Source organism: Meles meles, chromosome 13, assembly GCF_922984935.1.
Source record: "Meles meles chromosome 13, mMelMel3.1 paternal haplotype, whole genome shotgun sequence".
In the NCBI taxonomy this organism is placed as follows: Eukaryota; Metazoa; Chordata; class Mammalia; order Carnivora; family Mustelidae; genus Meles; species Meles meles.
The window spans coordinates 39675557-39818941 of NC_060078.1; the positions used below are offsets into that span (position 1 = coordinate 39675557).

The 143385-nt window shown below is 47.1% G+C and overlaps 1 protein-coding gene across 2 annotated transcripts; it reads left to right on the top strand.

Moving 5' to 3' along the window:
* Positions 1-7118: 7118 nt before the first annotated feature.
* SH2D4B (SH2 domain containing 4B) lies at positions 7119-91936 on the top strand. Of its 2 annotated transcripts, XM_046027852.1 has the most exons (8): positions 7119-7309; positions 27646-27801; positions 28788-28935; positions 49341-49488; positions 63728-63944; positions 65889-66016; positions 87532-87752; positions 91844-91936. In XM_046027852.1, exons 1-8 carry the CDS (start codon positions 7119-7121, stop codon positions 91934-91936), a joined length of 1302 nt encoding a protein of 433 aa, XP_045883808.1. The 2 variants fall into 2 exon arrangements, with proteins under 2 accessions (XP_045883808.1, XP_045883809.1); XM_046027853.1 differs by lacking the exon at positions 87532-87752 and having other exon boundaries at positions 65892-66016; positions 91844-91932.
* Positions 91937-143385: the final 51449 nt, after the last annotated feature.

Sequence of the window (143385 nt, forward strand, 5' to 3'; positions counted from 1 at the left end):
AGGAGATTGGGCTGGGGTAGGCTGGGAGCGGAGGGATGTGTTCCGGCTCAGCGTGATGGGTTTAAGTCCTGGATCCCTTAGCAGCGGTTTGGCCTTGACGATAAAGCTGACTTCGGGATAATAGAATCTCTTGCTTCATAATCTTGTTCTGAGAATTAAATGAGATAAAGAAGAAAGCCCTGGGCACAGTGCCTGCTGCCACAGTATTAGCAGCTCTTCCCTGGTTGGTCCTCTAAGGAGGGCAGGGGGTTGGGGTCTCAGGTTCCCCTGGTGCCCGAGAACCCGTCCTGGGGGGCTGGGCTCACTTGAGTTCTAAGCTGCTTGCTAGGCGGGGGCACTACTTCTCTTTACGGGCCAGGGCGGTCTCGGGGACCTGGCGGGGCTGGGCCTGCCAGGTGGACTTGACCATGTCGCGATAGGCAGTGCTCACAGGCTGTGTGGTCCTCAGCAGGGAGCAGGGGACCTTGGAGGGCCTTCGTGGGCAGCTGCCCGTCGTGTAAGCCTGTTGGCCGTCTCGGGCTCCACAGTCGCCTCTTGCCCTTTGAGTTAATAAGTGTCAGCCCTGGGCTGAGACTTAGCCAATCTGTCCCGAGTGGCCTTGTTCCGGGGGAATTTGGATGGAGCAGAGTGTTTTCTAATTAACAGGACCACGGCTCTTGGAGAGAGTTCGGGGCAGGACTGCAGACAGTGTTGGTGGTCTGTCTGTGTCGGATGGAGGGCGGGGAGGTGGCAGCTGGCGCCTATTTCCCCCACCCGAGGCGCCTATTTCCCCCACCCGAGGCTCCTATTTCCCCCACCCGAGGCTCCTATTTCCCCCACCCGAGGCTCCTATTTCCCCCACCCGAGGCGCCTATTTCCCCCACCCGAGCTTCGTAGTCCACTGCTGCGTGCAGGCACGAAGGCTCACCTCCTCCAGAAATTGCCTCTTCCTTTGCTGTGTCCCTCGCTTTTGGAGGGAGACAGAGTGGGATTAAGGCAGCAAGCTTGGACCTTTAGAGAGAAAGCTCTCTAAAGCTGCCTTTAGAGAGAGACTTGGGGTCTGGGAGGACTTCCTGTGAAAAACGACCCTCAGGAAGATCGAGATGCTCTGCCCCAGGTGCCTCGCCTTCCTGGTGTCCTGTCCTGTCCACCTCTGAAGCATCCTTGGAAAGACAAATGGAGGGAGAACCAAGCCACTGGGGTGGTCAGGACGCATGGGTGGTGGTGACCTTCACTCAAGCAAGGTTATCAGTTTCTAGGGTGGGGACCGACAGTGGGACATTCCGGGACAGAGAGGGAACAGGGCCTTGGGGGTAGGGATGGGACCTCACACCAGCAGGGTATTCCCGCCACAGTGTCTCTGCTGCTCTCGGAGTGTTGGCCCTGTTCTCTGCTGCTACATGCAGACCTTCTCCCCTGTGGGGGAAACGGGAGCATCAGGGGCAGTTAGAACTCTGGCGGAACATCAGCCGGTTGCTCCCAGTGCGAGCCTGTCCATCGCAGGCCCGAGTCACGCTGTGTCTGGGGAAGCTCTCTGGGCAGACAGAATTAGCTGCTGCAGCTCATCCTCCCCACCTAACATTCTGATTCACCAGGTTAGTGAGGGACCAGGTCCTGGATGGAGGAGCAGGGAAACAGCTCACACTGGTACGTGCTATGGGCGTGGCCCACTCTGACATCACTTACCTTACCTGACGGAAGCCCTGTGCGCGCCCCGATTACTTCCGTATGTACAGAAGAGGAAAGTGAGTCGTGGCAGTGTCATGGGGACTGACTGCAGTTAGGGTCTGCCTCCGTTATCATGAATGTGCAACTGTGTCTGTACCGTTGTCTTTTCATTTACGTATGTCAACATGGGTGTCCTTACCCTTCAGAGGTACTTAGCTCCTGCCATTTCCATGGTGGGGAGAGCCCCAAGTCCTTCCCGTGATTCCTGTTCATTCCAGGGACCCACGCTGCCATGTGCCTCCAACTCCTGGGCCCCTTAGTGGTCTCTGTTTTGTCCCTCCTCTGTCCTGGCAGACTTGGATAGGTTAAGGATTTTTTGGGCAGGGGGTGTTCTTGTTTTTCCCATAACTAAGAAATCTCATAGCAAGCCATTTGAGAATTAAATCATTTCGGTGAAGATTTGGAACGAGGTGGTCCTCAGCCTTGGGTTTTATGGCCGGCCATCTGCCATTTCTCTCTCTCCTTCCTCTGCTGTCTCTGCCACTCTGGAACCTCATGTCCAGCCTGGGTTACCTGAAGCTGCTCAGTTCACCCCAGTGTGGCCTCCCAAATGGGCATATCTAGAACTAGCAAGGTTTCCAGATCATAGGCCTTTCCTTTTTTTTTCTTTCTTTCTTTCTTTATTTTTAAAAAATACTTTATTTGTTTGAGAGAAAGAGGAGGAATGAGGAGGAGAGGGAGAATCAGACTCCCCGCTGAGCAGGGAGCCTGATGCAGGTCTCCATCCCAGGACCCTGGGATCATGACCCGAGCTGAAGGCAGACGCTTAATCAACTGAACCACCCAGGTGCCCCAGGATTTTCCTTTTAATTGGACCTGCTTAGTCTCCTTCAAAGGCACTAGGAGTTAAAAATATTCTTTTCCTTATTCATACAGCTGAGACCTTACTACACATAATATTTTGCAACCTGCTTTCTGTCTTAGCAATACATAATGAGCACCCTTTTATGTCAACAAATATTCTTCTCAACAGCAACTCTAATGGCTATAGAGCATTTTATCTTATGGACCTGTCATGATTTACTAATCTAAACCTCGTATGTTGAACCCATCAGTTACTTTGATGTTCACTCTCCTAATACTACAGAGATCCCAGAGTTCCTGGCCACTGAGGGCTATCCTGGTAGGATCACAGCTGACAAGCAAGGATCCAGCTCACTGTTTATGGTCTGTTTATTGAACAAATTCATTTATCCCTTCCTGCCTAATTGTACCTGCCATTTTAACCACGTACTAAATAATTAGGTATATGTCTGGATCTGTGTCTGGGGTTTCTCACTTCCAATGGGCTGTTCTTGTGTCAGAACTGAAATGTTTGCTTTATGAAGTTTGAACTGGGCAGGACAGAGTTCAATATTCCTCAGGGTTTTCTAGGCTGTTCTCATCTATTCATTTTTTGGTCAAACTCAGGAATCATTTTATCAAGCTTCTCCCCGACTTCCCAATTAATTTTCAGGTTTGGCCTGAAATTATATGAAACATATACATTAATTTGATATTGTATTAGTTATACATTGCTGCATAACAAATTACCCCGAAAGTCTGATAGCTTAAAACAACACATGTATAGCTCATATCCTTTCTGAGGGTCAGGAAGCTACGAACGGTTTAGCTGGATGATTCTAGGGAGGTCACAGTGCAACTGCTGACCCAGGGCTGTGGCCTCACCTGACCAGATCTCTGTTCACCTCACTGGCAGGAGATGTCAGTTCCTTACCACGTGGGGCTCACATGGCTTCCCCAAAGTCATGAGAGAAAGAGAAACTCAAAGGGAAAGCAGAATGCCTTTTAATTAATTAATTAATGTATTTTTAAAAAAAGATTTTATTTATTTACTCGACAGAGACACAGCAAGAGAGGGAACACAAGCAGAGGAAGTGGGAGAGGGAGAAGCAGGCTTCCCACCGAGCCGGGAGCTGGATGCGGGGCTCGATCCCAGATCCCTGGGATCATAACCCTACCCAAAGGCAGACACTTAACAAGTGAGCCACCCAGACGCCCCCAGAAGGCCTATTATGTTCTAACTGCAAAAGTGACAGATTACCACCTAGCATTTTCTATTGATGGCATAGAGCAACCCTGACACACCAAGGGCGGGGGGTGTCACAAATACAGGAATTGGGGAATCATGGGGAGCCATGTTGGACACCAACGAACATGATGGATTAGACGTTTTCTGGCATTAGATCTTTCTGATTGTGAATGTGCTATGTTCCTACGCTGCCTGAAATCCCAGGCAGGCCCGCAGTGTGAGTTTTACTTTTTGTCATACAGGCTCCCACGTGGTTTGCCAAATACATTCCCAGCATTTCGTATCTGGTTCTTACTGTGAGTAGGACCTTTTTCGCATATTTTCTATGTAGTTGTTGTACTCACTAGGGACACTATTGGTTTTCGTGGCCATGATCTTTCAGTGCATCTTAACTGGTGACAAGGCAGAAACAACTCTAGACTTCCACTGAGCCCTCCTACTGCAAAACTGAGACCAGGGGAAGATCCTAGGTGTGCTCCTGGAAGTCGCCTATCCTGCCACGGTGGCCGCACTGAGGCTTTCCCGAGGCCAAGATGATGTGGTTCTCTGGCCGACACTTGATGCAGCATGCTTCAGTCATATGTATTCTACATCTTACTGTATAAAACGATGCAGAGTTGCCTATAGTGGTCTCCCTTCCCCTTCCGAGAAGAAAGCCAGAAGCCATGTGTGTTCCGTGTTTGTCCTTTGTCTATAGCAAAGTAATCACGGACAAGTTCAAATAATGGCTTACACGGCGCACAGTGTCCTGTGGGTCACCTTTCCGTTTATCTTTTCCTTTTATCTGCCGTGGATTTCTTCCCTTGCCAAAGCAGACAGTTCCACCCATCCTTTGTGACCGGTGTAGAGCTCGGTATTGAGCAGCTCCCAGCCCACAGGGGGACATCCGGTGGTCTCCAGTCCCAGAACCTCCGGGGGGGGGGGGGGGGACGTATTCCCGCCCCAGAAGCAGCTGCGTTAGCATGCAGAATTAAACAAATTACAAGGCCAGTGACAAATGAAAACAAAACAAGGGCAAAAGCGGCAGACAACCATCTGTAGACCCAGGGGCCCCCTCGCCTTGTTTTTTGTCGCCGGTACCCCTTTTGTCTGCGGGACCTCTGCCCCTGGGGTTGCAGCCACTGAGGGCCACTGTGGGCCACTGTGTCCCCGCCGCACGGCGTCTGGGGTGGGAGAGGGATAACCCCCACTTCCATCCCAGCGCCACCTCTTCTTGCCTGGTCCCCTGGGCTACCGGCAGGCGGGCTCCCGGGCTCCTCGAGGTGCCCACACCCGCCGCCAGGGCGCGCCCTAGGCCGGGCCGAGCGGCCTCCTGGCGGGCGGGAGGTGGCGCCCAGCCGGCATAGGGGCTCCCACCCTCCGCGGGCGAACCCGTCTTTCCGGAAAGCGGACCTGGTGGCGCCCCGGCTGCGCTCGGCCTCCCGCCCACCGACCTGGAATTGCCCGGGAGCACCGTGTCCTCTTCGGTACGAAACGGGGCGCTATCGGGGCTCGTTCCTTCCGGCCGCCACCTACCCTCTCCCGGCAGAGTGGCCACCGCAAGGGTGTCATCGGCACCACCCCGCCAGAGGCGCACTTGCAGCCTGCCCATTCCCGCTGTCTGTACTCTCCGGCCTTTCTCCCGCAGGCGTCTCTCCCATCCCCCTTCCCGCCCAAAGGAAGAAGGAGGCTGGCAGCAGGACACTGGGCTCCCTCGTGCCCCCGTTGCCCTAGTCTCTGCTCTGGACTCCGTTCTCCCAGCCAGCCCCAGTTAGGGCGCGGAGAGCTGTGCCCGAGGCAAGGGAAGGCCTGGCTGTAAGAAACAGGGAACCGGCACACAAGTTGGAGGGGGAGTCGCCACAATGTCTGAGCTGGGAGGACAGAGGAGAAGGTGGAGTGGGGAGTCCAGGGTCACCGCTCTGGTGGCCTGAGCCTCTGCTTGGAGGCTGCAAGGTCTCAGTCGCACTGCAGCAAGCGAGGGGCAAACTAGACCTAGGGGGAGCGGCCGCTTGGCCCTCCACACTTGTTTTTGACCATCACCCCAATAGCTTCATTATTCTGTCCTGTGCTAACCTAGCAGCAGGAGTGGTGACCCACAGTGGGTCACCCTCAGAAGCCTGATCCACCTTCGGCCCTCACGGAGAGAGAAGGGACACGAAGATCACCAATCCTACTAGCCCCCAGTGCCAGACCCCCTTCGGTTGTTTTCTCCTTGTCAGATTACATCTTTACCCCAACAAAAGATTCACAGTGGCCAATGAAGGTCAAATTTGAAAGTTGGGTAGAGTCCCAAGATGGCAGCTTAGGGACTGGGTAGCTGTAGGCTGGTTACTTACCTTCTGGAGCCCAGTTGCCCTGTCGGCATGCAGGGGCAGCTGTGAGTAGCTGTGAGCACCTCTTAGACCTGGTCCTCCCTATCTGAAAGCAACATCCCACTCTGTCCCAGCTGCTTCGGATTCAGGGCACAGAAACCCTGTATCATTCTGTTTGGTGATCTCCAGACACCTGCAATCAACAACCAAAAGATTCACAGCAACAACCAACACTGAACCCTGGAGGGTTAATCTCTAGGGACCATGCTTGGCTTTAGGAGCTCCAGAGAGGGAAAGGAGAGAGAAGTCCATCGCCTTTCTGTCCTTGAACTCTACCCATGGTAAAGCCCCTTCCTGGTCTCTACTGATTATATTTTGTTTCCTTTCTGGGAGCTAACAGGGAGAGGGCAGAGTTTTAAAAGCATTACCTCAGGATGCCAAATGTCCTGGAAAAGAAGGTTGGCAAGGTGGCAGCAGGTAGAGGGAGAGGAGCCTAGAGATTCCTGGCTGGCTCCTCTGGCCTGTTTGGCCATGGCTCAGAAGTCATGGAATGAGTGGGCAGAACTGCCTCCTCCTTCTCTTACCCGCGGAGGAGAGATCAGTTCTTGGCTGGCCCGGCCAGTGTCATCGATACGACTGGTGTCGTCGTTACCTTCCATTAACAGATCACTCGACACCTGTCGGCCCAAGCAGGGCCGGGTCTGCACACTGCCCTGCAGAGCTGGAAGCTTTGACCCTCCCTATTGTCTCTGAACCCCAGGGGAGGCCCAGACACAGGCGCTGCTGGGATGTGGCAACTGGTGACCCGAAAGAAGGAGTAGATTGCTCCTGATGCCTGCCCCCCACCCCTTGCCGGGGCCCGGCTGCCTCTTTGCTTCCTGCTGCCTGGCTCCTGTTGCTGTCCCGGGCAGAGGAGATGCGTTTGTCCCTGGCTGGGAGCGGAGGCAGCGTGACGATGCTACGCAGACAAGAGACACCCCGAGTGACCCTGCAGTGAAGAGCCGGGGGTGAGGAGGAGCCCGGGGTGTCCGCCCTGGCAGGGCTTCCCCGGCTGGCTGCCCTTCTGGTGGGCGCACCCCCCAGACATCATGCTGCAGCAGATCCTGCAGGACATGTACATTGACCCTGAACTCCTTGCCGAGCTCAGTGACGTGCAGAAGCACATTCTCTTCTACAAAATGCGGGAGGAGCAGCTGAGGCGCTGGAGGGAGCGTGAGGCTTGGGAGGCCCTGGCCCAGGCAGAGGGCCTCAGGCCCCCGAAAGTCAAGCGAGGTATGTGGTTGGGAGTCACCAAGAGGTCAATCTCTGGTCTCCCACGAGGTGGAAAATTGATTCCTGCCAAGCTTTCTCCTCCTCCTCCTCCTTCTTCTTCTTTTTAAAAGATTTTATTTATTTATTTGACAGAGACACAGCGAGAGAGGGAACGCAAGCAGGGGGAGTGGGGGAGGGAGAAGCAGGCTTCCCACCAAGCATTCACTATTTTCAGGTGAGAGGAAGCTTGGGCTGTGCCTGGAGTCTCCCGGGGCATCGGGAGAGAGGGTGTCAGGTAATGTCCTGCACTGAGAATGACCAGTAGCAGGTGTAGGGAAGAAGCAGAGGCCTGACCTGCGTTTTGGATGGTTTTTATGTGGTCCGCTGCCCGCGGGCTGGTGCACTTGGGATAAAGATGACGTAGTCAGGACCTGGTGGAAGACTCGGGGTCCTGCGAGGGACGTCCTGCGAGGGACGGTACTCCCTGTGGCTGCTGCACTCGACAGTATGCACGGCCAACTCGTCTTCTCTCTCGTTCAGTCCCCCCAACAACCCTCCTCTTGGCCTCCCTATGATTGAGCAGAGTGAAATGTAGACTTCATCTGTTTAGTTTTCAATCCAGGACAAAGTCCTAGCTCTGGCCTGGGCATGCAGTCTCCTTGGTGACCTAGCTCCTTTCTCCACTCCAGGCTCTCCGCTGGACCATCTTGGCCATGTGCCACAGACCACGCTCACACTCAGCGGGACATGCTGGCTGGACCTAGCCTTTCCCTTAGCACGAATGGTTCTTCCTACTGGGAATGTCCCCCTGCCACCTCCTTCTGACAAATTCCCCAGGACTAGTCTCTGGCCCTGGAGTCTCTGGGGGATGCCCCTGGTGCAGGGAAGAACTTGCTTCTCTGCAGGTGCTTGGCAGGCAGGCACCCCCCCCCCGCCCCGCCCCTCCATCATTTATCATCTGTTGGCCTGGCTCTCCCAGCGGTCTCAAAGCCACTGGAGCCTGAGACCATCCTGTCTTCCTGTCTTCCATCCTTTGGTCTAGCACAGAGCTGGCAGACAGTTAAATCTCTGTTTTGAATGAGACCTACAATAGGACCCCAAGCGGGAGGGCTCCAACTTGGTTGTGCGTGGCCGGTTCCCAGGCCGGGGTCTCCTGGGCTGGGCCGTGCTGGCCGCTGCTTCCCTAGCTGGTGGAAATGACCAGCTGCCTCTCCAGCCCTGCCCAGCCTCGGCCCTGGGGCCTCACACTGTCCGTATGGCAGCTCTTCTGGGAGGAAGACAGATGCCCAAAAATTTAACTGCAAAAACATTTTTATGGTAATTTGTCACACACTGACGTCTACATTTTCATGTGTAAATTATACATTAAACTCATTTGGGTTTCTGGTGCAGAAGACTCTTTTCCGGGTAATTAATTTTCTGATTTATAAAGAATGGAAAAGGGGAGGAAACACAGTGAGGAATGTGTGTATTCCAGGTCAGGATTTTGTCCAGATCTCGGCTCTTGGCTTCAGTCCTGCCCATGGAAGTAACTGGGTGGACCGTGGGGAAACCTGGGGGGCTTGCTTGGCAGAGCTCTTGCTGCAGGGGCCGGGATGCACCGTGTGTTGTGCCCCTGTTCCTGAGGGGGAAGCCGTGGCCCACAAAGTGACTCAATCCACCTAAAGTCACCTGAATGCTAAGAAGTGGAGAAGGGAAGCATATCCTGTGACTTTGACCTTGGGTCTGGTGGCTGACGGTTTTCATGCATTTGCTTCTGAGCTCAGGCTTTGATTCCACCAATGATCTGTGCATGCATTCACTTGTTCATTCCTTCATTTATTCCTTCCCTGGTGCAACATTGCTAAGTGCTGACTTTGGTGAACTGGACAGGGCTGTGACCGTTGAGACTGTGGGACACAGCCGACTGGAATGTTGGGAGAGGGCTTGGCACACAGCAGCTGCATGGTGGCTCAGGGCAGGAGTAAGTGGGGACATGCTCTACTGCCTGGATCCTCCCTCTTCCTTGCCCTCATTGCCCCCATCCCATTTCCAGTATGTCTGGGAGGAAGCATCTGCTGTTCTTTGCCGAGGTGCGTGCCTGCCCCTTGGGATCCCCGAGCACACCTTACTCAGTCCTGGTGAGTCTGGAATGATACTTTGCCTCCTCCTGCCCGTTGCCCCAGTCCTGTCTTGTCCCCTAAATCCTCCTTCCCACTGTCTCTTTTCTAAGGACATTTCCCAACTCCGAGCAGACCTGACCTTGCTGTTCCAGGGGCCCCAGAGAGCAGGGCAGGGCTAGGTGTGCCCCGTCTTTGAGAACTTTCCTGCTATCCAGTCGTTCCTGGAGAGGATAGTGGTAAACACTGGTGATACAGATCGTTCTGGTTTACAGCAACTCGGGGGCTTTGTGGATCCTTGAACACACCTTTGGGGTCCACGCAGAAATGGGCTGGGGTAAAGATGGCAGTCATGGCTGGGCCCACATCACTCCCCTGACCATGCGGGCACGTCTTTTCTTGTTTGCACCTTATACTTTGGTGAGAATCTTCTGATGTTCCACCCTGCCGTGGAAGACACAGACCCTCCGCTTCGATTTCCCATCTACCACCATGCTTGCTGTGTGGTCACGTGTCTGACAAGATTCGATGTCTGACAGGAATTAGTGCTGTTATGCTGAGGCTCTGGGAAGGCATGCTCTAACACTGTGTTCCTGTTAGATCGGAGCCAAGCTCCTCCAACATGACCATGACCTTCACACTCCCTTCCCCTGTTAAGAGCCCTTTCTCCACAAAAACCCATGCCACACGTCAGGAGTTGTAGAACCTCACAACCTTCGGCCCTTCTGTGCTTGCTCAGTCATCCCTGTTTCTTGAGTGTGGACCTACGTGTTGTCTGGGACGAGGACTCAGGAGACATGTTCCCATGGCCGCCAGACCCAGGGAGTTTCCCCACCCGGACCCATCTGTTCTGCCATGACCCGCAGTTTCTGCGGTGTTGAAGTGATTCCTCCATGACCACCTCTGTACCCTCTGCAGGTACTTTCCCTGGGAGCCAGACATCTTTCCCCACCCTCCTTCGTGGCTGACACCCGTGAACCAAGCCTGCACACTCACAGGGTGCCTCCTCTCACCCACACGGCCAGTTCTGGGCCTGCGTCTGCCTGTGTTGGCTCGCTGGCCTGCCCCTTACTCCAGCCTGGGGAGTGTTCTAAGGCCAGTGGGCTCTGGCCCCCTCCACCTCCATCCCCTACATCTGCCTTCTCTCTGTTTCCTGGGAGCCAGTCAGTAACCATAGCAACCTTGCCAGCTGGGCCAGGGCCCTCCTAGCCTCCGTGTCCTCCTCCCTCCCTCCATGCCTAGAACGCTGTACTTGCCTGCACATGTTCCTAGTTTGGCCACGTCCCCTTGCTTCATGCTCGCTCGCTCACTCACTGCAACCCTCTCTTCACACAGCAGCCCAAGAAACTTTGTAGCACACTGATCAGCTCATTCATCTCGCTGCCTCAGTGGCTTCCATTGTATTCAGAGGAAACAGGACCCTTCTGGTTGGCCAGCTGGCCCTGTTCCCCTCTCCAGCCTACACTCCACCAGTTTGTGTCCCTCTGTGGGGAATGCACTCTCCCCAAATCCTCATGGGGCTGAGTCCTTCCCTAACCACCCACCCTCCCTGAGTCCCATCTCCATCTCTCTCTTACCACACCCTAGAGGACTTTCTTTACAGAACATTCCAGAACGACAAGTATCTTTTTAACAAAATTGTGGTGAGATACACACAACATGAAATTTACCATTTTAGGTACATTAAAGTGTTCATTTCAGTGACAGTATATGATCAAAGTGTCATGTAGAGGGCACCTGGGTGGCTCAGTCGGTAAAGTGTCTTGATTTTTATTTTTTATTTTTTTTTGGTAAGATTTTATTTATTTGACAGAAAGAGACACAGCAAGAGAGGGAACACCAGCAGGGGGAGTGAGAGAGGAAGAAGCTGGCTCCCCACGGAGCAGGGAGACAGATGTGTGGTTTGATTCCAGGTCCCTGGGATCATGACCTGAGTCGAAGGTAGAGACACTTAAGGACTGAGCCACCCAGGTGCCCCAAAGTGTCTAACTCTTGATGTCAGGATCTCAGGGTCCTGAGACCCAGCCACACCTCCAGCTTGCACTTAGCTGGAATTTGCTTGAGATTCTTTTCTCCCTCCGCCCCTCCCCTGGCTCCTATGTGCTCTCTCTCTTTCTCTCAAATAAATAAATAAATAAAGTCTAAAAAAAAAAATGTTGTGCAACCACCACCACCATCTAGTTCCAGAACATTTTCAGCCTGGAAAAGAAACCCTTTACCCATTAAGCACTCACTCCCCATCCCCCCTTCCCCCCCTTGGCCCTTGACAATAGGGCTGGTCTGCTTTCACTGTCCATGGATTTGCTGCCTTTTTTTTTTTTTTTTTTAATGTATCTGTTTGCTTGTTTGTGGTCTGTCTCTTCCATTAGCCTGAAGATGCCGTGATGCCAAGAGCATCGCTGGCTTCTCTGCCAGCATCTGGATGTCTGGATGCAGGGGTAGTGGGGGGTAAGGGTATGGGCGTGAATGTGCAACTTGCTCATACCTGCTGTGTCACAGGAGCTGGACCAAAGGGACGAGTAGTAAAGGGTTGAGTGAACGGCTGTGCTCTGTGCAGCATGACCCCTCCTCTAGACCTTGAAAATCTGCATCGAAAGTATCAAAGACGCAGTACACTTGGGTTGGGGGATGGGTTATAGAAGCTGAACTACATCGTCTAACAACATGTAAGTCCCAGTGATTCTGTCGCCTTTTCACTCAGACTTATACCTCATTTCAGTTTCCTTCCTTGTTTTAGGATTTTGACTTGGATGTGAGCTTGACCAATAAGACTTTTTTCCCCCATGCATCTTTTTTTTTTTTTTTTAAGATTTTATTTATTTATTTGACAGACAGAGATCACAAGTCGGCAGAGAGGCAGGCAGAGAGAGAGGAGGAAGCAGGCTCCCCGCTGAGCAGAGAGCCCGACGCAGAACTCGATCCCAGGACCCTGAGATCATGACCTGAGCCGAAGGCAGAGGCTTTAACCCACTGAGCCACCCAGGCGCACCCCCCATGCATCTTTTAAAAAAAAAATATTTATTTATTTGAAAGAAGGAGAGAGAACGCATGAGCAGGGAGAGGGGAAAAGGAATAGGGAGAAGCAGCTTCCCTCTGAGCAGGGAGCCCGATGTGGGGCTCAATCCCAGGACTCCGGGATCATGACCTGAGCCAAAGGCAGGTGCTTAACCGACTGAGACACCCAGGCACCAATTCTTAGTGTATATTTGCCTCTATCTTTTTTTTTTTTCCTATCTTCTTATTAAAGAGCATATGCTGTTTTAAAATTTATTTTAGGGTGTGCCTGGCTGGCTCAGTCAGAAGAACTTGTGACTCTTGATTCAAGGCTGTGAGTTCGACCCCCACTTTGGATACAGAGGTTATTTAAATACGTAAATATTTTAAAAATTTAGTTTTAAGAATATACTGGAACCCTTTTTATCTATCTTTATCAGGAATAAAACATTATATGCTGAGGATGAGTAATATAAGGATTTAAAAATATTTTTCTTCATGATTTTCTTGGTATAATCAAGAAATTTTAGATTGATTTTATTTACCTTATTAGACCTTTCAAGATTTACATCTTCTGCTTATAGTAGGGGTTTCTTAGTCAATCATAATTACAATAATTACTTGGACATTAACTCCACATTGTACCAGTGTCCTTACTCCCTACGTTTTCTTTTTCCTCTGAAGGGAAAGTGATCAATGTTTTATTCCCCCTTTGTCCCTTTGCACAAATGATTTGGCCAGCCCAGCCGCATACCCCTCACTGTGGGCCTCAGCATGTCACACTTAAACGTCAAGGGAAACCTGTACTTGACACTCTTCCACTGCATCCGTGTTCTTGCTGACATAACATAGTGGGACACGGTTGACCTTGCCATGTTGACTTCTTCAACCTTCTTGAATTCCAACAGTTTTTCAGTTGATGCGCTGGGGTGACGTCGGAGGCCATGACTTCATAGGATCATGGCTGATAAGAGGAGAAGATGCCCTGGATTTCTGGACGGGAGTTGAAGCTGTTGTTCACAGCCCCTCTCCTGGTTACCAGGGACAGAGCGCCTAGGACAGTGCAGTGGGGGAGGGGCTGGAGAGACTATTGCTGGAATCTCCCCCTTGGTTTCTCACAGTGCCTGACGTTAGTGCCCATTCCTTTTGTTAAGAAAATATTTCCGGGGCGCCTGGGTGGCTCAGTGGGTTAAAGCCTCTGCCATCGGCTCAGGTCATGATCCTGGGGTCCTGGGATGGAGCCCCACATCGGGCTCTCTGCTCAGCAGGGGGCCTGCTTTCCCCCTCTTCTCTCTGCCTGCCTCTCTGCCTACTTGTGATCTCTGTCAAATAAATAAATAAAATCTTAAAAAAAAAAAGAAAAGAAAATGTTTCCTGTCAATATGCAAACATTCAAGGAACAATTCTGGGGAGGGGAATGTTGAGTTTTGTTTCAGAGAATATGTGTGATGAAGAGAGAAGAGGAGTCTGGGGTTGAGGCTGGGTGTCCAGACTCTTGTGGGGGACACTAATTAGTTTAATTAGTTTACTTAGGACACTGATTAGTTTAATTAGTTTACCTCTGGGTAAACAAGAGGTAAAAAGTCCCTCGTGGCACGGTAACTGGTGGGGGGCTGAGTGTGGGTCTGAGGGTGGCGGATGCGCAGTGTGGGTGGAACCAGCTTCTGGGCACCCAGAAGTCAGGCAAGAAGAACGTCATGAGAAGTGTGTGTGTGGTGACAGGGCTGTCCACCTGAGTGCAGAGAGCTGACCTACCTCCCGTGACTTGCAGATCGGCACCTGCCGCTCGCGGGCTGTATCTGGGGGCAGACAGACCATGTTCACTCTTCTGGATCTTCTGGATTCTCACACCTGAAGGGATGCTCTATGAGCTCATTTTCTGAGGTGCTCAGGGGTGGGAAATAACGGTCGCCCATCAATTCTTCACCCTTGGGTTGGGTCGATGTTATTTTCAAAATGCCTCTAGCATGGTGGAATGGAACCGAGTCACCTGGATTTTCTTCTTGGTTCCATTTTGACCTTTGAAAGTCACCTGTGTGATGGGAATAACCACCCTTTCTCCACTGGGAGGATTCATAAAGCTTTTTCAGCAAGTGGGAAGAGCTCCTGCCACGCGTGGGGCGCTTAAGAGCCCGGTCCGATTTCTCTCCTTCCTTTCCTCCCTCCTCCCTCCCAACGCTGGTGGCAGATCCTCTAGGGACTGGCTCAGCCTCTTCCCGAGAGCTCCGCCACTAGACCTGTGGTGGCTGTGGGACCAGCAGCCTCATGGCCTGGCCAACCTCCGCTTTTCCAGAGTCTCCGCCTTGGGGCAGTGGAGCCTTGCCTGTGTCTGTCAAATCAACCCTCCCTGTGTGGTTTATTTTTTAGGAAAACTTGGAGGAAATTCAGTTATTTCACTAGAGGCTACTCTTGGTTCTTGGGATGCCGATAAGCACCTTTCCTATGGATCGGGCCAAGAGTGATATGGGGGATGCAGGACTGGTCTGTGCGGAATTGCTGTGATCTGCGGGTAGGTGGAGGCATGGCATGTGTAGCCTGGGACCACCCTGTTTGTGACTGTGCGGCTGGGCGTGGGGCCTTGTCCCGGACAAGGCAGTGGAACAAAGGCTAGGGTGCTCTGACAGTCATGTGTGCGTGCACGTGTGTGTGTGAATGGTATGCGTTTTGCTGGTACTTCGGGGCATGGAGATGGGGGCTGGGGCCAGACGCTTCCGTTCTACTTGCCTGGACTGAGAGATGCACCCTGAGCCTTTCACCAGCTTTGTGGACTTGACTAATGGGACCCTACTTTCTGGTTTGCTAGCCTCCGTGTTCTGCCTCTGCCTGGCAGACAGCAGGGTGGGACAGCTGCACTGGTGAGGGGGCTCCTGGGGGTAATGTCATCTGCAGTGGGGGAGGGTTTCCAAGCGGCTGTGAGGAGGTAGGAGCCACTGTGCCACGTTCTGAGCCAACGTCGCATGCACAGTGCTGGCTGCGGGGCCTCTGGTTCCTTTACAGCCCACCACCTTGGCCCCTTTTCCTGCCCGCCTCTCCCAAGCCCAGCTGACTGAGGCAGTACCGCCTGGCCAAGGACGCCAGGGTCCATGGCTCCCCATGTCCTGGGCCACCACTTTTAGAAAGTGAAAAGTCCAATGTCACTGGTCAACCACACCAGTGCACATTAGAACAGGAAGATAGGCAAATATCAAAGAAGTTTGCAGGTTCCCAAAGAGCCAGGGCCCTCTGGGATTGGGCAGGTAAGAGGCGGGCCAGGGGTCAGTGGCCCAGCAGAGAACTTGACTTTCCGAGTAGTTCCTTGTCTTCTCCTGGCTGCTGCCGAAGCTCAAGGACTTTGAGGGGATGAGTCTTGGTCAGCTCTGGATGGAAGGCAGCCCTTCTCATCCATGTTGCAAAGGGGATGCCTGGTGAGCTGTGCTCAGGTTTAATTTCTCTCCCCTTGCCACACGGGTAACCATGCCTGCCACCCCCCTGCTTCCCTCCCTCTCCACCTCCCTACTTCCTGTTCCAGGTGGGAGGTCAGCAGGGGCAGTTTCTGAGAAAGGCCAGCAGCTGGTATCTCATGGCTCCCTGTAACCTGACCCCCGGTCTCAGCTGGCTCAGGGTAGCTGTGTACAAGTAACAGGTTGCAGATGGTTGCCTGTCCCTCAGCGCATCTCTCCGAACGGCTGGCATTACTGCTTTCCAGGGTTTTCTCACGTGAAAATTAGCATAGCTTCTTAGGGTTTTCCAATTTGGAACCAGATTTTGCATTCGATTTTGGGGTCTAAATTCTTTGGGGGGGGGCATTTTCACACTGATTTTTCCCAGGATCTTGCAAAATTACATGACTTTAGGCTTCAGGGGCATTTATGTAATTTAATTAATTTATTTTAAAATATTTATTTATTTGGGGGAGAGAGGCAGAGGGAGAGGGAAAGAGAATCTTAAGCAGACTCCCCACTGAGCACGAGCTCACAATCTGAGCTGAAACCAAGAGTCGGACGCTTAATCGACTGAGCCACCCAGGTGCCGCTGGGGTTATTTACTTTTATCTTATCATTTCACTCACATGTTCAGTTTCTGGCCACCGCAGCTGGGTTCTTGCAGCCAGACTCTGTGAGATGCTAAGGATTTAGGAAGTTGGTCTGTGCCGCTGGTACGTGTGTACCCCTTCATTTTACAGATTAAGTTATTTTGTGCCTTACGTGTTGTTCCAGATAAACATACTGGGATGATAGCAGGCACCAGTGATACTGGGGTCCAGAGATCTCACTGGCACATTGACTGGGCTGTGTCTGAACTGAGGGAAGGTGGGGTTGATGGTGGGGTATTGACGATTTCCCAGGAATAATGACACCAAGTCCCAACATACATGGGGCATTATGGTCTTGGTGGTAGATCTTGGATTTGTTTCTTATTCTTATTCTTAGAGGCAAGCCTTCTAAGAGGATGTGTGGCATGGAGCTTGGGGAGTCAGGGGAAAAGCCATTTTACATTCACAAGAGTAGTTCTATTTTTAACTTCTTCTTCTTCTTCTTCTTCTTTTTTTTTTTTTTACAATTTATTTTTCTTTTTTAAAATTTTAAAACTTTGTTTTATTTTTTTCAGTGTTCCAAGATTCATTGTTTATGCACCACACCCAGTGCTCATGCAATACGTGCCCTCCTTAGTACCCACCACCAGGCTCACCCAACCCCTCACCTCTCTCCCCTCCAAAAACCCTCAGTTTGTTTCTCAGAGTCCACAGTCTCTCATGGTTTGTCTCCCCCTCCAATTTCCCCCAGTTCACTTTTCCTTTCCTTGTCCTAATGTACTCCGTGGTATTCCTTATGCTCCACAAGTAAGTGAAACCATATGATAATTGACTCTCTCTGCTTGAGTTAATTCACTATCATAATCTCTTCCAGTCCCGTCCATGTTGATGCAAAAGTTGGGTGTTCATCCTTTCTGATGGAAACATAATATTATGTATGGACCATATCTTCTTTATCCATTCGTCTGTTGAAGTGTATCTTAGTTCTTTCCACAGTTGGGCGATTGTGGCCATTGCTTCTATAAACAATGGGGTACAGATGGCCCTTCTCTTCAACTTCTTGAGGAACCTCCATACTGTTTTCCACAGTGGTGCACCAGCTTGTGTTCCCACCAACAAGGCACGAGGGCTCCTATTTCTCCCCAGTCTCTCCAACACTTGTTTCTTGTGTTTGGACCAATAATATCTTGATTAAATGTTGACATTAGTGTCCCTTTGTTTTTATTTAAATACTACGTACACAGTGGAGACCTACATTAATGCCTTCCTAAAATTTTATTCCCCCATCTCTCTCCCAATATACAACCCTTATTAAATTCAATGCGCATCATGCTTATATCCTTGCCATTCTGTGATATATATTTTGTATTCACTATGTTGCTTAATCATTATATGAATGACATTATGCTATATGCAACCTGAATTTAATTTTTTGGTTCTGCATTTTTAAAAGGCATATATTTATATTGTTCAAATGTATTTATTTTTCTTGCTATAGAGTATTACATGATAAAAAACATATCATGATTTATTTGTCTGTTTTTCTTTATTGGGTATTTATGTTGTTTCCAATTTTTCATATTTTGAACAGTGTTAAATTTGAATAATATTTTCTCATTCGGTTTTCTCCAGGCACATTTGAAGGAGATTCTGTAAGTTATGTACCTGAAGTACTATTCCTTAGTAATGATGTATAGCATTTTCTGCTTAACCGAATGTTACCAAAGATCTTCCAAGTGGTTGTATCAGTACCTTGTATCACCAGCAATTTGTAACAATTATTGTTGCTCCATATCCTTTCCAACACTTGCCTCATCAGACTTTTTACAAGATTCTTTCCAATCTTGTAGGAGTGAAATGATTGTTCATTCTTGTTTTTATATACTTCTGTTTAATTAGTGATAAAGTTAAGTCTCTTTAACATGTTAGTTTACTGTTTATGTTTCCTCTCCCGTGAAATGTCTGTTCATATCAATAACCCGACAGCAATGTGTTAAGTTCGAAGAATAGAAAATCCAATCTCCAAGGATTTTCCTAGGTCGGGTTTGTTTTCCACCTAAGCAAAAAAAAAAAAAAAAAAAAAATCTAGAAATAGGCAGACCGGAACTGGGTTATTGGCTCTGTGATGTCATTAATGTTGCTGGTTCTTCTTTCATGATCTTAGATGGTAGCTTAGTATATTGGGTCTTCAGGTGGTTCTTGTGGTTTTTTTTTAGCATCGCGTGAAGAACAGGGGAAGGAAAGACTAGGTGTTATCTGTATCAGGAGAGCAAACCTTTTTCACAGCGCTCTCACTACCTCCTACCTAGAATAATTGGCCAGAACTTGGTCACATGGCCACCCTTCCCTGGAAGGGAGACAGAAGATGAGAACTTCAAGCACATTGCTGTTTTGATTAAACTCTGCATACTAAAGCCAGGAAGCAACCGAAGGAGGGTAGAGGCTAACTGGTAGGTAATGGATGGCATTTGGGACACTATCTGTAGCCTTTTCTTCTGTGGGGTTGTTTATTATTTTCTTATCAGTTTATAAGAATTCCTTCTATATTCCAGATAAATATTATTATTTTTAAATATTTAACTAATTTATTTGAGAGAGTGAGAGTGTGAGGGAGCACAAGTAGGGGGTGGGGCAGAGGGTGAGAAAGAATCCCAAGCAGACTCCCTGCTGAGCCGAGTGAAAACCAAGTCAGACACCTAACTGACTGAGCCACCAGGCGCCCCGATTCCAGATAAATAGTTTTTTTTTTTTTTCCCAGTCAAGATTCTGTAAAAACATCAAGCCCCGATATTTGAGCAGTGATTCTTGAAGTGTGGTCCCTGGATTCCTGGAGGCGTGAGACTCTCCACATCAACGAGGTTAAAACTGTTCTCACAATAATACTGAGGTGTTCTCCGATCTACTCACCATGTTTACACTCCTACTAATGACGCGAAACCAAGAGCGGGTGAATCCGCTGGTACCTTAGGAGCAGTAGCCGTGTATTTTTTCGGTCACACATCACTCCTCGAGGAAACAGTAAGTCTCGTTCATTCATTGTATGACAAAAGGGAAGTATGCATAGAGCATTTCTGCTGCATATTCGAGGAGGATGAGCATCTGCAGGAAAAGCGCTGTGGGATTTCTTCAGTCACGTGCTGCGCCAGCCTCTTCATTCCTAGAATGCTATTTTTACTTGAAGGAAGACTGACAGACAGGCTACGTCTTTTGTAAGACTTGGGTATTTGGAAATGAATAAAGTGAATCTGTCACCTCACGAAAAGCAACCGATGGAATTTATGCCGATGATAAAATCCCAGCTTTTAAGAAAAAATTAGAATTTTGGGAAGACTTCTGTCACCAACGGTTCATTAAATTCCCAACACATAAAGGATTTTCTTATGAGATTCATCGTGATATTAACAAACATGATTTTCTGATGTTATAAAATAAAACGTGTGCACATTTGTAATATTTGCTTGACTCCAGGAACCAACATTTTCCAAAGGACCGATGGATAACGTTGGAAGATCGGGCGTTAGTGCATAATTCATTTGAAGCACAGAATAAACCAGTGAATTTTTATTTTATTCTGTGTTTTAAAATTTAATATTTTTTATTTTGAAACAACTTTAGACTTGGGGAAGAGTTGCAAAGTGGTTCAGAGTATTCCCACATAGCCTTCACCCAGCTTCCCTGAATAGTAACATCTTGTGTTACCTTGGTCCATTGATCAAAACTAAGAAATTAACATGACCGATGAGTTCTAATATAACAAACTACAATAAATTCAGCGACATTTTTTTCAGGTTATATCACAACTAGCTTTTAAGAACTACCATTTGTTTGAGTTTCATTGTAGTATCAAAGAAGATTATCAATAAATATCTGAAAAACTATCAATTTTTTTCTTTTCTTCTCTTTTCTAACTATATATCTGTGTGAAGTAAAAAAACTTTATATACTTCAACTAAAATTACATATTGCAACAGAGTGAATGTAGAAGCGACATGAGAATCCAGCTACTTTCTATTAAGCTGAACATCAAATAGACTGCAAAAATATGGAACAAGGCCACTCTTCTGATTAAATATTTTTGTTCTATGGGGTGCCTGGGTGGCTCAGTGGGTTAAAGCCTCTGCCTTCGGCTCAGGTCATGATCCCAGGGTCCTGGGATCGAGCCCCACATCGGGCTCTCTGCTCTGTGGGGAGCCTGCTTCCTCCTCTCTCTCTCTGCCTGCCCCTCTGCCTACTTGTGATCTCTGTCTGTCAAATAAATAAATAAAATCTTAAAAAAAAAAACACTGCTCCTTTTAAATATTTTTGTTCTAGAATGTATAGCCAGTTTTCATAAAAATGTCATATATGGTAATAAGTAATGGGTTTGCCATTATTTTAAATAAGCATTAATTTTTTTCTGGTTTTAGTTTTGAATTATGGTAGATATTAGTAGACATGACTCAAATAAATAAAATCATTTGAGTTTCTTAATATTTTTAAAGAATGTAAAGGGGTCCTGAGAGCAAATTACCTGAGAACAGCTTCCCTAAAGGATCCGTTGTATGTAATGGGTTAACTTTTCTACAATGCATTGAGGCCAGTACTATCTATGTACCATCTTTGGGAGAACTGAGAAAAATCGTCATTCAAATTACGTTTTATAGAGCTTATAGGGTCTCACAGGAGCCCAGTAGGGAAAGCTTGTTGTAGACATTAATAAGTTAATAGATGTAAAATATGTTGAACCATGATTAGCAGATAAGCCCTCTGTAGATGTGAGCTGTTATTATTGCTTTAATTAATTCCTGCAATCATTTGACAGTTATGTGTACTCAAATATCTTCTCTCTGCTGGTGGCCTGATTTTTAATTGTCTTTATGGTGTGCCTTTTGTGTAGAAATTTTAAGCTTTAATCTGTGTTCAAATTTATCAACACTGTTTCTCATAGTTCATTCTTTTTACGTCCCGTAGAAGAAATTCTTCCCTTCCCCAAAGTTATAATGATGTGCTTTATATTTCCCTCTAAAAATTTCCAAGTTTCTAAGTATTCCTTTTCACCAACTCATGAAATCACTCTTGTTAAGATAACCATGACCTCCATGGTGCCAAATTCAGTGGTTGGTCCTCTGTCTTCAATCTGTTGACCCATGAGCAGCCTTTGACTCAGTCAACATTTCCTTAATTCCTGAAATTCTTTCTCCCTTTGGCTTCTGGGATGTAGCTCTTTTGGGGTTATTCTCCTGCTCATAATCTTCTTTGTCCCTGGCACCTTTGGGGGTCTTCCTCCTGAGTGTTTTGTCCTTGGCTCCTTTGGGGGTCCTCATCCTAAGTGTTGAAGTGACCTGGATCTCCAAGTTTTTGCACTTCTTCTCTTCTATCTATCCTCATGTTCTTTTTGTTCTCATCTTGTTTTGTGGCTTTAAATACCTATACACTGATGATTCAAAAATGTGTATCTTAATTCTAGCCTCTCGTCTCAACTCTGTTTTATTCAACTCCCTCTTGGATGTCTAAAGAGCATCTCAAACTTAATTTGGCCCAAACAGAATCACTGATTTCTCCAAGTTGTTTCTTCCATGATGCCAAACCCATTTATTCCTAGCTCGGAATGTTGGACTTTTCTCGTTCTCTTTCTTACACAATTCACATCCAGATTTTAAGCAAATTTTGCTTTTTCCTTCAGAATATGTCCTAAACCTTAACCACTTTGTGCCTCCTCCCACTATGGTTGGGGCTGTGGCTTCTCCACCTTCCGTCCCACTCTCCTTCTTGCCCTGTTTGCAGCCACAGTGGCCTCTGCTGTCCTTTGAACTCACCAAGCACATCACCAGCCCCTGCCTCAGTAACGATCCCGTTCAGGCTCCTGTCTTGCCTGGAGAAACTTCGTTCCTCTTCACCCTCTGGGAGTCACATTCCTAGTGACCTCTGTTTGCTTCAGGACCAGGTGGAGTCTAAGGCTTTAGCCCTGCTGCCTTCTTCACGTCCTGTTTGGTATAGATTCCCAATACAAGTTCTTGTATTCCTATGCGTTTTGTCTTGCCATTTTGTATCTATTATTGTTATGTGTTCGGAGAAGAGATGTGCATCTTTACTGGACATCTGAAAGAAAAGCCTTTATGCCTGTAATTTTTCTTGTGAGCTCACTGTTATGTGTGCTTACATTTTTTGGCTACATTTCCCCTTTATGTAATATGTAATTGCAATTTTGATTTTTTCTGAGGTTCATAGGTTATCTAGGAGATACTTTCTTTTCTTTTTTATGTCTAAGGGAGAGAGAGTGAGAAAGCATGAGCAGGGTGAAGGAGGTGCTGGGGGAGAGGGAGGGAAGAAAGACTCTTAAGAGAATCTTCAGCAGGCTCCAGGCTCAGCACAGAGCCTGATGTGGGCCTGGTCCCACCACCCTGAGGTCCTGACCTGAGCTGAAACCAAGAGTTGGTCCTTTTTTTTTTTTTAATTTTAAGACTTTATTTATTTATTTGAGAGAGAAAGAAGAGATAGTGAGAGAAAACACGAACTGGGAAGAGGGGGGATGCAGGCTCTTCACTGAGAAGGGAGCCCAATGGGGGGCTCCATCCCAGAACCCTGGGATCATGACCTGAGCTAAAGGCAGACACTTAACCGACTGAGCCACCCAGGAGCTCACTAGGAGATATTTTCTTAAGTACTAATTTATTAATGGCTTTTAAAAATGGTTATTTTTTCTATAAATTTCTAATTTTCTAATTATTATTAGAGATTATGGCTTATAAATTTTTTGTCATGATTGCAGGCTCAAAAGGAAAAAAAAGTATAGTCTCAAAGCTTAAGGAATAAGGTTCCGTAATTGTTAAATAAAATTTTTTTCACAATATTATTCAAATCTTCAATATTATTAATTTTTAAAATCTGTGTGATCCACCAACCTCTGAATAAACACAGTAAAATTCCCCACCATATATACATTTTCAAATTCTCCTTGAATTGCTAAGAGTTTCTGTTTGATGCAATTTTCTGCTATGTTGTATCAAGTTTTATGACTTACATTTTCTTTGTTGGATGTATTTTTGTTGTCACACAATATTCTTCTTTGTCTTTTTTTAACACATTTGTCCTTGCATTTGCTTTGCCCAATATTGCCACTCCTACTTTCTTTTTGCTCACCTTTGCATGGTCTACTGTTGCCTAGCTCTTTACTTTTAATGTTTTTCTTGTAAAAAAGAGTGTTTTAAAAAGTATTTACTCATTTATTTTAAAGAGAGAGAGAAAATGCACGTTCAATAGCATGAAGGGGGGAGGCAGAGAGGCAGAGAGAGAAGCAGACTTCCTGCTGAGCAAGGAGTCTGATGTGGGGCTCGATCCCAGGATCCTGAGATCATGACTTGAACCAAAATCAAGAGTCAGATGCTCAACCACTGAACCACCCAGATGCCCCCCAAAATGTATGTTTCATTTAAATAATGCAGTTAGATTTTATTTTATTTATTTATTTTAAATATCTATTTATTCATTTGAGAAGGGGAGCAGAGGGAGAGGGAGAGAGAATCCTAAGCAGACTCCATGCTGTGCATTGAGTCCAATGCAGGGCTCGATCTCATGAGCCTGAGATTACAACCAAGGTCAGATGCTTCACCAACTATGTCATCCAGGTGCCCCTAGATTTTATTTTTTAATCCCATCTGACAGCCTCAGAATTTTAACAGAAGAACTAATTCTGTTCACGTTTTTGTGTTAGTGAACGTACTTAGGGTTTAGGGCTTTGGTGTTATTTTGTGTTTATTATCTATATCCGCTTGGGATGTGCTTGACCTGACATAATGGAATATCTGGCAAATAGTTGCTTAATTAAATCAACATTTCATGTTTATATTATCACATTTCGTTTGATAATGGTACAACTGTATTCTTCAAAGTTCGTAATTTGTCTCAGATGGTAAGGCCTCTGGAGGTCTCTGCATGACTAGTAGGGGCGTAGCTGCTCAGGAAAATCATCAAGGCCCCGCCTCCTTCTCTCTTTGTGCTTCCTGGCCCTTAGCTGTGGCTTTCTTCCTCATGCTGGCAAAAGTCTTCTGGCAATTCCTGGCTTCATGTCTTCATTCCAGGGAGGAGGAAGGAGGAAATAAAAGAGGGGGGTGAAGGGATTTTTCCTAAGGAGGCTTCCCCTTTGGTTCAGAGGGGGAAGCCCTTTACTAGGACTTCTGCTTACATCTGCTTTGTCAGAAACGGGGGACATTTGGTTTCTCCTGGATCTCGCTAATTCTACTTGCCCTTTGAGGCTGGCATAGAAACTTGCCTCTCCTCAAGCTGCAAGATTTCCACACACCCTGAGCAGATGTGGATTTTCTGATAAGGGAGGAAGGTGGGGTGGAGGGATGGTGGCCACGCAGGGACACTGTCTTCTCTCATAGATACACAGTGTTTGTTTTCTCTGCCCTTCACAGAACTTTGCAAGATTGATAAGCCTCTTATCATTTATTTCCCCCCACTATGAATCTGGAAGTTTTAGAATTTTAATAGTGTTTTATCAGTCATAACTAAGCCTGTGTTTCTCTATGACAGTGTTGCTTTTACCATGCAAAAAAGTAACAGTAGCCTCCTATATTAGTCAGGGAATTAATGCTGCCTTAGGCAATGGATAATCCCTGAAATTTCAGTGGATTAACGTAAAGAAGGCTTATTTCTTGATGTGGATTGGGTAGCTCTTCTGTGTCACTGGCTTTCAAACACTCATGGATCAGGCTGCTTTTTTCCTCGGAGTAGTGCCGTCTTGGGTGAGCTGGGTGGGTGAGAGACAGTATATGGAAAAGCCACACCAACCGCAGCAGTCGCAGCCTGAACGGGTACAGATCCCCTCCTCTGACATCCGCAGTCTAAAATTCATTCACATGGCCACGTGGAATTGAAGGGGAGCTGAGGAAAGCAGTCATGTGGTGGGCTCAGGGAGGAGAAACGGGGTGTCAGACAGTGTGGTGGTGGTCACAGATTGTCATTCTGGTCCCGCCCACATTGCGTTCTCCTCTTCCATATAAATACACTCACCACCACTCAGGGGGATACTTTCAAGTCCCATGCAGTCACAGCATCCAGCCAGAAGTCCGCAGTCTGCATGGGTTCTGCATTAATCTCTCTAATGTCTGGGTGTGGCTGAAAAGTCATGTCATCTAAACACCCTCCTCCTTTACGACACAGTGTACGGCGGTAGAGTGGGGTGAGAATGTCCACTATGGAAAAGGGGAGAATGTGAGCCCTACTCGGTCACTAGCTGATAGCACTCCTGCAGTCCCCACAGGTCAGGCTGTGCCATTTTCCTGCCCCAGCAGTGAAGGGACAGACTTCAATAAGGGTAGGACTGTGCCCTCGAGGAGCCGCCTTCCTGTTCATTGCTCCCCTTGGCCTCCTCTGAAGTGAGTATTGAGGACCACGCCCTCCTTGGACCTCTACCACCTTTGAAACCTTCTTCCTGTCCATTCATTGAGGTTGGGTACCTAAGAGTGGTTGATGTCTTGAACAATCAAAGGCTTTTTTCAGTCCAGACTCAAAAACTTAGGAGGCTTCTGATCTGTTCAGTTCCATGTTCCTGTAACCACATCTTTTCTAGACATATTTTGCAAGTTGACGGCCGTTCTCTGCCTCTAATTCCCTATACCTCTCCTTTGAACCGAAGGGCATCTATCTATCCCAGGCTCTTTGAAAAATAACACAAGAGATTGCATTCTTTTTTTTTTTTTTAATATTTTATTTATTTCATTTGACAGAGAGAGAGGTCACAAGTAGGCAGAGAGGCAGGCAGAGAGAGAGGGAGAAACAGGCTCCCCACTGAGCAGAGAGTTAGCCTGACTCCTCGGATAAGCAGAGACAGGGATGGGGTTACACACACAAGAACTTTATTCAGGAAATAAAACTGTCCTTGTGGGAGAAAAGGGACAGAGCCCTGGAGGAGTGTTGGAGAGCCATTGTATAGCAACACAAGCCTGACATTGAACAAAGGAGGTGTGGAAGGCAGAGTTGTTCTAGGTAGGGGGGGAGGGGGAATAGGAGGGGGAGGGTTCAGACAGCCATGCAGCCCAAGAGAGGTTTGTCAAGGCGTCATTGACATTGCCCATCCGAAGTCTGCTGTCCTCCAGGAATGGGCCCACCATGGTCAGTCAAAGGCTGGGAGCCACCTCTGGGAAGCATGGTGGCCGGCAAACACAGGCACACAGGAACCGAAGTGCTTGCTCGCTTCAGCTCCCCTGAAGCTGGATGACTGTGGAGCACATTCTCACGGACACCACAGTGTTCTGTGCCCTTGGTCACTTTCTTTACCTTACAAGTTCTACTGGACTCTGTCATGGCAACCTTTAAAAAATCCCCTCTCTTGTACTTTGGGCCCTTGAAGGAGGTGGTTTTTTCCAATCCTACAAAGTCCCAGATTGCTGTGTACTCTCTATTCCCTTTCATTTTTACTTGCAAAGCACTCAATTCTTTCTGGAACTCGTTTCTTTCTCTTAACACCTTGCTGAACACAGCTGCTGGCCAGCAACATGCACCACCAACATCCTGTTCACCCATCTCTTGCCTTAGAGTGGCAGGTTTGGAAGGCATGAGGGTCTGCCTTTCCAGTTACAGCGACTGCTGATTTTATCAGATGTTTTGCTCTTGTGTTAACATGGACCCCTAGCCATTCCTTCTGTCTGCTGAGGAATTTCACCTCCCTGCTAAGGCAACGACACATAGTTGATATTTCTGTTCCTGCACCTCCGGCTTCGGGGATCAGTTTCCATTTTAGTCATGGTGATCAATGGAATCTGTTGCAACAGGTGAACTGAGCAATCTCAGTGGCTTAATAGGGAAGCAGTTTATTTCTTGCTCATGTTACAGGTTGCTGTGGGTCAGGGGCCTAGGCTCTGTATCTTGCAACACTGTCTCCAATTCCTTGTTTCCAGCCAGTGGACAGGAGGGAGGGAGAGAGTGAAGGCATGGACAGACAGACGGACGCATTCTCTCCTGCTGTTCTGTGAGCTGAAGATCTCAGAGGCTCTCAGCCGCCGACCCCAGTTCCAGCCTTGGGCACCTGCTTTAGCGGGCTGACTTGGCGACTGTGTTGCTCCCTGGAGAGAGTGGGAAGGAAAGGTGGAAGTGGACCTGCACTCAGGCTGATATCTCTCTGGGAGGCTTTTTGTAGATGACAACATTGTGTAGAGACAACGTTGTGTAGAGACAGCATTGTGCACCATTGGCCAACCTAGCTCCTCCTGGACTGATTATAACTCAGACCTGTTTCTTCTTCCTTCCTCATTCCTCCTTCCGCTGTGAGGCAGCGAGCGACAAGCACATCCAGTGGCTCCTGGGGGCGGATGGTGACGTCTGGGTCTGGATCATGGGAGAAGGTCCCGGGGACAAGCCCTACGAAGAGATCTCAGAGGAGCTGATTGCAGAGAGGGCACGGCTGCAGGCCCAGAGGGAGGCCGAGGAGCTCTGGTGAGAGGTGCAGATGGGTGTTGGGTGGGGTCTGAACATGGAGCCCGGGCTGGGTCCCAGCTGAAGGACCATAGGCTGTGGGTGGAAGGGGGCAGATCCCAGACAGCAGGCTGACCCTGTTGCGCTCAGCTAAGATTAGGGACCAAAGATCAGAGTCTTCATCAGGTAGATCTTGCAGGCTCAGATCCTGGCTCCCCCAGGGAATAGTGAGCTGATCTGGAGTCTCGGTTTTCACATCTGTGGTGTGGGCATAACATCCTTTCCATCTGGACGTAATTTGGGTTCACTGAGATAATACAGATGGTACAGTAGAGGAATTTGGATTCATCATTGTCGTCTGCCTGTTCCTCTTCCTTTTAGCTGCATTACGCACCCAATCCCTGGTGAGATTTGGAGTCAGACTTCTTTCATAAACAACTTTTAACTCTTTTTTTTTTTTGCCCAACTTGGAGATCCATATGAAGTTGACTCCAACATTTCCACCCCACAGCTTTTAATGACAGTATTTTAATTGTAAAATTGTAACAACAACTCAACACCCACCACCTAAGATAACTATGGTGAGCATTTAGGCAACACATTGATAAATTGATTAATATAGATTCACAATGTTATTTAAGATTACTATATGGTATCCTATTACATGAGAGACCCAACTTGATGATCTTGTGGATGGACATTTAGGTTGTCCGCCAATTGTTATGTTGTAGGAATCCTCTGATGAACCTCTTCTATCCACACCTTTGTGATCTTGAATGAAAAAGGATTTCTGAGTCGTCCCCCCCGCCCCCCGGCTTCCAGAACAATTCCGTTGATTTACACTACCCTACAGGACAGTGACTATTTTCCCACAACTTTGCCAGCATTGAGTTTTGGCATTCTGATAGACCAAGACAAATTGCTCCTGGTTTTTATTTGAAGTCCTGTGGTTATGTGGTCCTTCAGTTTCCTACCTGAGCTCATACCTGCTGGTGTTCTCTTGCAAGGAGACAGAAAGAGGCAGAAATCACCAAGAAGTTTCGGGATGCTCTGGCCAATGAGAAAGCCCGGATCCTGGCGGAGAAGTGGAAAGTGGAGATGGAGGACCGGAAGGCTGCCAAAGTCCTGGAGGAACGCATCCGTGAGGAGTTCAAGGTGAGTCAGCATGTGGGGCATCTGTGTGCGGCCACCAGCGCCAGCTCCCAGGCTACTGGTGCCCATCTCTTGGTTGGTACTGAGTGCTTTATGGGAACAGCAATCTCGCATGTCTGAGCAGGGAGGAATGTAACCCCCCATTTGAGTCAATCCACTTCTCATTGGATGGATGGGAAACTAAGTGTTAGACTGAGGAAGAGTTTTGCCAAGGACATCGTGTGGGAGGGGATGGAAGCAGGATCAGAACTCAGACCTTCGGTCTCATAACCCAAGGGGCTTGGAAAGGGACCCAGAAAGTGCTAAGTTTGTGGTCAGACCAAACTGGGATCCAGTTCTAATTCTCCTGGTTAGTCCTGTGTGACCTTGGAAAGCTTACTGAGCTTCTCTTAGCCTTCACTTTCTTGTTTATAATATTAGGGTAACAACAGCCCCATCTTGAGATGTTTGGAGGATTCAAGGAGATGAAAAATGCACATTTTCTGGCCCTGGATAGGGAGTTGTTGGGAACCTTGCATTTGTACTCATTCTGGGAATGTTAGGACCTAGTAAAAGAGCTTTATTTACATTGTTCTCTGGTAAGAAGCTTAGGTTGACTGAAGAAAAAATTATTTTTCTGGTTCCTATTTTACAATTTATTTTTTTCTATAGGAATAATAAATTGGGGGGGAGAACTCAGAAAATACATATACGTGAAAAGAAGAAAATAAGAATCATGTCGAATCCCAACAATCATATTATTTTATGAAATGTATATTCATGGCAGGCAGGTGGAGAGAGAGGGGGAAGCAGGCTTCCTGCCGGGCAGGGAGCCCCATGTGAGGCTTGATCCCAGGACCCCAAGACCATGACCTGAGCCGAAGGCAGAGGCTTAACCCACTGAGCCACCCAGGCGCCCTGAACATTTAAACGTTTTAATAATACTTTTTCTTATAACGATTAGACAATGAGAACAGTGGCCCCTTAAGATCATTTATGTTGCAAATTATTTTTCTCAGAGGATTTTTTTTTTTTGAAAGAGAGAGAGAAAGCAGGGGGAAGGGCAGAGAGAGAGAGAGAGGGAGAGAGAATCTTAAGCAACCTCCACACCCAGGGCAGAGCCCCAGGCGGGGCTCCATCTCACAACCCTGAGATCATGACCTGAACTGAAATCATGAGTCAGATGCTCAACAGACTGAGCCACCCAGGGGCCTCTCAGGATTGTTTTTTTCTTAATTTTGGTTGTAGTGCTTTCAGGTGTACAGAAGATTAAAATTTTATTAGCCAGCTACATCAAGGTTTTAAAAAAAAGATTTGTTTCATGCTAAGAAAGATCTGTGCCACTACAAGGTGATAGTCATGTTATATATATCGTTCGTGACTTTATTTCTCACTTCTTTTCCATCCACATGGTCAGCACATCGTGCCATCGTCGTTTACTATATGATCTCTCCTCTCCCCTCTCATTGCACTTGCTGCCTCGATTCTTCTTACACACCTTTGGATCTCTTCATGGATTTTTCTACCTTGATTTTTCCTGAGCCAGATTTGCTTATTTAATGACCATAGCATTTAAAATGAGTTTGGGGGCTCCTGGGTGGCTCAGTTGTTAAGCGTCTGCCTTCCGCTCAGGTCACGATCCCAGGGTCCTGGGACTGAGCCCTGCATCGGGCTCCCTGCTCAGCGGGAAACCTGCTTCTCCCTCCTCTGGTCCCCCTGCTTGTGCTCTTTCTCTCGCTGTGTTTCTCTCTGCCAAATAAATAAATAAATAAAATCTTCAAAAAAATAAATAAAATAAGTTTTAACAACTGCTAAGGTAAGAACCTATCATTGCTCTTCATTTTCAAGATGTCCTTGGCTGATTCTACCCCTTTTTTAAAATTCTACTCAAGATACATTTGAATCCTTACATCACTATCTTCCTCCCACAAACAAACACACACATACCACACAGTGATTTTAATTGGAATTACATCAGCCTTACAGATGTATTTGTGGAGGACGGACATTTTTTCCAATACTAAACCATTCAGTCTTGTTCAGGATATGGTATGGTTTCCCAGTTACTCAAAACTTCTTTTTGTCTTTGGTAAAGTGATTTTTGTTGTTGTTTGTTTGTTTGTTTGTTTTTAAAACACCTGTAAATGCCTGGGTCACCCAATCCCAAACATTCACAATAACTTATATGTAATGTTGTGCTTTCATATTTTGGACTTTGGTAAAATTTATTGTTTTACTTAAATGTTCTACATCTCTTGTTAAACCGTAGGTTTAATATTTTTTACTGTGATTGTGAATAAGATTGTTCTTAAAACCTGTGTAATTGCTGGTTACATATTTATATTGTTATTGATCTTAATTAATTTTCCCTTGAGGATTTTATACACACACACACACACACACACACACACGATTCTCTTGAGTTTTTTTTTTTAAGATTTTATTTTATTTATTTATTTATTTATTTATTTATTTTTTTTCCCATTTTATTTATTTTTTCAGCGTAACAGTATTCATTCTTTTTGCACAACACCCAGTGCTCCATGCAAAACGTGCCCTCCCCATTACCCACCACCTGTTCCCCCAACCTCCCACCCCTGACCCTTCAAAACCCTCAGGTTGCCCCAACCTCCCACCCCTGACCCTTCAAAACCCTCAGGTTGTTTTTCAGAGTCCATAGTCTCTTATGGTTCGCCTCCCCTCCCCAATGTCCATAGCCCGCTCCCCCTCTCCCAATCCCACCTCCCCCCAGCAACCCCCAGTTTGTTTTGTGAGATTAAGAGTCATTTATGGTTTGTCTCCCTCCCAATCCCATCTTGTTTCATTTATTCTTCTCCTATCCCCCTGCCCCCCCATGTTACTTCTCCATGTCCTCATATCAGGGAGATCATATGATAGTTGTCTTTCTCCGATTGACTTATTTCACTAAGCATGATACGCTCTACTTCCATCCACGTCGTCGCAAATGGCAAGATTTCATTTCTTTTGATGGCTGCATAGTATTCCATTGTGTATATATACCACATCTTCTTTATCCATTCATCTGTTGATGGACATCTAGGTTCTTTCCATAGTCTGGCTATTGTAGACATTGCTGCTATAAACATTCGGGTACACGTGCCCCTTCGGATCACTACGTTTGTATCTTTAGGGTAAATACCCAGTAGTGCAATTGCTGGGTCATAGGGTAGTTCTATTTTCAACATTTTGAGGAACCTCCATGCTGTTTTCCAGAGTGGTTGCACCAGCTTGCATTCCCACCAACAGTGGAGGAGGGTTCCCCTTTCTCCACATCCTCGCCAGCATCTGTCATTTCCTGACTTGTTAATTTTAGCCATTCTGACTGGTGTGAGGTGATATCTCATTGTGGTTTTGATTTGTATTTCCCTGATGCCGAGTGACGTGGAGCACTTTTTCATGTGTCTGTTGGCCATCTGGATGTCTTCTTTGCAGAAATGTCTGTTCATGTCCTCTGCCCATTTCTTGATTGGATTGTTTGTTCTTTGGGTGTTGAGTTTGCTAAGTTCCTTATAGATTTTGGATACTAGCCCTTTATCTGATATGTCGTTTGCAAATATCTTCTCCCATTCTGTCAGTTGTCTTTTGGTTTTGTTAACTGTTTCCTTTGGTGTGCAAAAGCTTTTGATCTTGATGAAATCCCAATAGTTCATTTTTGCCCTTGCTTCCCTTGCCTTTGCCGTTGTTCCTAGGAAGATGTTGCTACGGCTGAGGTCAAAGAGGTTGCTGCCTGCATTCTCCTCAAGGATTTTGATGGATTCCTTTCTCACATTGAGGTCCTTCATCCATTTGGAGTCTATTTTCGTGTGTGGTGTAAGGAAGTGGTCCAATTTCATTTTTCTGCATGTGGCTGTCCAATTTTCCCAGCACCATTTATTGAAGAGGCTATCTTTTTTCCATTGGACATTCTTTCCTGCTTTGTCGAAGATTAGTTGACCATAGAGTTGAGGGTCGATTTCTGGGCTCTCTATTCTGTTCCACTGATCTATGTGTCTGTTTTTGTGCCAGTACCATGCTGTCTTGATGATGACAGCTTTGTAATAGAGCTTGAAGTCCGGAATTGTGATGCCACCAACTTTGGCTTTGTTCTTCAATATTCCTTTGGCTATTCGAGGTCTTTTCTGGTTCCATATAAATTTTAGGATTATTTGTTCCATTTCTTTGAAAAAAATGGATGGTATTTTGATAGGGATTGCATTAAATGTGTAGATTGCTTTAGGTAGCATAGACATTTTCACAATATTTATTCTTCCAATCCAGGAGCATGGAACATTTTTCCATTTTTTTGTGTCTTCCTCAATTTCTTTCATGAGTACTTTATAATTTTCTGTGTATAGATTCTTAGTCTCTTTGGTTAGGTTTATTCCTAGGTATCTCATAGTTTTGGGTACAATTGTAAATGGGATTGACTCCTTAATTTCTCTTTCTTCAGTCTTGTTGTTGGTGTACAGAAATGCAACTGATTTCTGTGCATTGATTTTATATCCTGACACTTTACTGAATTCCTGTACAAGTTCTAGCAGTTTTGGAGTGGAGTCTTTTGGGTTTTCCACATATAGTATCATATCATCTGCGAAGAGTGATAGTTTGACTTCTTCTTTACCAATTTGGATGCCTTTAATTTCTTTTTGTTGTCTGATTGCTGAGGCTAGGACTTCTAGTACTATGTTAAATAGCAGTGGTGATAATGGACATCCCTGCCGTGTTCCTGACCTTAACGGAAAAGCTTTCAGTTTTTCTCCATTGAGAATGATATTTGCGGTGGGTTTTTCATAGATGGCTTTGATAATATTGAGGTATGTGCCCTCTATCCCTACACTTTGAAGAGTTTTGATCAGGAAGGGATGCTGTACTTTGTCAAATGCTTTTTCAGCATCTATTGAGAGTATCATATGGTTCTTGTTCTTTCTTTTATTAATGTGTTCTATCACATTGATTGATTTGCGGATGTTGAACCAACCCTGCAGCCCTGGAATAAATCCCACTTGATCATGGTGAATAATCCTTTTAATGTACTGTTGAATCCTATTGGCTAGTATTTTGGCAAGAATTTTTGCGTCTGTGTTCATCAAGGATATTGGTCTGTAGTTCTCTTTTTTGGTGGGATCCTTGTCTGGTTTTGGGATCAAGGTGATGCTGGCCTCATAAAATTAGTTTGGAAGTTTTCCTTCCATTTCTATTTTTTGGAACAGTTTCAGGAGAATAGGAATTAGTTCTTCTTTAAATGTTTGGTAGAATTCCCCTGGGAAGCCGTCTGGCCCTGGGCTTTTGTTTGTTTGGAGATTTTTGATGACTGTTTCAATCTCCTTACTGGTTATGGGCCTGTTCAGGTTTTCTATTTCTTCCTGGTTCAGTTGTGGTAGTTTATATGTCTCTAGGAATGTATCCATTTCTTCCAGATTGTCCAATTTGTTGGCGTAGAGTTGCTCATAGTATGTTCTTATAATTGTCTGTATTTCTTTGGTGTTAGGTGTGATCTCTCCTCTTTCATTCATGATTTTATTGATTTGGGTCCTTTCTCTTTTCTTTTTGATGAGTCTGGCCAGGGGTTTATCAATCTTATTGATTCTTTCAAAGAACCAGCTCCTAGTTTCATTGATTTTTTCTATTGTTTTTTTGGTTTCTATTTCATTGATTTCTGCTCTGATCTTTATGATTTCTCTTCTCCTGCTGGGTTTAGGGTTTCTTTCTTGTTCTTTCTCCAGCTCCTTTACGCGTAGGGTTAGGTTGTGTACTTGAGACCTTTCTTGTTTCTTGAGAAAGGCTTGTACCGCTATGTATTTTCCTCTCAAGACTGCCTTTGCTGTGTCCCACAGATTTTGAACTGTTGTGTTTTCATTATCATTTGTTTCCATGAATTTTTTCAATTCTTCTTTAATTTCCTGGTTAACCCATTCATTCTTTAGAAGGATGCTGTTTAGTCTCCATGTATTTAGGTTCCTTCCAGCTTTCTTCTTGTGATTGTGTTCTAGCTTCAGAGCATTGTGGTCTGAAAATATGCAGGGAATAATCCTAATCTTTTGATACCGGTTGAGACCTGATTTGTGACCCAGGATGTGATCTATTCTGGAGAAGGTTCCATGTGCACTAGAGAAGAATGTGTATTCTGTTGCTTTGGGATGAAATGTTCTGAATATATCTGTGATGTCCATCTGGTCCAGTGTGTCATTTAAGGCCTTTATTTCCTTGTTGATCTTTTGCTTGGATGATCTGTCCATTTCAGTGAGGGGAGTGTTCAAGTCCCCTACTATTATTGTATTATTATTGATGTGTTTCTTTAATTTTGTTATTAATTGGTTTATATAGTTGGCTGCTCCCACGTTAGGGGCATAGATATTTAAAATTGTTAGATCTTCTTGTTGGACAGACCCTTTGAGTAGGATATAGTGTCCTTCCTCATCTCTTATTATAGTCTTTGGCTTAAAATCTAATTGATCTGATATAAGGATTGCCACCCCAGCTTTCTTCTGATGCCCATTAGCATGGTAAATTGTTTTCCACCCCCTCACTTTAAATCTGGAGGTGTCTTCGCGTCTAAAATGAGTTTCTTGTAGGCAACATACTGATGGGTTTTGTTTTTTTATCCATTCTGATACCCTGTGTCTTTTGATTGGGGCATTTAGCCCATTAACATTCAGGGTAACTATTAAGAGATATGAATTTAGTGCCATTATTAGCCTGTAAGGTGACTGTTACTGTATATTGTCTCTGTACCTTTCTGATCTACTACTTTTAGGCTCTCTCTTTGCTTAGAGGACCCCTTTCAATATTTCCTGTAGAGCTGGTTTGGTGTTTGCAAATTCTTTCAGTTTTTGTTTGTCCTGGAAGCTTTTGATCTCTCCTTCTATTTTCAATGATAGCCTAGCTGGATAGAGTATTCTTGGCTGCATGTTTTTCTTGTTGAGTGCTCTGAATATATCATGCCAGCTCTTTCTGGCCTGCCAGGTCTCTGTGGATAAGTCTGCCGCCAATTTAATATTTTTACCATTGTATGTTACAGACTTCTTTTCTCGGGCTGCTTTCAGGATTTTCTCTTTGTCACTAAGACTTGTAAATTTTACTATTAGGTGACGGGGTGTGGACCTATTCTTGTTGACTTTGAGGGGGGTTCTCTGCATCTCCTGGATTTTGATGCTTGTTCCCTTTGCCATATTAGGGAAATTCTCTCCAATGATTCTCTCCAATAGACCTTCTGCTCCCCTCTCTGTTTCTTCTTCTTCTGGAATCCCAATTATTCTAATGTTGTTTCGTCTTATGGTGTCACTTATCTCTCGAATTCTCCCCTCATGTTCCAGTAGCTGTTTGTCCCTCTTTTGCTCGGCTTCCTTATTCTCTGTCATTTGGTCTTCTATATCACTAATTCTTTCTTCTGCCTCATTTATCCTAGCAGTGAGAGCCTCCATTTTTGATTGCACCTCATTAATAGCTTTTTTGATTTCAACTTGGTTAGATTTTAGTTCTTTAATTTCTCCAGAAAGGGCTTTAATATCTCCAGAGAGGGTTTCTCTAATATCTTCCATGCCTTTTTCGAGCCCGGCTAGAATGTTCAGAATCATCATTCTGAACTCTTGATCTGACATATTACCCATGTCTGTGTTGATTAGGTCCCTAGCCTTCGGTACTGTCTCTTGTTCTTTTGTTTGTGGTGATTTTTTCCGCCTTGTCATTTTGTCCAGATAAGAGGATATGAAGGAGCAAATAAACTACTAAAAGGGTGGCAAAGACCCCGGAAAAATGCGCTGTAACCAAATCAGAAGAGACCCCAAATTGTGGGGGGGAGAAAGGGGATAAAAACAGGTTCTTTCAGAAAGTGGTTGATTTTCTGTTTCTAGAGTTGCTGTTCTTCTTCTCTTCACTCTCCCGTTGGATTTGTAGGTGTTTGCAATGTTTAGATAAGCTATCGAGCTGATCTTCTGCTACCTGATGTAGTCTCAGGCTGCTACTTCTCCGCCATCTTCAGTCGTATCCCCTCTCTTGAGTTTTTAAGGGAAGCAATAGTTACTCTCCAAACCTTTTTTTTAAAGTAATTTCAAATTTGCAGCAAAATTGAAAAAAACGTATTCGTAGAGTTTCCATGAAATTCACCAGTTATTAACATCTTGTCACATTTGCATTGTCTCTTTTCTCCCCTCCTCTAGATCTGCATCTATCTGTACACACATGGACATATACACACACATACACACATATATATTTCTGTCGTGACTGCTACATTGTTTTGTTAAGCAATTTGAAAGGAAGCTGTAGATATCGTAGACTCTAGCCCAGGGCTTACCAAACTCTTTTCTGTAAAGGTCCAGATAGTTAATATTCTAGGTTTTGTCAGCCAAACTCTGTCACAACTACTCAATCAGGCCATCGTAGCACAAAAAGCAGCTGCAGACAATATGTGAGCAAATGGGTGTGGCTGTCTTTTAATAAGACTTTTTTTTTTTAAGATTTTAAAAATTTACTTGACACAGAGAGAGAGAGAGAGCGAGAGAGAGCGAGCGAGCCCGCATGAGGGGGGTGGGGAAGAGCAGGGAGAGAGGGAGAAGAAGAGGCTGGATCCCAGGAGCCCGGGATCATGACCTGAGCCAAAGGCAGATGCTTTACCGAGTCACCCGGAAGCCCGCATAAGACTTTATTGTAAACGATAGACAGAGGGTGGATCTGGAGATTGCTGACTCCCGATCAAACCGTATGTACTTCATTGTGCATCTCCCAAGACCGAGGACTTCTCCCTGTGGAGCCACAACAATCATTGTCACACCTGCTGAAATGAACAGTAATTCCATAGTAGTATAAAAATCCACTCAATCCATAGTGGAGAGGTGTTTACTTAATACGGTTGGATTTTGCGTCCGATTATTTAAGCCTGCTGGAGAAGGCAAGCAATACTTTCTATGTATCGCTAAGAGCAAGAGTTACATAATCTCTTGCTAATCTCTGGCCTCCCTCCGCCCCAGAGGTGAGCTGAGTCCCAGAGGCTGGGAAGGTGGCTTCGTGGAGCTGGTGTTCTGGGGCTCAGTCCACAAGGAGATTACAGAGGGGTTGAATTCCCAGAGATTTTCTGACTGATGATCTCCTTGAGGACCTTGGTGAGAGAGATGATAAATTGTGGGGCGCTCCATGTCGGGGTTCATGTAGAGCTCAGAAAAGCTATGAGGTTCACCAAGGGACCCAAATGCGGGCTTTGGGTGTTATTTATAAGGAAGGCTATGGTAATTATATCTTTTTTTTTTTTTTAAGATTTTATTCATTTACTTGACAGACAGAGATCACAAGCAGGCAGAGAGGCAGGCAGAGAGAGAGGAAGGGAAGAAGGCTCCACGTTGAGCAGAGAGCCCGATGCGGGGCTCGATCCCAGGACCCTGAGATCATGACCTGAGCTGAAGGCAGAGGCCTTAACCCACCGAGCCACCCAGGTGCCCCTATCTTTGTTTTGTTTTAAAAATTAATTAGCTACCTGTGAACGTTCAAACTTGAGTACTCATAGTGAGCCTGATTTGGTGTGTCTGTATTTTGAGGAACCTCAGACATGTGAGTAGCATCTGTGAGGTCCGGGTGGGGCTCCTCAGGGCAGTGTCTGCTAGGAACATCAGCTCATGGACTTGGGGGTGGGCAGGTCCAGGTTTATGTGCTGGGATATTCTCTGGAAATGGGCTGCCCTTGCAGGGTCATGAACTCTTCATCCCAGGTGCTGTTTTAGCATGGGCTGACACAAGACCTGAGAAGCTTCTGTGGTGGACTAAATATGGCTGGTGGCAAATTCTTTGTCACTTCTCTCTTTGAGACATATTTATTTCCCTTCCCTTGAGTCTGCTCTGGCTTTGTGACTAGCTTTGATCTGTAGGGTGCAACCGGAATGACTCAGTGTAACTTTTGAGGACAGGCTAACGGAGATTGGCAGCTTCTGGCCCTCTTGAAATGCTCCCTTTTGGAAGCTGCCCCCCTGAGAAACCCTACAGCCTTCGACTACTGCTCTGTAAGGAAACCCGGGCAAGCCAGGCAGAGAGAAGGGGGCTGTGTGGAGGACACCGAGGCACCAGACACATGAGTGAAATCTTGGTTCTTCTGGTGAATGACCCTAATTAAGTGATTGACCTCAGATGTAACCATGTGGAGCAGAAGGGCCACCCACCAAGCTCTGGACGAATTATTAACCTACAGGACCACAAGCAAATATAATGGTTGTTGTTTTAAGACATTATGCTTTCTGGGAGTTTGTTGCCTGGTAATAGATAATGGGAACACCTCGGTCAAAGCGATTTATGCATTGAACTAGAGATTGGCTCGGATAATTTTCATTGTGTCTTTCAACATCAAGATTCTAGCCGGATGGGAGTCTTGCATGCGGGGATGCATGAACAAAGTTCATTTAATTTCATACATTTTCCCCCCCTTTTCCTGAAAACTTAAGTGCAGGTTGTTTGTGGGGGGGGGGGTGGTGGTGTCATAGTCATGAACTCCTTACTCTCTACAAGCTTACAGGGTGCTGGGGGGGGGGAGAGAGAGACAACTCTGTGGGCACCCCTGAGCCCCCAGCACGCCCGGGAGACTACAGCTGCCCCCCCCTAAAGGAGGCTGGGTGTGAGCAGAGCTGGAAATAGACAGGAGATCCGTGGAATGGTGACTGGTCTGGTGCGGGGAGGGAAAAGAGCACATGATGGGGGAAGCCAGACAGGAACCTGGCAAGGTAGGCTGTGGGGCCCTTGGATGCTATGATCAAGGGGCATATGGTTGTCTGTGGGCAGAGCATCGCTGTGAGGATCTGGATACAGAGGGACATGGGTCGAGCCACCTCTATGGGAATGACTGATGGTGGCCCCGGTGTGATTCCAGTGAGGAATGCGTTGGGGGAGGCAGGGGCCAGTGAGGGGATTGTTGCAGTCATCACAGTGGTCACTGAGGAGTCTGATGATGGCGAGATTCAAGGGGATGGACACAGAGAAACAGGGGAGGCAAAATCAGCAGGGCTTGGTGTCAATTAGATGCTGGGATGAGGGAGCGGAAGAGCAAAGGCACCTGAACTCAGGCTGAGGAGTAGGGAGGAGGGCTACCCGGTGCAGAGGTGAGCTGGGAAGAGGGGGTAGGCTTGAGGGGCAGAGAATGTGCTAGCTGGGCCCAGGGTTTCGTGTTTTGTGCCACCAGAAGCAGATATTGGGGTGGAGGTTGGAGGAGGGGGGAAGCTGGACGGGAGGGCGGCTGGTGGAGGGGGCACGGGCTGCCTATGTCCAGGATGCAGGCAGGTTCTGTGAATTCTCGTCATAGGAAAGATAAGAGTGAGAATTCCTTTGAGATGGGGGGGTGGGAATTCCAGAATCTTGTGTAAGGTTAAAGAGGGAACTTCAAAATAGAAGATACAGACAGTTGAAACCTGTTTTTAAAAACCATTCTGTTGTGTCTGGTGCCTTTTGAATGCAATTTACATGCCTATGAAAGTGTTCCTGTAGAAAGAAAGGGGATCCCGAGGCCAGACAGAATTTGCATATTTTCTCTGCTTTCTTAACTCTTCAGACTGCTTTTGGCTGCTTCTGCCTTCACTTAAGACCACAGAACACTGACGATAAGGCTCCTGCTCTCTCCCTCTGTCTTAGTCTCCCGCCCTTCCCTGGGCGGCTGATAAAGAGCATACACGGTTGATGCAATTTACATTGTACTCTGATTTTGCACCATTTCCCATTCAAGGCCACTCATTCTCTTTTTGTTTTTTCCTCTGTTAAGGCTGGAGTTCCTCTTGGCCCTTCAGGACATTTTGTACGACAATAGAAACAATCCCTACCTAATTTCCAATAGGATTATCAGTGGCGGGGACAAGTTGCCCTTTTCAGTTTTTTCTTGAGAATGGGAGGCTTGATCTCAGTTTCTCTTGGATGAGGCTGGTATCAGCAAGACAACAAGATGCCATTTACCCTTCCCCTCTCACGGTCATCACAAACCCTGTTAACCTCTTTTTGTTCGTTAGTTCCTTCACTCCTCCAGTCAGTGTTTCGGAGTTCCTGCTCTCTGCTGGCCCCCGTGCGAGGGGCTGTCGGTGGGAGAATGACAGACACAGGCATGGCCCTGCCTTCTTGGGTACATCATCTCGAAAAGCGAGATGGTATTATTCGGGCCAGAGGAGCAAGTGAAGGGGCTCGGGACAGCCCTTCTGCCTCCAGAAAGTGCCACTTAGCCCTGTAGGCTATTTCGAGCTGAAGGCAGTTGAAACCCTGGGAGATCCAGGACACTATTGCCCCACCCTCTAACTATATAGAAGAATCTAAACGGGGCATCTTTTCCAGAATGGGGGTTATTAACAGAGATACGTTTGATCCGAGTGACCCAGCTGTATGGCCCAGTAAACATCAAATTCCCAAACACCGGCTCTTCTCTTTAGTGCCCTGTGAATTGCATTCCTTTCTTTTGAAATCCCAGATGCCTACTCCCCGTCTCCGAAGCTCAGGATGACACATAGCCCTCCTTTTGCCCGACGGTCTTCCGTACCTGCGTGCTTTCCTCGTACGTACACTATGACGTCTGATTTTCTCCGGTGAATCTGACTCCCGTCCATCTGATTCTTGGTCCAGCTAAAAGGACCCTTGAAGGGGACAGGAATTCTTGCTCCCTAGCACAACACAAATGACTGTGCCTTCCAGAAAAGCATCTGTCTCTGTGACAGTTTCCGCAGGGGTGAGGCGTGGGCTCCCGCGTTGTGATGTTACCAATGGCTTATCAGGAGAAGGGGATTGAATAAGGCAGCCGGCTCCCAGGGCTTTGGGCCTGCCAGAAAAGGGCATCGAGTCCTGAGGTAGGAGAAGGGAGTGTTTGCCGATCTGCCGCGTCGCGGCGTTGGCCTGTGGCGACCACACTTAAAGATGGACTTTTCATCAGGGCTCGCAGAGGAGCCAGAAGATTCTGAGAGGACCGCAGCACAAGTTTTTCCAGGCAATTTCAGCTGTGAGGGGTGAGGCATTTCAGCAAGCCCTGGAGGGAAAGATGCAATGCTCTTTATCTGCAGCTGCAAAATGTTTTCTTTTGTTGTCCCCGGCCCTGTGAGCAGCTTGTCTTTGTCACAGTAAGTGGCTGGTTATTTTCCTCAGAGATGGAGGAGGCGGCAGGCTCCTGGCTCCCAGCGTGCTATTCACTCTCCAAAGAGGATTGAGTGAACAGTGTGATTCTGCCATTTATTGATTTATTTATTCGTAGGTAGTCCCCCCCCCAACTTTACTGAGCTACAATTTCCAAATAAAAATTGTAAATATTGAAGGTGTACAATGTTTTAGTATATGTAGACATGGCAAAATGTTGACCATAATCAAGATAATGAGCACATCTGTCACCTTACCTAGTGACCTTATTTGTGTGTGGCAGGAACACTTAAGATCCATTCCTTTAGCAAATTTTGAGTACACAGTACAATATTAACTACAGGCACCATGCAGAAAATCCAGAATGGGGGCGCCTGGGTGGCTCAATGGGTTAAAGCCTCTGCCTTCGGCTTAGGTCACGATCTGAGGGTCCTGGGATCGAGCCCCGCATCGGGCTCTCTGCTCCGCAGGGAGCCTGCTTCCTCCTCTCTCTCTGCCTGCCTCTCTACCTCCTTGTGATCTCCGTCTGTCAAATAAATAAATAAAATCTTTAAAAAAAAAAAATCCGGAATGTATTCGTCCTGCATAACTGTAACTTTGTATCTGTTTGCCAAACACAACCCAAGTGTCTGGTGACCAGTGAACGGATAAATAAACTGGTGTGTGTACATTGTGTGTGTGTGTGTATATACACACATAATGTAATGTATATATTATGATGTATGTATATATATTATGTATTATATATAATATATGAAATGAATGTTATTCAGTCTTAATAAAGAAGGACACCATGCCATTTCTGACAACACGGATGAACTTGGAGAGCATTATGCCAAGTGTTAGTCATGACCCTTCTCTGGGGTGGCGTCTCCCTGTGATGGGCTGAACCGTGTCACCCGCAAATTTCTATGTTAAAGACCTAACCTCCACCACCTCAGAATCTAAGTGTATGTGGCAGTAAGGTCTTTAGAAATGTCATAAGTTAAGAAGAGGTCTTCATGGTGGGCCCTGATTCAGCATGACTGGTGTCTTTAGAAGAAGAGGAAATTCGGACACAGACGTGTATACACAGAGGACGGGATATGTGAGACATGGGGAGAGGAAGGTCTATCTACAAAGCAAAGAGAGAAGCCTCAGAAGAAACCCACCCTGCCTCTATAGTTACGGCCTCCGTAGCTCATACATGTCTGTGGTTTCAGCCTCCTGGTCTGTGGCAGCCTGAGCAAGCCAGTATACTCCTCCTCTGTACCGGAAAGTAGGACTGGGGGTTGAAGTCCCTATGGCTCTGACAGGCCTTGGCTGGTGGTATTTTCCCTGAGACCTGCTCCTTCCTGGAAGACCCACCCTGGGCAGGTGCCAGCTCTGAAGAGTCAGGGTAGGCGCTGTCTTGGTTGGTGCCCCATGTATTGGGCGATGTGACAACCTGGGTCGGAGATGAGGGAGCTGAGGGGGAGGCGGCGGGCATGGGAAACCCGCTGTATACACTGCGGTGCTGGGCCAGGGTGGGGCGAGTTTTTTGCTCTGCTGAGATGCTGGTGATTGCCAAAGGTGAGCTTTTTTTCATGGCTTCAGGCTAAAACTTCTGCTTTGGAGTCACATGGACTTTGGTTCCAATTTTGCATCTGTCACCAACTCTCAGCGCTAGCATTATCCATCTGAGCCCATGTCCTTCCTGACCCCACGTTCCCCTCCACCTGCTGCTCCCTATCTCTGCTCCTGTCTTCAGAAGATGTCCCCAGGGCACCTGGGTGGCTCAGTGGGTTAAAGCCTCTGCCTTCGGCTCAGGTCATGATCCCAGGGTCCTGGGATCCGGCCCCGCATCGGGCTCTCTGATAGGCAGGGAGTCTGCTTCCCCCGCCCCCATGCCTGCCTCTCTGCCTACTTGTGATCTGCCTGTCAAATAAATAAATAAAATCTTAAAAAAAAAAAATGAAGATGTCCCCAGAGGCCTGTCTGCCATCATTTCCACTCCCTCCTCCACGCCTCCTGGTTGGCTGCCCCTCCACCCTTCTGGGTAGTCACCCTTCACGTCCTGAGGCCACGACCTTGTCCCTTGTTTCTTCTCTGTCCTTATCTTCTGTGACTCTTGGGGCCGGCAGCTCAGTGTACCACTCCCTTTTTCTTGAAACAGTCTTTTTCTTGGCTTCCCCAGTGGATACCACCCTTTCTGGGTTTTTAGCTTATCTGTTGGCCTTCCTTCTCCGCCTCCTTTCCTGGCTCCGGCTCTTTCTCTCGACTTTTAAATGATGGAGTGGCCCAAGACACTCTGGTTGTTCTCTCGCTGTCTTTATTGTTATTGTTGAAGTGTAATTGACATACAGCCTTATATGCGTTTCGGGTGTGCAACTTAGTGGCTCAACAATTCTCTGTATTACACCATGCTCACCACGGTGATTGCAGTCACCCACCGTCTATCCCCCTACAACATTATTACAGTTTTATTGACTATATTCCCTATGCTCCACTTTATTTACCGTACCTTATTTCTGGTGGTTTCCTCTGGCTCTGCATTCTTTCTCTCAGTGATAGCATTAGGTCCTGTGGCTGAGAAACATCATCCCCATACAGATGACTTCTGAGCCGTATCTTCAGCTGAACTTGCCCTTCAGCCCCAGGCTCATGCATCCCTGTGCTAATGGCAGGCCTCGGGGATGTCAGACGGCATCGAACTCATCCAATATAGAGCTTTGACTTTTCTTCTTCCAACCACAGTGGGTGATTCTGTACTCAAACATGCCAAGCCCATTTACAATGCCGGGTCCATCGTACTTGTGGTTTTCTCTGTGTGGAAATTTCTTCTCCCCGATACTCACTTACTGGCGTTCTTCCTTACTGGTCAGTTGTCAGATCACATCGACCCTTCTGAGAGGACTTCTGGTCACTCAGCCGAAAGTGGCCTTCTAAGTTCTCTCTGTCCTTTCCCCTGTTTTAATTCTGTGCACACTGGTTATTATTTTCTGGTATTTCCTGATGATTATTTGTCTGGTGTGTCTCACCTCTGGAAAGGCAAGCACCAGGTGGGGCCTGCGTGTGTCTTGGCCACTGCTGTGTCCCCAGAGCCCAGCACAGGCCTGAGCCTCTGTGTGCCCTGGAAGTATTTGGTGACTGACCACATGAAGCCATTCACCTTCTCTTGTCCTCATGCCCAGCTCTTGAGAGCGACTCATTAGGAAGTGGGAATTTTGCCTATTCTTTTGGACTAAAAAATTGATTGTTGAATTAGAAGAAAATCCTTAATCTATATTGTTTTGGAAGAAACAAAAAAAATTGTCTTTTTTACTAAATGAAGGATTAAAAACTCAGTTACCTCCTCCCCACCAGATTCTTGTTGATCCATTTAAATAGTAGCAAAGGACTGAAAAAGTTCCAAGCACCAGGAGAAAGAAAACGAGAAGCAGGAACAGATAAGAAAATGCTTGCCGAGGTTTGGAGGCTGGAAGACAGAATGGTGAAGGGTTCAAGTGCGGTGCCTGCAGGACGGGGGCAGGGGGGAGCTGGCTTAGCCTGGGTTCCCATGGGCTTGGGACCTGGGGGCACCAGGGACTGTGAAGCTGAGAGCTCAGGTTGGCGACCAGTTTCTCCGTGGAATGGCTGGACTCTCACGTCGCCACTTTTACCCATTTCTCCCAGGCTACTGGATCCTTCTCTCTGAAGAGGAGATGGGGAGTGGGCAGAGGCTCAGAGCTCAGTGTGTCAGGCCGAGTGGAGAGAGCAGGCAAGGGGCAGATGGGAAACAGGAGGATTAAGGAAAGATCTTCGTTTTACCAATGAGTAGCCACAGCAGTCGGATCTGCAGCTTAGGTTGTCTCTGGGATGCACAGGGCCAGCAAGTATTTTTGCATGGTGTCCTTGTTTAGCACGAATTAGCAATTTGAGCTGCATGAAATCAGGCTGTTAGGTCTTTTCTGGTCACCCAGTCTCATGCAATGCTGAGATAAAAATATGGTCCGGCTGGCAGGGTTCATTGGCTTGCTAAGCCACGCCCCTGGAACTGTGGACTGGCCACTGGACTCCAGGATGGTTCCTTAAATAGGAGTCCTGGAGCTCCCGGGGGCATGTGGTTAACCACTTTCATGAAGGAGAGGGTCAGAGAGCACCCAAGGAGGAGAAACAAGAGACTAAGGCTCATGCGGGAAGTGGTCTGGCCTTTGGGTAGCTTACCTGGTGACCACTGCTGCCAATCCCAGGGGGACTTTCTGGGGCCCCCTCCTGGGAGACACCTGTGGGGGATGCTTACAAAGAAAGCATTTCAAACATGGTGTTCCTATGTAATGTGGGGCACAAACTAAGGGTTCCTGCCTGCTGCCTGCCTTCCCCACAGACTTCGGAAGGCTGCTGCTCAGACTCCACCGAAGGAGGACAGAGGAGAAGAGACGGAATTATCTCAGACAAAGGACGGGAGTACTGAGTATTTGCCTTAGTGAAATAGCTGATTCCTCATCCAGTCATCCATTCCCCTCCCACGGAAGTCCTGTCTACACACTCTTGAGTCTCATTCGGATAGTTATTTTCTGCTTGAATATGGACCTCCAGGAGACATCAGACATTGGAAGAAAGCCTCCAACACCAATGACAGGCAACACATATAACATACTTTGATGGGAAGAGAAAAGCCCCAAACAGAGGAAATAGATGTAAATCAGAACATGGGGTGGGGGGAGAAAGCTCTAAAATCCTCGGAGACGGAACATTACACTCTCGAAACCAGGACAGGGGGCAGTGAAGCAAAAAGGAGCAAGCAAAGAAGAAGGAGGGCTTGGGAATTATAAATGCGATGCTGCAGTGAAAAATGTAACCGTAGGTTTAGACAATAAAATCAGTGAATCAGTCAGGAAGTAGAAGAGCCAAGGCAGGAGAGAGAAAGTAAGAGAGAAGTGCTGAGCCCCCTAGAGGACCAAGTCACGGAGTCCAGCATTTGACAAACAGGAATTCTAGAAAGAAAAACAATGAGAGGAGAAGAAGTTACCTAAGAAATTCTAAGCCAAAGTGTATTAAACTGGAAAGATCTGAGACTTGGGGCAGAAAGCTTCTTGAGCGCCCAGCACAATCGATGAAGGAAAATCCCCGCCAAGGCCCATCATTGAACAATGTTCAGAATATCAGCGATAAAGAGAAAACTTAATAGCTCATGCAGAAGATTGAAAATCCGAGTGGTAGGATTGGATGCTAGGAAGCAAAGTCTTCCAAATTCTGCTTTAGGAAAGTGATTTTTAATTAAATTCTATGCTCAGCCAAATTAGTGTTTGTTTGTTTGTTTTAAAGATTTTATTTATTTATTCGACAGAGAGAGACCACAAGTAGGCAGAGAGGCAGGTAGAGATGGGGGTGGGTTGGGGTGGGGGGGAAGCAGGCTCCCTGCTGAGCACAGAGCTCAACATGGGGCTCAATCCCAGGACCCTGAGATCATGATCTGAGCTGAAGGCAGAAGCTTAACCCACTGAGCCACCGAGGTGCCCTCAAACTAGTGGTTCTATCTGAAGGAATCATATAGATGTTTTTAGACAAGACTTAGAGAGTGTCTCTCTGACACTTTCTGACACTCAGGTGTCCCTACCTGAGAAGTCCTGCTAGCTATGCTTTTGCAAAATGATGAAATGGCCTGCCCCCCCCCCAAAAAAAAACAAAAAACAAAAAATCCCTGGAACAAAGAAATAAGAGCTTCAACTCGGGGAGGGCTGAGAAATGAGTCCTCTGGTGGCTGGATGGGCAGGAGGCCCAGGTAACAAGAGATGGGAGAAGAAAGAAGGTTGGCATCTGGGGACGGTGGGGACACTTGAAAAAAGCTAACTGCAGCTTACCTGTTATAATACTAAATACAGGGAAAGATTTACAGTAAATCTTAGAGAAGTTGGAAGAATTCAATATGCAACTTCAGGATAAAACAATTATAAAGTCAAGAAAGAAAAAGCCGTCATACTACCATATTTTACTGAATATAAGATGCCTTATTAAGTATTGATTTATTAATCATTATTTAAGAAGAAAGAAGAAACCATTGCCAATTAAAAAGGCAACTTGCAAGTCATGAGACATACCTGTGTTTCAGAGATACAAGTTACAAAATGTAGGAAGTTTGTAGGAAGTTACAAAATGTACTTCTTATAATTGGTGCAGTGAACCATATTTATACCAATTATTGATTTCACGGCAAATTGTGATGTTGACGGGGTAAGAGTGAAGAGAGGAAAAGTCTGGGCGTGTACCCACGAGCCAAACATAATTGCCACGTACTCATGTACCGAAGAAGAAAGGCAGTAGTGTCTAGAATGGGTAAAATGTTTCGTGCGTGATTCAGAGATGTCACCACATGAGGGACAGCTGAAATAATCGAGAGTGATGGCCTCTGGGGCTGGGTGAGGTGGAGTGGTTTGGAGTGAAGTGGTCTGGAGAATTGTTGGTGTTGAAAATGAGCCTTTGGCATATAATGCACATCTGACCCCTGTGGGGTTACTCTGATGTGAACAAAAGTAGAGGGAAACACACACACACACACACACATGCACACACACAGCCTTTCTGGAACTTCAAAGTGGGACAGTTGGAGACGTGGGCCCCCCCGAACCTGCTTGTCTTGGAAATATCTTTTTTTTTTTTTTTTAAGATTTTATTTATTTATTTGACAGAGATCACAAGTAGGCAGAGAGGGAGGTGGGGGGGCGGATAGGCTCCCCGATGAACAGAGAGCCCACTGTGGGGCTCGATCCCAGGACCCTGAGATCATGACCTGAGCCGAAGGCAGAGCCTTAGCCCACTGAGTCACCCAGGTGCCTCCCCTTTTTAAAAGATTTTATTTATTTGTCTTGGAAATATCTTATCCAGACAGAAGGTTAAGACATGATCATAGCCTGCTTAACTGGCCTCCAGAAGGAGTGGTACCTGCCCTCCCTCTCCCCCAGAAGGCAAGTGTGGCCAAGGATGGCCCAGTGTCCTCTTATCTTTACAGGAAGCTTTGGAGTCTACAAGTTATTTCTCGTGTATTTTCTTTAAAGATTCATTTATTTAGTTTAAGCGGGAGGGGCAGAGGGGGAGAGGGAGAGAATCTCAAGCAAACCCCCACTGAGTGTGGAGCCCAACAACACAGGGCTGATAGCATGACCCTGAGATCAGGACCTGAGCTGAAACCAAGAGCCGGTAGTTTAACCAGCTGAGCCACCCAGGCATCCCTGTTCCCCCCATTTTAACCTGTCTGATCCTTACCACAGCCCCGATCAGGCCTGCCCATGGTCATCTCCTGCGTCAGAGACCTCACCTGAGCCAGCACTGGCCCACCACACCCCGCGACAGCACAGCCCCGCCCCAGGGCCACGGCAGCACTTCTCTCTGGTGACTTAACGTCGTTCTGTCCCCATTATGTCTTAGAGGAAAGAGGAAGAGGAGAGGAAGCGAGGAGAGGAGCAGATTCGCCTCCAGGAAGAGCAGAGGGCAAAGGAGCTCTACTGGACCCTGAAGCAGGCCCAGCTGCAGAGCCACGCCAGCGAGAGCGAGGAGCGCGAGTGGGAGGAACAGCGTGAGTAGCGCAGTCTGCCTCCCTGCCCACCCTCCTCCCACGTGTGCGTGCCCCGTCATCCTTCCGGTTCACGCGTTCGGGCCGCAGGCCTTCACCCAGACCAGCCGTGCTCGGGCCCTGCCAAGGACCCAGAGGGTGAGGGCTCCACCCGCCAGGAGCTTACTTATGTGCCCGTAGAGGAGATTTCTTACACTAAAAAAGAAAACCCTGCACTGACTGCGTTACCAATCTTTCACTGGTTGTGCTAAGCGCTGGGCTCCCAGGTATGAGGGATCACAGTGCTTGTCTTGGAGGAGACGGACATGCAGCCTCCCGGCTTTGAGGGAGAAAGTGCCAGTACCGTTGGAGTACAGAGTGGCTATCCCGGTGGGCTTCCGGAGGCGGCGTGAGAGGAAGCGAAGCTTCATGGGGGCACAGGAAAAACAGGCCACGAGATGGGAGAGGGAGAGGGCGCTCAAGACAGAGGCCTCAGCACACTCTACTTAAGGGCATGGTGATGGGAATGGGATGGGCTTAGGAAGGCGGAGGTGAATGGGGCGGGCTACAAAGGCTACAAAGCTTGGAGGGTGTCACCTGGAGAAAAGTTAAGGGCAGGGGAAGAGGGAAGGCAGAAGCAGATTTGAAGGATGTGTTTCAGTGTGTGCTGGGCTTCGTTTGAGTCAGGTCTGGTGACACCTGGATCATATGGATAGTGTGGAAATGACGACCTTGCCCTAAGAAGTTTTTACCCATGGGGGTAGGGCACACCCAGCAGGGCTACACTGGGAACACCAGGAGGAGGGAACCGGGGGACAGTGCGGGCAGGAGTCTTTCTTGTGGTTTGCTTGGGGCAGGTGAGGCCAGGCAGGGTCAGCAGGTGTAGGATTGGCTGGTTTGAATAATGTCTGTAGGCTCCGGGGCACAGGGGCTCTTGAGTTGTCTGACGCCTGGCCCTGGGGTGATGAGGGCAGGTGGACAGTGCCCCAGACAGTGAGAACTAGATAGAGGAAGTGATTCGAAGATTTTGGATTGGCTGGTTCGCAAGTGAAAGGCACACCTGCGGGCGAGTCCTTTAACATCTTTAGGAACTGGCCAATCCTGGGAGGGCAAGTGTCTCTCTTGGCTGAGCCAGGTCCCGGAGGTCAAAACATGGAGAAAATAAAAAGGCATGGTTCATGCAGGTGGTCAGCGGGACACTTGTAAAAGTGGGTTTGGAGGTGAGAGAGAGAGGATGAAGCTGTGGCAGTGGTGTCCCTGAGAGACGACTGGAACCAGGGCCAGGGCCAGGGGAGCACAGAGGCTGCATGACTTCCACTCGCCAGCCCTCTGGTCCTCAGCCTTTCTCAACCACAGGCCAGATTCACTCAACAGACTTGAAAAAAAAAAATTGAAAGACAATTCACATAACATAAAATTCATCCTTTTAAAGTGGACAGTTTCCCTTTTATGGCTGAGTAAGGCTCTTGTGTAGGCATGGACCACCACTTTATCTGTTCATTAGTTGATGGACCTTTGAGTTGTTTCCACTTTGGGGCTATTACGAATAATGAATAATGTTGATCTAAACTTTTTTTTTGGGGTTCTTGAATATGTGTTTTTTACGGAAAAAAATCATTCCTAAATTAGCAGACAGAAATGTACAAATTCATGGGTAAATAATGTAATGACGAAGGACTATTTTCTCTTTTTTTCGAAGGACTGTTTTTGTGAAAAATGTTTTGAGTGTTTTTAAAACAGCATTAGATTTCAGTGCAAAAATGTACCCCCTAGCACCTTTTAGAACATAAGTGCAAGCTCAAAAAAACAGCGGTGGAAGGAAGTTAGCTACGTTCCGTGCCATTGTCCATGGTTCCGTCTCCACAAGCACTGTATGAGGGTTCTAAGTTCTTCCCATCCTTACCGATGCTTGGTATCTTTTGTCTTTTTGATAATAGATGTCCTAACAGGTGTGAGGTGATGTCTCCTTGTGGCTTTGATTTGCATTTCTCTGGTGATTAATAATGTTGAGCACTTTTTCATGTACCTGCTGGTCATCTGTAGGTCCTTTTGAAAAAATGTCTATTTGGGTCCTTTGCCCATTTTAAAAAATGGGTTATTTTTTTTGGCTATTGAGTTGTATGGACTCCTATATATTTTGGATGTTAACCACTTATCAGATATGTGGTTCACAAATATTTTCTTCTAGTCCGCAAGTTGCCCTCTTGTTTTGTTGATGATTTCCTTTACTGTGCAGAAGGCTTTTAATTTGACATAATCTCACCTGTTAGTATTTTTGTTTTTGGTGTCATATCCAAAAACACATCGCCAAGACTAGTGTCAAGGAGCTTTTTTCCTATGTTTTCTTCCCGGTGTTTTATAGTTTCAGGTCTTATATTTAAGTCTTTAATCCATTTTGAATTGGTTTTTGTGTTTGCTAGGAGGTAAGTGTCCAATTTCATTCTTTCGCATGTGGATATCCAGTTTTCCCAGTGCCACCATTTTTCTGATGAGACTGTCTTTCCCCATTGTGTATTCTTGGTGCCTTTGTTGAACATTATTTGACTATGTATGTGTAAGTTTATTTCTGAGCCCTGTATTTTTTTCCTGTATTTTTTCCATTGTTTTGGTTACTATAGCTTTGTAATATAATTTGAAATTAGGTGAGATGCTACTAGCTTTGTTCTTCTTGTTCAAGATTGCTTTAGCTGTTCAGAATCTTTTGTGATTCCCAACAGATTTTAGGATTATGATTTTTTCTATTATCTCTGAAAAATGCCATTGGAAATTTAATAGGGATTGCATTGAATCTGTACATTGCTTTGAGTCGTATGTATATTTTAACAATATCAGTTCTTCCAATCTATGAACATAGGATATATTTCCATTTATTTGTGACTTCTTTAACTTCTTTCATCAATGTCTTAAAGTTTTTAGTGTCCTGGTCTTTTGTCTCCTTGGTTAAATTTACTGCTAAGTATTTTATTCTTTTTTTTCCCTTTCCAAGTTTTTATTTAAACTCCAGTTAGTGTGGTGCCTGGGTGGCACAGTTGGTTAGGCATCTAGCTCTTGTTTTTGCTCAGGTCATGATTTCAGGGTCCTGGGCTTGAGCCCTGCATTGGTCTCCATGCTCAGTGTACACTCTCTTGAGATTTTCTCTCTCCTCCCTCTGCCCCTCCCCTTCATGCTGTTTCTCCCTTTCTCTCTCTCAAATAAATAAATAAAACCTTGAAAAATAAATTCCCATTAGTTAACATACAGTGTAATACTAGTTTCACTTGTGGAATTTAGTGTTTCATCATTTACATATAACACCCAATGCTCATCGCAAGTGTCCTCCTCAACACCCATCATCTATTTCACCCATCCTGATGCTGTTATGAGTGAGGTTGTTTTTCTAATTTCTTTTTTGGGCAGTCATTGTTACTGGATAGAAACACAACTGAAGCTCATATGTTGATTTCGTATCCTGCAACTTTACCAAATTTGTTTATTAATTCTAACAATTTTGGGGCAAAATATCTAGGGTTTTCTCTACGTAAGGTCATGCCACCTGCAAACAGGGACAATTTTTACTTCTTCCTTTCTGATTTGGATGGCTTTTACTATTTTTTGCTTGCCTAAGTATTCTGGCTAAGACTTGCAGTATCATGGTGAGAGAAGTGGTGACAGTGGGCATTCTTGTCTCGTTCCTGATCTTAGAGCAAAAGCTTTCAACCTTACTCTGTCGTGTATGATGTTAGCTGTGGGCTTGTCATGTTTGGGTTTTATTATGAGGTTCATTCTTTTTATACCCGATTTGTTGTGAGTGTTTATCATGAAAAGATGCTGAATTTTGTCAAATGCTTTTTCTGCATCTGTTGAGATAATCAGATGATTTTTATGCTTTTTGTTAATGTGGCATATCATAGTTACAGATTTGTGGGCACTGAGCCAGCCTGGCAATCCAGGGATTAATCGCACGTGATCATGGTGTACAGAGCCTTTGCAAAGGCCCCGTGGAGGAAATGGCACTTGGTTTGGGGAAAGTGGGGAAGCCCAGAAGCAGAGCAGGGCCTCCGGCAGAGGGAGCAGCACTGAGCAAAAGCAAGGTCATTGTGTGTGTAGGACGAGGTATGTGTCCCCACATGGCTGCAGCCCGAGGTTCACGGTGCACAACGGTGAAAGTGACAAAGGTAAGACAGGAAAGAGCTAAAGAAGAATTCATTCGTTTAAATTCAGGATGGAAGAAGACATAGGAGGAAAAAAAGGCAGGACAAAGCTTTATCCTGCAAAAGTAGTGAGCAGTTACAAAGTGAAGTCACATGAGGCTGCTCTCGTGTGGGAGAAGGAGCACTGGACTGGGAGTCCTGCCCTTGCTCTGTCACTGACTTGAGTGTGTGTGACTGTGGAACACACCATTGTGTGTGACTGTGAGCTAGTTTGTGCTCAGCTGCACGGTTTCTTCATTTGGAAAGTGGAGGTAATCATGTCGGGTTGAGGCTTGTTGGGAGGGCAGAGTAAGGGTATAGTAAGAGTCTTTTTATAGCGACATGATGAGGTGGACTGTTAGGGGCAGGGCGGGTGTTTCATTAAGGATGCAGAGCGGAGATCGTCGGGCCCAGGAGCTGCCTAACTGCAAATTAATGCACCGTGTGGCAATGGAAAGTGGAAAAACCTCCAAAAGACAGAGAAAAGGTGATAATGCGGGCCTGACGATGCTGGTTCCTTATTTTACGCTTCCTTAAAGAATGATGAGCTAAACTCTGGAGGCTGTCATTCAAAACCAGCAAAGCCATTCTGCACTCAATTAATTTAATATGAAAGATTATAGTGGGCCATTAATCTACTGGGAGCAGCAGTTTTTGATAAAACACCTAAATTAAATTCTCCGAGTTAGAAAAAAAAAGGGGGCATTGTTTCCTTTAGTATCACTTGAATTCAGGGTCCGTTACGTCAGTTCAAATAGCAGAGCAGGCTCTGGCCTCTGAGAAGCTTTGAAAATCTCAGGCAAAATTTCATTTAATTAATTCTCAACTGCAAACTTGTAGGAGTGTGGAGTTAGGTGCTGTCTAGTTGCCCAGAGATTTGGAGAAGAGCCAGCATGACTTGGTAAATGATACTATCCCAATATTGGGACTTGTTCTCATGAACCCTTCCCCTCCCTCCTTGACTGTGTCACTTTGGTGTGACTCCTACCCCACCATGTGTACTCTGCTTGTCTCACCCTTTGCTGTGTGCTCAGAGTCCAGGGGAGAAAAATGTGTGCTCGGGCCCAGGATGGAGTCCAGCTGTGTTGGGTCTGTTCTCTTTGTTCACAGAAAAGAGAGTGCTCTGGAGTCTGGGTTTAACCTGGGTGATTCTACAATGCCGTGCGCTGGAAACAGGCAGACCCGGAAAGGGGGATGCCGTGTGGTGGGGAGATGGGGTGGGGCAGAGCTGAATGTGGGGCCGGAGGGAAAGATAACACAAAACAGGGTCTGTTCCGTGCATAGACGGCCTTGGAAATGGAGCAGCATCTCTTTGGACAGAACTAGTAGTGGTCTTCCTTCAGCTCCAAGTGTCACGTAGGGTTGATTTTACAACTGAAAATAATGCCAGCCCAAGTCCCCATGTGCTCGATTTGTATCCTGCTTGGGCTTCTCTCTTTTGAATTGCTCAAGAATCTCTGGGGGTTTTCTGTTGTCCCAAAGCAGAGTCCGGGGAGCATTCTGGTCTTAAGGAACCTCTGATGTTGTGCCTGGTGGCCACAGGGGGTCACTGTTGGCAGCCATCAGGAATTGCTAGAGGGACTTGGCGGACCATGACCTCAGAGGCCTTGGAGTCAGGGAGCAGAGAACATTCCTTCCCTTGGCCTACATTTAGCTGTGGGTGAGCCTCACTTTCTTTCCCTGAGGCTCATCTCTCAGGGTCCATCGTCTTGGTGCCAAACCCACCTGTGGGTTGGGTCCCCAGGGGTCTGTGTGCATAGACTTCAGTATCTGGATGGCCTGTTGTCCTCCCCCCGGGGTCAGGAAGCTTCCCCGTTTCACAAAATTTTCATTTTCTCCTGTTTGCCTGACCAGAGCTCCTGACACTACCCAGCCCCTTCCTCTATACCAATTCCCCACCTCCACTCCTTTCTGTCTTAAGTGGGACGGACCCTTTCTAAATATATGATACTTAATGAACTTGTACTCTGTGCCGGAGCTGTCCAGGACCCTTCCATGTAATATTTCGTTTACCTCATTTACAGAGCAACCCTATGAAGTCCCCATTTTACAAATGGGGAGATAAAATATAGATATGATAATTGGAGTTGTCCAGCATCACATGGAGTGGAAAATGGAGACGTTAAACACAACTGCCCACATAAACAATTTAAATCTTTATGGGAGCATTTACATTTTATATATGCACATATATATTTGTATATTTGTGTATCTCTATGTATATAAATATATATTATATATTATATAAATATACACATTAATAATATATAATAATGTATATTATATATGTATATATAAATAACATATATAATGTATAGAAATAAACATATATTTGTGTGATATATATGATTCACTAATTTTCAGAAACATTGTATTATTCATCCAAGGCAGGACTCCACACGGACACTGCTTCGAAGCATTGGGTTTCTCTGTGGATGTAACTGGATCATCGGAATTCTATAAAGCAATGAGTCTTTTTTTTCTGGACGGTGGGAGAAAGGGCCCAAGGAACCATGGGCAAGTTCTCTAGAGAGGGGTCTTATGATGAGCAGCAGCTAACGATCTTCTAGAACTCCATGTCCTCCTGGGATCCCACAGTCACCTGCACCTCAACACATCTGAACCTCAACCCCCCCTTCCCCCAATGGGCTTTATCACCTGGCTGCCAAGGGTAGAAACTTGGCTGTCGATCTGGTCTCTCCTTTTTGCTCACGATCAACCCCCAAACTTACCAAGGGGTAAGAATTCTACTTCTTTCCCGTTCTTTGAATTTACCCCCTTCCACCCCATTGCCCTGGTACCATCTGAACATTGACCCCGTGGCTCTTCACCTCCTTCTCTGTTTTCCAAGCCTTCGTTCTTGTTGCTGTTGAGATTCTTTCCCAGCACTACAGCCAAACCGATCTTCAAGAAGTGGAAAGAGCCTCCTGTTCTCCTGCTGAAAACGTGTCAGGGGCTTCCAATCACCCTTTTGTAAAGCATCAGAATTAATTAGCCAGTATTTACTGGTTTCCTAAATGGGCTTCCCTGTTTCTGCATCCGCACCTCTTGCTGGGTCTGTAGGGGAGCTGCCCTGCAGCCATGCCCACTCACCCCAGGAGGGATGCCTGAGCTCCCTCTTGCCCCTGGGCCTCTGCCCCTGAGCCTGCTCTGCCCAGAAGACCCTTTCCTTGGCCTCTATTGGTTGAATCTCATGTGTCCACCAGGCATCAGTTCTCCAACACAGTTCCATGGTTTGCTGGCGTGGTTCCCTTGCCAGACGGTAAGCTCTCTGAGAGCAAGGACTGTGTCTTGTCCATTGTTGTACCCAAATCTCCTAGTATCAGCTTGGCAATCAGCTGTTATGCTGACCTGGTAAAATTAGAAGATGCTGCACTATATCATCTGCCAGAAATTGTTACATGTGTCCAAATCTATGATGATCACGCAGAGACTGTGCCCCCTGGAGGCGTGCAATGAGCAGCTTTGGTCCTGCGCAGCACAGAGTGGGCATAGAGTGGGTCCTAAGGACGCAGGTGCTGAATAGATGTGCACGCCCTGCCCGACTGTGTTAGAGTGTTAAGAACTCTGCCTCTTGCAGTGACTGGTCTGGCTCGATGTCTGCAGCTCTGTAACTGCTTGCAGACTCTGCCAGGAGGAAAACCAACTTCTGTTTTTGCTCTTCGGTGTTAGAGAACTGAGCAGTGTTATCTTGAGCACAGATAAGGACATGATTCTAGAGCAGTCTGGCAGTTTTGGCAGCCATTGGATAAGGGATGGTACTGTCTCATGGAGGGAAAACTAAGACCCAGAGAGATGAAAAGTTGTCCCGGTCTAGACAGTTAGGAGTCAAGCCAAGCAAATGCCAGCTCTCTCTACTCCCCTGAGCCTGTAGCAGCTGAAGTTTCCAGGTCTGATATGGGAGAGTTTGGATTCCAAAGCCTGTGGAACTCCGGGTTTCTTCCTGAGCAGGAGGGTTCCAGGCTGGGCCATCCTGGAGGGTGGTGTCTCAGTTCTGGGAAGGTGGCCCCAGGCCAGGCAGGTGTGGGTGCCTCCCTGAGATATGGGGTCGGAGCTGGAAGGGACCTTCCCCTTATCTGCATGGGATAGAACTGAGGGCTGAGGCAGGGACACAGCTGGGTACACATCTTGCTGATGGAGACACTTAGCTATACTCTGGCTGCTGCTGCTTCTTCTTTATTTATTTGAGAGAGAGAGTGAACATGAACAGGAGAAGGGACGGAGGGAGAGAATATCAAGCAGACTCGCCACTGAGTGCAGAGCTCCACTTGGGGCTTAACATGGGGCTTGACCCGGGGCTCGATGCCACGACCCTGAGATCATGACCTGAGCTGAAATCAAGAGTCGGACACTCAAGTGACTGGGCCACCCTGGTGTCCCTCTGCTCTGGCTTCTTAATTCTCAGCCCAGTGCTCACTAACCAGAATGTTACAGAATGTCCATTTAAAAAAAAAAAAAAAACTGTGGTAAGATACACAACTTAAAATTTACCACTTTACCCATTTTAAGTGTACAGTTTAGTGGATTGAGTACTTTCCTATTGTCAGAATACCATCAACCCCCAGCGTTCCCTTCCCCTCCCCCTCCCCGTTTCCAGAACTTTTTCATCTTTCCAAACTGAAACTCTGCCTCCACTGAACAGTAAGTCCCCAGCTACTTGGAACCACCATTCTGCTTTTCGCTGTGTATTTAACTATCGTTAAGTACAGTACATGGGGGTAGCAGTGAACTCCTAGGGTGTCCTTTCGTGTCTGGCTTATTCACTTCGGAGACTGTCTTAAAGATTCATCTGCGTTGGAGCAGGGATCAGAATCCCCTTCTTTTTCTTCTTTTTTTAAGATTTTATTTATGTAATTGAGAAAGAGAGAGCATGAGCAAGAGCACAAGCAGGGGGAGCAGCAGAGGGAGAGGGAGAAGCAAATTCCCCCACTGAGCAGGGAGCTGGAGGAGGGACTCCATCCCAAGACCCCAAGATCATGACTTGAACTGAAGGCAGATGCTCAACCGACAGGCAGACACCCAGGCGGCCCAGACTCTCCTTCCTTTTTAGGGCTGGGTAATTTTCCACTGTACGTGTATATCATACTTTGTTTACCCATTTCTCCTTTGATGAATATTTGGGTTGTTTCCACCTTTTGGTTCTTGTGACTCATGCTTCTGTGAATATCGCTGTACAAAAATGTGTCCGAAGCTCTTCTTTCAATTCTTCTGGGTGTATCTCCAGAAGAGGAGTTCCTGGCTCGCATGGTGATCACATTTAATTTTTCTGGAACTGCTATCCTGTTTTCCACAGCAGCTGCCCCACGCTCCATGCCCACCGATAATGCACCAGGATTGCGCTTTCTCTTTACCCTTGCCAACACTTGTTTTCTGTTTTTCCTAATTAAACAAGTTAAAAAAAATAGCTACCCTCATGGTAGTGTCTTATTGTGCTTGGTCCACTGTTGGATCTCTCAAGTCAGACTTGCTTCTGAAGTCTTCAGGGTTTTCCCACGGTCCCAGTCATCTTTATGGTGTTACTGGGAGATTATGGTCTTACCGGGAGCCTCAGTCTCCTGCAGGAAGGAGAGAGGCAGCTCTGGATCCTACCTCAGGAGTGGGGGTGGCCGTGCTCCCCCTTTGTCCTGTGCACTGTGCTGGCCCTCCCAGTGCCTGCTGGACAGGCCCACGGGGCATCATCTCAGCCAGAGTGCGGTTGGGGGAGGAAGCAGGTGACCGGGGGTGGGTCCTCATCTCCACAGCAGGTCCACTGGGCCACGCGGAGCGTCTCACACTTGGCTGGTTCAGGGCAAAAAGATACTCGTGGCTACTCGTATGAGTATGGGTTATTTTCACTGCGTTAGCGGGAAGAAACCCCATGAGTTTTGGCTGAGGGTATTCGTGGCAGATTCATGGGATACGGTCTGAATCCGTTCCTGATTCCGAGTAGGAACTAAACCAATCTTTGAAGATTTTCAAGTGCAATTTAGGGTGAGCTGCTTGACCCCGAGCAGGTTCCCTGTGATCGATCCACAAGGGCGTCTCTTCCTGGACTGGCCATGAACTCTGGTTTGGACCTAGAAATACCAGGGCTAATGAAAAGAAACATTTTAACTAACCCTTAACCATGGTGCTTAATGTGTCCCTGACATGGTTTTAAGTGGCTTACATTAGCTCCCTCCATCGTCATGACAGCTTTATGAGGTAGGGACTGCGGTTAGCTCCCTTTTACTTAGGAGGGAACGAAGGCCAGGCTGATGAAGTAACTTGTCCACAGTGGGAACGTGGAGCTGGGATGTGGACTGAGGCAGCCCGGCTCCAGACTCGGGCTTTGGGACATCTGAAGAAAGGATCAACTCAGGGGCCTGATCGAACAAGACACCGCCTTTCCAGAACACTTCACGGTTTATGGTGTTTTTATGCTTCATTTACTCTTCATGACAACTCTGTGAGGCAGACATTCGTGTCATTCTCATTTTGCCCGAGAAGGAAACTGAGGCCTAGAGGCGTTCGGGGACTTTCCTAGAGAAGCCAGATGGCGTGTGGCAGGCACGTGCCAAAAAGGGACCTGGCCTGCTCCTTTGGTGGGAATAAGTCGGTGCAGCCACCGTGGAAAACAGTATGAAGCTTCCTCAAAAAATTAAAAACACTAAAAAAAAGAAAAAAAAATAGAGCTCCCTTTTGATCCAGCAACCCCACTTCTGAGTATCTAGCGGAAGGAAATGAAAGCAGGCCATTGGAGAGATACCTGCCCTGCTGTGGGCAAGTCGGCTTTATTCACAGCAACCAAGCAAGATATGGAAACAACTTCAGGGTCTGCCATTGGATAAGTGGATAAAGAACATTGTGTGTGTGTGTGTGTGTGTGTGTGTGTGTGTGTGTACACACAGCCACACAATGAAATATTATTAAACCATGAGAAAGGAAGAAATCTTGTCATCTGCAAAAACGTGGATGGACCTTGGGGGCATTAGGCTAAGTGAGATTAGTCAGACAGGGAAGGACAAATACTACTTGACAGCACTTGTATGTTGAACCTAAAAAAGCCAGACTCACGGAAGCTGACTAGAATGGTGGTTACCAGAGGCGGTTGGGAGGGTGGCGTGGAATGGGGGAGTCCAAGGGCACAAACTTGCAGCTGGAAGATGAGTAGGTTCTGGAGAGAGAAAGCCCGTTGCGATGATGGTCAACAATAGTCAAGAATGCTGCATTATATACTTCAAAATTGCTAAGAAGCTAGATCTTAAATGTTCTCACCACGAGAAAGAATTATGGGGGGGTGATGGAGGTGTTAGCTAAGGCTGTGGGGGCAGTCTTCACAATATATGAATTCGCCAGGTCAGTTAGATGTCAGCTCAATCTCAAAAACAAAATAGAAACATGCCAGGGGAGGAAACAACTCAGGAAAGCTGTCTTGGAGCCGCCCTTGACCCTATGTGCCTCTGTGTGGGTACCTTTCTATAATCAGAGCTGGTCAGCAGCTTAGTTTCGCCAAGGCTTGCTTCCTGCTCTCAGCATCGGCTGCTCTCTCAACCCCGAGAACTGTCAGTGCTGGGCCCTTCTGGCTGCCCTGGCTGCCCGTTCCTCACAGCTGCTCTGAGTGGCTGAGCACAGCTGCCCAGGAAGGGTCCGCAGAGCGTGGGGAATGTGGTAGAGCCAGAGCGCAGAGTGGAGAGGAGATCAGAAGCCATTGGGTTGGGGAGGAAAGGGGCAGGCAGGACACCTCTTAAGGACTGGAAGAGAGGGTGTTGTCCTTTATCCTGTGTGCCCTGGGGCCCCCGAAGGCCTTTGAGGAAGAGAATGGCTGGATTAGAGCTAGCCTTTAGGGCTGGGTTTCGTCTCCGTGTGTCTGATGGCTCAGGGCCTCACCTGGCTGAGTTCCAACAGCTTGTCTTCCTAGTTGGCCTGTGGCTTCCCTCTGCAGCCTGTCACTGAGTGTTAAGGTCTCTCAGGGGCTATAAGCTCTCAAAGGTCCCTGGCTTTTGTAGGGCACTGGCTCCTGTGTTTAATTTGCTGGCTTGTGGCTGCAAAGCTCAGGCCCAGGCGTCCTGGCCTTCTTTGACCCTCCCCTGGCAATGCGAGGCAGGCAGCGTGGTGGTGTTCGTAGTGTCTGGAATGTACAGATGAACCAGCTGGGCACCAAACGTAGATTTCTCCCTGGGATGGCTTCTTTTCTCTGAAAAACTCCTACTGACCTTTCCAGATGCTTCCACTCTTTGGCTGTTGGCTCCCTCACAGAACATGAGGGCCTCTGCCCCTAAACCCTGACAATACTTTACCTGTCCCAGATTTCATTGTGTTAAGAGATATTTGTCTTATTTTCCCAGGCAGGCTCTGAGCGCCTCGAGGGAAGGGTCTGGTCTTTGTTACGTCTGCACCCCGCTCAGAGTTCAGTACTTCACTGGGCACAGCCCTCCAAGACTAGCGATTGCCTGTTGACTGACTCCTGTGTATTTCGGCACTGGGATATAGCAACGAACCTGCCCTTGGGGGGCTCACCCTACTGGATCCCTTGCATGTGACCTCCACTTCCATGAATCTTTCCGAAGGACAGACTTCAAGCTGCCTTCCTCAGAGCTGGGGAAATGTTCTATTATGTTTCAAGAAAAGGCCTTTGACAGCTTGAGAGGCAGAAGTGCTCTCGTTCAGGATAAGGGCTATTTAACTTGTATCCTCTAAACACAGGTCTCTGGTGTTGGTTGGTTGTAGTAGGTGTTTGCTACACGTGTGGGATGGAGTTGGAATACGAATGGACTCTGGCTAAGAGCTGACTCCAGGAGGAAGGGGGACCTGCCTGGCCCACGCGGTCACCAGTCATGCACAGTTAGCACATGTCCAGCTCCCAGAGTTCTCTACAGAAAGAATTAGATATTGGAGGCAGATAGGAGCCTGACGAGATGCAATCAAGACTACAAAAGAATTAGTTTTAATGCTAGCCCTCGCCTCCAACAGGTTGTGTTCCCTCTCTTGGCATTTTTCCAGTTCCAGGACTCCTGTTTGAGTTTCAGAAGCAGCAGCACACAGATGTCTTTCTGAGGCCACTTGGCTGAGACCAGGCCCTGCCTTGGGAACACAGAACGCTGCAAGGTTGGAGAGAGGGGCATCTGGAGTTCGTGGTCTGCGAGTGACCAAGCTACCAGAGGAGCCTCTCTCTCCAGCATGCTCATCCAGCAGCGGTCAAGGCCACTGCAAACCTGAGAAAGGGCACCAGAACCAGGGCACTAGGGTTTCCAACACCTCAGCCTGTGGGAGCAGGAAGGAGGGCTCCTGGCTTGGCCACTGACCCAGCTGGGCAGGTTCCTGTCCTTCCTCGGGTTTCAGATTCAGTGTGAGCAACATGAGGAGGTGGGACTGGAGGGTCTTAATGCTTTTTGTGGGAAGGAGACGGGGCTCTGGTGTCAGGCGCACCGGGTTTCAAAGGAAGGGAGCATGAGAGGTAGGGTGCAGGTTGGGGGGAGGGGTTGCCTGGGTTTTAGAACCAGCCGCGCTTGGGTTCCAACCCTGGCCCTGCCCCTTGTTAGCTGTTTATTTGGGGGCAAGTTATACCACCTTCTGGATGCTGGGTTTCTGATGTAGAAATAGTGATGGGCCCTCCACGCTGGGTGGTGGGGGGAATCACCTGTAATGAGATATTGCAGGGAAAGCATAGAATAAGGGCTTAGTGAAGAGAAAGCCTCCAGTCAATGTGGGGGATGGCAGTAGTATTTGGAGATGCTGACCACCTTGACAGGTGTCCTTGAGGTCGGCCGGTGGTCACAGGGTTTGAGCAGCTGCTCTAGGCAGGGCACCCCCAGAAAGAAACCCATATAGAGCTATATATTTCCATCCAAAGGTTTCTTGCTCATTCTGGACTGGGGCTGCAGGAACAGGCTGATGAACGTAACCTGTCATGAGTGTCCTCCCTCCATGGCAACAGACAAACCCAGGGCTGTTGGCCAGAGCTGTGCCTACCTGGCCGTTCCTGGGCTCTGAGCCTCCATGTAGTCCCTGGGGGGTGAATCCAGGTGAATCATGGGACTCTGGGTGAGTCCTGGGGCTCTGGGCCCAGTCCTGGCTTGCTGGGTGTATGGCCTGGGTTGTGGGTCTGGGTGAACATGCTTTCCACCCCTTTCCAGTGCGTAGGTCCAAGGCCGCGGACGAGGAGAGGAGCCGCCGAGCTCAGCGCGCCAGGGACGAGTACCGGCACCACTCACTTCGTGCCATCCAGAAGGGCATGGTTGCCGGCCTCAGCTCCATGTTCCGAGAGCTAGGCCAGAGCCAGGAGCAGGAGGCCAGACTCTACCACCACCTGCCAGGCGCCGGGCTTCCGCCTCCCCTTGCCATACCTGTCAGGTGGGTCTAGGGGACTTGAAAAATACATCGTGGCTGGGGGCTCCAGTCCCTGTTCTGCTCCAACAGCTGTGAACTTTGGAGCTAGTCATTTCCCTGCTGTGAGCCTCAGTGTTTAAATATGTGTAATGGGCCAGAGGGAGAGAGTGAGGAGTCTGGCTGGAGATTTCTAATAGCCCCAGAGTTCTGGCAGTCTTAACATTTTGGGGCCTAGGATTCCTTTGAGAACCTAAAGAAAGCTGTGCATATGAAAATATCCAGAAATGTTTGCACATCATTTCAAGCTCTTAAAGTTCCATAAACCCCAAGAACTTGTAATATAAGACCTCAAATGGGTTAAATATGTCCCAGCTGCTTGGAAACCAGGGCTGGCTACTCTTTCTAACCACAGGTAGTGCTGGTGCATGCCTGGTTCTGGTAACAGGCTTGTAGATGAGCGTGGCTGAGCCCTGAAGGTCCTCACACACACTGGGGTCTCCAGAATGGTTCGGCAAGGACACTTAGGTGACTGCCCATCATTCCAGAACCCAGGGTCAAGAGGTTGCCTGCGGCCTCTCCAGTTTCCACTCGTGCCCACCTTGGGCCAGCCCCGGGGTTGGTCCCCCACACCTCCATCCTTGCCGAGCAACTACTGCCCCATCAGGGTGGGTGGTAGTGCCTGCTGGGTCCCGAACCATGGTTTGTTCTGAGTTCTGCTTTAATTGGGATTTAGGATTATTCATAACCCCTCTTCGCCCTCTCCCTGAGGGCTAGGGAGGGCTGACCATGCCTGCATTTCTTCCTCCCTTTCTTCTCCCCTTCTCTCCCTCTAGTCCTTCCTTCCTTATCATTTATTCGATTCACAAACCAGGAAGTTTAAAAAGAAATATGGAAAATGGCTGCCTCCCATTCCTGCCTCCACCTTCTTGGATCTCCCTGGCCCCGTAGGGGAGCCCTGTCCTCAGTGTATGTGTGCCCCCCAACCCCAGTTCCTTTGTGTAGTTGGTGACATGAAAAGTCATAGCTCTCTCTGTTTTTTCCAGAAAAGTTTGCATGTTATACACATGGCTCTGTGTCTTGACTTTTATTTCCATTTAACTGTATTTTGGAGGTCTTTTCATATCAGTTCTTAACTGTTCATTTATTGTTATTTTCATTTTTTTTAAAAGATTTTCTTTTTAAGTAATGTCTACACCCAATATGGGGCTCAATCTCACAATCCAGAGATCCCATGCTCCACTGACTGAGCCAGCCAGTCACCCTGGTTATTTATTTTCTTTCCTTCCTCCCTTCCTTCCTCCCTCCCTTCCTTCCTCCCTCCCTTCCTTCCTTCCTTCCTTCCTTCCTTCCTTCCTTCCTTCCTTCCTTCTTTCTTTCTTTCCTTTTTTATAGCTGCATTGTATTCCACTCCACAGATGTGCTTGGGGTAATTTATCAACAACTCTGTTAACAGACATTGGAGTTGTTTGAAATCTTTGGTTATGACCACAGTGCCCTTAATGAATAATGTTGTAGATGTTCATTTTACACATGGGCTGCCCTGGGAGGGAGGCTGATGGGCCAGCCTCTCTGGGGTGTCTGGGTCTGCTGCTCCTGGTGTACGAGGGTCACCAGGGCATGAAGTAATTCATGGATGCTGGTGTTTGTGCCCTGCAAATTCCAGAGGGAAAAAATGCCTTTTCTCTCCCTCAAACACCTCCTCCTATCCTCTTTTCTATTCCCAACCTGTGTGGCTTTTTTGGAAGCAAGCAATAACAGTGCTCTTTTGGGGAAAATAATAATAGCTGGTGCATTAGTCCTGGCAAAGTGCCTTCATGCACCTCGACTCATTGAATTCTCTCCACAGGCATGAGTGTGGTTATCGTGCTGATTCGTTCTCACAGTGGCCCTCCCTCCCCTCTCCTGCCCGCCCCTCCCCCTTCTCCCCCCCAATCTCCCAAACTCTCCACACTTCATCTCTCTTCTCAGCAGGACCTGGGAGCGCCCACTGAGACCTGTCTCCAGAGAAGTCATAGTCCGCTGGTTTAAGGAGGAGCAGCTGCCTCGCCGAGCCGGCTTTGAGAGGAACACCAAATCCATCGCCCCCTGGTTTCATGGTAGGATGGCTTTTCGGGCCCCTGGGTCAGACACCACCCATCTGCCTCCTTCTGGGGCTGGGAGGAGGTCCTAAGGGACTGCTGTCATCAGGGCGAGTGGAGGACTTAGGACTTTGCCACTTTTGCGCTGTCCCCACAGAGACTGGCCAGTCTCCCAGAGTTAAGGATCGGCTCTCCTGGGTCACCTGGGGGAGAGTGGCGTGGAGGTGGGTCCTATGGCTGTCCTCTGTTTGCTCGTTGAATGTACTGAATTCAAGGCACAGATTTTGATTTCCGCAGGGCATGAGCCAAAATGCTGAGTGGCATCCATCAAGGCCTTAGGGACCAAGGCAGACATCTTGGAGCAGGATCCCGGGGGGATGGGATATCACTGGGGATTCTGAATGTGCATTCATTCCCCTCTCTGTGCTGGGGAAGGACGACCATGATCTTGCCCACTGCTCCCTCTCACAGCCTCCTTGGCCATCAGGGGCTCCCCGGAGGCGTCTTCTCTATACTCACAAGATGGGGAGCTTTCCCTGCACCGGGAGCTCCTGGTGGGCAGGGCCCACATCCTGTCGTCTGCGCCTGCATCCCAGATCCTGACCATAGGCAGGCACACAGCAGGCTTGGCACAAACACTTGTTGGTTCGATGACAGAAGAGCTGAATGAAGCGATCGGAGTCACCCAAGCATGGAACGGGGAGTTGGGAGGCTCCCTGGAAACGTCTAACTCCTCATTTTCCAGATAAGGAAACAGGTCCAGATTGGGAGAAAGTTTTCATCATATCACCAATAGCCTTATAAAGTCAAGCTCAAGAATGTATCTCAAGCTCATGATCCCAGTCCAGGGATCTGAACCTACAGAGGCTTTGAACCGGGCAACAGGACTGTGATTTCAGCAGACTTGCTACAGTGAGATAGGAGTCGTTGGCCATCAGCCTCTTCTGTACCAGTTAACTGTTGAGACATAACAAGTTAACCCAAAACATAAGAGCTGAAAACAGATAAGCATTTATTGTTTATTCATAATTTTTTTGAGTCAACTAGGTAGTTCTTCTGTTATGAGCCAGGCTCAGATGATCTGAGCTGAGCTTACTCATGTGTCCCCAGATGGTGGGCTGGTCTCCTGGGTGCTGGCTTATCCACGGTAGACTTGCCTGAGACATTTCCTCTCTGCTCAGAAGGTCTCTTGTTCTCCAGCAGCCTGGCCAGACTGCCAGGTTTCTCTGGATAAGTTACATGCTGGCCTTGCTCCTGGAGTCTTCCCTCCCTTATCTGAGCTGAGCCCAGGTTTGTCTGAGGACTCCCCTGGTCAGAGTGGATCTTTTCTGTTGTAATTAACGCCATCAGACCCTGACCTGCCTTTGCTTCACTTCTGCCTGCCTCCTGGGAGCTCGGCCAGCCTCCACCTTGGCCTGTGTCTCCCTTTGCAATGTGAACTAGCTCCCCGCTTCCTGGCCAGCCTCCATGTGTTCTCAGTTCCATCCGGGTGGAGAGCTGCCCTCAGTGTCATGACGGGCCCTCTAGACCGTGCCTTTCTTACGGGCTAATGCAGAGGCCTTCACAGGCAAGTTGTGGGCATGGCTCCAGCTCCAGATAAGGCATGCAGACATCATACAGGGGTGAGCAAGGCCACATGCACCTTTCTCCCCATCTGCAGGAGCCCGAAGAGTTTGTGAGCTATTGAGTGTAGGTGGTAGCTGTACTATAGGTGGGAAGACTGAAATGTAGCCTTGTTCAGGGACTTTCCAAGGTCATAAAGGTCACAGAGACACTACCCAGCTCATGCAGGAATATCTTCACTGGTCTGCCTGTTTCACTTTGGCTTCTCTACAGTGTATCCTTCACACAACATCCTGAGACTATTTTAAATATAAACTAGATCCTGCCAGTCCCTTGCTTAATACCTTTATATTTACAATGAATTTCAAACTCTATGCTGGGGCCTGTAAGGCCCTAGATGATGGTCCTGCTTCCTGTTCCAACCTCATACCACAATTCTCCTCTTATTCATCTTGCTTCCACAGCTCTGGCTTTTTTCCTCTTCCTCAAACAAGCCATTTTCTTTTCTACCCCAGGCCCTTTGCACTTGCTTTTGATCTGCTTGGTATTGCTCTTTTCCTAGCTTTTTGCATGGACCATGAATTCTTATTTCTCCTCAAATACCCCTTCCCAGAGAGTCCTTTCCTGAATCCTTACCTAAAGCATCCTTTGCCAATTTCTCTCAACTCACTATGCTCATCTCTTTAAGAGTGCTCATCCAGTTGATACTTATCTTGTTATTTGCTTTTGTTTGTTCTCCTACCTGAATGTAAGCCTGTGAAACTAAGGACCTTGTTCATTTTCTCTGAATGCCTAAAGAATGGATGATGGTGGGAATGAAGTACTGGGTTAGATCCAGTCTTCCCAGTCCCAAAGAATAGCCATCACTTCTCCACACTGGACCCTGGTAGGTCTGGTAGGTGTGTGGGTCTCCTGAGGGTCTGATGTGTGAGGTTAAGGGGGTGCTGTCCACTTGTTACCTTCCTCCCCCCTCCCCCCACCTTCTCCAGGCCTCCACTTATCCTACAGAAGGATGGAGAGATTCCTTATGGCCCAGAAAGAAAAGAGTCAATGTTCATGGGTTACTGAGCCACACATCCACAAAACCGACCCTGGGGGATTCCCTGCTTCTCACTTCTGTCCCAGTTATGTAGCTTCCTTTGAATTGCTGCTTTCCTTTTCGTTCATCCATTAGAAGCAGGGAAGGACATCAGCGGCATCTCAGGCGCCGGCGCAGTGTGGCTCTGAAGCTCTGTGGGGCAGGGACCCCGGGGGCTCTGAGGTGCTCCCGGCAGCTGGCGGCGAAGGCATGACAGAGGTGCTCAAATTCATCTCTAGCTTTCTTTTCTATCCTGACTTAAAAAAAAAAAAAAGTAATTTTTATATTATCACAGAACAAACAGAACCATGATTTAAGTCTCATAATTTATGTAACTGATTTCATGTTCTCTTGACAGTTCTATCATAGAGCATGCGGGAAAGCTGCTAATACACAGATTGGAGCTATTTAGTGACAAAGTTTTTATTGATCTGTGACAGAATGAAAGAAAAAAGGCTCATGGACGGAGGGTGGACAACGTTCTTTGCTTGGAAAGGACTGTCGTATTCTAAGATGATATCCTTTCCTCAACTGTAGTGTGAAAATGTTCTATCTTTTATGAATTGGTGGTGATAGTGATAGTAAGCGGTAGTTATTTTTATGTATTGCCTTGGCTCGGAAAAGCAAAAAGCTAGCATCCCCGTGTTGGTTTCTAAACTCTTAAGAGTAACTTTGCTTCATACCGAAACCCCCAAATTCTGGAAGTACTGGTACAGTGCAGCCTCTCCCCCCATGGAGGCATTCCCTGATGGCATCCTTTTTTTTTTTTTTTAAAGATTTAATTTATTTATTTGACAGAGAGAGAGAGATCACAAGTTGGCAGAGAGGCAGGCAGAGAGAGAGGAGGAAGCAGGCTCCCTGCGGAGCAGAGAGCCCGATACGGGGCTCGATCCCAGGACCCTGAGATTATGACCTGAGCCGAAGGCAGCGGCTTAATCCACTGAGCCACCCAGGCGCCCCTCCCTGATGGCATCCTTGAATGCCTCCTCCCCCACCCCGCCAAGTCCTTCCGAAGACAGAGCTACTGCCCATACTGTCCACGGGCAGCCTGCACCCTTTTAACTGTGAGGGTGTCTTTGCCGAGGTTGGCTGGGGGCTCTGTTCTCAACAGTTCTTGGTTGGACCTGTCAGCAGGGGCAAAAAAAAAAAAAAAAAAAAAAAGACCACCGTGACTCCTACCTAGTTCCTTCCCTTCCCTCAAACACATTTGGATGCGTTGTATGCTCCAAAGGGTAATGTGGACGAGTGGTCTGAAGACACAGGGCCCACTCTAGAACCTAGCAGCTCTGTGACCTTCGTGTGTCCTTTAAATCCACATCTATGAAAGTGGGATTTTAACATCAATTTCACAGGACCTATGAAGATCAAGCCAACAAGTGTGCTTTTTCCACCCTAATGAGCCATGTCGGTGTGAGGGCTGATGTCTCTCGGAGTCTGAGGTGGGCCACCAGAGACCCTACCCACTCTGGGAGCAGAATGCAAGGATGGAGAGGAGGGAAAGAAGAACTTGTTTCCTGCTGGGACCAAGGAGTTCTGTAGTCTCCTCTGTTAAAAAGACAAAGTGGTAAAGTTATTCGTCTTTTTTCATTGTCATGTTCTAGGGGTTATAAGAGAGCCTTCTTGTGCTGCAAAAATACTCCCGAGAAAAGCTAGTACATAGGAGCTTGGCTTGGAGGGGGGGAATCTATTTTTGGACTTCAGTATGTATCTAAAATTATTAAGAGCATCCTCTGTCTGAACATTGGCTCAGTTGGACCCCATTTCTCTTCCTGTGCTTTGCTTGTAGAAAAACAGTCACAATGTGATCCATGGTTTATTGTTTTGGCAACGACCCACTGGCTGACTCACAGCTTGCCCTTGGGCCTTGGTGGGTAATGGTGTTAGGCAGTGGCTGATGTAGCTGGTGTTGATAAGCTATTCCCACAGATCCCTGTTCAGGTCCCGGGAGTGGATCTTGAGCATGGCCTCACCTGCATTCAGGTGGGGTTTTATCATGTAAGGAAAAAGTGGGGGCATCCCTGGGGAGGAGGTACTCCCCCCCAATCTAGACTGCAGGGAGCTCATCAGTAGGGGGGTGCTTGCAAAGCTTTCCATGCAAAGCTTGAGCTCCCAGTTGGAATGGGCACTGCTTCTTACCTTTCCACACTGTGACTTCAGAGCATAGTTAGAAGACAGGAATGTTGAAGGTCCTAGTGCTGCGAGGTTCAGGAATGGGCCCCAACCTTCAGCCTTCTTGTTCACCTTGCTCTTGATCACAACACATCTCAATGTGTTGGCGGGAAGGGAAGGAAACAGGGGTCACTGTGGTCATTTTTAGTGACTACCCAGGGGAATGTTTGTCTTGGTATGGAATGGATGGGAGAACAGAGCCACCACTTCTCCATCTCTGAAGTTCTGTCTTGAGAAGAGGAGATTACTGGAGAGGACAGAACCAGAGCTGGGGGCTAGGACTTACAAAGAGAGACATTTCACTTCAAGAGAAGAAAGCTTTTTGGTGGCTACAGTTCATTATTGGGCAGTGTGGATGGCTAGAGGGCTCACTGCATTGGGGGAATGGGGACCTTTAAGCTTTCTTTTCTTGGCGCCCAGGATACAGTGTGATTCTGAGTGTATGTTCTGCTGACATCACTCCAGGACCACGGGGTCTGCTCCTGCTGAGTTTTCTCTGGTGCTCTAGTGCATTGAAAACTATGTCCAGGGCACGGGGCTGGCCACTAGGGGGCACCTGGGAGTCTACAGGCTGAGAAGGAAAGATGTTCATTCCTGATGACTGTCCGCTTAGTCACGTTGCTCATTTCTCTGTTGTTGGTGGTGTTTCTGCTGTAGGAGCTGAGGTACCGGCAGTGGGGACCCCCTGTGGATGGCCCTTCTGGGAGTCCTGCAGGTGAAAGGCAGACTCACCGGGCTGTCCTGCAGGGAGGCAGCTCCTTGTGGAGTGGGAAGGATGGTGTCCAGAAGGTAGAGGCTGGGTGGGACTGGAGTCTAGACTCAGCTCCTCCAGCTGCGTGCTCTGGGAGGCCCCCCTCTTCTCTGAGCTGCACAGGGGAAGGGGCTTGGATTGACTGACTGGTGCTGACCGTAGGCAGTCGTCCTGGCATGACGTTGCTGTGTAGTCTTGTGTGTTTGCGTGGTGGTGTAGACGTACAGGCTGGCTTGATGGGCATCTCCTCATGGGAACTCTCAACTGCTCCTGACCCAGTCATGGTTCGCTTTTTACAGGCAACCATCCTGAGGCCCAGAGAGCTTGAGAAACCAACCCCTGTCACCTAGGCGTAAGCACAGCAGCGGGAATGAGATGCAGGGCTTCTGGATCCTGGCCTTTCCTAATTCATTTTGGTGGTTCCTTGAATATACTCCTACCCAGGGAGGGAGATTGGGGCACAGAAGTCTTCCCTCTGGATTCACTGTCCCTTACTGTATATTCATTTGAACCTATTCTGTTTGTTTTTTTTTAAGATATTATTTATTTGAAGGGCACTTGGGTGGCTTAGTGGGTTAAGCCTCTGCCTTCGGCTCAGGTCATGGTCTCAGGGTCCTGAGATCGAGCCCCACAATGGGCTCTCTGCTCAGCAGGAAGCCTGCTTCCCCCTCTCTCTCTCTGCCTGCCTCTCTGCCTGCTTGTGATCTCCCTCTCTGTCAAATAAATAAATAAACTTAAAAAAAAGATATTATTTATTTGAGAGACAGAGTGAACGAGAGGGAGAGGGAGAGAGAGAATCTGAAGCAGACTCTGTACTGAGCACAGCCTGAAGCAGGGCTCAATCCTCACAACTGTGAGATCAAACCAGGAGTCGGACGCTTAACCAACTGAGCCACCCAGGCGCCCTTCAGTTGAATCTCTTTTAGATGCAGTCTGAATTCTTTATTTTAAATCTCACCCCTGCTTGTTCTGTGACCTTGTGGAGTGGAGCGGCCACTGGTCTCATGGCCCAGCTAGAGGGGAAATCTGGGAATACCCTGTTTGGCCTTTGGGATTACTCTCAGAAGCTAGCATTTCTGGGGCCAAGATGGAGAGAGTGAGCCAGCTTGGGCCCCGTCCTTGGTGTCCAAGATCAGCGGGAGGATAGGGAACCATGGTGAGGTTTTGGAAACTGTTGCAGGGTGACAACCAGCATGGGGGACCCGGGCAACAAGGACCCAGGCACTAAATCCATGCTAAGCAAGGAAGAGCTGCAGAGAAAGTAGTCATACCCACTTTGTGTTGTGAGGATTAAGTGCATAATATCTATAAAGTGGTCAGAACATTCCTGACGTACAATAAATGCTTCCATTTATTATATGGAATAAATAAACATGGTAGCCTTTGGAGATGCACATCAGGATTTAAATATGTAAATGGTGGCCTCCCACCTGGAGGCTAGGCCTCTGCTGTCACTTGGAAGTAAAGGAAAAGGTGACATCAAATGATTGCATAAAAGAAAGATGATACTTATTTAACCTTATTTAAAAAGCACAAGTCTGAATTTTCTTACATCATGCCTACGATCCCCATCTTGAAATGTGTTTTGAAAGCTTTGAGGGTGATACGGGGTCATTGGGAAGGATGACTGGCATGTTTCAGACCCATCATGACAAGTCAGATTGCCGAGCTTCCTCTCCTGAGCACAGTGTGGAGTGGAAATTTTCCACCAACTCGGATCCCAAATGCAAAAATTTCTAAAGAGAAGAAAAAGTAGGTCAGTTGACCTACTTTCCTCTTAAGTTCTTGCTTAAGCTGTTCCAGCTAAGAAATAAAGGAATCTTTTCTCTCCTTTAAAAAAAAAAATGTGCACTGGCTGTAAAGTCTCAAAAAAGGATTACAAAAGAACAGCAACATTATTTTTTGCTTCAGGAAAGCATAGATCGTAATGGTGTTTTCAAGATATTAACTCTTTCCTTTCAGCTGTCTGTAGCTCTGTGATTCTGACTTCAGTCTGCTGTGTATTATCCACCCAGCACTTCTGTTTTGGTTGTTTGCTGAGATCTTTGTCTTCTGATCCACAGGTGGGGGCAACTAAAATGCATGAGAAGGGCTTGGGCCTTCTAGCTGGATTTGAGAGAAGTGAAATCTCCTTTCCTGTTGGATTAAAAAGAAAAGCAGAGTAACCGCAAACCGTGATGTCTGTTGATGTAATTGATTTAATATTCTTCTGACATCCCCATCGTGTTTCTGGTGGTGACAAAAGATCCCTCCTATCTTCCTAACTCTGGGAGGTTCCTATCATAGGTTAGAGCTTTCTTCAAATCCAGCAAGCTATTTTGGGGTTTTCTTTGTTCCAGGCTCTGTAGTCTAGTTTCCCACCTGTTCCCAGCCCCAAGCCCATCCTAGCCCTGGTACCCAAGTGCCCCAGCTCATGCTAGAGCCATTGGCCTCCGATTTTCCTGAGGGTAGGCACAGGGCTGAGCAGGAACATATGGTGGGGGGTGGGGCGGGGCACAGCTGCTGTCTTCAGACTACTAACATCCCCCAACCTGTGAGAGGCCTCAAGGTCAGGACATGGAACACAAGGTAAAAATCACAAGGGCTGTCTTTGGCACAGTCTGATGAACTTTTCAGCGGTCATTTGTCCTGAGATGGAATAAGTTACCTCCAGGAGTCCTGAGCTACTGCTGTGGTGTGTAAACAAAAGCCAGACGGCCCTTCAGTCAAAACTGTGAGAGCATCATGGTCCCATCTGATGGCGATTAGGTCAGACCGTGTGACTTTTCTCCCCTCACCTTCCCACCGAGGGCTGTTCTCTCTCTGCTTATCTGAGAAACCAATATGGTGGCTTTGACATTTGCTAGAGAATAAAGTCTAGTCACTATAGTAGTTGAGAAGCCTTTCTGGAAATGAAGACTCATTAATATTTATGCATAATTATTAACAGTTTATCAGACTCAAATTACCTTCTGCTCCGTAATTAAGTTCTTTATAGATTTACATGCCAGAGCATTTTCTTACAGGTTTCATTTCAAACAATGATGCCGCTGTTGGGTGTTGTGATTCACGCTGCGTCTCACCAGCCCTCAGAGGTGCACAGGGCAGGAGGGTGTCGGCTCCCGAGGGGACAGTCTAGAAATGCTTCCCTGACGAGAACAACATGGCTTGCATATGCAATTAATGTAGGGTCCTCCTGTAATTGGCCCCAGTACACCGCCCCCTGCAGGCAGTGGGGCGTTACCAACACTGGCAGTCAAGTTGCAAGCTTCTGCCTTCTAAGAAAGTGGACTTCCTTTACTTTTCTATATTTCTCCCTGTCATGAAGTTAGCACCTCCACTCCCCTTCTTCCTTTCTGGTAGTAGGGAAAAAAAATAAACTCTAGACCATTTTGTTTAACTTCGTCCTATTCAGTGGAGTCGTCTTTTTTGGGAAACTGGGTCTTTAGGATTTTCTCCCCTTTCTGCTTCTCTCCAAGAGGGCATTGGAGAATTTGGGGCTTCTCTCCAGGGTGAGGAGGCTGTTGGGGACAGGGATGCCATGCAGATGTTCGGCCTTTGTCTTGCATGAGATTAGGTGGCTGAGGGAAAAGAGAGGCTATCCCTGGGTCTCTGCTGCCAAGCCCTGTACCGTGTATGGGGCTGCGTCCATCTGGAGGTTCACAGAAGCACCGCCTGGATTGCTGACATCCCTGGAAAGGGGGCACTTACCTTGTACTGGCCCTCAGGGGTGCAGTGTTTGCTCTCCATGGGATGTGGCTGGTCGACCTCCCCTGTGGGGTCATGCAGGCTTTTGTTTTAACAGATAATTGATAAAATTTTTACTTGGTGCTGGCTATGCCAAGGAAACATTTTCTTGACTCCTCCCCTTACTCTCTAGAAGAGGTAGAAACACGGGCAGTTAGGGAGGGACACAGTGTTTATAGTAGGCCAGACACTTGCTCACAGTCAGTGACTTATTTAATCCTTACGTCATTGCTGTGTGCTTCCTGTTACCATTAACCCCATTTCACAGACAAGTAAGCTGAGGTACAGAGAATTGAGCCACTTTCCTGAGGCTCACTGTTAGTAAGTGGGGGCCGTGGGGCTCAAACCCTGGCAGTCCGGTGGACTCTAGAGTCCACACTCCTATCTGTAATGCAGAACAGCTTTGTCGCCATCTCACAGGTGAGGGACTATGTTATGTAACTGCTCTCGGGGTCACCTGGGACTCAGGGGCGTAAAACTGGGAATTGTCAGTGTTGGGAATTGTCGAATTACTTGGGCAGGGGCATTAGGAGGCAGACTCTTCATGTAAAGCACTTCTGTAATTAACTTATTGATGATTAATATTAAGCTTCTGTTGTGTTAGACACTGGGCTAAGTACAGGACATTTGGTGGTGAGTTCAACTGACAGCTTCCCTGCCCTTATGGAACTTATATTCATTTGCAAATAACAGAAAAAAAAACCCTGCTATAATCAAGAAGAGAATTTATTTTTTCATATGACTGAAAAATCCAAAGGTAGGGCTACCTTCAGGCTTTGCTTGATCCAGGGAACTTAAGGTTTCAGCATCTGGGTATTCTCCATCTCTCAGCTCTGTTGCTCTACATGTTGATTTCATGCCTAAGCAATGTATCAGCTTGTGGTTGCTATGTCCCCTTTTGCTTAGGTTGAAGTCCAGCAGACAGAGGACATGCTTTTTTGTCAACACTCCCAATCCTACTAGTCCCCACTAGTTGTTTGCTGGGTCTGGTTGGGTCATGTGCTCACTTCTGAACTAGTCACTATGGCCAGAAGCATAAGACCTCTCTGATTGGCCAGGCATGAGTCACATGACCATCCCTGGGGCAGAATAGAATCCATCCCATTGTGATGGCATAGAGGTGAGAGGCGTGGCTTTCCAAAAGAAGGTCAGCATTCTCTTGGCAGGAGGAGGGCAACTGGTCCAGAGTGGGCAAGACCAAACAATGTCTACCCCAAGAGAGGACAACACCCGTCCTTTGTTCTAGTGAAACTGCCAGTCCAGTCAGCAAGATGGGCCTGAAACGAACAATCAACATACTTTAAGTCGAATCTAGCGCTACGCAGGATCCTTAAGTAGCCAGTTTCAGAAGTTGTTCTGCTGGATGGTTGCAATCCTCCGTCCCAACCGTGGTACTAGTGGTTTGAACCTGGCATGTCAGCTTGGAGCAGGTGGTTGTGGGCAATGGGGTATGGCCCCTGGTGCATGGCTAGATATGGAACCTAGAATCTTGTTCAGTGAAGCCCTTGTCTCAGCAGTTAGCCGTGGTTAAATTTCATTTGGAGTTATAAAAAATGAAGGCATGTGGACTTATTCATCACAATCTCTGTGGCTTTAGGATGCTTTAAGAAACTGTTGAGAATGAAGAGCTTAGTAATTCCAGCCTCTTTAATGATACCGTCTGGAAAGTATGGCAATACGAAAGGAAAGTCACAAAAGTGAATGAGAAATAGCTAACCGATTGATGGGGGAGTTGTTGGCCGGTGAGGCGTAGCTACCGTGAGAGCTGCAAGAAATATGACCATCAGATGAATTGAGACTCATAAAAAGTAAAACATCATGTCTGGCCCGCCTTCATTTCGTTCTTTTCAGAGAGAAACCCTAACAGAGAAGTAAAAGGAGCTCGTTTGGTTACTCAGGTTAATTTCCGAGCCAGTGATTTCAGGCATTGGTCTGGTGGTGGAAGAGAGGCTGGGAACCGAATCCAGGATCTGTTAACGTAGGGATTTATAGATCCCATACAGCCGAGCATCTTTTGGAGGTTGGAGGCTTGAAGTCCCTTTCCTGTTCTGGGGCTGCCACCAGTTAGCACCGGTGGAATCAATATTTTGATAGCGACTTGAAATTGTTGGTGTTTGAGAGCATCTACATAGGATGCAGGGAGATGATTAGGTGAGGCTTAGCGAAGGTGGCACGAGAAGAAGGGTCAGGAGCTGCTAGCCGCACCTCACGAGGGTGCTGGTTGCCTGCGATATTAATGCGTGGGTATTGGACCAGGGAGAGCAAGCCTGGACTTCTTGGCTATGCTGGCCATCTCCGCTTCTGCATTCCCTGCTTCTTACCCTCCCGCTGGGCAATCAGGGATGGGGGGGGGCAAAGGGGGCAGATGCCCCTGAAGGCTTCTGTCCCCCGATCTTGTGCATAGTTTTTTATGCAGAGGCCCAGCAGAGAGCACTGTAGTAGGTTGACTTGCCTCTGTGGTTCAGCACCCAGAGGAACCTTGGACTATTTTGTTACAACTTTTGTCGTTGTTATGAGTTAGAGATTTTTCGGGTCTATCTGCATGTCAGCGGTTCTCAACTTGCCAGGGATGATTGTGCTCCGTGGGGCAGTTGACAGTGTCTGGAGACATATTTGGTTGTCTTTACATCTCCATCAAACTTTTGAATTGTTGCTAGAAAGATAGTTTTACAAGTATAATTTCTTGCTTACCTGTTTTTATAGGTGATTTTACCTTGTATGGACCTTTGTGTCCTGCTAATGCCTAAAAAAGAACCCTCAAAGTTTAAAACCTCAAAATTTAAAACCAAATTCCTTTGGTTTTAAGAGTCTCTTTCAGTTTAACTTAGTTACATTCTAGCAAATATTCAATTTTTCCAACATCACTCCCCTTCCCCAAATGACATCTGAGTGCAGGGGGAGCTCATGACTTGGGAAGGAGCCAAAGAAAGGTCCTGGTTGGTCCCTCATCTCTAGACCTTCTTCTCTGTTTTTACGAATCCGATGGTCTGCTGCTTCTGGAACCATTTGTAAGTGTTGGACACTGAATATAGCTGGGGCCTGGGGGTCCCCTTCTCCACACTGATTATCCCTCAAACTTGACTAGGACCTACACTGGCTCTTGCTGGGTCTCCTGAGTTTCAACAACTGCCATCAATTAACTGTTAGAGAAGACCATCCACCTCAAGGCCTAGGTTCTGGGGTCACCTTGCCTCTTTTCTGGGCTATGCTCTTGATGATGTTTATTTTCTAAATAAACCCCAAGTCTGAAAGGTTCATTTCAATGGCCATCTCTTCCCTCCCCTGTCCTCCTATTTTATTATCATAATGGAAGGAAGCCAGGCTTGTTCCTAATTTGTTTATTTTCTTACTCTCCTTTATGCTCCGCTGACATCCCCTTCCTCCTCATTAAGGAGCCATCCTGATGATAATGAGTGTCTGTTCAAAGGGTTCTTGTATATATATAATGTATGTATCACCCAAGGGAAGTTATTCAGCTCCTTATTCACTTTTTTTTCCCTCATGGTAACATTACATGTGATTTGACCTTGATGCTTTTCTTTGGCTTTTTTTTTATGATTTTACTTATTTTGAGAGAGAGAGAGTGCATGCACAAGAGAGCAAAAGCTAGGGGCAGAAACAGAGGAAGAAGCAGACTCCCTGTTTAGCAGGGAGCCCGAAGCAGGACTCGATCCCAGGACCCTGAAATCATGACCTGAGCCAAAGACAGATGCTTAACCGACTGAGCCACCTGGGTGTCCCTTATGGCTAATATTTTTAAAAAAATTATTTGAGAGAGAAAGAATGAGTGGAGGGAGGGGAGGCATCTGGAGAGGGAGAAGTAGACTCCCCACTGAGCAGGGAGCCCTTTGTGGGGCTCCATCCCAGGACCCTGAGATCATGACCTGAGCTGAAGGCAGACGCTTAACCAACTGAGCCACCCACGTGCCCCACTTCTGCTGTTTTTGCGATGTGTACATAAAGAGGGCAGCTTGCTTCCTGGGTAACTAAGCTCTGTTCCCCTCTCCCACATGGGTCTGGACATTCTCCTTCTTCCCTTTCTTTTCTCTTAACTTGCTCCATTTTGATTCCATTCCCAGTGATCAAAGGTGGTCCCCGAGGTGTCACCAGGGCCTCTTGCCTTTCCCCAAGATTGGGGAAGGCACATCTTCCCCAAGTTTCAGCTGCTGTTCTTAAGTTGGCCTCCTGCTTTCCAGTGAATTCCTGTTGACTGCTCTCAGGTCCATTGGTCACCCTGGTTTCTTTCCTCTTCTTCCTGTGGAAACACTGTATCACGAAGGTCTTGGGTTGATTGTTCCCTCTCCATTTGTATCTGGGGTTCATGGGACTACCTTCCCCGTAGTTTTGTGGGAAATGTAGTCCACGGACTTTGGGTTTTGTTCTTGACTTGTTCTGCTTGTTTCTCTTTGGGGATTTGGAGAGATTGGAAAATGCTGCTGCTGCCACTTCTCCTACTCTGCACTTAGGTATATTGACATGAAAGGTGAGGTGCTTTAAGTATCATTTGCATTTCTCACTTTATCTCATGGAGCCTAGGTTGCAAGAGCTATGTTGTTTCTGCCTCTGGTCTGTTATTTCTAATTGCTGCACAGTGTTCCACCGGGTGCATCTACCGAGTTTGGCTCATCCTCTCCTCAAGTCCTGGACACCCCCCTTGCCCTCAACTGATCAGCACCACAATTAACCTAAGGGTCATTTACATTTCTTGCCGTGGACCCTTACGGACCTGTGTGAGGATTTCTTTATAATATATCTCAGGAATGGAATTGTTGGACTAGAGGGTAAATGAGCAGTTGATCTGACTAGGGGTGCCTATGGCTCTCTGGAAGGCTGATCCAGTCCTGATTCCCAGCAGCCATCCATGACGGTCGCGCTCCCTCCATGTTCCAAATCCCACACCAGAACATGGTGGAAGTCCCGGCTCCCTGCCAGGACTCACAGGGGCTCGGGGAGGCTGGCAGTCATCATCTTCAGGTTGTTCTGTCTCCAAATACACCATTCTGCCTAATTGTGGCTGCCTAATGCGGGTGCATGGTACATGTTAGATTGTCCACAAAATTAGGACATAGGACACTTCTAGTTCCTCTGTGGGGTGGAGGAACATGAGTGGGGGCCCTCCCTTTAGTCCCTCTTCCCCTCTGTCCCACCCCAGCTGAGGAAATCTCTTTCCCGTTGGGCAGGGATTTCTCACAGGACCTACCTATGTCCCCTCTAGAGTAGGTCTATAAAACTGTTGACCTCCAAGGACTCTTCGAAGTATAGAGGGAGTTTGCAGAATGTAAAAATCCACTTTTTAAATCTTTGCCAGCCCTGGCTTGCAAGAGTGATTACATTCTAGCTCAGTCAGTCTCAAACCTGGCTGCCTATTGGAATTACCTGAGAAGATTGTAAACATTACTGATGCTTGTTGTACCCAAAATGAATTAAAAAGACTCTTTCAGAGTGGGCCAGGCCTGAGAACCATGCTCTAGGGACTCTAGACAGCCAACACTGACATTTCAAGCTCATTAATGATCCTTTTTTTTTTTTTTTTCTGGTTGATAACCTCCCCAACCCTCAAAGGACATTGACCGACTTGGAATGAATGTCATAGCATAATGTGTGGGGAGGTGCAGAGCCATGGTATTTAAATCCTTAAAATATTAAACATTGAATATATACGATGTGTGCACATTCGGATGCGAAGGGTGTGAAGGGAGCTTCAGACGTGGAGACGTGACCCATCCTGGAAGCCCCCGTGTGCTCCTGACCTTGGTGGCGCTGGTCCTTCCACCAGCCGCGATCCCCCTCCCGACCATATGCTCTATCAGATCTTTGCTTCATTACTGTTTATATATAAAAATCTCCAAACACTGTTGCCTTTAGCTTTGTGAGCTTTCCGCTTTCATACCAAGGGAACTACAGTGTAGTTATTTTGTAGTTATTAGCTTGTTTCACGCTTCATTGAAAAAAAAAACAAACACTTTCATCGTGGCTTTTTTTTTTTTTCCCCCCACCTCTGCTGTTTGGAGCTTAGACCACTCTCAATGCCTATCTCTCTGTGGTTAATGGAGAGGGTGTAACATGCATATTTCATATATTCTCAAGTTGATACATAACTTTACCCTCTTCTGAAACACACAGGATATATATTTTTTATTTTTTTAAAGTTTTATATATTTAAATAACCTCTACACCCAACGTGGGGCTCCCACTCACGACCCCAAGAGCAAGACGTGTATGGTCTTCCGATGGAGGCAGCCAGCCTCCCCCTCCACATGCAGTGCTTTTAAAGTCCAATGATTCTACTCTCAGCGGATCAGATGTTGTCAGTATGACAGTTCTTTTTTTTAAATCCTCAGATTATCCATTATTAGTATTGTTTTGTAAGTCAGCATCTCTTTTTAAATTCCCCTGCAGGATCAATGCCCACCATTCCTTCTAGCCCCTCAGATTCTGTCGAGGATCAAATTTCTTCCACCTGAAGTATGTCCTTTAGATTACCTTTGGTAGTCCATTTTCTCAATTTTTTTTTCTGAAGATGTCTTTATTTTATCCTTTTCCTTGAAAGATGGTTTCATGAAACACTTATTTTTTTTCTCAGCACCCGGAAAATATTATCCCATTGTCCTCTGGCTTCTATGAGAGCAACGAGAAGTTAACCATCAGTCTAATGATTCATTCTTTAGAGATAATCTGCCTTTTCTCTCTGGCTGACAGAATGAGACACTAAGTGGCTTTGTGCGGGTTCACCGCGACGCGACTTTGATGAATCCCCAATCATTCAGTCTTTAACTATGGCCTCCTCTCCTCCTCACCTGTATTCTCTGGGGTCTGGATTGCACACATGTTATAGCTTTCAGCCCATCCCCCTTTCTTTTCCTGTCCTGCGATTTCGATGAAGCTTCTCTTAGGTTCCATTTATATAAATGTGCCATGGGGGCGTCCTTCTCTTTACTCTTCACGTCCCTCCCGCTCCCCTCCCATGCCATCAGCTCTGCTTACTGCTTGCTCCCAGAATCTACCCAGACCCCAAGGCCCACTTCACCTCTCCCTTTATTGCCGCTCTCAGGCCTGTCCTGACTTCTCCAGGTTGCATTAATTTCCTCCCTCTCTGTCTTTCATAGCAGCACTTACTGTCCTGTGATGAGATAACATGCTGTAGAGCAAAGAGCCCCGGACTTGGAGTCCGAGGAGCTGAGTTTAAATTCTGGCTCTACCACTTACTAGCTCTGGGACCTGGGGTAAGTCACTTTTCTCGCTGACCCTCGGTGTCCTCAGTTATGAACTTACGGTGATTGGGATGTTAGGAGGATTGAAAGGGATGAGTCCCGGATGGTGCCCAGGACTGGCTGTGATAGGGGCTTCTTCTGTAACCCCCGATGTGTCCTTTTGCTCTCCTGCCTCAACCTAGAAGCCGTCTATGTCAGACTCACAGTCCGGGAGCTGGAGTCCAGCCCTACGACTGTGGCACTGTGGCTGTGAAGCCATCCCTGCATGAAGGGCCTGAGGTCTCTGGCTTGTGTGCCTCCAGTTCTCACCCCCAGGGGCCATCTTTCCATCCTTTTTTTTTTTTTTTAACAATGTCTCTTCAGATATTCTGTCTTTAAAGATTTTATTTATTTATTTGACAGACGGAGATCACAAATAGGTAGAGAGGCAGGCAGAGAGAGAGGAGGAAGCAGGCGCCCTGCTGAGCAGAGAGCCCGATGCAGGGCTTGATTCCAGGATGCTGGGATCATGACCTGAGCCGAAGGCAGAGGCTCTAACCCACTGAGCCACCCAGGCGCCCCCCATCTTTCCATCCTTGAACACACTCACATTCTCTATTTAGGAATCATTAGTCATTTCTCATTGTCCTCGAAATTAAGTCCAGAATCCTTCTAATGGTATAGAGAGCTCTTGGGGCTTGGCCCCTGCCAACCGCTACATATCTCACCATTGGTACCACGTGGCTCCTACTTTGGCCCTCCCTCCAGCCACAGGGAACCAGTCACTAATCCCCTCTGCCAACAAATCCTTGCCTCACACCTCTGTTTTCACCTTTCTGGTCTCAGTATAGCTGTCCCTCCCACCCTTGGCACCAGAACTGTGTGGGGTGCCTCCCCCAGGCACTCCCACAGCTCCTGGGGCCTTGAGCACCACTGATTACAGTGAGCCTTTTCTTAGTATATGTGCTGCCGAAGCGAGCACAACAGTGAGCCTTTTCTTAAAAAAAAAAAAAAAAATCGGTTGATCTTTATTTCTATCCAGAGTCAAAGCTTCTGGAAGTCAGGAACTGTTTTTCACACAGTGCTGATTCCCAGGTGCCCAGCATGGGGCCTGGCTCCTACATAGCTGTTGAAGGGAGGAAGTAGAGAAATTATAGGAAAAACTACATTTCCCATTGTTGACAGGTAGGAACTGGCTCAGAGGGGACCTACAGTTGCATTCTCCAGTCATCATTCCAGAACAGCTACCATGGAACGTCGTGTACGAAGGCTGCCAGGCCTGGTTATAAGCAGAGGCAGAAAGTTTCCATGATCCCTGGGGAGCAGTGTGCTTGCTCCCCAGTCAGAAGGGGTAGGGGGAAGTCCTCCCTCCTTTCCTTAGCCAGGAGGTCCGAGAGTGTTTAGAAGGGACTGAGGTGGGATGGGATGGGGTGTGATTAGTGCTTAGTTCTCAGTGCGCTTGGCTGAGACGCAATCCAGGGAGAGACAGAGATGAGGAGGGTAGGAAAGTGTAACAGCTTCTCCTTGTAAGTGACCTACAGGCCTCCCAGCCATTGACTGATTCTCCTGGGGCTCAGGTTTTCTGTGGAAGTGTCTATGCCATCCTGAACTATGAGGCTTCATTACTTTTGGTCTTGGGCCAAATTATAATTTTGATTTCTAGGTAAGTGTCAAAGTGTGAGGGGGCAGAGTTCACAGATGTTTATTATCCCAGACACCTGGAGAGTCTGCCAGGGATGGTGCAGCTGGGGTCCAGGGACTCAAGCAGTCCCCATCAGCAGTCATCCTCTGCAGCCTCTGGAGGGACTGGATGCATGGGTGTGGGCAGCACAGCCTGGCAGTGCCCTGACCATGGCTGCTCCCAGGACGAAGTGACATCCCACTGTGGCACAGGAGTGGTACCCTTGGGGTAGCTGAGGCAAACTAGTTATGCTCTCCGGCACTGTGGCGAGCATGCTCACATGTTAATTTAACATAGGCTCAAACAACCTTACACCGTAGGAAGGATTAATGGTACCAGTTAGTAATGAGGACACTGCCCTGGGTTTCAGAGAGGCTTGAATAACCTGCCCAAGGCCACCTGTTGAACAAGTCCCTGAGCTGTGATTTTATTTTTATTTTAAAAAAGATTTTGTTTATTACAGAGAGAGTATGCAAGAGAGAGCATGAGCAGGGGGGAGCTGCAGAGGCAGAGGGAGAGGGAGAAGCAGGCTCCCCACTGAGCCGGAAGCTCGAGGCAGGACTCGATCCTAGGACCCTGGGATCATGACCTGAGCTGAAGGCAGGCACTTAATCAACTGAACCACCCAGGTGCCCCGAGTAAGCTGTGATTTTAGTCCATGCTCTTGATTACTGCTCCAAACAAGCCTCTCCTCCCACAGCATTCCAGGTGCTTGGGGCACAAGAGTCAGCATTCAGTGTCAGTCTGGGTCTTCCAGGAAGCAGAAGTGCAAGCGATTTCCTGGAAAAAGCACCATGAAGGATACAAAGGAGTGCTCTGAGTCAAGGGCACTGGGTCCTGTACCCCCTCGTGCCCCCGGGGCAGAGCAGGCTTCAGCGGTGGATCCTGAGCAGTAGCTGGGGACTGTCGGCTCCGGACACTTCCTTGCAGCAGAGTGTCTCTTGAAGGAAGACTGAGCAGCGGCTCCCACGGTTGCCACAGGCTTTATCCTCGAGCCCTTCACAGCCTGTTTACTAATACACTGGAGCCTCTGGGCAGGTGTGATGAAAGCTCAAAGGTGGCTATCCAGGGGCAGCCTCTGGGGATAGGGATGGTTTCACAACAGGGTGGGGCAGGTTGCACACTGAATAAAGGGTCCCTGCCAAGGGGGTTGGTTGCAGGGAGGAGGGGTCAAATGTGGAAATGTGAGCTTGGCCCTTTTGGCCCAGAGAGGCATCCTTTTCAAATTCTACCACTCAGAGGGATCTCTGTTTCTCACCTGCACAATGGTAGAGTGTAGGTGACCGGCAGCTAGGGCTTCCCAGGAGAGAAGAGGAGGAGTCAGGGTCCGCTGGGACAAAGGGGGCTGGGGACGAGCAGGAAGCTTCTGCACTTGGAGGTCTTGTGGTAAGCAGCGAGCAATGGTGCATGAGGAGAGTGAGGGAATGAACCTGGAGAGGTGTGTGGATGGGGGTGTGTGTGTCCCAGAGCACAGTGTCTCTCGTTCCCAAGCCCGGACTCTGCCAGAGACCAGGGAGGCCATTCACAGGTTTTAGATCACAGACATGTAATATTGTCCTTTTGGTGTTACTGTTCGCTTTCAGATATTAAAATGTCAGGTACTATTCAGGTGTGACTGTTCAGTCTCCTGCCCAGTGCAACAGTTCTCTCCTCCCCAGTTTTCAGTTTGGTCTGGGCTTCAGCTCGAGGTAGGTGGAGTGGAGATGGGGGTGACATTTTCTGGTCCTTCTTCCTCCTGGCCCTTGGCTCTATTCTGTCTCCTCTTACTTTTCTCCCCACTGCAGTCACCTTTAGGGTCTAGGTTTTCTGGCATTGGGGCAGGGAGGTGCGTGAGGGATGGTGCTGAGTCTTCCGACAGATTCCAGATGACCATCTTGGTCCTCTTTTGGCTGTCACTGCTTCCCTGGCAGAAGGCACGGACAGCCTCCCTGGAGCTGCCCCAGTGTGCATCCTTCTGCCTATGGGGAAACTGCATGTGATTCTTCAGGTGTCCTGTGGTAGAAGGGCTCCCCACTTCCTTCCCCCTCCCTTCTCCCTAGTTTCCTACTAATAGCGCCTGGCTGGGGGGAGGGTGGTTTGCTTGATTGCCTCTTGATAAGTTCTAGTCAAGGAGGATGGAGGTGAGCCCCAAATGTGTTGGTTGTCTTTAAAAGTGACAACGTGGTGGCCTCTATGTCCCGCTTTGGGCACAGGGAAAGTTCCGCCACACCTCCCATAAATAGGAGAGCAATGGAAGGGGTGTGGGGGAGCAGGGAGTACCCACAGGAAAGCTTGAGAGTGGCACGAGGGTGCGGGGGGTGGGAGAAGTCACAAGTGTGTAGTCCCTCTCACAGTCACAGGGACCAACAACCCAGCTCCCTTCTACCCCTTTGCTACGTGACCATCAGTAAATGATCCCACTGACTGTATGCAGAGGGTAACCAAGTGGGTGTATGAAAAGGACCGTACATTTCTCCTCTCCCTCAAATATGATTAACAGTAGCCAACACTTCCACAGTGTTTCTCAGTTAATGAAATGTTTTCGAATTCTTTATCTGACTTGAAAGTCATAATGTGTCCTTGACGTAGATGGAGTAAGATGATGAATCACTTAAATGTCAGAGGACACTGGAGAAGTCAAGGAGTTGGCTGAGCCTCACGTCGCCCAGATGAAGGCAGGTTGAGCAGGTCACCAAGGCTTTCTGGCTTCTGCCCTTTTCCCACTGCCCTGCCCTGCGAGGCTCATCCCCCCACACATGGCTTCCTGTGCTCCACCCAGATAACAGCATCTCCCTAAAATCCTTTCTGGGGATTGCCACTGACAAATAATCAACTCCAGGGCTGGACCCACAGCATCATCATGAAAGACTGCAGAACCTGAGAAAATTTTGAGCTGTTTTCCTAATGCCCACAGGTGGGCGGAGGAAGTCTTTTTACTTCTTAAGAGGACCTACTGTTTCCAGGTGCTCACTTATGGGTCCTGGCAAGATAACCGGGGTCATAACCATAAGTCACTCTGCTGTTGTCATTAAAGCAGGGCTTGATGCTCTCCACAGGGCAGTGCTTGCTGACTTGTATTTGTAATCGATAGATGCTCTAATTCCTGCTCATTACTAATTCTTTGCTTACTCAATTAATCCAAATCAGTGAGGCTTAATTTGGAGGAAAGGGTGCTAAATGCAGGTCCTAATAGAAACTCTGCCCGCAGGCTCACAGCTGGTTGCTCTGGGCCAAGATGAGTCCTGGGTGGAATGAGGCGAGTGCTGGATAGCTCCCGAAGCCCTCTCTTTCCTGACATCATGGAAACAGGATGAGGGGCAGGGATGAGTCCGGAAGAGTGGCAGGGGAAAAGTTTGCTGAGCCTACTGACTTTTTCTTTTTTCTTTTTTAAATCAGGAATTATTAGCCGAGAAGATGCAGAAGATCTCCTCGAGCACATGACGGAGGGAGCATTTTTGGTCCGGGTCAGTGAGAAAATCTGGGGTTACACCCTCTCCTATCGTCTGCAGAAAGGGTTCAAGCACTTTCTTGTGGATGCCTCTGCGGACTTTTACAGCTTCCTGGGAGTGGACCCCAATCGCCACGCAACGCTCACCGATCTCATTGATTTCCACAAGGTATCTTTCAGAGGGATGCTGGTCAGGAGCTGGAACTGGTAGAAACGTGAGGCAAAGGAGCACCAGGCTGCAGGTGTTCCAAGAGATGGGGTGGAGAGGCAGTAGGTAGCCTAACAGGTCCATAGGATCACAGGGATGTGTGGAAGGGTGGAAGAGAGCAGAGATTGTCTAGATAGGCTCTGGAGCCTCCTGTTCTTCTCTCTGGCTTCCCCTCTGACTAAGGCAAGCACCTCCAGGCCTGGTTCCTAAGCTTCTCCTCGCCTCAAGTCTCTGAGTGCTCCCTACTGCCAACACTTAGGGACTAGCTGACCCGTCTTCTGCCCAAGCCCACAGCCCACCTGCAACTCATCCCCAGGATGTCCTGCTTGAGGACATTCTAGCCAGGCCTCTGGCGGCTTTGTAGAATTAGCTGAAACTTAGCCATCAACCCTGTGGCTCGAGGAGCTTTTCTGGTACAGTTACCACGTCTCTTGTTCCAACTAGAAGGATACGTACATGTGTGGTATGTGTGTGACTTTGGGCCGGTTCCTTAGTCTCACTGAAATTTACCATCCTAACCAGGCAAATGGATGTAAATAATAGTTCAGATCCCATGACCATTAAATGAGGCAGTGTCCATAACAGCACTCTGTAACTGTGAAGTGGTGTGGAAGTTCTTGTTTTCCAAAACTCCCTTTGTCATTTGTCCCCCTACTGTAGACATCTCATGAGGAAAGATCGTGCCTTGCAAACTATGTGCATAGACAGAAGCAACTTTTGTTGCTGTTTTGTGTTTCTTTTGTTTTGCTGCATCTTTTGTGACTGTCAGCACAGTAGTAACTGGGAGAAAGCCAAAGGTGGAACTCAGTGAGCCACAAGGGCGAGAGAGAGATGCTGAGAAACAGAGTCATAGTCGCTCTGTGTCTTTCCGAGCTTTGCAGCTGTAGCAAGGGTCACAGAATTCCTGGACCGTCTCACTGGGTTTTTGCTGTGATAGGGACTCTTGGATTGATTTTTCTTTTTCTTCATGGATGTCCCCAGAGCTCTACGGACAGCTCCTGACTTGACCTTCTAAGTAAAGCACATAGAAAATGACCCATTTACAAATGTCTAGATGTTGGGTGGACAGCACTCCTGGAAAACTGGACTAACCAGGTTTAGGGCAGATTTCTACCCATGTTGGGAAGAGCTTTCTAACAACTCTAGGGAAAAGACTGGGAGGGTGTGTGTGGATATTGACACTTTCTCTGTGTCAGGCATCATGCCCGGTGCTGTCCATCCATGTTCTTGCTTCCCCTTCATGATAGCCCTATGAGGGAGGCAGACTAGTCCCATTTCACAGATTAGGAAACCAAAGCCGGGGAGCTTGAGTAGCTTCCCTAAGCGTTCATGGCTGACACCACATGGTCCAAGAGTTAATCCTCAGGCCATCTGCCTCTAAAGATTGTGCCTTTTCCTCTGTACCATGATGTTTGATTTCCCTGCCCACTATAAGCTGCTGTGAGCAGTGATGAACTTCTTGTCTCTGGAAGTATTCAGGCACAGGGAAAAGTCCATCTCTCAGAGATGCTATGCTATGGTTTCATCAGAAGGTTAGAACAGAAGACTTTGAAGGCCTTTAACCTCTTCCGAATCTAGGGTTGGAGACTTCTGATGTAGTTTCTTACACTATAGAGGGGGTTCATCTATGCCCATGTGGAGATCTGGTGGTCAGTGTGTATGTATTAAAGATTTAATTACACAATTTATGATTACATTCTAAGAATAATCAAGGACAATACAAGGTGAATGCCTTGTCCATTTCAAATTTCCATTTCCATTCTCTGCCTTGAAGTATTAGTTTGCCATGTAACTATCCAAGTATTTCCTGGGCTTTAACACAGAAATTTACATAAGGAAAACAGTTTTGTTATTTTCCACATAAACTGGACAATTCTTTTTTTTCTAATTAAACTATAAATTTAATGCAATTCTCTACCGAACAAATATACCAAATAGGATGGAGATTTAAAAAAAATGACAGGATTTTCCAGAAAAAACTGAAATGTACTAGTTTAGACAGGGGAGTTCTAAAAAATAAGGATAGTGGGGTGAGATTAAACTAGTTAATTCTTTACCAATTGCTCAGCAATTTCATTTTTTAGCAGGATCAATATATCCTATGTGTGTTTTTTCAAAGCATGGTTGCTGGAAGTAGGCTGCTAAATTTTACATCCCAGCTTCATCACTGTGTGTGACTTTGGGCAACTACTAAAATTTTTGTGCTTTAGTTTTCTCCCCGGTGAGATGGGTTTCCAAACAGCCCGTACCTCCTTAGGGTCCCTGGGAGGTTTCATTGAGATATCACTGTGTAAAGTGCTACGGCACTACAGCTGACATTTGTAAGTCATCAGGACGTTGGCTGTTAGGAAATGCGTGTGCTGAGTACACGTATCAACCACCTCCACACACGTGCCCTGTGGTTTTCCATGATGGCCACTTACATAGCTCCCAGGTTTCTGTCATCACAAATGGGGCTGCAGACCTTTGCTTGTCCCTGTCCCTTTGGGCACAGGAGCAAGTATTTCTCTAGGATGGATTTGTCGTATTGGAATTGCTGGATGGAGGATGATGCACGTTTTCATTTGAAAAGATCTGCCAGATTGCCCTCCAAAAATGGAGTGCCAACTCATGCTTCTGCCAAAACTAGATGAGGCTGTTTCCCCACATGGCTGCCAGCCCTGGGGATTATCAGTCATTTTAATTTTTTCCCATCAGATCGGCAGATGCTCTATCTCACCGTTGTTTAGCTTGCATTTCTCCAATTACTCCTGACACAGAGGATCTTTTCTTATGTTTAATGGCCCTTTGAATTTCTTCTGTGGATTGTCCGTTCCCGTCCATTGTCCATTTTCTGCTTAGATGTCTCCTTTCTTACTGACGTGTCAATTCTTCCCGCAACTAAATTGAGCTTCAATTATGTCTTTTCTGCTTCTCAGGTTTTCTACTGAGATTTTTATTTTTATTTAAGTGGGTACTCTTTTCGTTTATAGGTTCTTTAAAAAAAATAATAGCCCATTCTTTTTTTTTTTAAAGATTTATTCATTTATTTTGAGGGACAGAGAGAGAGAGAGAGTGAGCACATGTTGGGGGCAGAGGGGAAGGGGGCACGGAGTGTGGAGTCTGACACGGGGCTCGATCTCATGACCCTGAGATCATGACCTGAGCAGAAACCAAGAGTCCGACGCTTGATGGACTGCCCCATAAATAATAGCCCATTGTTATTTCACAGATGATTTATCTTCTTATTCCACTGAGGAGATGAATACCCATCCCTCAAAGGCTCTTTCTGTTTGTTTTATAAACTTGATGTTTTCTTGGGGGGTCGGTTCTGTTGTTGAGTTTGGCATCTTTCTTGTATGGGTATGATTTTCCATAAGTATGTACATATTTTGAGTTAGGAGGTGGTGTCTGAACTTTGAATTTCCTGCTTATCCATCAGGATATAGTCCCTGTTTCTCGAATCCATTCTCTCCATGCTGTAAGGGCTGCCGCTGACAGTGAGTAACTCATCTTTCCGATATGGAAAGTCTGAGCTTTTGTGGACTCTTTGGCTTCCCAGCGGAGGGCGGTGCCTCTCCTCACTTCCGGTCTGCTCCTCCTCACTTCTGGTCTGCTCCTCCTCACTTCCGGTCTGCTCCTCCTCACTTCCGGTCTGCCCCTCCTCACTTCCGGTCTGCCCCTCCTCACTTCCGGTCTGCGGAGGCAAAGACATCTGCAGCCTGGGGCTCCCCAGCCTGTGCCTCTGATACCTGCTCCAACCCCTGCCTCACCTTCCCTCCTCTGACAATCTCATCCTGTAGGTCTTTTGGGTTTCAAGTACTCTTTAACACCTATCTTTGTTGATGGCCTTCCTTCTTATTTTCCCATATTGGATTTATTTCCATTTTCCCAATATGGTTCTATTTCTTTTTTAAAAGCAGATTTTTTTTTCTGTCATTTCTATAAATTTGAGTGAGGAGGAGGCAGATACATATTCATAGACTTTCTATCTTGAACTGGCCTCTCTCTGGTGGGTGTTTATTTCCCTTGCTTGATTACAAATAATTCTTCCCTTTTGTTTTTCCTTTTAGGAGGAAATTATCACTGTTTCAGGGGGAGAGCTGCTGCAGGAACCCTGTGGACAGAGGGACAGCCCACCAGACTACCATCTATTGTTTGAATGATTTCCCCCCCCCTTATCAATTGGATTTCTTTGGGTATCCATTTTTTGAACTGAACTTAAGAACTTCCTGGCTCAAATCCTTATGGCCTTCTGGAAGATCCACCACCACCAGCCAGAGGATTAAGTAGATTAGTATGTCTCAAAGGATATGAAATATATGTGCTATTGGTCCCCATCCGTATGCCGAGGACAGAAATTGCTATTAGCTGATGCAGCTCTTTCAAGAAGAGTTTAGTTATGACTTCAGAGAATGAAGCCTATTTGCCATGGCCACCTTAAGCTGAGCCCCCAGAGCACATGGGTCATGTTTTAATAATCCAAAATAATTCCAGTGCCGAACTCTGAATGTAATCTATGGTAGACATTCAATAAATGTTTGTGGAATGAATGCAGCTCTTCTGAAAGTCTTCCAACACTAATCAGTTTTTTCTAGTAAGTTATTGCCTACCTGTTCTGTCTATAAAGTCATTGAGAGTATAGACGAAATATTGCAAAGAATTTATATGGAAAATATAGATGCTGCGTCTTTTATGATGTACATTATTGCCCTCATTGATTTTATCATTGGAATAATTACCTAAGGCTTCTGAGATGCAGCTTCCAGAATAGGCAGCTGATACTGTCCTGCCTTCTTTATTTGCCTCTTCTTTGGCCACCCATCCTTGGTCTTGGAAGCATATCTTGACCCTGGTTTTGTGATATTGAGGCAGTGGTTTTGTGTATTCCCATAGATGTGCCCCAAACCTGGGATGCATTATAAATCCAAGAAAGCCTTTGCTCTCTAGGATTTGGCCCTCTTGATTCAGGTTACCTGTATGATAACTTCTGCCTTCATGGTCCTTTTGAGTCTGATCCTGTGTTCACTTAATCTGAATATGGTTTTCATATCAATGAGATTCTCCCAGTGACTCTTCTGTAACTTTCGGGGAAGTGTTTTCATGCATATTCAGGTTCTCATGTTTATAGACACAGAGACAGCATGTTATGGGGGGAATATTATAGTGGAATCAAGAAGACTTGTGTTCCACTCCCCACCCTGGACTTACTAGTATTTTAATGTTGGCAGCTCCATATGTGGTGGGAGTGAAAGGATGGATGGGCTTTGTGCTTTGTCAGTGGACAGGTGTACCTTACTTGATAGTCATGTCCCACATCTCTTATGCTCTCCTTCACCTGCTGCCTCCCTTACTCTTCACGTCCTTGGCCACTTGCTTCACCCTGGTCACTACCACTGCAAATTGTTCTGCATGGATGCTGTTCTCCCTTACGGGGTACGTCAGCTTCATGTGAGCTGAGCCAAAGCCACCTTGTCCATGGGGTGCTTTGGGCCCCTCATCTCCTATTGCTGCAGATGCCGAAGACATCATGCAACCTTCAAGAGCAGGGCCATGAACTCTGCATATGGTGAACCTTGGATCAATGGGGGACAGCAGATGGTAGATTTCTTCTTCCCCCTTCCTCCTGCTGGGGGGCTGTTTGGACAGGCAGTTCTTCCGACGACCTCTGGGAAGATTGACCTGCAAGACAGAGCAACTCATGATGATGAAACCAAACAGTGACCAGATGAGGTCCACACCCTCCTGTCTGCCCCTCCTCCTCCTCTGTTCCCCTCTCCTGCTCCCCTGGCCTGGCCACCCCTGAATTAAGTGGCTGCATATAGGCATTTGCTGTAGGCTCTGCCTTTGAGGGAAGGCAGAGGTAAGGACCCATCATCTAAATGTGTCCAATAATGTCAGTCTCCCAGCCTAACTTCTCTCTTGCTCTCTCCCAGGGCCCCCAAATGAATTAAAACAAAGAGAAGGGGGGAGCCTGCTTCTTGAATGCCAAAGTACTTTAAAACCATAACTGATTATGGTTAGATCTTCTGATAGATTTCTATTCTAGTAGCCCCCAAGGAACTGAGTTTTAGTTTTAGCCTTGCCACTTACAAACTATGTGACTCTGTTCAAAACGTTCGACCTCAGGAAGGCTCAGTCTCCCCGAGAAGAGGATTTTCTGTGTGGCTGCCACTAGGTTTTTTTTTTTTTTGTTTGTTTTTTTGTTTTTTTTTTTTTTTTTTGGTGGGTCAGAGAAATGAGCAGTAATGAAAGCTCTGTCTAAATGGGAGGGATGGCTGATAACAACCACAGAAACAGCAACAATTATTTCGGGCTTAGCAGGGACGTGGCAGGGGAATATGGTGTGATGATTTTCAAGGTATTGGAAGAAACTTCTTATTCCAAGCACTAGCAGCCGCTCACAGAGCCAAGCAAGCCGGGCTGAGAACCTGAACCCCTGAGCTGTTGTTCCTGTCACCCCTAATTAATATGTGAGAGACAACAGCTGAGTTTTCTGTGCCTAACACATTTATTTCATTTTATTTGGGGCCTGCACTTTTCTGCATGTCTCATATATTGTAGGTTTTACCTGGCCTTAAAATAAATTCCTTGTAAGTTGTCCTGCAAATGAAATTACTGTCTGGAAAACTGCAATTTCATCTTGAGAGTTTTATTATGCTAATAAATGTCAGGATTCTCAAATAAAGGGATTGCCTTTTTTTTTTCCCCTGAGCCCTACAAATATAATGAAAAATAGTCAGTCAGCTACAAGACTCAGCAGAGAGAAAATTTACAGTCTAGAACTAGAAAGAGAAGTTGTAAAAAATACTTGCAAGTTAATGAAAGATAAATGTCACTGAATGGAAGGGTAACTTGGGGTCCCAGGCAGGGAGAGCCTTGAATGGCAGAGCTGCAGAGTTGGACACCAAGGGGCACGGGCTGTAAAGGGGCTCCTCAAGATTAGAATGGAGCCCTGGACAGGAAGACCCTGGTTCCTGGGGAGTGCAGCCCCCTTCTGTACCCTTGAACACTTCATTAACCTCAGGACTCAATTTGGAGCTGGAAGGACCTTTGTTTTGTGACCCTAGGCAAGTGTTTTCAGTTCTCTGGGCCACACTTTCTTCTTCTTCTTCTTTTTTTAAATTTCTTTTCAGCTTAACTGTATTTATTGTTTTTGTACCACACCCAGTGCTCCATGCAATACGTGGCCACACTTTCTTCTATCAAATGGGGTAAACCATGCCTGTCTCAGACGGTGGCTGAAAAATGGAACCATGTGGGGGGTGCACTAGAAAATCCACATACAACTTTTGACTCCCCCCAAAACTTAACTACTGATAGCCTACTGTTTACAGAAGCCTTACTGATAACGTGAACAGTCAATTAATACTCTTTGTATGTCATTTATACTACACACTATATTCTTACAATAAGGTAAGTTAGAGAAGAGAAATGGTATTAAGAAAATCGTACTGAAGAGAAAATACATCTACAGTACCGTACCGTATTTATTGGAAAAAAGTCCACATCTAAGTGGACCTGCACAGTTCAAACCCACGTTTTTCAAGGGTCAACTGTCACATAATGTGAGATTTTGTAATAGAAGTGACGAATACTGTTTAAGCTGTGTGTATGTGGGTGGATAGTCATTCTTACAGTCATGCCGAGGGAGACAGACTATCCTCTCCATCTTGTGCATGGGGAAACTGAGGCATAGGGAAGTTTAGAACTTAAAATGCAGATTCTCCTTTAGTGGCTCTGGGGTGGGGCTGAAGGTTCTGTGTTTCTTTTCTTTTCTTTCTTTTTTATTTTAGATTTTGTTTATTTATTTGACAGAGAAAGAGAGCACAAACAGGGGAAGAGGGAAAAGCAGGCTTCCCACTGAGGAGGGAGCCCAAGGTGGGGTTCGATCTTGGGACCATGGGATCATGACCTGAGCCCGAGGCAGATGCTTAACCATCTGAGCCACCCAGGCACCCCAGAGGTCCTGGATTTCTAACAAGCTCCCAGGTGCTGCTGCTGCTGGCCTGTGTGCCACACTTTGAAAAGCAAGCTTCAAAAGCTGGGCGAGGCAAACTCTAGCCACCGGCCAAATTCGGCCGGCTGCCCTGTCTTCTACAGCCTGAGGGCCAAGAGCGGTTTTTCCATTTTCAGCTGGCTGGAAAAAATTAAAAAGAATAATATTTTATGACCTGTGAAAATTATATTACATTCAAATTTCAGCACTCATAAAGAAAGTTTTATTGGAATATAGCCACACTCATTTGTTGACACCAAGTCGTTGGCTGTGTAGGGCCTGCAAAAGCCTAAAATATTTACTATCTGGCCCTTTACGGAAAAAGCTTGCTGACCCTGGTTTTAAATTATGTGCATATGTTAGGAATTATTTTGCTGTCTTGCTCTGCTTGATCTAAATCTACTCTTAGGAGAGATTCTAACACCATATTTATACTTCAGAGAAGCCGAAGTGAATGTGTTAACAGTTCCGAAGTGAATGTGTTACAGTTCTGGTCGTGTTCCCATTTTAAATATGATACATCTCATCCCCTCTCAAGTAACCAAATAGGAGGCTCTTTTTTTTTTTTTTTGGTCAGAGGATTTTAACCCAATGCAAGCTGGTCCTATCACAGTTATACAGATACTTTATATGGGCATAGAGTCATTTGCTTTCTAGAATTTGCCATGCATCCTGCACTTAACTGTGTATGTATCTGTTTTGCCATTTCAATCTATGAGGTCCGGAGGTCCGACAATGCCATATTTACTGGTGTGTTTTATCACGCATGGAGCAGTGCATGTTGTTGTGTTTGTTAGAGATTAGGGACAAATGGACTTTGCAGCTTTCAAAGACGTGCTTTACCCTTTCCAGGAGCCCTGAGGCTGAAAAGCCCAGGCTGAGTATTATGGCTGCTTTGGGTTGAAATCTCGAATTCACCCCTTTCAGTCCTCAAGCAGAAGAGAAAAACAAACAAGCCAAGGAGACTGAAGACGGCTGAGGTAACTCCGCTACCAGCAAGCATGAGATGGGCGCGCTGAGAATTGAAACAGAAATCACGTCTTGGCAAAGCTGTTCTATGACTCGCAAAACAGACAACGAAGCCATAGCAGGCAACAGACACTGAGCTCGAACTCTCCTGGCCAGTTTGCACAGACCCATGGGTTCTCGGACATCGGATGAGCTAGTCTGGCAGTAACTCTGCAGGACTGGTTTTTATTGTGGGAAAATCTATGTAATATAAAATGGACCGTTTTAATGCAATTATCGCCACCACTCATCCACGGAACACTTGCAGAACTGACCCTCCATACCCATTAAACAATAGCTCCCCATTTTCTCCCATCCCGTTGGCTCCCAGAAATCAGCATTCAGCTTTTTGTCTGTATTAATTTGATAATTCCATGTTGCTTATTTCAGTGGAATCATTTCCCTATTCGACTTTTTGTCACTTAGCATGTTTCTTCAAGGTTCACCCAAGTTGTAGCATGTGTAAGAATCGTCTTTCTTTTTAAGGCTGAATAATAGCCCCTTGTGTGTGTACACCACATTTTCTTTATCCATGGGTCCATCAGTGGACACTGGCGTTGCTTCTGCCTTTTGGCTCTTGGGTATAATCCCGCTATGAACATGAGTCTGTATCTGTAGGGTCCATGTGCTCTACAAGTCCCTAGTTTACAGATTCAAACCAGTCCCTGCCAAAGCTATTCCCGATCTCAGTAAGTACTCTTGCTTAATTCCCACCTGAGGAGATGTTCCATGATTCCGCTGGTATGGGCTCTCCTTCTGCAACAAGCAAATAAACCTAACTTTGGTTACGTGTGTGTTCGGGTGGCCTTTAGAGGGTGGGCTTTAAAAGGATGATCTCTGGAAAGCGTGGGATCTGTGATAAGCACTTGATAAACACCGAATGCCTTCTCCCCTTGACCGCGCTGAGAGCAGCTGTGTAAGGCCCTCCCGTGAGTCATAGTACGTGCATTTACGGCCTCATCTCAGAAAATGAGCTCACGCCTAGCCAAGCTCTGAGCTCGCCCCCTTGGAGGCTGTGTAAAGCGGGACATGATGAGCTTGCAGGGTCACAGGCCGACTCAGAAATGGTGTGCCAGGCGCTCTTCTGAAGGGAAATTTCTTGCCCCAGGGGCACCCAATACCAGAGGCCCAGCAATGAAAGGGAGCCCCTCCAGGGAAGCTGGAGGAGAGGAGCCCTGAGGAGCCCCCATGTCCTAGAGAACAGGGAGACCAGCAGAGCTCATCTCTGGTGGACCCTTAACCCATTTGCTAAGGGTCTTCTTTCCTCCCTGGACAGCTCTCCCACCAGCTCCCCTCCCCTGCCGGCAGGAGGAGACAGCAGCAGACTGGGCAGAGTAATTCTTTGGGGTTACCAGTGGCAGAAGGACAGAAGAGGCTGCCACAAACAGGAAACAAGGGGCATCAGCAAAGGAAGAGAGGTGTGAAGGTGTGTAAGAGTCTGTACATGTGCGTGTGAGGCTAAAAGCCTTAAATATAATCCACAGGGGTCGTTCACACCCAGACATGGGCTGGGTGTGTGTGTGTGTGTGTGTGTGTGTGTGTGTGTGTGTAAAAAGGCCTGATACTATCCTGCACCCCACCTTTATCATACAAACTAAACATCTGCACAACCAAATTCATCATAAGAGACACATTCTGCCCAGATTCTCATCCACTAGCCAAGCGCCTTGGACACTTCTGCAAGCCTATGGGGCAATAGCAGTTTGTGCCTATAACTTGGGTGTTGACCAAAAATTCAGCATAGACCTTCCTTATATCTCTCTTCCTGAATATTTTCATCAAAATTTATATTGTTGACTACCTTTCATGTCCTCTGCGCATGTCTCTGGGTAATCTCTCATTTATTCTCATGTCTTCCTGGAGTTTCTGTGCGTTTTTCCACTGGGCTTCTTCTGATTGGCTGAGATGACTGTCCTTCATGATGGTTCTTTTTCTCCCAGGGCAGCTGCTGGTCAATTTGATGAGAGGAGGGACCCACCCCCTTATATGTGGTGTGGGTATTCATTACAGCCTCATATTTCTACTGGTTGTGGGTTGTTGAACACAACTACAGAAAATTCTCTGGGGTAATCAAGCCTCTCCCCTCATTTCCAGTTTCTAAGGATTTATGAAAAGTAAGACATACTGCTAAGCCAACAAAACAAACAGAATGGCCAAAATATTACAAGGAAATAAAAAAATTAGTATTCTAATAAGTAAAAAAAAAAACAAAAAACAAAAAACCCACCCCAAAACCCATCTGTGAGCTAGTCGCCCAGAGTCTGACTCTAGCATACTGTTTTAGGAACAAATCCAACACCTCTCCAAGTCGGCCTAACAAAATACCGTTTTCCATTAACAGCATAGCAATTTGTTCAAGAGGCATGGAATCCCTGAACAAATGGGCCATCGGGAAACTAATTAATGACACTCTGCCTTAGACACATTCTTAACCTTAAAAAGCAGACGCTAACTCATAGCTGAAACCGAAACGCAAAATCATTTTAGGAACAACTTAACTTTTATTACCTAGTGCATACCAGGGGAGGAATACTTTGCGTTAAAAGCACTTACCTGACACGTCTCCAAAGCGATGGAGTCCAGGAGGGAAGATGTAGCATACAGAGCCCTTAAAGAGGAATGTCACTATTCACAATAGAGATTTATGTTCTCAATTAAGCAATTCAATTATTGGTTTGAGGGAGGGACCATTTGTCCCAGCAATTTGAAAAAGCCCTGAACACTAATTTTTTAGCCAATTGTACTCAGAAGTATGGTGGGGGCTCAAGAAAGGAGAAGAAGTTAGAGACACACTTCATGGGCTTTTTCTCTTGTCTCTTGTTTTTTACTTCTTCATGGAATCATTTTTCGATGCCATGGTGTCTGTCTTTGTCCAGAGACCCTGAGAGTGGCCGGGAAAAGATCTAGGGGACGTTGGTGTCTTTGTTAGTCAGATTCCTAATAGGGAGGAGAGGAGAGCCCCAACACAGGGTCATTTGATGAGGTTCATTTGCAAAGGTGAGGGTGCAGGGGAGCTGTACTGGAAACAGTGACCTGTGGCTTAGTAGCTGTTCGCGCCCCCCCCCCCCCCGCCCCTCACCCCCCAGGATAGGGGAGGAAGCAGTTGCAGTATGTATGAGGAGGGAGATACACACGCAGCTGGCCATTTTGAGAATCAGGACTGTGTCCAGGGACAGAGCCAGCCTCGGTGACCTTGAGGATAGGCTGCCAGGGCCATAAATAAATACCCTGACTTCACCCTCCTTCCTCCCTCTAATTTCTGCAGCCTGACCAGTGACTGAACCAGCCTAATGCCAGAGGGTCTGAAGTTCTTGGTGAAGTCTACCCAGGCGGGCCTCCCAAGATAGAGGGGACCAAAGGTCCACCTAGGCAGCAACGTTAGTCCAACATTGTCCCAGCTTTCCTTACCAACCTGGGTCCGCTCACGTACTCAGAGATCATAGCTCTGCCTGCTCTCCTGTCCCATCCGCCTCTGTCACTTTGCAGCACCTCATACAGACTCTGTTAATGGGCCTCTTCATCTTGCTTTGAAGGCAGACACCACTATCTCATTATTTAACTTCCGGCTTTTAAACTTGGCCGTAGTGTTTCCATGAAGGTGACCCTCACCTTTCCCTCCATACCTGCGGAGACAGGCAACAGGGCAGGGGTCACTGGGCTCCGGGACGGTGGGCTGCTTCATCCTCTAGACCCTGACATGCCCATTTTCATGGATTTTGCGGTGAATTTTGTGTTTAGTAATGAAACCGTTTTTAGTGCGTTTCTGTCCTGGCTGTGGTCATTTGACCCCTTTCGGGGTCTCCAAAGATAGAGTAGCAATAGGAGATTTGGGAGGCTCATCAGACGTACACACCTGGAGAGTACACTCTGAGCATCTCTAGAGGCCCTTCAGAAGCTGAGCCTGTGGCCCCAGGTTCCCGCGCAGGTCCCTCCAGACACTGCCGCTGGAGGAAGGTGAAGACTGGGGCCCACCCGCTGGGCGGCTCTGCCCACCTTCTCCGTGCAGTTGCTTTCCAGTTTAGGCAAGACCAGGGGATGACCATGCAAAATGGCTGTTGTCATTTCTTCATTGGTGCGTCTGAGCATGGGATGAATCACTAGCGTGATTTCTGGAAAATTAGAAAGAAGAAGTGAAATTTAACTACAGTTTGGACTTCTGGCTGAGGCTGATACAGCTGTGTGTGAAATTCAGGCAGCACACAGGACAGAAAACATACGAGGAACGAAGGGAAAGAGCCTCAATTGTCTGCTTATGTCTGTCCAGCCAGTGAATTGTCTATATGCAGGATTACATGCCAGGCATGAAGAGGAAGGTCTGACATGGTTTCCAATGGTACATGACAATATTCCAGAGATCTTAAAAGTAAACAAATAGACAGACAGACAGACAGAAAGACAGACAAGCAGTGTTCCTGCTCTAGAGATGCTGATACTGTTGGTCTGGACTGGGATCTCTATATCAATATATATTAAGGAAATGGGGACTCTATGTGTTAGAGGTTAAGTGTCCCCTCTATGGAGCACAAGATAGTGTGGACACGCTGTCTTGTTGGGGATGATGCCATTTACAGTCTTCATGACTTCAGGTATCTGAGCAAGCAATGAAACCTTACTTTTCTGTATTTGAAACTAGTTTATGTCAAGTTCCCATTCTGCAGAATTAAACTTGGTTATTTCAGGTTAAAAATCAGTCAACTCACAATCCTGTCTTCTTTGTTGAGTGGATTTACAGCATCAAGGGATTGGTGACTCCTCCTGGTGTGGGCTGGGCCTGGCTGGAGATTTCTTTCCCAGTCAACATCCACCAGAGGTAGCCCTATCTGATGGTGGAGTCTGTCCTGCTTTCCTGCCAGACCCCGGTGGATGTTCCCATCTTGTTCCCAGCCGTGAAATTCACACTGCCTCTACTGATAGTCTTGTTCTGGCTTCAAAGTGCCAGCAGGTCCACCTTCTCTCAAAGTCACCCAAGAAAAAAAACCTGTCTGCTTTCTGAGCTCTCTATATCCAGATGTATGGAGACTCTGTGCAACCTCCTGGGTCCATCCTTCTAGGTACATTCATGTGGCCTCTCTCTCTATATATAAATTTGCAGGGTTTTCCACTGGGCTGGAGGACCTGGAAGGAACCTGAAGTTGCAGTTCAGTTGAAAGACTGCCTGCTTGCAGAATTCCCTCTCGCTCAGGGGAGGTCAGTCTTTTGTGCTATCCAGGCCTTCAGCTGATTGGATGAGGCCCACCCTCATTATGAAAAGGAATCTGCTTTATTCAAAGTCCACTGATTTAAATGTTAATCTCATCAAAAACGCCCTCACAGAAAGATCCAGAATAGTGTTTGACCATATACCTGGCACTGTGGCACCATCAGTTGACATATAAAAATAACCATTGCTGTGGGCCTGAGCTCCAGAAACCAATGGCAGTGGTAAAAGCATTGACTGGCTGATGACACGAGTTGGGCCACAGTGACCCTGCAGAGGACCTTACGTGGTGATTCCCTTTCATGGTGGTCTGCCACATCCATGCCTCATACAGGAAGGTCCCAGATCTCTCTAGCATCTGTAATCGTGCCTTTGCTAAATCACCCCACCCTGGTTCTTTATCCTAAAATGGGTGAGAGAGATTGTCCCAGGGGCTCTGCTCTTTTTCTGAGGTTGCCAATTCAAAGACATAGGATTAAAAATAGCCCTCTTTCCCGAGTCAGCCTGGATGAATTCCTCCAGGGGCTCTCCCATGAAAGCACATCTGTCAGGGGCTTATGAGCCTGTCCAGTCCTATCGTCCACTTGCTAGAGGTAAAGAGAAGTGAGCTGCTGTAGCAAATTGCCTGTGTCCTTTGGGTATTTTATGGGACTTCTGGAAGCCCCCTGCATTAGCTCCAGCTTCTATCCTCCTCCTAAGAGGGTGGGTAGCTGTAGACTAGCTGTGTCTGAGAACTCCGTATGCTTGTTCAACTTCTAGAGGGACTACACCTTCCAGTGTGTTCATTCCACACTGGATCCTTTCTAATGACAGGAGTTCTTTGACCTTGGAAACTCCAAGAATTCTTTCCTTGAACAGAGACAGTGTGGCCAGGACCTGCAAGATAATAAAGGGAATGACGGTTCGGATTGAAATCACTGGCTGGTGATTGTTTGCCCCCTGTCTGGGTCTGTGCCCACCCCTGTTGCTTCATTTTGCCCCCCAGAAGCATATATGCCCATCCTAGGCAGCCCTTATCCACCTTTTGGACATTTCCTGGATGTCTGCTAATTTCCTGCCCTATGTGGAGTCCTGGGAACAGAGGGACAAATCAACCACAGGCAGCCCTTTCAAGGGGCACTCCCAGTCTAGTGGGGTCATTGGAGCAGACAGCGTCAGAACTTTCTTCTTCCTTGGACCCCATTTTACCATCACTGCTCTCAATGGCATGCTTTTAAAGCTTACACCTGCTGCCTTTTATTTTTTTTAAGGTTTTATTTATTTGAGAGAGTGAGAGAGAGTGCATGAGCTAGGAGGAGGGGCAGAGGGGAAGAGAGAATCTATTTCCTTACTGAGAGCAGAGCTGGACTGGGTGAGGTGGGGCGGTGCTGGGTCCCAGGACTCTGAGATCATGACCTGAGCCAAAGTCAGATACTTAACTGACTGAGCCACCAGCCTGCCCCCGCTGCTCTTCTTTTTTTTTTTTTTTAGATTTTATTTTTTATTTATTTGACAGATAGAGATCACAAGTAGGGAGAGAGGCAAGCAGAGAGAGAGAGAGGAGGAAGCAGGCTCCCTGCCAAGCAGAGAGCCCGATGCGGGGCTCGATCCCAGGACCCTGGGATCATGACCTGAGTGAAAGGCAGAGGCTTTAACCCACTGAGCCACCCAGGCGCCCCCCCGCTGCTCTTCTTAAAGGACTCTGCTGGGTAACGGGAGTCACTTTGCAAGGATGCACCTTGGAGTTTCTGTTCCCATTTTCCTTCTCCCATGCTGGCTGCCACTAGTCAATGCCTGTGGGGCATGGCATGTGGGAGCCCAGCCCCTTGTCTTGGGTTGGGACAATTCTGAGGCTTAGAACACTGTGCTGAGTTCCCCTGAGGGTCAGCTTGAAGCCACCCTCTGCTTCACCTTTGCCTGAAATCTCCTCCTTGCTTCCTCCTCTTCCTGTTCCGCTCCTCCCTTCTCCGCACATTGATCTTTCCAGGAAAATCTCCTTTGTAAAGCGCCAGTACCCCACTCCTCTTCTTCAGGTATGCTTCTGCGGAGCTTGTCTTAAGGCAGTCACAGAAAATTTGCCAGAAAAAGACAAAAACAAATGATTAAGTTTAAGAGGTGCTGGGAGCACAGATGAGGGACTGTGTGTGAAAGTGTGTGTAGGACCCATCCAGGGAGAAAAAGCACGCCCGGGAAGCTTTGGGGCTGCCATGGTGTTCTGGAAGGCGTGTGGTGTCTTTTGTCTTCTGGCTGCCTGGCATCTGAGCCTTTACCTGCATGGGTCTGGCTCGGATTCAGGCTGCATGTCACACCACAGACGTTGAAAAGTCCAATTTAACTCCCTCAGACATGCCCAATTGGACAGATCCGTCTGAAACTTGGCACTGCAGCCAAGGAGTCACATTTCTTGGACTGGTGATGGTCACAGTGTGGGGGCAGAGTCAGCCTGTGGAGGGGCGGCGTTGGCGGGGCACACCCCGATGGCTTCTGGGGGCTGGTGTTGGCATCCGAGTGGTCACCTGGCACTGTTTGGCACCACGATCTTGACCGTGGTTCTGACTGTGCTTTCCTTTGTTCCCAACCACCTGCCCAGGTTTCTTGGTGATACCGGGAGCTCCCCGACCCCCTCTGATAGGCTGTTTTACTGCTTAAGTCACCTGGAAGCAGATTCTGTTGCAGCCAAGAGCCCTGACTGGTCCTTGGGTTAAAAGTTTGCGGAGGATGGAGGGCAACGACAAGGGGGACATGTGAAGAGCCCCGGAGGGAGAAAGGGCACTAGGAGCTACAAAGTTTGATGTTTATGGGGAATGGAGTTAGGGATGTAGAGGCCAGTGCAGACGGATATCATGGGCTCTGCCATGGAGATGGGCCTTATGTTTCTGTTTTTTTTTTTTTTTTCTTCTAAATGTAACCCAGATGGGAACATGGGCCTTCAATGCTCAGAGACCTAAACTCTTTAGCCATAAAATAAATTGTAATATATTTTATTTTCAAACGAACATTCTGGTACACCTACTACTCCTAACTTCCTGGATCCTTAGGTCCAGGACTAGCTGTGGAGAAAAGGCCCTGATTTACCTTGAATTCCAACCCCTCTGACATGAGAGGGGCCAAAGCAACAGAACAGGGTTCATCTTTTTCTTTTCTTTTTTTCCTTTTCTTTCCCTTTCTTTTCCTTTCCTCCTCTCCCTCCTCCTTCTCTTCCTTCTTCCTCTTTTTCTTTATTTTTTAAAAGATTTATTTGGGGATGATCATTTTCAAAGCAGTTCCCATTTTATGTCTAATGTGGATGCATTGTGTCCATCATCTCATTTTACAGATGAGGAAATGGGGCTCAGAGGACTTAAAGGTGTTTCTGCAGTGGCCCAATGACAGAATGTGGATGCTGTTATGAGAACCCAGACCTTTCAGCTCCACAGCACTGAGACTTTCCCCGTGGGCTCACTGAGGATTTTATTTGCAGGTCACGTTCCAGTGTCTGCCTGGATCACATGTGAAATATGGCTCACCTCCAGTGTGCTGATGAGGCATCAATCTTATTTCTTTTGTGTCTTTCCAGTTCAGATATGAGAGAAGGTGTACATTCAGCAGGGACGCCTGAGACCACTGTTAAGGATCCAGCTCTAAATGGCCCAAAGCCTCAAGGCTTGCGGTTACATGTGGATCTAATCTTGGCTGCGAGGAGGCTAATAAATGACATTGACATCATCCATAAGTGTGAGATGCTATGATTTCCATGTTTGTGTGAATCAAAGCCTTTGACTAGTGTCCCTGAGCAGTGAGCTGCTGAGGACAAGAACCTGTTGGGAGAAAATTCACATACTAGTACTGGTAATCGTCACCATCTGCTGAACGCCTGCCCATTTCATGCCAGATACCATCCTAGGTATTCACATATATGGTGTCCATATAATCCAGATAGGTGGGTACATGACCATTTTACAAATATGGAATTTTCTAGGTTCAAGGTCATTAAGTCCTTTGTCTGAGGTCATGTAACTGGTAAGTGGGAAAATTGAGGTTCAGACCACTCCATCTGACTCTAAAGTTCATGCACTTCTATCCACAATCTTGCTGCTTCAAGGGTGGTCCTTGAGCCAGCAACAGTGCCACCTGGGACCTTGTTAGTAATGCAGGTCCCAGGCTCCACCCCTAGAACCAGCTAATCAGAATTTGCATTTCAACAAGACCCCCAGGTGAATAGGTCTGTTCACATTAAATTTCAAGCCACTGTTCTGGGCTACACTCCTTTTTTTTTTTTTTTTTTTTAAACTTTTACTTATTTGTCAGAGAGAGAGAGAGTGCGAGCGCTTTCACAAGCAGGGGGAGTAGCAGACAGGAGAAGCAGGCTCCCCACTGAGCAAGGACTCCAATGTAGGGCTCCATCCCAGGGCCCCGGGATCATGACCTGAACGGAAGACAGGAGCCACCCAGGTGATCCTTATGTATAGGTTTTATTAATTAATTAATTTATTTTTTCAGCGTAACAGTATTCATTGTTTTTGCACAACACCCAGTGCTCCATGCAATACGTGCCCTCCCTATTACCCACCACCTTGTTCCCCCAACCTCCCACCCCTGACCCTTCAAAACCCTCAGATTCTTTTTCAGAGTCCATAGTCTCTTATGGTTCACCTCCCCTTCCAATTTCCCTCAACTTCCTTCTCCTCTCCATCTCCCAATGTCCTCCTTGTCATTTGTTATGCTCCACAAGTAAGTGAAACCATATGATACTTGACTCTCTCTGCTTGACTTATTTCACTCAGCATAATCACTTCCAGTCCTGTCCATGTTGCTACAAAAGTTGGGTATTCATCCTTTCTTTTCTTTTCTTTTTTTTAAATAAACATATAATGTATTTTTATCCCCAGGGGTACAGGTCTGTGAATCACCAGGTTTACACACTTCACAGCACTCACGATAGCACATACCCTCCCCAATGTCCATAGCCCTACTCCCCCTCTCCCAACCCCACCTCCCCCCAGCAATCCCCAGTTTGTTTTGTGAGATTAAGAGTCATTTATGGTTTGTCTCCCTCCCAATCCCATCTTGTTTCATTTATTCTTCTCCTATCCCCCTAACCCCCCGTGTTGCATCTCCACTACCTCATATCAGGGAGATCATATGATAGTTGTCTTTCTCCGATTGACTTATTTCACTAAGCATGATACCCTCTAGTTCCATCCATGTTGTCGCAAATGGCAAGATTTCATTTCTTTTGATGACTGCATAGTATTCCATTGTAAATATATACCACATCTTCTTTATCCATTCATCTGTTGATGGACATCTAGATTCTTTCCATAGTTTGGCTATTGTAGATATTGCTGCTATAAACATTCAGGTACACGTGCCCCTTCGGATCACTATGTTTGTATCTTTAGGGTAAATACCCAGTAGTGCAATTGCTGGGTCATAGGGTAGTTCTATTTTCAACATTTTGAGGAACCTCCATGCTGTTTTCCAGAGTGTTTGCACCAGCTTGCATTCCCACCAACAGTGGAGGAGGGTTCCCCTTTCTCCACATCCTCGCCAGCATCTGTCATTTCCTGACTTGTTAATTTTAGCCATTCTGACTGGTGTGAGGTGATATCTCATTGTGGTTTTGATTTGTATTTCCCTGATGCCGAGTGACGTGGAGCACTTTTTCATGTGTCTGTTGGCCATCTGGATGTCTTCTTTGCAGAAATGTCTGTTCATGTCCTCTGCCCATTTCTTGATTGGATTGTTTGTTCTTTGGGTGTTGAGTTTGCTAAGTTCCTTATAGATTTTGGATACTAGCCCTTTATCTGATATGTCGTTTGCAAATATCTTCTCCCATTCTGTCAGTTGTCTTTTGGTTTTGTTAACTGTTTCCTTTGCTGTGCAAAAGCTTTTGCTTTTTTTTTGCTGCGGCTGAGGTCGAAGAGGCTGCTGCCTGTGTTCTCCTCAAGGATTTTGATGGATTCCTTTCTCACATTGAGGTCCTTCATCCATTTTAGTCTATTTTCGTGTGTGGTGTAAGGAAGTGGTCCAATTTCATTTTTCTGCATGTGGCTTTCCAGTTTTCCAAGCACCTCCTTATGTATAGGTTTTTTTTTTTGTTGTTGTTGTTGTTTATTTGTTTATTTATTTACAGCCTAACAGTGTTCATTGTTTTGGCATCACACCCAGTGCTCCATGCAGTACGTGCCCTCCCTATTACCCACCACCTGGTTCCTCAACCTCCCCCCCACCCCGCCCCTTCAAAACCCTCTGGTTGCTTTTCAGAGTCCATAGTCTCTCATGGTTCATCTCCCCTTCCAGTTTCCCTCAACTCCCTCTCCTCTCCATCTCCCCATGTCCTCCATGTTATTTGTTATGCGCCACAAATAAGTGAGACCATATGATACTTGACTCTCTCTGCTTGACTTATTTCGCTCAGCATAATTTCTTCCAGTCCCGTCCATGTTGCTACAAAAGTTGGGTATTCATCCTTTCTGATGGAGGCATAATACTCCATTGTGTATATGGACCACATCTTCCTTATCCATTCATCCGTTGAAGGGCATCTTGGTTCTTTCCACAGTTTGGCGACCGTAGCCATTGCTGCAATAAACATTGGGGTACAGATGGCCCTTCTTTTCACTCCATCTGTATCTTTGGGGTAAATACCCAGCAGTGCAATTGCAGGGTCATAGGGAAGCTCTATTCTTAATTTCTTCAGGAGTCTCCACACTGTTCTCCAAAGTGGCTGCACTAACTTGCATTCCCACCAACAGTGTAAGAGGGTTCCCCTTTCTCCACATCCTCTCCAACACACGTTGTTTCCTGTCTTGCTAATTTTGGCCATTCTAACTGGTGTCAGGTGGTATCTCAATGTTGTTTTAATTTGAATCTCCCTGATGGCTAGTGATGATGAACATTTTTTCATGTGTCTGATAGCCATTTGTATGTCTTTGTTGGAGAAGTGTCTGTTCATATCTTCTGCCCATTTTTCGATATGATTATCTGTTTTGTGTGTGTTGAGTTTGAGAAGTTCTTTATAGATCCTGGATATCAACCTTCTGTCTGTACTGTCATTTGCAAATATCTTCTCCCATTCCGTGAGTTGCCTTTTTGTTTTGTTGACTGCAAACAGGATCCAGCAGCACATTAAAAAGATTATCCACCATGACCAGGTGGGATTCATCCCTGGGTTGCAAGGTTGATTCAACATTCGCAAATCAATCAATGTGATAGAACAAATCAATAAGAGAAGAGAGAAGAACCACATGGTCCTCTCAATTGATGCAGAAAAAGCATTTGACAATATCCAGCATCCGTTCCTGATGAAAACAATTCAAAGTATAGGGATAGAGGAAACATTCCTGAACTTCATAAAATCTATCTATGAAAGACCCACAGCAAATATCATCCTCAATGGGAAAAAGCTTGCAGCCTTCCCGTTGAGATCAGGAACACGACAAGGATGCCCACTCTCACCACTCTTGTTCAACACAGTATTAGAAGTTCTAGCAACGGCAATCAGACAACAAAGAGAAATAAAAGGTATCCAAATTGGCAAGGAAGAAGTCAAACTCTCTTCGCAGATGACATGATTCTTTATATGGAAAACCCCAAAGACTCCACCCCCAAACTACTAGAACTCATACAGCAATTCAGTAACGTGGCAGGATACAAAGTCAATGTACAGAAATCAGTGGCTTTCTTATACACTAACAATGAAAATACAGAAAGGGAAATTAGAGAATCGATTCCATTTACTATAGCACCAAGAACCATAAGATACCTGGGAATAAACCTAACCAAAGAGGTAAAGGACCTGTACTCGAGGAACTACAGAACACTTATGTATAGGTTTTAAACCAAGCGGTTGGGGGTCAAATCATTAATGCGGAGGGCCGCCAGGCCTGTTTTATTCGTCTTGGCCAGCAGGGGGCGCCTGCCGCCTCCGCCAGCTTCTCTGGGGACAGGGAAGCCAGAGGGGAAGCTCAGATCCTGGCAACATGGAGGGTCATTTGTGGAGTAGATCAGGCCGAGTTGGAAAACCTTGCTCCCTGCTTTCTTGGCCTGGAGCACCTGGATCTGTAGCTCTGTGGCGCAGAGGTGGAGGGGGCTTTTGTTCTTGTGCGTAGTTCCGAGTAAGCAATGGGATTAAACCCTGGAGGAGCCCAGGCTGTAAGCGTGCACGCCCCTGGAGGCAGGAGTGTGTGGTGGCGGCCAAGGGGCCTGAGTTCTAATTCGACCTCTGCCACAAACTCGCAGTGTGATTTTGGTTCCTGGTTCCTTTCCCCACCTTAGTTCCCCAGCTCTCTGAGGACTTACCTCCAAGGTCTTTTGAAGCTGTAACGTTCTATGAAGCCATAATTAAAAAGCCCCGGGAGAATGCACTCTCTATTTCAAGGAATTTTTTTTTTTTTTTTTTTTTTTGGTTAAAGGAAACTGTGCAAAGCTAATTATCACTCCTTAATTCATCTATTTTATAGCCCCCCCCTTTTTTTTGCTCAAGTTTTTTTCTGGGTATAAAAGTGAGTATTTAAAATATGAAAAGAAATCACAACACAACACAAATTTGAATAAGTGACCAAATACCACAAACACCCTCAAATCTAGAAAGATGGCATCATGTTTACCAAATAAACACCTTTACACTACTTCACATCTTCCTACTTTTTTTGGCTTCATATTCTTTGATCATCTCTCCATAGAACTGTCATTTCTCATACAAAGAATTAAAAGGATGATCTATCATTTCTGCCAACAGAGTTGATCAAAATTTAAGGTGTATTCTTGAGATGTACTTTATATCAACCATGTGACCTCAGATGCACACGTACTCATGGTTCATAGTATTGCTACCAGGTTGTGCTTTTCAAACAGGAAATCTGAAGATATTTCACCCGATTCCCATAAACACAGAGAAAATATATGGTGCATGTATAACCCCATCCCCTGCACTTTTTAAAAAAAAGATTTTATTTATTCATTTGACAGAGAGAGATCACAAGTAGGCAGAGAGGCAGGCAGAGAGAGAGAGGAGGAAGCAGGCTCCCTGCTGAGCAGAGAGCCCGACGCAGAACTCGATCCCAGGACCCTGAGATCATGACCTGAGCCGAAGGCAGAGGCTTTAACCCACTGAGCCACCCAGGTGCCCCCATACCCTGCACTCTTGAGTATATTTTTGAAAGGAGAGAACTTCCATTCTGACGAAATGTCAATGAGCATTCTGGTTTCTTCCAGCGTCACTGGTATACATGTGATGGCTTGAGGACTTTCTCACAGGTTGGCTTCCAACTCAGCACCTTCAGACCCATTTCTCCTCCATTCTCCATTGATTCTGCAGCCATGTGCTGTAGGATATGTTTACAGGGTGATGGAACAGGTGGTCCTCCACCTTCATGAGAGGACGTCACCGGAGTCAGTATGTAAACTATTCTGGAAACCAATCCTGCTCGCTTGCTTTCTCCAAGGCTCTGGGCAGAGATTCCATCATTACTGCTGAAGAAAGTCCACTGAGGGGGCAGTGCGGGCCACTGGCTGTGACTGAGCAAGGCTTTGATCTTCCCCAGGGAAGGTTCCAGTGGAGGATGGAGCCACTGGAAAAGCTTCTTTGTGTGGCTTTCATCGTTCACCTCCTTCGAGCAGGTTCAGACCTCAGTGTCATTCCCCTTCTACCAGATGTGTCCTTTCTTCCCACCAACTCTTTTCCTCACCACATGCCCAAAGTCTAGAACTGTGGGTGGGCTTGGGATGGAAATAGTTGCATCCCACTTACCCTCTCTCTTTAAACCACAGCTTGAAGGATTGGTAGAAAAGGAAGCCAATGTTTTGGTTGTTCTGTTCCTCTGGAGAGTAGTTCCTAGTTAGGTCTTCCTGCTTCTCATGTGTGCTGGTGATTTTTGCCCCCCCCTTTAAAAATTAAAACTCCTATAAAGACGTCATAAGCTCAATTCAGAATGAGGGAAATGTTATAGGACAAATGACCTGATTTCTTCATAAAAGAAACGGCATAAAAAAATTGGGATGGGGAAGTAAGTTTTGGAGGAGAAGAAACTTAAGAGACCAATCAACCGAATGCAATGCATAGACACTGTTTGGATCTTGAGGTGAACAAATCGCCTATGAAAGGGGTATTTGTGAAACACATAGAGGGGACATTTGGACGTGGTCCAGAGATCAGCTGATGCTAAGGAAGTTTTGTTGATCAGGCTAGATGTGCCGATAGTGTAAATGGTGGGTCAGCAAACGGTCACCTCATACTCCCTGCATCCCCCCATCAATAGAGGGTCTACACGGAGGGCAGAGGTGCACACAGATCCCAAGAGGGGAGCATGATGGCCCCGGCAAGCGGTGGCCACAGGGTTAGTGGGAAGGGATGACCCACAGGACTGTTTTGTCTTTCCTTTTTGCCCATCATCTCCTCCCCTTGAAGGTTATACCGTTTCTTGTCCCCAGCCTTTGCTTACTGTTTTACCTCTTCTCAGAAGCCTTTTTTTGGCTTTCCCCTTCTCTACATTCCATCCCATCCCACCTGCCTGTCCCCTCCGGGAAGCTGCCTCCATCGTTGGCCCCTTCCCTGAAAGCCCGTTGTGTTTCCACTGAAGTTCGTGGGCATTGACATATAGGTCAGCCCTTGGTCACCTGCTCCTCTCCAACTGGGAGCTGGGTCTGAGGCATCCCTCCTCACGTGCATGTTTAGAAAAGGTTTGCTGGCTGAGAAGCACAGCAGGCAAAGACAATTTACCCTGGAAAAATGCATCTGCATGCAGATGGAGGTGGCTATAACCAGAGCAAGAGGGTGTGGTGGCAAAGAAAACACCAGGTGGGGACCTGCAGATACCCCGGAGGATAACGAGTCACGTGGCTTTATTTTATCCTGTCTCCCCCCAATAATGGCACTTCAGAGATGTGCTCCTCCATGAAGAGACAAGACTCCTGGCAGAGAAGATGTTGATCTGCTCCTCGGCAGTGGTTTCCAACCCTGGTTATGGGTCGGGATCCCACGGAGGGGGTCCTCAAAGGCAATCCTCAGGCACGGCACGCCTAACCTCTCCCAGACTAATTACGACAAAATCTCTGGGGGGTGGGGACCCAGGCATCTCATTTTTAAAAACCCATCCAGGTGATTCCATTTGCAGCTGAGGCTGAGACGCGCTGGGCTGTGGGAATCTTTGCCCCACGACGGAGCTGGGATTTAATGGAGTCATTTACAAAACTGCCAGCTGTTCCTTGTTGGCTGTGCCAACAGAGAGAACAAGCCTAGAGTTTTTTATTTCTATAAAATACAGTCAATAGTCCCAACAGTAAACAACGGAAGGTTCTTAAAGCCATATGCTTCAGGAGGAGATTGGGGTCTGAGCTTAGCTGCCAAGAGGAGAAATTCAGAAGAATGGGATGGAAGTCTCTTTGCAGAAGAAAAGGGGGCTGAGTGGTCATTTCAGGTGTTTCAAAGTTCCTTGTTCTGGGAGGGAGGCTGGGGCATGGGGTGGGAAGGGCAGTGGGCAAGAGGGCAGGAGGCAAGGGAGCTGGGCCAGTGACTCTACCTTGGGATCTGGGGTCATGGGAAGAACTCTGATAAGCTGAGGGGGACTAGGCTGGCTGGTGCCCAGGTTCTTACCTTCCATTCCCCTCTACTTCAGGGTAAATTGTCCTTCTCCCTGGGGGCCCTGATGGCCCTCTGTACCACTGCTAATGCTTGCTAAGCGGATGTGACCTGGAGGGGCATGGCTGGAAGATGGGCAGGACACCTACAGATGGCTGAAGGGTGCCAGAAAAGGGAGGGGTGTACTAGCCAGTTTGGTGACCATCCACTGTTACTGTGGCAGGGGTCTCCCTCCTGGTTAGCCCTTGCTTCTGTGTATGACCATTGAGTACGTAAAAGAGATGAATTACTTAGATGATACTGAGGTACAAAAAAGTGACATATTTCCTTATTTTTCCAACAAATACAAAATCCAGTTCTGAGATTCAGCTCATGAAGAAACAGGTCCAGTCATTTCTGGGCTTTCTATAGACCAGTACCCTGATGCTTTCGTATCCATGGTGGTTGCCTGTTTTCCTTCCTTTTTTTAAGATCTTATTTGAGAGAGAGAGAGAGAGAGAGAGAGAAATAGTGAGAGAGAGTACAAGTGGAGAGGAGAGGGAGAATCAGGCTCACCACTGAGCAAGGAGCCCGATGTGGGGCTCGATCGCAGGACCCCAGGATCATGACCTGAGGCCAAGGCAGACGCTTAACTGACTGAGCCACCCAGGTGCCCCTGCTTCTTTGCTTCCTCTACTAATGACGTTGCTCCTTCCCTGGGAAGTCCGCCGTGATGATGTTCTAGTTCCCAGCAGGAGCAGAAACCCAAACATTTCCCCTTAAGGCATCTAATCTTGAATCGCTAATGTTCAACGGAGCCAGTAACTCACCTTATACTAGCTGTTCTCACCTGGATTCACCTGCGGAAACTGAAACATGACTGACGACCGGCTCTTACCTCCAGACGTCCTGATTTAATTGGCTTAGACGTGGTCTGAGCATAGTGACTTAAAAGTTCCGGGTGATTCTAACCTGTAGTCAAGGTTAAGAGCTGCTGCCAGCCCCGTCCCTCTTCATTGAACATAGAGAAGGTTCACAAGCCCAGCAGCAGAGAGGGAGTGGTTAACGTTAACACAGGTCACCAAGTCTCCCACCTGCCCAGACCCGGTGTCTTTTAAAGCTTTGTACAGGCTGGAGACAGCGGCTACAGGGTGGCCCTCAGGGACCAGTGTGAGATCACCTGTCCAGATTTTTGGACACAAAAGCTTACTCACGCACTCATCTGGTGGGTGAAGGAAGCCCAAGGCTTCAGACAGAAAGCCCCGGTTATCTCTTCCGGGGGAATAAGATCAAGTTATTTCCAGACCAGGTTATAGTATATGTCTGACAAAGCCTTCTGCTGGGTCAGTTTACTTGCCTGTATTTGCCTCGAGCAGCACTCCCCTGAGACTGGTGACCAGGTCTGGGAGTTTGCTGCTTTGTCCCTCCTTTATAGGACAGAACCTGGCACTCAGCTGCTTGTTGCAAGAACAGAGGCATTCCAAGGCGCCTGGGTGGCTCAGTAGATTGGGTGACTGCCTTCTGCTCAGAAGAGCAGAGCCCGCATCGGGCTCTCTGCTCGGCAGGGAGCCTGCATCCCCCTCTCTCTCTGTCTACCTCTCTGCCTACTTGTGCTCTCTCTGTCAAATAAATAAAATCTTAAAAAAAAAAAAAAAAGAACAGAGGTGGGCCTCAATGGGTGGACGGCTGGGTGGGTGGAGACGTGGTGAATGTATGGCTGGAAGAACCAGAATCGCTGTCCCCTGAGAGGCTCCGGAGATCCTGCCCTGCGCTCAGGGTTTATGGTTCTTTCCAAAAGCCAGAATGGGAGAGACATCTGAAAGCCGAGCAACCTATAAATTCCATTCTTCAAAAGGCCAGAGCCTCAGAGTTCTGGAAAGTTTTATTTTAGCTATTTATGTTGTTGTGGTCTAAGTTTTTATAAGAGGATCCATGTGTCTTGGGATATGCAGGCCCCACGACTGAGGAGGGGACAGAGAGCACTCTCCTAAGAGAGCCATCAATCTCAAAGAGTGACCTTTTAGATACGATTTATCAGAGAAGGAAAAAGATGCTACAGTGAAAGGACTACGATTTCTCCCTTTCATTCATTTCCAGCTACCTTTATTCCTGGAGGAAAGATCTTTGAGCTGCCTTTCAGTCCATCATTGTGAAGGCCTTCTCTCTTTAACCTGCGCAGAGGGGATCCCCCAAGGCAGAGACCACTCTGGGCTGGCAGAGTGGGGTGGAGATGGGCAGGGGTGAGGTGGCTCTTGCCAACTCCTGTGCTCACAGGGCTTCGTTCCAGCCGTGTCTAACCAGCGTGCAGCCCTGCAGATTTCTCACCCGTCTCTCAGTGAGGAGAAAGCAGCCCATGTCTCTGCGGCATAGTCTGCCTTCTGCTAGGGACACGGGACACAGGCCTGTCTGGAGGAGCACGTCTTGGATGGCTGGCAAGATCTCTTGCTTGCCCTATAGAAGCTTTCAGAACCTGATGTTGGTCAGGTGTATGGACAGAGGGGTGAACTATTCAGTAAGACCCCCTGGGTCAGCAGGTGTATTCTACACCCTGATCAGCTCTCATCTCTGACCATGACCCTTGCCTCAGCAGGGACTGAGCCCACCGAACCCTGTTTTTAGACCTTGTCACGAACTGAAAGCCCATCCCTGGAGAGGAGTCAGTGCTCTGCCCTGTCTGAGGTAGGGAATGCACGAGATGACGGTGAGGTCTGACAACACCGAGCTTCTCTATGGAGGGACAACCAGCTGTCCTCCCTCAACCCAGACAGTCCTGGGTGCTAGCTCAGTGAAGGCCTCAGTGAACCCGTGAAGCATGTAGTATTTGGAGGATGTGAAGTTTCTGGTTGGGGTCCTGCTCTATGCCAGGCTCTGTCCTTTACACACTTGTCTTCTTTGATCCTTAAAACAGCCCTGAAAATGAACACAATCATTTCCATCTTACAGAAGAGGACACAGAAGCCCAAGGCCATAAAACAAGTAGGTGAAGGAGCCATATTTAAAATTCTTGGCCTGTTTGATGCCAAGCCTAGTTGTGGACATCAGAGGCTTCTGCAGAAGTTCCTGAGGCTCCACAAGGCACCTAGAGGAAAGGTGGAGGGAGGGGCACAGAGGCAGAGCCTGGCCTTGCCAGACAGTGTCAAGGTGAACAGAGCCCTGAGATTCTGAGACTCACAGTGAACGCCAAAGGCAGGTGGGCTCAAGGGCCTATTCGATTTTTTTCTGAAATTAATTACACAAGGACAGGTTTGTGTGCCGTTTGGGGCAAGGTTGATAGGTGGACTGAAAGAGCACTGGTTTGCTTTCTCTCTCTGTGGGGATCATCAGTTCATGTACTGATCCCGTTTGGATGGGAGAACCAAAACAACGGATCATCGAACAGACTCTCGGAGACAAACTGTATCGTTTAGATAAAATAAAATGAGTTTTAGCATGAGTCACTCCCAAGTTCACTATTCGGTCCTCAACATCAGCTAGTCAGGGCACAAGTCCGTCAGAAGAGGCAGAGTTTAGGTTCTACCCGAAAAAGGCTGAAGCGTTTTAATCTCCATGCTCATCAGATGATGGGCTCTACTAGGAGAAATACAGCAGAAGCAGAGAAAAGATGGGTGTTTTTGCTCTATGGAGACCTCGTCCTGTGATGTTCGGTCACTCAAAGCATTTATTCAGATTCTAGTCCAAGATGGCGATACAGGAAGATCTTGAACTCGCTTCTTCTATGGACGCACCAAATCTATAACTCTTTATAAAGTGATTCTTCAGGACCCCTGGGTGGGCTTTGTCAATTGAGCGTCTGCCTTTGGCTCAGGTCATGATCCTGGGGTCCTGGGATCAAGACCCACAACTAGCTCCGTGCTCAGTGGGGAGCCTGCTTCTTCCTCTCCCTCTGCCCCTCTGCTCGTGCTCTCCCTCCCAAATAAATAAAATCTTAAAAAAAAAAAAGTGATTCTTTCTGAAGGAGTTCTGAGGGCTGACTGAACAGCTTCTGCACAACAAAAGGCAGACTGGCAAGAGAGAAGGGACAGCCCACCTCTGACTTTGGGAACTGCAGTGGAGAAGGATAGCACTGAGGGAGGGAGCCCATTCATCTGCTCTGAGGTGTAGGAAGAAAGCTATGGTTTAAAAGAGGAACTAGCATATTAAAGATCCAGTTCCAGAACCCCGCCAGGTGATGGAGAAACTCTCCCTGGGGTTGAGGGGCTGACACACGCCACTGTTTACCTTTCCCCTTGGTCTTGATAGAGCAGAGAGGAACAAGTTCCAGGCACCATGGCCTGTGGGCTGCCTCAGTGGGCTCTGGGCCCCTAGGCTCGCCAGCTCCAGCCATCTTGCCAAAGTGACCTCAGTGCAGCACACAGTAGGACATATCCCTGGTCAGCACTCATTATAGCTCAGGCTGTCATGCCAAGGTGACACGGGTTCAAAGGACTCCGGAATACTTCGGGTCCATACCACTTCAACTCGACAGCTTGCCAGGGTACCCCCAGCACAGAGCAGTGTGCAACTTCCTTTCTCACACCTACTTATGTTCTGGCTGCTAGACCAGGGTGCTCCCTGCACAGTACATTTTTGGAACCCCCTAGCCCATGGCACATCTGGGATCCAGCTACCTGGCAGGGTGCCCTCTATGTAGAGATCCCTGGGACACCCAGCCCACTCCCAGTTTACCCCCATACCATCCCACCTGGGAAACCCCAGCATAAAGTGCATGGGATCCCCAGCTCATGCCAGCCACAGGTGCAGCCAGCCAGCAAAGTCACCACAGGGTACACAAGGGATGACCACACACAAGACCACTCTTTGAAGTCTAGGAGAAGTCGCTGTTCTTCCTAACTCATAGAAACAAATCCAGAAAGTCAAGCAAAATGGAGACAGAGGTATAAGCTCCGAATAAAAGGAACAAGTTAAAACCCTCAGAAAAAGAAGCAAATGAAACAGAGATAAGCAACATGCTTGATAAAGAGTTCAAAGTAATGATCGTAACGACATTCACTGGAGAGAAGAAGAGTGGAAGAAAAGCATTCATTCATTCATTCACTTTTTCAGAAATATTCTTCAGTACCTGCCAGTGCCAGGCACTCATGGATTTCTTAATGTAATGTAGAGACTGGTAAGAAACAGATGCAAAAAGAACAAGGTGAATTCAGATGCCAATATAAGTGCATGACATAGTTGAATCCGAGGGCTGTGTCAGAAAGTAGCTGGAGAGTGGAGGCCACTTTGGATTAAGTGGCCAGAAAAGCCCTCTCCAAGGAGGTGACATCTGAGCTGAGGTCTGGATGACAGAAGGAGCCAGCCATGCAGAGAGCCAGGCAAAGAGGACAAAGAGCAGTGGGCAGCCTGAGGCAGGAATAAACCTGGTGTGTTTGAAGAACAGAAATAAAGAATTGAGTGCCAGTCCTAAATTGATGGGGACTATGACAGGGATGGCTAACTGAGCTCTTTCTTCTTCTGGGCACCCAAGTCTTGTATATTTCCTAGTCACCCTTGTTGTTGCGTGTGACCATCTGATTAAGCTTCAGCCCATGGCAGTGTGGGCGATAGATGCCCCTTCCAGTCCTGGCCTGTAAACCCTCCCCCATATCTATTTTCCATGCCCCATTTCCTTCTGCTGGTTTGATGGAGATGAACAAGGTACTAGGAGGCCTGTTTTGGTGATTTTTTAAAAATATCATTAGTTAATTTTTTGGATGGACAGATCATGATTCCTGTTTTGGATACATTAGGTTAGAGATGCTATTTAGAAGCCATAAGAGTTTTCCCATGAAGTTAGAAAGTGCGTGGTCAGGGCCCCTGGATGGTTCAGTCAGTTAAGCATCTGCCTTTGGCTCAAGTCATGATCCCAGGGTCTTAGGATCAAGCCTCACAGTGTGCTCCCTGCTCAGTGGGGAGTCTTCTGTATTAAATTCTCCATATTACAGCAGGGGAACTAAGTCTTAGGAAGGTAAACTAGCTGGTCCAGGGTCAAAGTGGATTCAGTCCACATCCATCTGACTTCAGAGGCCGTTTAATTAAGTACTGGGCCACACAGTTTCTGTCTGGTCCCTGGGGACTAAGGAAGGAATGGGGCATCCTTAGCAAAGGCAAGAGGTGCTTTCTGTAGAGCCACCATTTGGAAGCAGAGGTAGAGCTGCTGTGTAGCAGCAGAGGGCAGACCCAGAGTCTATACCGGTCTACTGAGAAGAGTGCCTTGGACACAGGGAAGACTTCCCAGGAGCTAGTGTTCTCTGAGTTAGCTCCTTATTCAGGCTGATGAGCCATGGTCAAGGTGGATGGATGTCCTCCTTCCACTTCATTTTGCTTCTTTTCAGATGGGCAAGGCTACTACTGCCCATCTTTATTTCCCTCTATGCTTTCTGGGCCATTAAGTGTAATCCAAACACTACATGCCCCCAGTTCCCTTGAGTTTTTCTTCCTAAATCTTCAGTTTACTTAAATGGAAATCAGCCCATCAATAAGCTGGTGCTGGGTGGATGCCATGTGGTTATTGCTGTGTGAGGCTACACTGAGCACTGATTACGTGCGTGCTGTGTTAGGTGCATCTCAATAATTCAATAATGAGGGTATTATCATTCCCATATAAGGGTGAGGAGACCACAGAAAGATGAGGTTACAGAGCCCGATTCCAACTCCAGCTGGCCTGGCCCCAAAGCTTACCCATGTCACTGTATATAGGTACCCGGATACTGGGGTTGCATTTCTTGCGGTTGTCCAGACTCCCATGCAAGCTGTCTGGTCAACCCCATTGGTTCATTATGGGATTGCTGTGTTTCTTCCCTTAAGCCATTAGAGAAAAACAGCTAGCTATCGATGTTTTGGTGAAGGTCCAATAGTAGTAGAGATGTCAACGCTTTCTGAAGAACAACAGCTAAGGAACATTAGCTGAGGACAAACATGGGTTTTCCTTGAACATCAACTCTGGGCACTGGGGGATAGACACCCCGCCCACATCTACAGCCCCCAGTATTCATGCTGAGCCTGACACTCAGCCAGATCTCAGGCTGGGAGGAGGATGTGCAACGGCGGGTGTGTGAGTGCTCATGTCCAAATATCTGAGTCTTCCAACTCATGATGTTTCTTGCTACGATGCATTGTGACCGGAGCCCTGTTCAGTTAGCAAAATGTAAACAATATTTTGGGGCGCCTGGGTGGCTCAGTGGGTTAAAGCCTCTGCCTTCGGCTCAGGTCAAGATCCCAGGGTCCTGGGATGGAGCCCCGCGTGGGGCTCTCTGCCCAGCAGGGAGCCTGCTTCCATTCCTCTCTCTCTGCCTGCCTCTCTGCCTACTTGTGATCTCTGTCTGTCAAATAAATAAATAAATAAATAAATAAAATCTTTTAAAAAAAATGTAAACAATATTCCATAATCCCAAGTGATTCTCCTATCAAGCCTGGAGGTATCCAAGACTGTGCTATTGTTCCCCTTTTACAGGTGAGGAAACAAAGACGTGGAGAGTCAGAGCGAAATGCCCCAAGTTACATAGTGGGTTCATGGCCCATCGCCATCTGCTTTCTGCTCTATCACGCTGCGAACCAGTCTTGACCACCGACCCGGAGACGGGAGTCCAACCTCCTTCCAGAATGGACAGGTGAGTGAGGAGGAGGAAAAAGTGGAGATAGCAGCTATTGTGTTTCTTTACAAGAAACATTCTACAAAATTTGATTCTTCCCAGATCCAAACCAAGCATGGCAGCTGGGCTAGTACTTAATTCTTAGGCTTGACCATGCATGGAGGGAAATGGGATATTGAATGCTTATAAGGTGTTATTGTCGTATTAATGCGGGAGCTTGGAGTGATTACACTGTGAAATTTACCTGGCAGCTCAGCAGTGAAATTGCAGCTAATTAATTTTGCCTGACTTGATGGAATCCTCCTCATTCTTAATCCTCTCTCTGCTCTTTGCCAAAAGATGAATGAGGGGAATGCGGATGAAATGTAACTTGCAAAGTAGCTTCTATGTGTGGCCACCTGGCATTTCTCCTGTAGCCCACACTGGGTTTGCCAGCATAGAATTCTCTTTTCGTGGGGTCTGGATAGAAAGAAAGCTGGAGGCTCTTAGGGGGTTTAATTCATTTCCAGCAGAACTGCAGAGGATTTGAAAATGAGGAGTCTGAAACAGGGAGAAGGAGATCTGAGTCCAGCTTTGTAGAGTTGGTGGAGAAATTTAGAGAGTTTAAAAAAAAAGATTTTATTTAGGTATTTGACAGAGAGAGAGAGTGTGAGAGCACAAATAGGCAGAGCAATAGGTAGAGGGAGAGGGAGAAGCAGGCTTCCTGCTGAGCAGGGAGTCGGACATGGGGCTCCATGCCAGGATCCCGTGATCATGACCTGAGCTGAAGGCAGACACTTAACCAACTGAGTGACCCAGGTGCCCCAAAATTCAGAGAATTTTTTAGAGCTGTAAGGGTTTGTAGAAGCATCTATTTTATTCTAGTGCTCTCTTTTACAGTTGTGGCAATCGTTGAGTTAGTTTGGACCGATCCCTGGGAACGTGACCTGAAAGGGACGAGCTTAGACGAAGACCCATGGCTATTGTCTATGTTTGGGATGGCCGGCCTGAGGTTCGAGGGTGATCTGAAAGTGATCTGGGGCTGCAACCATGGGGAGCAGCATCTGATCCAGGCAGGGTCTTTGGAGATCGCAAAACCATGATTGTATCTTGATGCTTTGGATGGTGGAGGGACCTCCTGTTGGGCCAGTTTTGGGGTTCCAGCTTGGGCTGCTGCAAGTCTTTAGGCCTCAGGCTTAGGGTGCTGAGCAGCAGATGTCCCTACAGCTGTGACTGCATGTTCCCAAGGAACACCAAGGCTCATTTTGGGGAATGTTTTGTTGATCAAAATGAGGGTCCTTCCCAAGCCAAAGCCATTCCTTTTTTCTTGCTTTCCCGAGCCCTGTCTTAAATTGTTCCCACCCACATTCTGTTCTGTAACCTGGATAAATGATGAGAAGCAGGCTTCCCATCTCTCTCTATTCTTGGTGCCCTGGCCACTGGTCTTCACTCCCTAGGAATGCCAGTGCACAAAGAAGGGCTGCATTTCCCAAGATAAGGGACTTGAATTTAGAAGTGTTGGGGAATCACTGAAGGGTCTCCTGCCCTGCACTAGATTCTTTTTAATTTAATAACTTTTTGCTTCACAGTAGTTTTTAGATCTGCAGAAAAACTGCCAAGATAACACACAGTATTCCCCTAGACCCCATACTCAGTTTCCCCTATCATAAACATCTCATATTAAATTGGTATATTGATCACAATGAGTGATCAACCGATATTGATATGGTATTAATAACTAAAACCCATACTTTATTCAGACTTCCTGAGTTTTTACCTAAGGTCCCTTTTCTGCGTCTGAATTTATTTCATCATGTTACATTTAGCTGTCATATTTCCTTAGCCTCCCCCAGGCTGTGAGTTTCTCAGAGCCACCAAAAGGTTTTAAATAAGGGTGCTATCTGGTCAGATTTGAGCTTTGGAAAATTCTGGGACTAGGGTGATGGAAAGTGGGTGTCCTTTCAGAGATGAACGTCAGGGTATAAAGGATGGCAGGTGGACATCTGGCGCCTGGGCTCAGACCCTTAGTCTATGGGGCAGGGGTCTGGGGAGGTGGACTCTGCTGCTCACTGGGTCAGACCCAGAAGCATTGTCAAGAAAATCTGTTCCTTTCATCTCAGTTTTTGAGATTTACTGATGTGTAGGTGTTTTGTTTATTATCACTTTATTTATATTGTGCCTGTAAGTGTTTTCTATTTCATTGTCTTTGGTTTATTTTAATTTTTCTCTTTTTGTTCTGATCAGTGTCACCAAAGTTCTATGTTGTCAATTCCTTAAAGAACTACCTTTTTGTTTTGAAAAATGTCTATTTTTAATTATCAATTTCACTCATTTTTGCCTTTATGGGTTTTTTTTTTTTTGCTTTTTAGTTATCTTATTTGGTCTGTTATATTTTTTGCAATTTCTAGAATTGAATGTTTCCAATTTCTGTTTTTATTTTTTTGATGAATTTATGAGTATCTGAAAAGTTCTATTTCAGCAATTCCCACAAATTTTGAAGTGGAGAGTCTTAACTGCTGCTGAGTTTTAGAGCATTTATTAATTTCAGTTATGATTTGTTAGCTCAAAAGTTATTAGTTGTACGTAATCCTATTTCTTGGTACATAGAATTTTTTTTTTTTAAAGATTTTATTTATTTATTTGACAGACAGAGATCACAAGTAGGCAGAGAGGCAGGCAGAGAGAGAAGGAGGAAGCAGGCTCCCTGCTGAGCAGAGAGCCCGATGCGGGGCTCGATCCCAGGACCCTGAGATCATGACCCGAGCCGAAGGCAGAGGCTTTAACCCACTGAGCCACCCAGGCGCCCCATGGTACATAGAATTTTGAATTTAATTTTTTGTTGGTAATTTCTAATGTTACTACAGTATGAGTAGAGAACATATATAGCTCTGTGAGAGTAGAACATACCTCTTGGAATTTATTGACAGTTCCATGGTTTTATAGATGGTCATTTATTGGTGTAGGTTAAATATGTAATTAAAAAGAATGCTTACTCTGTATTTATCCAGTGCGAAGTCCTCTGTCTTCAATAATTGCATTATTCAGATAGTCTCTTTTTGTTCAATTTTTATGGCTTTATTTATTACTGTCTGAGAAAGGGACATTAAATTTTCAACTGTAGCTGTTGATTTATCTATTTCTTCCCACATCAGTTATTGCTTTATATATTTTGAATTATTATTACAATTGTATCATAAGGCACATACATATTAATAATTATGTATTTTTTTCTACTATTTCTTTGGATCAATAGGTAACATTATTCTTTGGGCCTTGAATTCTATTTTGTGAGCTATTGGGACTGCTCTCCTAGCTTTCTTTGGCTTTGTATTTTCCTGATGTATCTCTCCCCCTTTAAATTTTTTTTTTTTTAGCTTTTCTCTATTTCTTGGCTTGAAATGTGTTTAAGACAACGTGTTGGTGGATATTGTTTTCTCTAATCCAATGTGGGAGTCTCATTTTATTTTATTTATTTATTTAAAAGATTTTATTCACTCATTTGACAGACAGAGATCACAAGTAGGCAGAGAGGCAGGCAGAGAGAGGAGGAAGCAGTCTCCCTACTGAGCAGAGAGCCCGATGCAGGGCTTGATCCCAGGACCCGAGGGTCATGACCTGAGCCGAAGGCAGAGGCTTCAACCCACTGAGCCACCCAGGCGCCCCTGGAGTCTCATTTTAAATTGGTAAGTTTAACCCATTTGGATTTTTTTTTTTGTTATTCTTTGATTAGAACTTTTCTCTGCCATCTTATGTCCTATTTTCCATTTGTTTTGTGTTTTTTTCCGCTTTTCTGTTTTTCACTGGGTAGGTTGAGTTTTTCTCTGTTGATGTGAAAACCGTACATTCTATTTTGCTTTTACTACAATTTCTGCTTCCTGTCTAATTGATTGGCTATCATGTCTCATAGTATTGAGAGTCATAAAAATGGGTGACCTTGCCTTGTTTCCAACTGCAGAACCAACGCCTTCAGCAATTCTGCATGAAATGCGATGTGTGTTGTGAATAACCACATTTTCTCTGTCATCATAATTAATGGTAAAACTCACTTCCCCCCTCCTGACTTGACCCCAAGGCATGAAGAGTTTAACTGTCATTCACTTTCATACTTTCTAACTTGCCAGGCTTGTTAATAAAGTTTAGGGTCCTTTCAAATGAACACACATTAATATATAAATGTAGATTTTTTTTTTTTTGCAGGAGCAGTCTTGTATTCATACAATAGCAGTATTTCTAATACCTTTAATATTAAGTGCTTGTGGCGGAGGCACCATATGTTTACCCTAGTGTCCATTTTACATTCCACAGAACCCTTGATTTTTACTGGAACTCACAGCTGCATGGAATGAAGACTCCATTTCCCATCTTCCTTTGCAGTTAGGTGAGTCACATAATTAGATTCCAGGCAATAGGGTTAAATGGTATTGTTTTATAGGAGTGTTTGGAGGGCTTTGCCTCTTCTTCTCCTCTGCTTCTTGGGATATGCATGGGATGGCTGGAGCTTCATGGTGGGACATGCGCAGGAGGGCTGTCCCCTAGGAATGGGAGTGACCAGTGGTTCTGAAGACACTAACCCAGCCCTACCCTGCCTCTTTTCAGACTTGGAAACAAGACAAACATAAACATCTACCTGCATTAAGTCACTGTCACTCTGGGTCACTATTAACTGAAGCTAAATTTAATCCTAACTGCTATAGTCAGGATTTGAGAGTGTTCATTTTCTATTGCCCATCATTTCATATCAATACTTTACATCATTTCATATCATGACTTTAATGTTCTTTATTTTGATTTGACATTTGATCTGGGAAGCTGGTCTTTGAACTAATCGGATTTGAGTTTAGATTCCTGTTTTGTAGTTTATTAGCCTAAAATTAGGATTATTTTCTCTATAACCTGGTTTCTTTATTTGCAAACAGTTAATAGCCTGCATCTTGCATGACTGTGGAGGGAGTCAATGTTCATAAAATGTTTAACAAAGTGCCTATCCTCTAGTAGCCACCTGATGCAGTCTTTTTAGACACTGTCCTCTTTACTCCCATGTTGGGGAATCATATCCTGCTCCAAAGAATAATATTCCAAAATGATTCCCATAAAAATCGTTATATTTTGATACCAGGTGACTTGTTTCCATGATCATTGATCCACTCTATAGCTTTCCCCTGTTCGTCTCAGGGTACCTTGTGCCATTTCTCAGTGACTAGGAGGGGAGTGAGTTATTTTACCTTAACTTAAAACATGTCACCCTGGAAGTGATTATGCTGAGTGAAATAAGTCAAGCAGAGAGAGTCAAGTATCATATGGTTTCACTTATTTATGGAGCATAACAAATGACATGGAGGACATTGGGAGATGGAGAGGAGAAGGGAGTTGAGGGAAATTGGAAGGGGAGGTGAACCATAAGAGACTATGGACTCTGAAAAACAACCTGAGGGTTTTGAAGGGGCGAGGGTGGGAGGTTGGGGAACCAGGTGGTGGGTAATAGGGAGGGCACGTTTTGCATGGAGCACTGGGTGTTGCACAAAAAACAATGAATACTGTTACGCTGAAAAAAATAAATAAATTAATTAAAAAACAAAACAAAACAAAAAACATGTCACCATCTATTACTTTTAAATATCATTTTGGGGGATGATAGAGAAGCACATACTTGGACCCTTTACATGAAGTCATGAACTTCAAGTTTTCTGCCGTGAGTTGGCAGATTGAATTGAGTTCCCGTCATTCAGTGGGACAGGCCCTCCAGATGTGTGACAAAGAAAGCAAGCCCTCTGCTCTTGAGTGGTTCAGGGAGACAGAGAGGAGGTAAACACATTTGCTTAAGGATATAAAGCCTATAGAGGAAGGACTAATTAGTGCTCACAGGAGATTTAGGAACACAGGTAAGTGTTCCTGCATCAGACTCTAACTGAAGTGGACTTTGAAGAGGAGTAGGGATTTCTCTGCAGGTGACTGGCGATGTTTTAGAGAGACCCGGATAGGGAGACTTAGATGAGGAGAACAGACCCCGCTGAGGAATATGGTGTGAACTAGCATGGCCGCCTTCATGCCCGGTAGTGGCTCTTTCCTGCTGAGAAAGGATGGGAAAATGCTTTGAGTCCGTGCCACTCTGGGGCTGCATGGACAGAAAGCTACTGAGGTTAGAGTCTGCATTTCCTGGGGACTCCTGAGGCAGCAGAGGGGGGAGGATTAGACTTTTCAGGGGGCAGCCCAGTGAGGAAGCCAATGCCATCATCTACGTAGGGGGTGAGAAGGGCTGAAGCCAGGTAATGTCATCTAGGGATAGAGAGAAGGGGGCACGTTTGAGGTGTAGCAAGGGGCCAAAATTGACAGCCCTTGGCTGCTGATTGGATGTAAGAGTTCAGGGCTGGGCCCTGCTTTCTGGACTGAGTGACCAACTGACTGCTGGGTCCAGTAGCGGGGACAGAGCACCTGCGAGGAGAAAGTGACAGAGAGGAAGACAATGAGCTCAATTTGGAGCACGATAAGGTGGTGCTGCCTTTTCAGAAACCTTTGCCTGGCCCCTCAAGTCCTGTCTTGATTTTTATCGGGTGCTTCTTGAAGCCAGCTGTCATTTTACCTGCCTCTGTTGTTAGCATGTAAGAGCAGCCCAGTTTCAAGTGTGCAGTGTTTGAGGGAAAGTACTTGGCACACCAGGAGAAAGCTGGAGAAATGGCATAGGAGTATGAGAAGGCAGACTCAGGCAGCTGTGAGTCTGTGCCCAAATCCTTCCAGGCAAAGAAAGTGAACCTGCAGGAGACAAAACCTGAAGAATGTCTGAATTATGGAGAGCAAGTCGGAAGAGATGAAGGAGGAAGCGTGGACAAACCCATGCGTGAGGGATTTGGGAAATGGTGGGAGTACACTGGCCTGAGCTCCTCCTCCTGGAGGAGGCCAGCCCTGGGGGTAGGAGGACTCATTTCTCCTTCCAGCTGCTGGGTGGGCTTGTGTCCTCAATGTCTTCTCACCACCACGTTTGGCCCACAGGAGAAGGGCAGGGGTGTGAAGAGTGAGAGGTGGAAACAGGACGAGAAAGGCAAGGCAGTGTCTTTTAGGGACCCCCCAGGATGAGGTCCTGGCACATTCTGCCCCATGGCCCAGATTCTTTGCACCCACCCTGCTCTCAAGTTGGTCTCACGCGCCACTTCCCTTCCCCAGTGTCTCTTGTCCGTGGAAAGTAAGACTGTAGGAAGGAAGATCTAAGAAAGTCCGTGCCACTGCCCATCTGGAAAATGAGCTAAAACATCTGAATTTGTAGCAGGCGTAATTTTTGTAGTGGGCATAATTTGTGTCTTAATAAAATTTCTCCCAATATGATTTCACAATGACCCTTTCAATTTCCAGTCAAACCCCTACAAGTTTGGTGATTTTAGGTACGTCTCTGATGTGGAGGGACACTAGTCCTGTCTCAAGATGTCTCTGGTTGGACTAAGGCACTTGTTAACTTTAAAAATTGTGTGGTTGTTCATCTGGGAATTTGTGGGACCTTATACAGGGACAGCACAGATCAGCTACACGGAGTGCTCTCCTCAGCTGGCTGGAAGTCTGGGAGTTAAAGCACCCTTTGGTGCTCATTATCTAATTGATTGGGGAGGTAATTTATTTATGAGGATTGCAGTAGCGTGAGGACTGCTTTTCTAATGAGATAGTCCTAAGACATCGAGTTTTCTATATGGCAGGGCTATGCAGTGAAGGCCAAAGTCATGAGGTTCAGATCCCGGTGACCAAAATTGGAATCCTGCCCTCATTACCTGTTTGTCAGGTCATCTTGGCAAGTGACTTGACCTCCTTATATCTCAGTCCCCTCATTTACAAAATGGGGGTGATGACTTCTGCATCACGGGACCACTGCAAGGATTAGACGAGATGAAGTGTGTAAGGCTGCTAGAACAGAGCATGCACTTGGTCAGGTGCCTTGCCGTCCTTCCAGGAGAGGCTGGATTGGACAGCAACCAGGAGCAGAGAACCTGGATTCAAATACCACAGCTGATCCCCTCAGCTCTGAGAAGCTCTTTACTTCTCTGAGCCTTGCTTGCCTCATCTGTAAAAGAGGATCCATATAATTGTGCTCTCTCATTACTTCTCCCGATGCTATGAGGCCCTCAACTGTATTGTTCAAAGTCCTTTAGGAGCCATGAAGTCTTCTTAGTTGTTGTGCTGTAGGAGGATGTGTATGAAGGGTCAAGAAGGAGATTGGATGGAATGTCTTGGTCTGTCTAGGATTTGCGTGGGAAAGACATTCATTCAATATTCAAGAGATATTTGTTAGTGTGGGCTTAAGCTATGTCTACTCTAGGATTTAGCCTGGTCTGGAGGACTGAATGGAGGTGAGATTTGACCCGAGTATTGATTCAGAGGAAGGCACTGGGTCTCTCTTGACATAAACTTTTGAGAGGGGAAGACAGCCTCACGGTGCACATGCAAGGCTTCAGGCCAAGGGGATACTTTTGGGGGGTGAGGTGAGGTCTCAGGAAGACAGTCCTTCACTCCAGACACTTTCAACAGATGTCGGAGTCTTAAAGGAAGTGAGTGTGAATGGATTGTATTTTAATGGCCCTGCTACCAAGCAGACCCATAGTAATCTGTATTGAATGAATTACTCTGTTGACTGTGTCTCTGTAGGACATAGAAAAGATTAGGCATAGATAGATTTGAAATTGGGGATGGCAGCAACATTGACTTTTCGTGCACTTGGCATTGAGCCTCAGTGCCTAACAAGCAGAAGCTGGGCCATGCTGGGCCCTGGGCCATGGCCCCACTCTTTGAGCAGGTAAAGGAAAGAGATACTGTAACAGATTTCAGAGGACAAGAAGTAAATTTCGTATGTCTCACGGTAGCTAAGCGTTCTCTTCACAAACCTCATGTAGGAAACCCCTTGGTCAGTTAGAGAATTGGCTGGAGGGACGTTTAGAGGACTCTGAGATTTCATGGACACGTGGAGCTGTAGTCCGAGAAACTTCTGGAAGCTCAGGCGGGTATGTTGTCATCTATGTCCAAGGACTCTTGGATAGATATAAAGAAAAGTGAGCTGGAATCTCAATTTCTTGTCTAATGATGAAGTCGCTGCCTGGTTTAGAATGGAAGGAAGTAACTAGGGTTGGAAGAGAGGCCAAGGACAGGTGGCATGAGTCCTCGAAGCTGAGATGCCATCTGGCTCAGGACAGCAGTGTAGGGGTGGGCTCTGATATGGGCTAGACTGGGAAGATGGGGCACAGTGTCATTCAGACGCCAGTTCGGAATCCCTGTGAGGGTTAACCCGACTGTCCCACATGTGTCATGTGTGCATGCTGTTCCTCTCCATGGGGTCAGGAAGTTGGTGTCATGACAGGAAGACATGACTGTAGGGCCTGCACTTCTCATCCCTCCACTCAGATCTTGGAAATACTTTCCCAGGTAGCCCTTATCAGAGCTCTTTACAGCTTGATGCTGACAATCTGGCTTCCACAGGGCCACCTAATTCATCTTTCAGAAGCATGACTATTTATGTTATGACCCTGCTCTAAAACCTTTGATGACTCCCAATTACCTGTACAGTTTTTTTTTTTTTTTTTAACTTTCTTGATGACAAGAATGACTGAACTATCAGGACTTTCTCCCAGAACCAGTCTGTCTAGGTTAAGCTCCAGCAATCCATTTCTTTGGTAAGCACTCCGGATAATTCTTAAGCTCAAGGAAGCTTGTGAAAACCACAGAGTAAATTCTAAAGTCATGACTCTGACTCTGGAGAATGCAATAATGTGGTCCACAGAAAGAGAATAGTATGGATGTTCTGGAAGAGGTGGAGAGAAGTCAAGTCTGGAATTAGCATAGCATCAGGTTAGAAGTCAGGCTCCTGCTCTGATCCCAGGTCTGTCACTGACTCAAACGGTGGCCTTGAACTCTACTTACCTCTCATTGGGCCTCAGAAAATACTGAGATACAGGAGGTCAGGATCATAATACTGGCTCCTAGTCAACCTCTGGTTTTGGCAAGGTTTCATGGAAAAGGAAGAGGTCTGCTCAGAAAACCATACCCCTTTGAAGTTCTAATGTTGCCAAGGACTACTGGGGTTTGCTTTTTTATCCTGGGACCTGGGTAAAGCTAGAAGAGGCAGGGCCTCATGGACAAGCCCATGGTCCGAGCCAGGCAAGATTGCCCTGGGGCACCCCTGGACAAAGTCTGTGGCCAGCGTGTACACTCTACCGTTGGGGGGAGGGCTAGAAGAACAATCAGTCCTGTGATTCAGGGTGAGCTCATGGAACTAGAGGGGAGGTCAAAGCCAGACGTCAGAAAGGTAGGCTGCTGGGAAGGGTTCACACGTCTGCCGCATCAGGTGGGGCACTCATCTGGGCTGGGTGCCTCTGCAACACAGTACTATGGAATGCTAGAGGCCAGTTGGTTTCTGGTAGTTTCTGGTTGGAGCCTCCTGGGAGCTTTAAAAACCCCCCTGGGAACTTTAAAAATCCCCCCTGGGAGCTTTAAAAATCCCTTGGCAATTCAGGGCATAGACAACTAAGACCCGCCGAAGATTTCAGTTGTCAGGAGATCTGCTTGGTGATGTCAGGCAGGGGTGCTGGGGAGGGAGCTCTGTTGGCAGGCCACTGTCCCCTGCCCCCCTCCTTCCAGGCTTCTGCCCCCCAGCTCCTGCCTAGGACCAGTGATGTGTGTGTGCACGCTGTCATCCTGGTGGAGGCGCAGATGGAGGGGTAGTGAAGCAACACCATTTGTTTTTGGGGAAGCAACAAAACTGAAAACTTTGTGTCATTTTAACAAAGAAGAAATAAAACAGCAGGCAATTAGGCAGGAGTGTATCAATTAGTGAGCCGGAAAAGTGCTTTACAATGTTTTGATGATTCAACACTGTCAAACAAAAACAAAATTAAAAAGGGGAAAAAAACCCTCAAAACAAATACCAGAAAACCCACAGAAATTGTTAAATAATCCCTTCATTTCAGTGCACTTAAAATATTCGGAAACAGGAAAAAATGGAGACCCATTCGTAAGGATACAAAGTTAATGCAGGGTGATCAAGTTTCCTGTTTGGAAGGAATATCATTGGGCTGAACCCCCTCTCAGCCTCCCCTCTCAACAAGGGCCGCCTCTGCCGGATGAAGTACTGTGGTCTTCCATCCACTCCCCAGCTTAGGAAATGGACAGGGGAACAGACAAGGCACCGAACACATGCCCTTCTGGGGTCTGGCCCCGTGTCCTTCCTCAGCCGGACCAAGAACTGTGTGAAGCAAGTCTTGTGCAAACTGGAAGACGAGGAGGAAGAATGCATTTCGCTATGACCTAGCTTTTGGGATGACCCCAGCTTGGACACTCACTGGCTATGGGAGCCGAGGGAAGACAGATCAGCTTGGAGGGTTTCTAGTGGTCCCATATCCAAGTTAGGGTAATGATCCTTACGTCACAAGGTCATTCTCAGGATTAAATGAGAAAATATATAAAAAGGTGACATATGCTAGCTGCTAAACACGGGCTCTTTCCCTGTCCTCAGAGCTTCAGTGTCAAAGATAACCAGGATCTCCAGGAATGCCAACACATGCCAGCATTTCCCGTCCCAACCGGCTTTGTGAGTGAAAGAAAGGACCCTTTGGCCACATGGCTATGTGCGGTTGTGCTAGGTGCCAGGCTTGGACGATTTCTTGGAAGGTTTGTAGAAAGTTACCTTTCTGTAGGGACTACTTTCCTTATTTTCCCACAAATGCTTTGTCCCCAGAGGAAGCCCATACAAAGGAGTCTGTGTTTTCTCAGTGTTACTTCCTTGTTCTTTCTGAGTTGGTGTGAATGTCGGTTTTCACCTGCTTTGTATCTCTTCATTGCCTTAATTCCTTCGACTCTGGGACCCAGGAAAGGCATTCACTGCCTAAAGAACAAATTGGTGTATGATTTCATTCATTCATTCATTCACACGTTATTCATTCAACATAGATATGCACGTTCCATTCCCATAAGAAGGTGCTAATATGGTCTGCTTATTGGGGTGGAGTGTAGGGTGCAGGATGGAGGAGGTCGAAGAGGGAGCTCAGAATGCAGGGAGGAGGTCGAACATGGGTCCTGCAGGGTGACCGGCAGCATCTTTAACAAAGCGCAACTCTTGCTGCACGTGGTGGGATGCCTCCAATAGCAGCCATGATACCTGTTCAGAGGTGCCTTCCTGTGGGCAGGCCCTCGGCCTGGGAGCAGGTGGGCAGGGTTTCCTTCTGCTGAGCTTGGGAAAGGCCAAGGCTGCCCTGGGTAGACCATGTGCCTGTTGGAGTTTGAACACATTCTGAGGTGGGTGTGCGGGCAGATGTGCCCGGTTGTGTGGGATACTCAGGCTTCCATGATCACACTGAGTATGATCTGTTATGCCCCCCAAATGGGTCCGTGATTAAAGGAGCGAGCCTGATATACAGCGAAGGTCAAGCAAATCTTTAGTTTGGGCTAAGCATCAAGAATCTAACCAAATGTTCGGGGACGCACCTCTTACAAGAGAGGGCGACCCTTCTCTGTTTCACAGACTAGCTTTTTTTTTAAAAGATTTATTTATTGTGCTCGCTTCGGTAGCACATATACTAAAGATTTATTTATTTATTTATTTATTTGACAGAGAGAGATCACAAGTAAGCAGAGAGGAGGAAGCAGGCTCCCCACTGAGCAGAGAGCCTGATGTGGGGCTTGATCCCAGGACCCTGAGATCATGACCTGAGCTGAAGGCAGAGGCTTAACCCACTGAGCCACCCAGGTGCCCCTCACAGACTAGCTTTTAAGGGCAAAGGCCATGTGGTCAGGCTGGCCACGCACAGGTGGCCAATGAGATTGTAACACACAGAGAAAGCTGCACAGTGATGCTAGGTGACCAATTGAATTACAATTTACCCTAGTAGACCGTAGAACCAGCCTATTACACCTTGATTAGGATTGGCGCCAAAAAGGCTCCCAAAGGGTGGGGGCCCATGTTCCTTGGTAGCTAGGGAGACAGTACGCATCCCCCCACTGATCGGATGTCTTCACCTGGCCTGACCCACCCTTGTGTCTGGGCTTTGTTACCTGAGGCTGGTTTCAGGGACTTGTTTTTAAGTGAATCCCCTGGGGGAAAGGGAGCAGGGACAGTTTAACTTTAATGAAAGCCTCTTGCTAAATAGGTCCTTACATGATCCATCCACAGAAACCCACAAGCCCAGAACCCCACCCCAGAGAACTGGACAGCCACTAAAGATCACGGAGACGGCACGATCATGGTGCAGGTGGGGAAGCTGAGAGCCGGAGTAGGCAGTTCACGGGTCCCAGAACCACGCAGAGAAGGACACAGCAGGACCCCTGCCCCTTTCCCCTTCCCACCCAGTGCCACTCCCTAGACACAATCTTTCTCAATTGAGAAATTTCTCAATTTCTCAATTCTCAGCTGTTCTTTCCAGTATTGGCTTTGTTTTCTTGAATCACGAGGTTAATCTACTGTTTCTTGATTTCCCAGTTTTAGACAATTCTCTACAGACTGGAGTCAGCTCTCATGTTGCCTGTCTCCCCACCCCTGCCCCGTTTCGTTTCCTCAGCCACCCAAATCCTCTGAATTGGTGAGAAATATTGTTCACTGTAGGTCAGGTTGGTCCTATGATTACAATTTCTTCCTTGCACAACTTATCATTTTCCTAGAATTAAAAACTACACATTAGTTTTTCATTCGTCTGGTTAGGGATGTGCCTGTCATTACTTTCACTCCCGTGATGTAGGCTGTAACCGTATAGATGGCTTTTCCCAAACGGACAAGTGCGTTTTCACCCATGGCTTGGATCAGCCCTGTTCCCGGGGAGCCTGGTTCTTCCCTGGTGTGGTTGGGATCACACAGGGGGTCGTGCTAGCAGGAGCTCTCTGCATTCTGGGGTCCCTGACACACCTGCTCACCCAGGGTGTGGGGCTTCCTGGCTTTTTCCAGGCCCTCCTAGAGCTCCAGGGTGCTCACCAATGGCTCTGCTCCTGGCCATTTTCTGCTGTGAAGCTGCTTTGCCAGGACTTAGTGCTTCTCTGCTCCCTCCAGGCCTCCCCCATGAACCGGCATCCCCTGCGGGGAGCCGTAGCCTTCTGCGGTTACCATGCTTAGTGTTCTGAAGGCCTCAGGGTGCGAGCCAGTGATGTAGTACTTGTGCCAAGATGGGATGGGCATCTCCTTCTTCTGGCCACCAGGCAGTACATGATACTGTAACACTGGAGCCAGACCACTGGGGCCCGGGATGGTGGGGCCATTCCGTGGCGGTCAGGGACAGGGTTCTGTCTGTTCACTCCCAGCCCCACCAGCAGTGGCCAAGTGCCTCAGCTCACAGGGATTTGCACGGGTCCTGGACTGCTTTCTGCAGGATAGGTGGGTGAGGGACTTCTTTAGAAGATGGCTGGAGCCTGGGTCCTTGCCATTGGCTCCTGGCCCTCTGACTTGCTGGGTCTTCTTCCCCTTCCCTCTGCAAGGACTTTGCTTCCTTCTTCTGTCTCTCCACCATCCCTTTCAGCCACTCTCTTCCTTGCCTCCAGCCTCAGTCTCAAATACATTCAAGGAGCAAAATAAAATCTCCCGCTTTGATGAAAGCCCAGCGGAGAGTTGCTCTCTTTCCCCGAGATCAGCTCCTGCCTGTCTCCTGGAGTCCTTGTTTCAGCGGGGGTTCCTCCAGGGTAACCAGAGGAAGGGCGGGAAGTGCACAGAAAACAAATCCATTAATGCTTTGGTCTAACCTGCCTCAGGACCCAAGTAGGTGCTGCCCACACCTGGGTCTTCAGCAGCAACGTTTTAAGGAAAGGCTGTTATCCGAATTGATTTTTGTTCTCTTCAGGAATTGGCAGGTTTCCGGGACTGGCCTGAAGGCATATTCTGCTGTCTGCCTGTCTTCGTGATCACTGCTTCCAGGCCCCTGGATGACTACCTCTCTCCCTAGATCAAGCCCCTCCTGACCAAGTCCCTCCCCTGCTCCCCAGCCTCTTTGGAGCAGACCTGGATCCAGCTAGGTTCCAGTTGCAACTGGGCACTCTTGATTTCAACCCTATAACTTTTGGAATGATTTTGGTATGTTGGAATAAAATTTTACTATTTTCAAGATCAAATGTTTGGAATGTGTAAGAAACTATGATTGATTTTGTAAACCTTTGTAAAACTTTTTGCATACATTCACTGTTATGCCCAAATAATGGGTCCGTGATTAAAGGAGCGAGACTGATATAAGGTAAAGGTCAAGCAAAGCTTTATTTCGCGCCAAGCATCAAGAATCTAACCAAACGTTTGGGGCCGCACCTCTTACAAGAGAGAGTGACCCTTCTCTGGTTCACAGACTAGCTTTTAAGGGCAAAGGCCATGTGGTCAGGCTGGCCACGCACAGGTGGCGAATGAAATTGTAACACACACAGGAAACTCCACAGTGATGCTAGGTGACCAATTGAATTACAATTTACCCTAGTAGACATTAGAACCAGCCTATTACACCTTGATTAGGATTGGTGCCAAAAAGGCTCCCAGAGGGCGGGGGTCCCTACTCCTTGGTAACCAGGGAGACAGTGTGCAACCCCCCACTGATTGGATCCTGGCCTGACCCATCCTTGTATCTGGGCTTTGTTACCTGGAGCTGGTTTCCGGCCTTATCTCCAAGTAAATCCCTGGGGGAAGGGGAGCAGGGACAATTTCTAAATAGGTCCTTACATTCACCAATCAGAGTCAATTATTATTATTATTATTTTACTATATTTGGTTGAAAAATACAGCTCCTTTGCCTGTAGAGGGCCATCCACGGCACCCATTCCAGTTGTGGCTTGATTTGTCACCTCCTTCCCACTCTGGCCTCCTGCCAGCGTGTCCCACCTCAGCTTCCCGTGCCTCTGGGGAAGGTACCATCAAGCAGATGGATGGGCACTTCTCAGCTTTAGAGGAAATTCACTTTAGCAACCCCAAAGCCGTTTGAGAAACAAATGTTTCTGTTGTAAACATCTCACACAGCCATAAACTTCAGCCTCTTTTCAGAGCCCTGTGGAGGGGCAACCCTGTCCTTGCGTGATCCTTGCATCTGGGCCTGTGGTTTATGGGAGGCATCTCCTCTGCTCTCTAGTGGCTGGTGGCTCTCTAATGGGGATGCAGAGAAGCAGAAATTCAGGCAGCCATCTGCCAGGTCCTCCGGCAGGTCCTGCAGGGACAGCCCAGCGCGCCTGCTCAGTGCAGCGCCCCACACTGGGCCTGGATCTGAGGCAAGAAGGCAGATGCGTGGGCCCCTGTAGGGCCTGCTGTCAATGCGGGCCCATGCCCAGGGCGAGTCATGCTTCCTGTCTGACCTCCGTGTGGACAGAAGTCCTGTCTCATTGAGCAGCAGCTGGCTTTGTTGTACTAAGATGGTGTATTAGTCCCTTAGCCCTGCAGTAACAAAATAGCACGCCTGGGGAGCTTTGTCAACGGAAATTGATTTGATCACAGTTCTGGAGGTTTTAGTTCAAGATCAAGGTGTCCACAGGTCTGGTTTCTCCTGAGGCCTCTCTTCTGGGCTGTGAGTTGGCTGCATCTTTCTCTGCATGCAGCTTTGCTGTCTCTTTCTGTGGTCAAATTTCCTCTTTTCTCTTTTTTTGGCCTTCTTTTTATTTATTATGGCAATAGTTATCTATAATAATACTCATCTATTTTCAAAGCACAATTTCGTGAATTTTGCTAAGTATATGCAATCATGTCACTGCCATCCCACCCCATATGAAGAGCAGCCCCTTGACCATAACAAGATTCTTTGTGCCTCTTCCCTCCCATGGATCCTGTGCTCCCAGTCCCAGGCGGACATTGGTCTGCTTTCTGTCATTACAGGGCTGCCTTTCTAGAATTTCATGTAAACAGAATCATTCTGTACACAGCCTTTTCTGTCTGACTTCTCTGATTTTGCACAATGTGTCTGAGATTCATTCATGTTGTACCTATCAGCATTTTGTTCCTTTTTCGCTCCACAGTATCCCATGGTATATATATTATCTGCTTCCAGTTTTTGTCCCTTATGAATCATGCTATTATAAATAATTTGCATTTGGGACACCTGGGTGGCTCTGTTGGTTGGACATCTGCCTTCAGCTCAGGTCATGATCCCAGGGGTCCTGAGATCGAGCCCTGCATCGGGTTCCTTGCTTAAGGGACAGTCTGCTTCTCCCTCTCCCACGGCCCTTTCCCCTAGCTCATGCTCTCTCTCTCTCACTCACTCTTTCTCAAGTAAATAAATACATAAATAAAATCTTAAAAAAATAAAGTTGCCTTAAAAAGTAAATAAAGATTTGCATCCATGTTTCCTGGGGACATACACTTGTATTTCTCTAGGGTAAATACCTAGGAATGGAATTGCCTGATAGTATGGTAAATGAAAGTTTAATATCACAAGGTAATGTCATATTGTTTTGCAAAATGGCTGTAACAATGGCAACAATGTAGGAGAGGGATCCAGTGGCTCCAAGTCCTCACCAGCCTTACCAACACTTGGTATTGACAATCTTGTTAACGTTAGTAGTTATCTCATTGTGGTTTTAATTATCATTTCTCCGAGGACCAGCGATATTGAACATGTGCTAGTTAGCCACTTGTATATTTCTTTCTTCCTTTTTTTTTTTTTTAAAGATTTTATTTATTTATTTGACAGAGAGAGAGAGACAGTGAGAGAGGGGACACAAGCAGGGGGAGTGGGAGAGGGAGAAGCAGGTTTCCTACTGAGCACGGAGCCCCACATGGGGGCTCAATCCCAGGACCCTGGGATCATGACCTGAGCCAAAGGGAAATGCTTAATGACTGAGCTGCCCAGGTGCCCCACAGCTACTTGTATATTTCTTTTGGGTAATGTCTATTCTAATCTTTCATCCATTTTTTATTAGAATTTTTGGTCTTTTTTTTTTTTATTGAGTTGTGAGAGTTCTTTATATATTCTGATTGCAAGCTCTTTGTTTTGAAAAATTTCCTTTCAGCTTGTGGTTTACCTTTGCGTTTTGAAATTTTCCCACAGGACAGGAGTCAGGGTAGATTAGATTCCATATTAATGGCCTCATTTTAACTTAATGAACTCTGTACAGGCCCTCTTTCCAGATACAGTCATCTTCTGAGATACCGGGAGTTAGGGCTTTGACATGTGAATTTTGGGAGGGGAGACACAATTCAGCCCGTAACAGATGGGAAAGAATGGGCTCATTAGGGAGCATAGAGTAAAAGAGAAAAGGAAGAAAAATAATGTTTATTAAGTGAAATAGAGAAGAGCTTGGCATCTCAGGTATAACCTCATGGTTCCAATAAAACTCTGAGAGTCCATGTTATGTAATAATTCATTGTTTTACTAGGGCTTTGCTTTGCATCTTGCGCCCTCCAAGTCCCATCTGTGATTAGGTTAATGAACCCTTATCTCAGAAGGGTTTTGTTCTTCTATACACATTTTACTGAGGAAACGGTATCTTCCAGTAATATCTGAGAACCTACAGACATACCTTTGCCACTTGTCACGGGCCAGTCGTGGCGTGTCCAGCAAGCACATGGCTTCCCTGGGGTGTGTGTGCAACGATCACCAGTCTCCTTTCCCGCCTCGCTAAGTTCCTGAAACAAGTGCATTATTCTGTTCACAGTAGCCCAGCATTTTAATAGTTAGGGGAACCGAGGTTCAAAAGTTTAAGGATTTAGTGTCCTTAACCAAGGGGTGACGATGAGGTCTGTCTTTCAGCCCTGAGAAGCGGAGACAAGAAAACAGTGCAGATAAATAAATGAACAATCCTGCTGATTGAACCCGTGGAAGACCCAGATGCCCACTGCACCAGCTTTCTGTTGAAGGTTCCTCTCCGGCCAGGGTCAGGGTCAGGGTGGAGGAGATGTGGGCACCAGGGGGAGGTGGCCCCAGAAAGCAGGGCTCTCTGGTGCTGTGACCAGAGATAAGGCTTTCCGTTTCTCCAGCAGGTGGCACCATCCAGCAGATTATGGGAGCAGCGTCGGCCCTGGCTGGGAAAATGTCTGCCCGAGGTCTTCCCAAACTGCAGGTTAGAAGGAATTGCCTCTGCCTCGTGAGGGTGTGGCCTGGAACCGTCTTTCCTGAGGAGTGAGAACGAGGCTCTTTGTTCTCACCTGAAATTCAGACCTGTGCACAGGGGTTAGCTAGAAGAGGGAAAGCTTCTGTGTGGAGTCTGGGCTTGCTGTCAGGGGAGGTCTGAGGCCAGGCTCCAGGGCCAACCAGAATGCTCAGCTTTCTCCCCACCCTGAGCCTGGAGCTGTCTCTGGAACCAAGTAAAAGACTCCCCAGTAACCAATGAAGAAACATTCTCCCTGAAAACCTTGGCCCATCTCCCAGCAGCTGGCCAATTCCATTTTCTCCAAAGCTGTCCTTGAGGTGTGGGAAGTCTTGGGCTAAACCGATCAGTTACAAGCAGTTTCCTGAATATGCCCATCTGGACTGAATTCATATGTCTAAAGTCTGGGGAGAACTTAGGGCTTTATCATGTTGGCCCTCCTCGCTTTGGGTTGTAGGTACAGATGCTGGATGGAATCCAGAGACATCCCAAACTTGCTGTGTGACCTGGGCGAAATTCTTAACCTCTCTATGCCTCAGGGTCCTCTTCTATAAAATGGAGACAGTAGCAATTCCTATTTCATGAGTTTATTCTAAGGATTAATAAAAGTAAAACGCTTAGGGACAGGCTCTGAGGCAGCCTATCTAAGCAGCTGTTATTAACCATCAGCTGCGCGCAGGACAATCTTCTCAACTAGGTCATGTTGTGCTAACTCTTGGCATGAGGTACGTTCCCAATAATGCAGAGTTGGATCTAAGTAGGGGGAAAGTGCTTCTGGCAGGAAATGGGGGAGTGGGATAGCCCGTACTGATGGCTGATGGGCCACAGGGGTGCCACTCCTCTTCCAAGAGGGACCTGCTATTCAGGACACCAAGACTCAAGATTCAGTAACTCTGAAGAGTTGATGGATCGGGGGAGGGCTGAGTGCAGCCTATAGCTGGGGTGCCAATGGCAACCTGGGTCACTTGTCTGGGTCTACACCAGGAAGAGAGCCCTGCTCCAGGAGACATGCCACTCAGGAGTGTGGCCAACCAGCCTGGCCTGGAAAACCAGGAACCAGAGACAAAAGCCAGCTGGGAATCAGGCCACACATAGCTGGGACAGGCGAAGAGGTTCAAAGCTATTCTTTCTGGTCACTGAGGCCTCTAGCCTCCTTTGTCACTCCTGACACCCGACTTGGGAAGAGCAGCAGGGCTGGTGGGATAAACTGTAGCACCCCACCTGGGCCCCAACAGCCAGCTCAGTAAGCACCTTCTGGAGACCCCACACTGGTCCAGGGATTGCAGGATCCTGGGTGGGGGAGGGAGAAACCCTTCTCAGGGAGAGGGCTGTGCTCTTTTGGTCAGCTTGGAAGTGTTCCAAAAATTTAAGGAACCAGCCTATGTTTGCGTGACCTGGCTGGACCCTAGCCCTAGCTCTCCTATTCTCCAACCCTGTAGCCCTGTAGCCCTCTCATTCTCCTCGTCCCACTGAAGGTGCTGAGCACAAGGCAGGTAGCTGGGTGAGTCTGGGAAGGCAGGCACTGCCCGACCTCTGCCTTATTATCTTATTCCTGTGGCATCTGGAGTGTATCTTGGAGAACAGAGCAGCCTGGAGGTGAAACCCAGTGGTGGAGGGCCAGGGATCTTGCTCTCTGAGTGCGTGATGATTCCAAATCCAAGCTGTGCGCCTTTGGGCAATTTACTTGCCCTCTGTCTCAGCTTCCTCCTGTCTAAAATGAGAACAGTTGTAGTGCCCCCCTCACTAGATGCTGTGAGGATTAACCAAGTAAGGCATGCAATGCACTTGAAACACTTATAATTATTTATAAAATACTTAGATCCTAAATGCCACGGTTTGCATCATATCCCAAACTCCATAGTTTCTGGCCTTAAGGACACATTCAGATTTGGGAAGGATCGGTGAACTCTGTGTCTGTCCTCTGCCCCTGGTATGAGCTGGTGAAGCTGGGACCAGAGAGGGAGGGGGTTGACCCAGGCCCCAAGAATGAGTGGCTAGGATGGGGGATGATCTAGTCCTCCTGACTCGTGCAAGTCTTCTATGGGTATAATTCTTTGACACTGTGATCCAGTTTCTTTTCTCCCCCTTGGGGAGATGCTTGGGCTCTCATCTCTAAGGGTAAGAGAGGACTGAAAGCAGGAACAGTCAGAAGTCCTTATGGTTTTATTTCCCAAGGTCATAGCCTCTAAGGGGAGGGGAGACCGGAAGCAGAGAAGGAGAATGTCTTGGACCAAACATTCAGGAAGAAGCACTTACCCTGAGGGGAGAGGGATCCGAGGAGGGAAGCAGAGGGTTGGTTAGAGCTTGGTTGTGGGCCAGCACCAGGCTGCCTCTGGGACCCCACCACTCTGCCTTCCCATGAATTGCGTTTCTATAGGCACAGCTACTTCTGTGGCTACTTTGTGCCCCCGAGATCTGGGCCACTGCACGGGCCTTTCCATCCGAAAGCACTCTGCAGGGAAAGGCCCCAGCAGCCGCCGGTAACAAACACGGCCTCCTCCCTGCACTGCTGGCCTGTGAAGGGTTTTATGGACTGCGCTGCTCCAGGTGGAAATAGAACAGCTCTGAACTTGCTACCTATTACCTGGAAGTCATTTCCCATAAAGTTATGCCCTTTGTTGCACCATCAACCATGTACTCCGGCCGCAGCCCAGGGTTTGCGGTTTAACCACCTTGTGCTCATACCCCAGTGGGTTTTGACTGTGTCTTGGTGAGTTCCGGGGCTTGTACATGGGTGTGCTGGAGTCTGTGTGCACTGTCCTCATTCCTGCAGGCTGCGTGAGGCACTGGGGTCCCTGCAGTCCCCAGAGCCGACCTGAACGGAGCTTAAAGTTCTCCTCCCCCCAGGTCTGTATGTTCCTGTCTGTGCCCCATAACTCAGCATGCATATTTTGACCTGATTCTTTCTGAAATCCTTAACAGTGAAGGAAAAAGATAGCACTGAGATGAGCAGGAAGCCAGGTCCCTGGGGGGATGGGGCGGAGGTGGGGACACCCCACAGTCCCTGAGAAGCTTGAGTGAGGAGAAGGCAGGGCCATCCCAATCAAAGCTCTCTGACTTCTCCGCCAGGGCTGCCAGGGGCTCTCCCAGCACCCCAGAAGGAAGCTGCGAACATCCAGGTTGTAAAACTTTCTTCTAGAAAATGTCCTAGGTCACTTTCTTTTTTTCTGCCTGCATTTTCAAGAGGATCTAATAGCTAGTGGGTCCTTGCTCTGCCTCCCTTTGCGTGGGGCCAAGCGGGGCTGGGGGGCTGTTCTGTTGGCTGATGGGCCACTAGGCAGTGCCCTGATTGCCTGGCTCTGGCCCCTGGGCAGCTCCATCCTCCAAAGCCTTGGACAGAAGCCGCATGACCAGACCCAGTGCTGATG

Excerpts from the sequence above, each read along its gene's own strand:
- SH2D4B (XM_046027852.1), top strand. The coding sequence starts at position 7,119 with ATGCTGCAGCAGATCCTGCAGGACATGTACATTGACCCTGAACTCCTT. Across the intron at positions 7,310-27,645 it reads AAAGTCAAGCGAGGTATGTG|CGACAAGCACATCCAGTGGC; the intron begins GTTGGGAGTCAC and ends TGAGGCAGCGAG. Across the intron at positions 28,936-49,340 it reads GCATCCGTGAGGAGTTCAAG|AGGAAAGAGGAAGAGGAGAG; the intron begins GTGAGTCAGCAT and ends ATTATGTCTTAG.